The 144,179-nt window shown below is 43.6% G+C and overlaps 3 protein-coding genes across 6 annotated transcripts; 2 read left to right on the top strand and 1 right to left on the bottom strand.

The window, feature by feature from the left end:
- The first annotated feature begins 16,296 nt into the window (after positions 1-16,296).
- LOC147637469 (oxygen-evolving enhancer protein 3-2, chloroplastic-like) lies at positions 16,297-17,400 on the top strand. The gene is made up of 3 exons (XM_086799263.1): positions 16,297-16,691; positions 16,802-17,097; positions 17,223-17,400. The coding sequence occupies exons 1-3, from the start codon at positions 16,406-16,408 to the stop codon at positions 17,319-17,321; spliced, it is 681 nt and encodes a 226-aa protein (XP_086655389.1). The 5' UTR covers positions 16,297-16,405; the 3' UTR covers positions 17,322-17,400.
- A 2,332-nt stretch (positions 17,401-19,732) lies between these two features.
- LOC147637468 (uncharacterized) lies at positions 19,733-45,107 on the bottom strand. 2 transcript variants are annotated; one of them, XM_086799261.1, is made up of 8 exons: positions 44,986-45,107; positions 44,750-44,878; positions 44,617-44,673; positions 20,959-21,084; positions 20,776-20,854; positions 20,468-20,560; positions 20,261-20,374; positions 19,733-20,147 (listed from the first exon to the last, which is right to left on the bottom strand). In XM_086799261.1, exons 1-8 carry the CDS (start codon positions 45,060-45,062, stop codon positions 20,097-20,099), a joined length of 726 nt encoding a protein of 241 aa, XP_086655387.1. In that variant the 5' UTR covers positions 45,063-45,107; the 3' UTR covers positions 19,733-20,096. The 2 variants fall into 2 exon arrangements, with proteins under 2 accessions (XP_086655387.1, XP_086655388.1); XM_086799262.1 differs by having other exon boundaries at positions 44,750-44,833; positions 44,986-45,043.
- Positions 45,108-87,266: 42,159 nt separating this feature from the next.
- On the top strand, positions 87,267-142,050 carry LOC147637467 (hydroxyproline-rich glycoprotein family protein). 3 transcript variants are annotated; one of them, XR_015266041.1, is made up of 12 exons: positions 87,267-88,151; positions 88,781-88,864; positions 89,098-89,169; positions 89,265-90,797; positions 121,486-122,033; positions 122,248-122,394; positions 139,565-139,750; positions 139,839-139,927; positions 140,282-140,423; positions 141,108-141,142; positions 141,374-141,482; positions 141,571-142,050. XR_015266041.1 is itself a non-coding variant. In XM_086799259.1 (9 exons), exons 1-8 carry the CDS (start codon positions 87,491-87,493, stop codon positions 139,923-139,925), a joined length of 3,318 nt encoding a protein of 1,105 aa, XP_086655385.1. In that variant the 5' UTR covers positions 87,267-87,490; the 3' UTR covers positions 139,926-139,927; positions 140,230-140,475. The 3 variants fall into 3 exon arrangements, 2 of the variants coding, with proteins under 2 accessions (XP_086655385.1, XP_086655384.1); XM_086799259.1 differs by lacking the exons at positions 141,108-141,142; positions 141,374-141,482; positions 141,571-142,050 and having other exon boundaries at positions 140,230-140,475; XM_086799258.1 differs by lacking the exons at positions 140,282-140,423; positions 141,108-141,142; positions 141,374-141,482; positions 141,571-142,050 and having other exon boundaries at positions 139,839-140,230.
- Positions 142,051-144,179: the final 2,129 nt, after the last annotated feature.

Below are 144,179 nucleotides of genomic sequence, written 5' to 3'. Positions count from 1 at the left end.
GATAACATCATAGAAAAAATAGAAAAAAGAAAAGCAAAGAAAAAGAAAAAAGGGTAAGCTCCCACCTCGAAGGGCTTGGGTATGCAGTTGGAAGCGGTTGAATGTGGGCTTGGGTATGCAGTTGGAAGCGGTTGAATGTGGGCGGCGCGAAGATGCTTGATGATCAGAATTGGCTCACGAACACACCTCTCACATGATGCAAAGTGACGAAAAAAAGAAGAAAATTCAATTTTATAACGCAGTCGTTGGGCGGCTACGTTATAAACATTACTTACCTTTTCCCTTTGATATCACCATGAAAACTAAGGGTTCACCTGGGTACTTTTGGGCATTTGTTGATGCAGTCTTTTTAGCTCTATGTGTGAGCTCCTTATTGTTCCTTCCACCCAACTAAACAATTTGTTGATGTGTCTGGTTGTGGATGGTTTCCATTTGGAATCTCTTTGCCTCTATCTTCACATTTCTTGTTCAATTCTGTTGTCAAAGTATTTATTGTTGTTGCCATGGTCATTCTTAATTCAGTTGGCTGAATTTTCTTTCTCCTCCACACAAAAGCAGGTGTGGTGTTGGTTCGATTAGGGAGTTGATGCTGTAAGCCATCACATATCTTTGTATATTGATTCAAACCTTTTGTGGTTTTGGCCATGGACTTGGGTTTGGGTACCCATACTATTGTATTGCCATGGATAGTAGCCTTGTGCTCGCAACAGTAGGTCCTTTCGGACCCATTGCTGGGATGACAGTCATGAGGCCTCTGCAAAGTGCTTGGAGTTCTGCCACTTGGTAGGTGTTGGCAATGGCCGACTTTTGAGTTGTGTTTTCCCCTTATTCTTTTCATTACTCATTGTGTCCTTCCTCTCTGGTTGATCCTTAAGTTGATTCTTGAGCAGCCATTTTTGTGTACCCTTGTATGTTGGGTATTGTGTAGGCAAATTCAGCATAATGGGTGCAGATTTTGTTTTCCGAGGTGTTGCCTTTACAGTGATTTGTTTCCCTTGATTTGTCGAGTTCCATAATGGTATGGACATGACCTTCCCATCGATGCTCAACGATGTTGTTCTTTCTTCCCACTGGATATTGCACTTGCTGGTACAGATCCAAGATCGTCCTAAGATCATCTCTTCCTCCATTGTACCTGCAAGCATCACAAACACCTTCTCGACCAAGGAATTATTACTTATGAAAATATTAACATTTAAATGCCCCTCGGCCTTTGTGGTTGTTAGGTGCACACTACGAACTTGAGCATCCGCCGTGGGTTCAAGGTGTGGGTTTCCTAAGGCTACCCAAGTATCGTATGAGATCAGGACCCTGTATCTACTATTAATGCAATACTTGTTGCAATGCCTTAACCTATTGTGAGTCCCAACTTGAGTCGTGCTGGCTCAATGTTTAGATCCCCTTTGTCCACAAGGGATACGGACGCCATGTTGACATGTATCAGGCCTTTATGCATTTTAGCTTTAACTTGCCTAGCCCTAGCTTCCTCTTGCGCTTTTGCTAGATTTTTCCTTTTACAAGGTGTTTCTGTTGTTTTAAGAGGTGTTCCTATAAGAGCATCTCTTGGGTCAATGGTCCAAAAAAAAATTTTACTTTACTCCCATTGACATAGCCTTCCATTTGGATGCTGTCAATTGTTTCTATTCGGACAGATCCCTGTGGTGTGATTTTCGATACTCAGAATGGTCCCAAGCCTTGGTATTTAAGTTTCTTTTTCCTGGCGTTTCCCACACCATACATGAGGACAAGGTCCCCCGTTTTTATTTCTTTTTGCTTAAGGTTTTTATCAAACTAGTGTTTCCTACGTAACTTTTTGACCATGAGCCCAAGTGATGCTATCAACTGTGTCTCATCCAGTTCTTCCAAGTCAATTAGCCTTTCAACTAATGCATTCTCATTTAGACGATCCTGTACAGCAATCCTTAAGCTTGGGAGACTAGGTATTCCATGGGCATAATCGCTTCAACACCATAAGCTACACGAAAAGGAGTATATCCCATCGCTACCTTATATGATGTGCGGTAGGCCCAAAGAGCTGTTGTCAGCTTATGCTCCCAATCTGTTCAATTTGGTTCCAATGTTTTTGTCAAGATGGTACACAAAATCTTGTTGGTACTTTCTGCTTGACCATTGGCTTGTGGATAGTAAGGTGATGATTTTCGATGGATCACTAAGAATCCTGCAAGTAAATGATTAATCACCTCATTGATAAAATGTGAGCCGCGATCACTCACTAATTCTAATGGGCAGCCAAACCTTGATATGATTTGCTCATATATAAATTTTGCAGTTGTTTGTGCATCATATTTTTTTGAAGCTCTAGCTTCCGCCCACTTCGTGAAATAGTCCCTGGTGGCCATGATTATGTACCGAGCTTGGGATGGATGTGCCGCTAGACTAATCGGCCCCACAAAATATATCCCCCATTTCTCAAATGGTTTCCTTACGAGGCGTTAGCGGCATCTTGTCCTTCTATTGTGGGATAGAGAATCGTTGACATTCCTCGCATCTTTTGACGAACTCTATGGCATCCCCGAATAACGTAGGCCACCAGAGTCCACCTTGAAGCACTTTTCAAGCTGTAATTTCTCCAGCACAAAATGCCCGCTTGCTATCCCTAAATGACACTCTTCCAATATGGTTATAAATTCATCCTCTCTTATGCACCGTCTGAGCACATCATCCTTGCCCAGCCTATATAATTCTCCTAAAATCAATTGATATGGTACGGCAAGCCTTATAAGTCATCACATCTTATCTTTGTTCAAGGGTATGTCCTGCAGAAAACCATAAGCTAGATACTCTGAGTTTGCTCCACTCAGGTACCATGTCCAACTTGAATAAACAAGCATCAGGAAGGTCATCATCAACACCAGTTGTTGTTGGTTTCCCATTTGGAATTCTAGACAAGTGGTTGGCCAACACATGTTGTGTTCCCTTCCTTACTATGAACAATGAAGTCGAATTCCAACAACAATAGTAGCCACCGGGTGATTCTTCTCATGGTGCAAGGTTTATTCACTAGATATAGTAAAGCTTGATGGTCTACAAAAAATATAAATTTGTTGGCCAAGAGATAATGTCGATATTTCTTGACGGCATAGACCATGGACAATCCTTCTCTCTCTGTAGTGGTGTAGTTCACCTCTGCATCATTCAACTGACGACTAGTGAAGCAAACTGGATAGTCCAATTTGAATTCACCAGGTTGGGCTAGCACGCAACCAATAGCAAAATTTGATGCATCGATGTGTACGTGAAATATGAGATCCCAATTGGGGGGTCACAAAATAGGGGCGCTTGCCAAGGCTTGCTTTCAGACGATCATAAGCTTCTTGACACTCCTCAGTCCACTCAAAGGCAATGAGAAGTTTGTACAAAGGTCTGGCTATCTCAGCATAAAAAATGATGAAGTGTCGAATAATACCCCACATGACCCATAAACCTTTGCACTCCTTTAGTTGGTATAGGCGGTGGTAGCTCCAAGATCAGTTTGACCTTGCTATCATCAATGGATATACTATTCTTGGAGACTATGTGTCCCAATATCACACCATGCTTGACCCAGAACTGGCACTTCAAAGGGTTTAGTGATATAGGATATAATCGGCAATGTTCAAACACTTTCCTCAAGTAGGCCAGATGATCTTCCCATCGAGAATGTGCACATAGATCATCAATGAATACCTCCAATCACTTTTGCAAGTAGTCCTTAAAAGCTATGCACATCAACCGTTGAAAGGTTGCACGGGCATTTGTGAGACCGAACGGCATAACCTTGTAAGTGAATGTCCCCCACATTGTGTTGAAGGCTGTCTTATATTGGTCTTCTGGTGCTATGGATACCTGATTGTACCCGAAAAACCCATCCAAGAAGCTATACGCAACAGCAGCCACCCTTTCAAAAACATGTTCAGTATAGGGTAATGGGGTAATGGTCCTTCCAAGTGGCTGCATTTACTTTTTTAAGATCGACACATACTCTCAGTTTCCCATTCTTTTTAGGCACTATCACAATTGGTGATAAAGTCCGCAGTAGTGAGCTTATCAATTTCCTCCTTTACAATTGCTGCATACTTAGGATTGATCTGATATGGTTTCTTTCTGGCTGGTCTCAAACCTTCCATGATTAGAATCGTATGTTGTACCGCCTCCGATGGTGGTACCCCTTTCATTTCCTTGTAATTCTAGGCGAAACAATCCTTATATTCCTTGAGGAGAACAATGAGCTCTTCTTCCTCTGCAGGAGTCAAATCTTTAGCAATGTATATGGGCCGTGCTTCTTCCCCTGGTCCTGTAATATCAACCTCCTTGACTTTTGCTAGGCCATCGTATGATGCCGATAGCCCCTCTTCTTTTACCCTAGCAGTTGTCAACCAGACCACTCTCCAATCATCCACTGTATACTTCTTGAAATGGTCGGGTACTAAAAGCAAGTCTGGTTTGTCCTCATTGTCACTTTTGTCTTTTGCCATGATCTTCTTGGCCTCATGCTTTGCCTTTACTAAGGCCTTGTTATGTTTTCGGCGCCTTGCTTTTGTAAGCTTGGGTGCATCGGTTTCTTGAAGGGCAATTTTCTCTTTGTGCCTCCCTTCCAATGATATTTTACTCAACTCCTCGCCCCAATCCTTTGATAATTCATCATGTACTTTCTTAGCCTCAAGTTATCTCAACCATTGGGCATCCATAGGTCTACTTCGTATCATGGCGTTTCGTCGAGCTAGATACTGCTTCTGTCTCCACCATCGTCTGAGGCATTGAGCACTGGTACGGCTTCGTGCCACAGTACCTTCTGATGTCTCCCTTCTTGATTCCTCATCCAGTGTCTGCCAACAATTAACCATGTAGATAGAAGTCATGGGGATGGTTCCAGATTCTAAATATTGGGCTCCCCTGGGCTATATTACATCAATGGTAGCCAACACATGCATCCAATTCTCACTGAAGTCTGGAGGAGGTAGTGACGCATACATTCTCGTTTCCTCCTCATCCTTGGTTTCCCCCTCAGTCGGTTGGCATATTTGTATGGATGTGGTTCGCTCCATTGTGACTGAACCATTACCAAACAAACAATTGCCCTTCCATGGGGTGTGCTTTCTATGCTCTTAGATCAATCTTCAAGATTTGTGAATCCTTGCGTACATACACATGATCCAAGGCCCAATCATGCACCAATTTGGATTCCCTCATGAAAGGTCATCCCAATATTATGTCATATGTATCAGGTTGGCGTAGAAAGTCCATGACCACAAATGTATGACGATAGCGAAACGTAAAAGGTCTGAATTTAACATCCTCCAAGAGCCCAATGGGTCTCGAAGATGTTCCATCAGCCATTTTAATGATTAATTATGCTTTTTTTAGATCAGGTTTCCCCTAGTTTTCCCAACAACGTTTGGTAATGATGCTAACCCCTACCCCACCATCCAAGATAGCCAATGCCTCGTATCCATTATGATGAATCGGGATGGTAGCATTCGTGTCGTCACTTTCATAGTAGCGTCCCAGTTGGTTAACTGGTATCTTAACAACTCGAGTTTCCTTTGTATGCTTCAAGGTCCTTTCTGCTCTAGGGGTGGTAGAGTCTCCTCCATATTATCGGCCCGCCCTTGACCCATTCTTTTACATCTGTCCATAAGGTTGGTGAATTGCATAACAATTGTCCCAACGGCATCTGGACACGCGTGGATAGTACAACCGGCGAGGCTTCCTATATCCCTGGGTTCTTTGGATATAGAGGGTTCTTCCCATGTAGGTGTTTCATATTCTTCCACGGGGAAGGAATGGATAGACCCCCATAACTCATTTTCATCAAACATTCTAGACATTATGTTGGTATGGGAGTCCTCCTCTGTTCCTTCCAGAATCAAGGTGGTTAGCAGGTCCAATACCCTATTCCAGGTTGGTTCATCTCATGGATAGATGGTATCCCTTACTCGGCTGGTCCTTAGCTTAGCATCATGAAGTCGTTGTTGGTACTCTTCAACTAAGGCATTAGCATCTTCGAGCTTTTTTTATTTCTTCATCGGCATTGGGATATTCACCAACCCCCTTAGGAGTTGCTAGTTTTTCTCCTTGTCTTCCCTGGTCTAGTCGTTGTTGGTACTCTTCAACTAAGGCATTGGCATCTTCGAGCTTTTTTTATTTCTTCGTCGGCATTGGGATATTCACCAACCCCCTTAGGAGTTGCTAGTTTTTCTCCTTGTCTTCCCTGGTCTAATCCTCCAAGATTGATCCCTTGACCCCCCTTATCCTTTGATTGGGTGGATCCGATATCAATTGTATCTTCTTCAGATCCATCTTGGATTGTAACCCGTGTGTCCCCCTTTCCTACTTTCTTCACTCTTCTCCTCTGCGGCCAGATTTGGAAATAGTCGCATCCGCCCGGTTTCTTCCCTTTTCTCCTAATTGAGCGTGAGCTCATGTTAGGACATTGAGCGGTGTGATCTTCCAAGATTGTACACTAATGGTCCAAACGGTGGCCTGATTAACAATAGAAGCAAAGCCACTTGCTCGGTAGGGACAATCCTTGATCAAGTGATCAATTCCACATTTAGTGCAAGTGGCATGTCATTGTGGCCACTTGTTGTGGTTGGTGTGTATGATTCATATTCTTGTTTGGGCATTCGTCTACTCGATGTGGCCCACCGCAGCCATAGCATTGTAAAGGTCCTCTTCTCATATTTGAGTTTATTTCCTTGCCCTTCAATTGTACCATGGTTTGAAACATAGGTACTGGCGTGTTATTCTGTAGGACATAGTATTATGGCGTAACCACAGTCATGTCCGCGTAGTATTCCCCGCTAAGTTCTATTTCTCACACCATGTCAACATCTTCTGATGGCTCTTCAATCATTACTTGATTGATCTTCGTCTGTGTGGTGATTGTGGCGGTAGAACTGGTGGTGGCAAGGGTGAAGCATCTTGTACCCGAAACATCCCCCTAGGTAAGTAGGAAGAGTTGGATTGTCCAACAGGACAGTGGTCTGCATAGGTGGTGCGCGGCAAAGCCAATGGGATTCTATTTGCTGGTAGAAGTGTCATGATTTTCCAATTTTACATAGTGAGCACAATAAAGTAATGACCTTGCCCTTAACTATGGACATTCAGTGGTGGTATGATTTAATCTGCACACATAGAGAACCACATCAATTCCCTGCAGGGGTAAAGGTGGCTATGCCCATGCATAGATGTCTCTCTTCCCTCCTTGACCTTTAATTTTTCTAATATGGCATTGCTGAGCTCATCCACATTCATGTTTTCCGACTTGCTTACTTTGAGCTCCAATTTCTTGGTGACTCGAGACACGCAAAGTTGTGGTTGCTGCAGATGTTTTAACATCTTCTGGTTATCGCAATCTTAACATATTATCTTCATATTCGATTTCCAATTTGCAACATGCATCAAGAGTAACTGGCCAGGCTAGTACCAGGTAATCATGCATTTTATGGTCTCTAACCCCCCTCTCCGAAAACAAGGCAACAATTGATCATCTGTCAACCTTTCCCAAAGTTTGCACCTTGAATTTAAGTGCTTTAGAAGACGAGAGATAGTCTCTCACATCGACTCATCTTCCTTTTGTTTGATGTTATGTAATTGTGCCACAAGGCTCCATCTGTCACCACTACAGGCAATACGGGGCACAAAAATATTATTTAACCTTATGAAGTTAACCTTATCCTCAGGATTAAGGGTTCGAAACCACTAATGAGCTTTTCCCTCCAAGGTCAGCGCGAGAACGCATGTATTATGGTCACATCACTGACCGGTTCTCATGTTTCACATGTGGATTCAAAAATCTCTACATGTTGGATAGGATCCCCATCCCCAGAGAAATTTTGAACAAGTTTTGAAATGATATGGGGTTTCATCTGGGAAGGTCAGGGTTCTAGAGTAGAGCCTAGTTCCCTTACCATCCCCCGGCCCATCTTTTGTTGCCATATTTAATAGGTCTGCCCTTGTGTTGCCATATTAAGGTCCATGGCTGGATCGTTTCTAGGCCTCAGAATTGCTCCCCCCCTTCCTGGACCTCGTCCCCTACCTGTATTGGCTCTTCTAGGTATCTCGGGTTCATGGGCTGGTGTCCAGTTGTGGTACCCTGGTGGGATTTCCCATTAGTCACTTATGCCCATCTTTGTGTAATTAAGAGCTCCATATCTTGTAAGAATGTAGGGTTATTGATCATTATCTCAATATCCTTTTTGGTATAGAGTCGGTCTTCTACTTCTATAGCCATGTTAGCCACATTACCCTCTTCTTCTCTAGTTGTAAACCCTTCCTCCATTCTGGATTCCTCGTTGATGGGTTCCAAGTTTGGAATTTCTCCCACTTCTACCTGTAGCAATTTCAGGTTCTTTTCCTCGTGATTGGAGTGGGTTAACACTTCCTGTCTCCTTTCTCTCAACTCTTTCCCTACAAGTATCAAGCTCTTGTTTCCTTAAGCTCAATTCTCGGAGTTGTCGTTCTTCCTCACTTCGTTGGAGGTCCAATTCCACTTCCTCGGTGATGGGAAAGAATATTTGACCCGTCCTAGCTGCACTTTCCACATCTTGTCTAATTCGAGGGGTGTCAGTATTTGACAGCCTAGAATTCAACGTTTGGAATGGCACTTCTTGTCATGGACCGAGTCTAGTGCTAGTTGACGGACCCATGCCCACAGATTGCGCTTCTTCATCATGACTGGTTTGGAGACCAAAAAATCCCTGTGCGATATCAATGATCCCACTGGACTTGGTTGGGGAGTGTGGTTTATCTTCTTTCCCAAACCCAGCGTATCTCAGCCCTTCTTCCATGGATTCTTCACTACTAGTTTCAGTGATGGTCAGGTTTCTCAAAACATTCAAGTGTGTGCTTGCAGAATGTCCTGATCCCACACTTCTTTGGTAGGAAGTTCCTGGGTGATTTGATGCACTATTGTCAACGTAAGATCGTCTCCGATGAGTTTTCCAGATCTTAAGTGCATGTATGTATGATCTCATAAGCTATTAATCAACCCAAATTGATTTAATTCTTGATTTTATCCCTTTGTTCAGGAGGCGTGAAATAGTAGAGAATGTTTCACGTCGTGAAACTGCAAGAAATGGTTCACGTCATGAATGGTTTTCCTGCACTTTCACATGCTCAAAAAATTTTCCTCCATAGGGCTAAATTCCTTCCTTTAGTCAAATTCCCTTTCCTTAGCCGACCTCTGTAGTCTTAGTATTGTCGATCCGTTGGTTTGGCCTACACATGAATGTGCAAGATTTATTTCACGTCATGAAACAGTAAATGGTTCACACCATGAACTGCTTCACAAATGGTTCACGTCGTGAGTTCACGTGCTCAAAATTTTGGTGTATTGCACCGTGTCAGAGGTGTCAGGAGGATAAGGGTTTCTATTTTTGGAAGGTAATCTCGTGATTTCTGTCGATAATCCCAGCACTGATTACGTGAGCGTTTCGCGACATGAAACTACAGAGAAATGGTTCACAGCATGAACAACTTTCCTGCACTTTCACGTGGAATTTCTCGCGTGTCGTCGACAGTCTGTGGTTTTGGGTGCATAATACTTATCCAACATATGAAAATTAGATTGTGCCACAACTGAGGAATGAAATACAAGTTCCTCGTTCAATCAATGGTCCTTTATATTTTTGATTTTTATGAATTTTTTGAAAATAAAGAAAACAACACCCAACCTGCTCCTTCATGTTGGTGTTTTTAGTGATGCTAACTTTAAAATTATCAAAAGTAACTAATGAATCCTTTCCTAAACTACTCCACCACAACATTCACAACATCAAAACCATATCTTTTTTTTATCCCTTCATTTTCCACACAATGCACTACCATAATACAACGGCAATAATGAATACTATGCAATGGGAGCTTAAACTCAAAGAGGATGGAAGAAACAAAGGTGTTTCCCCCCAACAGCGGTGCCAAAAATGTTATGAGCTACCACACCTCCAAGAGGGAACTCTACACATTCACCTAATGGATGAGCAATAGATCACAACCGTCGTGGGGTACTTACTAATGCTTCGATCTTGAGTCCCTTGAGGCCTCCAAGCTCGCTTGTCAAGCTCCAAACTCCAAGCTCCACCCTCCACACTGTCATTGTGGAGTTGCTCACACCATCACATAGACCAATCACACTCTCTCTCACTCTCTCATACAAGCATAAGTACACAAGCATGAAAAGAGGCACAATGCTAGAATGCTCTCACTCCTCACTCTCTCTCAAATCACAAGGGGAGAGCTCTCAATAGCATAAAGGGGATTCACATGTCCTTTTCATTTACGAGAAAATGCCTTATATACAATTGGCCCTTATTCATACTTCGGCGCCCAAAACTTACTTACTAGGCCTTGGGTGGCCAATATCTCATAATTTACAACCTTTACACAGTGCCTTTGCATGACACTTATTAATGTCCTCAATTTAGGATCATGTTGTTAATCTAAATGGGATTAACAGTGGTTCAAGCATAACTCACATGGATCAAGAGCTATAAGGCATAATTGGTTGCCAAGACCTATGGCATTGAATATAAGGAGATATTCAGCCCGATTGTGAGAATGGAAACCGTGAGATCTATCATTGCTATGGTTGAGCTTTTGACCTTTAACCATGCATCGAACCATCTCCATGAGATTCATGTTTTATCTCTCGCAACACCATTTTGCTATGGTGTATAAGGTGTTGTACAATGATGCTTAATGCCTTTTGTGCTAAAAAAATCTTTGAATGCATTAGACATGTATTCCCCCTTGTTTCAAAAACAAAGAGTTTGAATTTTTAAGCCAATTTCATTTTCAGCCATAGCAACAAAATGTTGAAAATGAGAAAATACCTAATTTCCTCCCAAAGAAGTAGTCTGCATTGGACCACACACATCATTGTGTATGAGCTGCAATTTGTGATCAGCTCTATCTGCTATATTCTTTGGGAAAGGTTGGTGAGTAAGTTTACCAAGGATGGATCCTTCATAAATATATCTTGGTCGTGCATATATGATCTGCAATTTGTGATCAGTTCTATCTGCTACATTCTTTGGGAAATTTTGGCAAGCAAGTTGCATCCTTCATAAATATATGTTGGTGGTGAATCAAGGTTAGGAAGATATTCTAGCATCCCATGTTGCTCTGCAAAAGCATCAAACCACCAATAGAAGTGTAGACAAACGTAGCATGCCACAACTGGGCATCTTTCATTTCATTAGAAGTGTCTGCTCTAGCAAGCATCATCACACTTGTCTATATGTCTAATTTGTACAAATTGTTCTCTATCAAGGACAATGCATTTATCTTATACAAATTCAATATTAAGATCCCCCTTGCTACTAGAATGGGTACGGGAAGCATATTTTTGTGAAGTCCTGGTACAAACAATACTCAAGACAAAGATCATTACCACTAATAGTAGTGAGAACAATCGCACCAATACCCAATACCTTTGATAGGGTAAGAGGAATTATTGGCACACATAACAATGTGACCACTTTGTGCATTCTCCATATGTTTGACCAAACTTTTTTGAGAAGTTATGTGCCTAGAGAAGCACCACTATCAAGAAATCAATTATCAATGATAGTTGCACTGAGACATGCATCCTATTTAGGATTATAACTCAAAATAGCCATAAGTGAAAAGTCTTAATTGATAATGAAAAAACTGCTCCTTTTCTTTGTTTTGAAGTTTAAAGCAATTTTCGATTGCATGGCCAAGCTTTTTGTAATACCAACAAGTAACCTTATTTAGCTATTCGGAATCACCCTTAGCCTTTGAAGTTTTATTAAAATTGCTCTTTCGTAGAAATTTCATGCCCTCGTCCTTAGTTACTAAAGCTTGATCCACTACTAGAACTCTCAAAAACATTCTTTATGAATTCCTGCAATAATAAGCTTACACACTCCTGATAGGTAAGAGGGGTTGCATTAATCTCAAATGAAAGATGAAGGGAAGTATTGAAACTTCAGGCAAAAAATTAAGGGGGTGATGTTAATCGTATTCTTTTCAAGAATAACTTCATCAATATTGAGAAGTTATTTTCTCAATTCTTGTAGTTTTGTTAAATGTTCATTCATGGACCCCTTTTCTTGCATATTTTCATTGTCAAGTTTCCTTGTAAGATAAGCAATCCTTGCATTAATTTTAGCATGATGCATAACTTCTGGAGCAAGCATGGATGTTCTACAAGAGCGAATGTATGGAACAACAAACCTTTTAATTGACAAGGCAATCAATGTCAAAGCTTAAGCATCTTGAGAATCCCATCTTCTTTGTTCCAGCAGTAATTTGAGGAACCTATCATTGGATCTATAGTTGACCCTTATCCCTTTGAGGAGTAACAAAAGCAATCGTAACATTGGCATGCCCCTATAAGCCCTTTTTTGTAACATTTATGACTATAACTCCATAGGGAGTAATTCGACCCATCTAATTTATCCTCTTTAGAAAGAATAACAAATAAATTATTTAGAGAGTGTTGGTCCCATACCTAACTCTGCTGGAGAATCTAAGAAGGAAAGATGTTGAAATAAAACTTGAATTGAAGTTAGTAGTAACTGGATGTGATGAACTATCTAGAAAGTTGATAAAAATCCTTAGTCAGATCGTTGTGATTGGAGTCTCTGGTCGATGATTGGATATGGAGAATTGTCGATTGGGAGAGAATGTGAAATCAACCAATTGCATCAGTCAGATGATAAGAGAAATCGTCTCACCGATTGAACTGTAAGATCGGATGATTGGAGATCTGGACGATCAAAGGTGTGCACTAATCAAATGATCAAGGAAAATTATCAATTAAACTATAAGATTAGGGGCAATTGGACCAGCCACGATTGGAAAATCAAAGTGACTGCTCTATGCAATGATTAGCGAAGCTAGCGATTGATGAACCAGTGCAATTAAACAAACCTACATAACGATTGGACTGTAAGAACAATCGATTAATGCGAATGATTGAAGAAATCGCCAATTTTTCAGGTCAGTGATTGTAAAAGCTAAATCATTGAACTGTTTGTAATTGCTTAGGCTGATGATTGCTCAATCAAGTGATTGGAAAGACCTGTGATTATACAGTCGAGCGATTGGACTATTGAGAAATTAAAAAATCATAAACAATTATAGATTTTATTTGCCACGTGTCACACTATAATAAAGTGACCAAAAACGACAGAATCCTTTCACAAATCTCTCTGATCGTCAATGAAAATGGCAACCAATTAATTATTGAAAATAGATGCTACAATCAATGAAACTGCAATCGGTTAGTTGCACGATTACAGTAGCTTGAAAATCATAGAAACAAGCAATGGAGAACTTGGCTCTAATACCACTGTTAGCTTTGATAGAAGTAAAGATGTAAACACTCACTCACTCAATGTTCATAGATTAAAGAGAACACAAGGGAGAGAGTGTGTGTAGAAGGCTAGTTCACAAAGAGTAATAGCTCAAGGTATAATGAAGTACAAAAATGAACAACAACCCTAAACTGAGGATGAGGTTGCTTATGTACTAGCTAACCCTATAAGGTGCACATTCACAAGGGACAGAGAGTGTGTGTAAAAGGCTAGTTCACTTCGAGTAATAGCTCAAGGTATAATGAAGTACAAAAATGAAAAGCAAAACTGAGGATGAGTTTGCTTATATACTAGCTAACCCTATAAGGTGTCCGTTCACACCTAGATGGCCATGGGGAGAAACTGAGTGGGATAAAATTTCCCATGGCATAAGTGCATGTTCTCATAGTGTAGTACTACCAAATATCTAACAACTCCGTGCGCATCACTCCTAAGAAAAGAAGCGATGTTGATCCAAGAGCTATGGCCATCTTCCACAAGAGCTCTGAAACCCTTTGATGCCAAATCTTCGCCTTAAGATTCTAAAGACTTCTTTTCAGGTGGATTGAAAGAAGGTATGAGAAGCTCTTCGGATATGCTCATCAAATGACATCGCTCGATTTTCCTTAACTCTCTTTTTGGTTCTTAAGATTGGGCTATTATATCTACAAATATAGAACATTAAAAAATAAGTCAAATGTATGAAGAAAAAAAACTAATATTTTGTTATAAATTTCAAAGCAAGTGATAAAACATAAGCCATATGCTTTTTTATTAATATAAAATAACATCAATCTCATCTAAGATGTGTCCATACATACTGAAATACATAATAAGTGAGTTGAGGGTGGCTTTAGCAAACAAAGCACTCAGAAAGTAAATGATCTGAATTTATAAATTGTTTTTTATGAGAAACATTAGCTATATGCATACTTAATATATGCACTTTCGATCATGGCTTCAAGCATACATGATGCTGACTTTGTCAAACAAAGCACTCAGGATTGTCCTGATCCAAATGTATATATTGTTTCTAGTGAGAAATAATTATTATATATGTAGTCAAAATGTGTTTTGGATGATGGCATCAAGCATACAAGGTAAGAGTAGAGTGTTCACAATTAGCCCACATACATGACTAGTGTGCACAACCACCCGTAATAGCAAACGGGATAATGTTTCAGATGATCCGAATGTATATATTATTTCTAGTGAGAAACAATTATGATATACATAGTCAAAATATGTTTCGGATGTGATGGCATCAAGCATGCAAGATAAGAGTTAGAGTATTCACAATTAGCCCACATACATGACATTGAGGGATAACACTAGAGTGTTCACAACCAGCTCTCATACGTAACTAGTGTGCTCACAACTTGTCTTAATAAAACAAATAGAAAAGACTAAAGTGAGACCCACATGTCTGATCAGAGTGTGCACATCTAGTCAAATTAAAACAAATTGATAGAATTAGAGTGTTCACAAATGGTCCATATATGAGGCCAGTGCACACAACTAGTCAAAGTAAAAGAAATTGATAGAATTAGAGTGTTCACAAATGGTGCATATACGAGACTAGAATACACACAACTAATTCAAAGAAAACATATTAAATGTAGCTAGAGTAATCACAACTGATCCACATATGTGACTAGTGTGCACACAACTAGCTTAAACACAAAATATATAACAATCAAACAAGTTAGTGCATTCACAACCACCCCATAAGGGTGCCAGTGTGCGCACAACTAACTTATTTGCATGTACATTTAAAAGTTAGCCTAGTGTGCAAACTAGTCCCTTGTCTATAAGTCATTTTCAAAAATAAGCAATATACAATCATTCCCTTAGAATAGTTTACTTGTAAGCTCCCCTTCTTCCCTCTTCTTGCTTGGTTGTATGATTTTGAATCTTGCTTGCTTGATGGATGCATGCTAGATACGTTTAATTGTAGGTTTTTTTCCTTGCATTCGCTTCCTCTTCTTTCCCCACCTTTTGTGAGAGAGAATCATCTTATCATAAATACGGATCTATTCTTGCCTCCATCTAGGCATTACTTCACCCCTTTGGCAAGGAGCATTCCAATGTGACAACAGAGTGAGGACACGATGGATGAGCTAGTGCATCCATATGGGAAGTTGAAGGCAAGACCCAACAACACATGCTTCAACAAGGCTAAGGCAAGCTCCTGACTTGAATAGTACAATATATCAAAGACGTATGCATTTTACCGAAAAGTACACATGCATCTCCAATTGGTACGTATGCACACATTTGAACGATTCGTTCATATGCATCAACAACAATGGTATATTATCATATTCAAAGGAATGATATTCTTTCATGGCCCGATTGTTCTAAGGTCAGAACGTCCTCAGATGGAATGTTGCTAAAATGATTGGTCAGTACATCCCAATAATCAATAGGGACGTATCGACAATTGATGTGGCATTGTAACTGAACGTTAATTTGTAGAAAGAGAGGGGATGGTCCTTTGGACCCAGTCCTAAACTACGAGATGGCAAAACAAGTGATGGTGGTAATGGAAATTTGGGTTTAAAGGCAACTATGCTAAATTTTAAAAATAAAGCTCAGTGTGTAAGCCTTTGCTAGTAATATTGACAAGCTATTGTTGCTCCGTGTGTAAGCCTTTGCTAGTAACATTGACAAGCTATTGTTGCTCCCACTCATTATCCCTCCTTGTTAAACTAACACTAACCCTCCTTGTTAACTAACATAAGATCGGTCCTCAATTGATGGACCCATGATGGGAGCCCAAGGAGTGGATCAAAACACACACGAAGATACCTTTGCCTATCAATTTTGGGGGGGGGGGGGAGAGAGAGAGAGAGAGAGAGAGAGAGAGAGAATTGGAAAGGTGTAAAGGGTATGCTAGAAGGTGGTTGGATGGGTGATCCTATCCCTTATCCATTGAGTATCCATTCAAATTTCTCTCCACATACAAAGTTGTTCACTATCCCTATCGTCTCGCATCGAGCGTGCCTTGTTTCCTTCAACGTGAATTACAAAGAGACTGCCTAGACTGTGTGCATCTGATCCCAAAATCAGCGACGATGGCAACTACAGTGGCCTTGGCAGGCATTGTGTCTTCTACTGCCCCTGCTCTGAATACCACCTCCGCTCCTACTTCTTCTTCTAAAGTCTCCTCTCCATTCAAGCCGGCGGTGCTACCTATCCGCGCCAACCTGCAGCAGGCGGAGCAATCTGGCGCCACCTCCCGACGCGCCTTGCTTAGCCTTCTGGCTGCCACTGCTCCGGCAGCTCTCCTGGCCAAGGAGGCTCTGGCGGCCGCCAGCATCATCAAGGTGGAAGGCCCTCCACCGCCATTCGGTGGCCTGCGTAAGCTTTACTAGTCTCGTCTGTTTCGCATTTGTAAGGTGAATGGTGTTAGGTAACAGGGATGGGGAGGAGGTACTGTACTGAGGTGGGTGGTGATGTGTGGTGTGTAGCCGGGACTGAGAACGCGGATCAGGCTCGAGACACGGATCTGCCATTGAAGGAGCGCTTCTACATACAGCCTCTCCCCCCCTCGGAGGCTGTGGCCAGAGCCAAGGATTCCGCCAAGGACATTGTAGGAGTGAAAGCTCTCATTGACAAGAAGGCATGGCCCTACGTCCAGAATGACCTGCGTCTCAAGGCCTCCTACCTGCGCTTCGACCTCAATACGATCGTAGCATCCAAGAGCAAGGAAGAGAAGAACGTTCTCAAGCCCCTCATTTCCAAGCTCTTTGATGAAATCAACAACGTAAGACCCTCCCTCTCATCTCTCCTTTTCTGCTCTCGTAATTTGAGCGTTTCCTTTCCTATGCATCTCTCTAGCATATCCTGTTTTATGCACCTGATTGCGTCTTCTTCTTGTGTTGTCTGCAGCTCGATTATGCTGCAAGGAGCAAGAGTGTGCCGAATGCACAGAAGTTTTATTCATCCACTGTATCTTCCCTGAACAGCGTGCTGGCCAAACTTGGCTAATCGGGTGGAGAAACCAATTGTTACAGCCTCCCTCTGTACTATTTCTTTCTACCTTCAATATGAGATAACTTCGACCAAACGAGTTTATTGGTTGTACATTTCAGATTATATAGACTTACACGGTGTGATTAATTAGCTAGACAACCCTTTATAGTCTGTGGGGAGTCAAAAGCTTGTCAATAGGTACTGTGTGTTGTTCCATGTTAGTTTAAAAGAAAATATCAAGTTCTCCCCGGTGTCAGTAAAAAGCTATCTTCAAGCACAGCAGGGAAATGTTTGAAGGTTCAAATGCTGTTTGATTATTGGCCTATAGGCAACAGATACAGCTAATTTCATACGTTGTTTCACCATATGTTAGCAAACATCTGCTTCACCAATCATACGAGTATGATATGAACTATGCTGCCAGGTACCTTCACAAACACATAGTCACATGCCATGGTGATTACTGTCAACTACATGAGGCATAGAGATCGTCACACTGAGGGCATCCCATGAGACGCTTGGATATGCGACCCAACTGACAAGACACAGTGTTGAGAAGCTTACATGCCCAATATATTACCTGTAACTCGCTTTCAAACAGTCACCACCATGCAAAGCTATATCTTCCATACAGTACAACCATTTTGCTGTTTGCCATTGTATGCGACTTCAATAAGAGCAATTCATTAGGCCTTCCTGCTTTTGCCTTCTTTCTCACACTGTTTTGCTTTTGCCTGCAATTACTTAATGGCTTTTTCTTAATTAATCATTACAACAAAGGGGAATGCTTTTGCTTTCTTACTCAACAGCTTTTGCTTTCTTTCCACACAATATGCTCACCCCACTTATATAGCCTTAGTCAACCTATAAATAGTTGATGGTTAATAAGTAGCTATAGTTTATCAGATAACTCATATTAATCTTAACCCAAACAAACACAACGTGTTTCACTAATCCTCAGCTTAGGCCCCACTTTCCATGTGGTTAGTGTCAAATATGTAACACTTCTACATAGAATACTTCTTACTGGTCACAGCGGATGGCTTTGTTGAGAATGCCAAGCATAATTCACATCATATGTTTCATGCTGGCATACGTCTCGGAGAATGAAAGGTATGATAAAGTGTGATTCAGCTCCAGGTGAAATTTCATACATGGACTTCAATTTGGGGCTACATTTGCATGTGGAAGTTGGAAGTTATAAATACTGATGATTTGACACTTAAATTTGGAACTTGAAGGTTGAAAACTTGAATGTACATAGAATATACTATGTACTATTGAATATGTGCCTACATTGGCACAGTGTAGGGCTTTTTCATAGTATAATGCCCATCGACCAACATGAGGCCCAAGTTCTTTATGACCCAAGCCTAGCACCTATAGCTGCAGACCAGCCATGGGCACTTGAACAAAACAGTCTTTTTTTTTTAAGAGCAAAAATGATAGGCTAGTTTCATACACTGTTTCACCATATGTTAGCAAATATTTGCTTCACCAATCATACGAGTATAATATGAACTATGATGCCACTCGTATGATATGAACTATGATGCCAAGTGCCTTCACAAACACATAGTCACATGCCATGATGATTACTGTCAACTAGATGAGGATATATTCACAACTCCTCAGCATAGAGATCACGCTGAGGGCATCCCACGAGAGGCTTGGATATGTGGCCAATGCCTGAGGAGCTTACATGCCCAAATATATTACCTATAACTCGCTTTCAAACAGTCACCACCATGTAAAGCTATATCTTCCGTACAGTACAACCATTTTGCTGTTTGCCATTGAATGTGACTTCGATAAGAGCAGCTCATTAGGCCTTCCTGCTTTTGCTTTCTTTCTCACACTGCTTTGCTTTTGCCTGCAATTACTTAATGGCTTTTTCTTGATTAATCATTACAACAAAGGGGAATGCTTTTGCTTTCTTACTCAACACCTTTGCTTTTACGTGCAATTACTTGTTGGTTTTTTCTTGATTAATCATTACAACAAAGGGGAATGCTCTGCTTTTTAAACCGATACCAAATTTTTCTTTTGAGTTATGTTTTTCCTTAAGCTACCATGCCAAGGTTTGAGCCTTGGACCTGCCTTTCAGTGGGCATAGTCACAGCCACTCGAGCCAGAGCACTCGAGTACCCACATCAACTTTAAGGGTTAGCTTTAATATGATCATGGAGATACCTGCAGCTATTCTTACATCCTTGGCATAGATGGGATTTGGAGTACGAATAGCATCTTAGATCCAGCTACAAGTAATATGGGTTAGCAGTTGGGCATTGATCACTAAATACCTTTCTAGAAGCAGGGCTTCTTCTGCATTCAATATTTTGTGAAAAATGCATGGCAAGAGGCACTCCATCTTCTCCCTCTAGATAGAGAGGCATATTCCTTGTTACAAAGGAGGAGACAACTCGTTTTCCACAAGTGTATGGCCACGCATCTTTTCATTACAACACACATTCCCTTTTACAAGGCAGGAGACAACTGCTTTGCCACAAGTGCATGAAACTGCACCTTTTCATTACAACTACCTTACACATACATGACAATAACAGACATTAAATAAAACCATGCACTAGCCAGCTGCTACTAGGCATGATCCATCCAGCTTTAAATAACAGACATTAAATAAAACCATGCACTAGCCAGCTGCTACTAGTCATGATCCATCCAGCTTTATCAACAGCAAAACTTCCATGCATTTAACTGTTCATAAAGTTGGACACGGACGATCCCCATCAATGGATTCCAAGCACAAAGTGAAATTGCTTTTGCGTCTTAGTACCCAACTGACTGCCAGCCTTTCTTCTCTAAAGCCAGCCGGAGCGCCTGTGGCAAATAGCACAATTACATGTCACCCTAGAGGAGTCAAATCACAACCATGTGAATGAAATACCAAGGACTCGAACACGACTCTTTGATAATGAGAAGGGAAGGGGTACCCTTATTCGCTTGCGATTAATATCAAAGTCTGTCTTGCCAATCCGAGATGCAGACCGATACTCTACTAATGAGCGGTTCCCAGGAGGAAACCAGAACTCCACATCATCCACAAACTAATCAGATTCACAAAATCAGTTCAGAAAGCAAAATTCTAGATAGAGAGTAGGTAAATGCTGAGAAAGAACACATGCGAGACAGCAGATTACCCCAAGGATCGGGCTCTCGTATTCTACATAGACATAATCATCCCTTTGTTCCACTATCTTGGGTTTGAAATTATCTGGCTTGGTGGATCTGATCTGCCATTAAAAAATCATCTGTTGGCTCAGCAAGCTTTTTTACAGTTCCAAACTACCCCACTGTTAAGGACTGGGCTGGGGTGGGAGAGACCCCCCACCCACGAGGAATGGGTGGGAAAGATCTCTGCTTTTAAGCAGCGGGTTTAGGTCTGTAAAATCCGTAAGGGGTATCTCTGGCTAGTTCCAATCAATTATGTAAGCATTTGTACACGTACCACATCCAGAAGCTCCTTCATTGCTTGTTCCCTTGACACAGGATTTTTCTTTCCCCGACCATCCTCTGGGTTGTACGTCCTGCTCTGATAATCAAGGCAAAGTACAAATAAGGAAATTTCATCATACAATCACAGCTTAAACAATGCAGAAAAAGGGTATGCGTTTCATCATTGAGCACACACCAAGGTGGGACAAAATGGCTTGGGTCATTGAGTTCTTCAGATGTTGAGATACAGTTCGGAGTGGGTGGGCAAAGGGCCAGAGAAGGAGGGTTTTTTTGCACCCCAAGATAGTCAGGCTTTGTTCCACTGCATGAAAAGACGTGATTAAATTTGAACTTAATCACCATTGAGGAATTAGAAAGCAATTTTAGCAAGTTGGTGGGCCATTGCTCATTTGGCTATTGCACCACATCATGAATTCAAACCCCTACACCTAATATATAAAATAATATACTCCTCAAGAAAAGAAAAAAAGGTTCTCCCTCTCTCTCTCTCTCTCTCTCTAAATTGGCGCACTTTTAAAGAGGAGGTAAAAGAAGGCAATTTTCACCACCATAACCGGTCCATACACAGTTTTTGGCATGGTTTCTTTCTTCTCCTACCCTTGGTTTGCCGAAAAATGAGTACTTCACTACTGTCCAGCCCCTAGATGTCATTTCCAGCTGCTATCTCTTGGATATGTATGTACGTGCTGAAAATTCTTTTGAGCATTTCTGTCACTGACAATTTGACCGAAAGCTGATATCTACTTACAAATTGCAACAAATTTCTTGGTATGAGATTCTCCCAGTTCTTTTAACCTACTCTACATCTACGTGCTGGACCATTAAGGTCTCTTATGTCTTGATTGACACACACATGTATGTGTATGGATGCCAATGGAGCATAGCTATTGTGGCAAGTCACTAGGGATTGGGGAGTGAGGTTCTTCACAATAAAAGCTGAGGAATCAACTCTGACTTCGACAATTCATGTTTGCAATATTTTCATTGCATGAATGTCAATGGAAATCTGGTGTGCTTCTATCCATTGGCCAGCGCAGAGATCGAGAATGTGGCCGGATTCATGTAAGGGCTATTGTGCCAATTCTTTGTAATATTGTCTAGGCATCCAATGAGCAGCCAAGTGTGGACAGAGTTATTGGGTTATTGTGTGAACACACTTAGTTGGACATTATTATTAGGGTTGGTAGTCCACTCACCAACATTAGATTCTATAAATAAGAGTCTAGACCTTAGTCATATTCATTCATTGGTCGGTCAGTCATCATTGAGTCATTGAGAACTCAGGAGTAGTGCAACCATTAAGTATCTCTATTTAGCATTGTATATACTTCCTATTAGTAACACATGGTAGATTAGGTCATCTCTCTCTACTATGTATTGTGCATGAGGAGAAGCAATTGTTTGTTGTTTACGGGATTTAAGTCTCTGATTAGGCGCTAATCAATTCATAAACAGCTTACACCAGCACCCATGTTACATTCACAATGGGAAATGGACCAAAGCTTCAAAAAGAAAGCTTGGGACAACACTTGCCCACTTGCTTCAATCGTTGCTTCATGATGGGAAGAATCACCTAATCTCCCTCCTTGTAGCCGACATCTCTTTAGACTTGTTGGCTTGCCCGGTGTAGGCTTCTTGTGCTTTGGAGAGGCGCCCCTTCATGGACTCAATAATCTCTAAAAATGTTTCTGTAGTTTTGTTGGCCTCCAATGATGGAGAAACCATCCTCATAAGAAGAGACGAGAAACGACAACCAAATGTCGCCTCATATGAAGTCCAGCCAATACTGGATGAATGAGTGTCATTCAAGATAGCATGCACCAATGGAAGATATTCAAATGCTGGTCATGGCAATATGATTTGCGAACAACAAAGGCCAACTAATTATAAATCTATGCTGGTCATGGCAACATGATTTGAGAACATCAAAGGCCAACTGATTCTATATCTGTGTAAAACACTTGTGCCAAACTACCAATTGATAGAAAAGTACACATGAGAGTGCGGCAGAATCACACATGAGAGTCCCAAACCACCAATTAAAATTCAACTACACAATGTAGCTGAGAATGAAAACATCAAATCATAGCACTGTGACCTACTGTACACTCTTGGTGTACAAGGCAGTGCTTTGTGAAGTCCAACACTGAGAAAAGACAATTTGGCTACCCACGTATACATATGCACCAATGCTTTCAAAACCTTCATTGCTAGATGTGAGTTCATTTTTCTTGACGAAATTTTAGTTTCTCAAGAGTTAAATTTGCAGCAATGTGATGAGCTATGGTGGATCAAATGCAAGGATCAACATGATTAGCAAGTAATTAGAAGGTGATTAAGATGAGATTAGCATATAATTAATCTAATAGCTTAATGTAGGTATGGATACTCAAAAACCAACAATTTCTCATTAGACCAATGCCTCAATTTATAGATTTTACATCCACAAGATGCCAAGCATCTAATCCCATTGATTTCTCCTTGATTTGTGTCACCTCCCCTACATCTGGGGGCACCTTTTCCTAGAATCTTTCCACACCCCTATATTCACTCATGCTACCCTTGATTCTCTCATTCAGTAGATTCTTCTCACCTTTTCACTGCTACCCACTCAATTATAAACTCCCTTTTACAGTCTCTAGCTAAGGGCTTGTTCCCGCACACACCCATTCACTTGCATATTTCAACACCTTCCCTCAAATGAATAATTCTAGCACACCTGGACCCTATACCAAGTTTCTCTCTTACTTAGTAGCCCGCGACCAATGCCTCAAGTCCCTAACTCATAGTCCTTGACACCCTCTCTCTATGTGTCCAAGGCTACAAGTGTCCGTGACCTTGACTAAAGTGCTCACACATACATCTACCACATGGCCTACATCATCAGTGGCTCAGAGGTGGTTTTACTCTATTGGGGCAGGTTACGTTGGGTTGTGGGGTTTCTCTCTCTCTCTCTTTCAGAAAAGATGTCGTGACTTCTCTACCTTAGGAGTCTCCATAAAGTTTGCTGATGTCAATCCTTCTTCATTTGGTTTGCTGTAGCAGTCTCTAGCCATGTGTCCTGGCTTCCCGCAGTTGTGGTTAGTGAAGATCCTTCCTCCTCCCCTACCTCTTCCTTGTCCTTGTCCTCGTGCGAGGCCTCCTCGGGTGTAGAATGCTTTCTCCTCTCAAGTTGTTGGTTCCAATCCTTTCTTCTCTTTGACCTTGTTCTCTTGCTCTAGTAGAGCTCCTCCTATCTCATGCAGCTTCAAATCTGGTACATTCTTTAAGGTTGCCACAATATTCTCATACTCTCTCTTATCCACACTTTTTAGAAGCGCTGCTAGTGCCTCATCATCTTCTACTTTCTTCCCAATGGATGTAAGTTGTTGCTTGATGCTTTTGTATTTATTCAAGTGTGTGGTTAGAGATTCACTTTCCTTCATGTAAAGTTTGTAGAATTGCATTAGCAGATTTATCTTTGAATTCTTTGCTTGAGTGCCAAATAATTTGTTAAGTTCATCCCATGCATCTTTAGCTTATTGTATTCCTGCACTATGGTGAATGATTTCATCATTTAAGCTAAGTGCAATGAGCCCTAATGCTTCCTCATTTCTGTTCTTCCACTCATTCTCCCCATTCTCCACTAGACATTCATCTCTTCCCTCACCTAGTCCCCATAGATTCTTCCTCATGAACAAATACATGGTTTTTGGTTGCCATGTATAGAATTGCTCCCCGTTAAACCTAGCTATTTCTTGTGCACTGCTCATGATGATGTGAAGGGGACCTTACCTCTTGATCCAATTCAAGATTCAAGGACATTGTCTACCCTTTTACAAATCCATTTGGTGTTAAATGATGATTACAATAGATTTATCAGCATGAATACACCAAAAAATTACATAAAGCCAAGAATAGTTGGTTTGTAGTGGATGGTTGGGACATCAAACCAACTTCAAATTGCAATCTAAAGTAATAGAGATCTGTATCAAATACCCAATGGTAAGTTTGAACCATCAATTGCACCAAAATGCAATGATTAGTGCTAATTAATCATTGATTAGTGAAATTAATCACTTGTTTTGTGTACAAAAAATAGAGTGTACGAGGAGGCCAAATCTGATGCCTTAGTTCAAATGAGCTCAAATCCTTTCAAGGACATCAATAGCAGTTAACCTATAGAGGATCAAGCCCAAAAACAAAAGATTTGACCAAACATTGAATGCGTAATCTCTGTTTTACCAAAGTCACTTGCAGATTTGATGCAGAGTTTGATACCACTTCTCCCTGATGAATTTCTGAAATCTGAGATCATAGGCTTGTAGAGCACTCTTGAAAACCCCTAGGACTCAGAGGAATTAGATTAATTCACCTTATGGGAGTGTAGATCTAGGATTTTCTTCTAGAAAAAGGCGCCTGCAAATTGACAAAAATCTGCAACATCCAACGGTGATTTGACGACTTGAAGCGACAAGCTAATTCGTGGGGGTTATCGCTAGCTATGGCTAAGAGATCTTTGGCTAATGTTGAGGCTGGAGGGATATCAAGCCCCTCCACCAACTAGGGGTGCAAAGGATCAGTTGAAAGAGACTAAAAAGAGGTTTAATTCCTAATCATGATTAGCAGGGTGATTAGCAAGATAATTAGACTCAAAATTTAGATGAATCCTAAGCTTGGCTCTGATACCAAGTTAAATTTGCAACAATGTGATGAGCTATGGTGAATCAAATGCAAGGATCAACATGATTAGCAAGTAATTAGAAGGTAATTATGACGATATTAGTGCACTATTAATCTAATAGCTTAATGTAAGCATGGATACTCAAAAACCAGCAATTTCTCATTAGGCCAATGCCTCAATTTATAGATTTTACATCCACAAGATGCCAAGCATCTAATCCCACTGATTTCTCCTTGATTTGTGCCACCTTTCCTACATCTAGGGACACTTTTTCCTAGAATCTTTCCACACCCCTATATTCACTCATGCTACCTTGATTCTCTTATTCAGTAGATTCTTCTCACCTTTTCATTGCTACCCACTCAATTACAGACTCCCTTTTACAGTCTCTAGCTAAGGGCTTGTTCCCGCACACACCCATTCACTTGCATATTTCAACACTCGGCTACCAAGGCAAGCAAGAGAAGGATGTCGCGAAGGTTCTCAAACTATTGGAGATAAATGAGCTATTTATTAATGCCAAGAAGTCCAATTTTTTTCAAACTAAGATTCACTACCTTGGTTATGTCATTAGTCATGAAGGCATTAGTTTGGACCCAACCAAAGTCCAGAAAGTGTTCAATTGGGACATCCCAATCACAGCATGTAATGTCCGTTCCTTCATTGAGATGTGCCAATGTCATGTGCGTAAGTTAATCCGTAAATGTGAGAGAACCTGTGAAAAGATGAGAAGAATCTACTGGGAGAGAATAAAGGGTAGCATGAGGAGATTTAGGAGGTGTGGAGATATTCTGGGAGAGGTGGAGAGAATCAAGCAAAAGAGGTGGAGTGAATCAAGGAGAAATCAATGGGATTAGATGCTTGGATGTAAACTTTATAAATTGAGGCATTGGCCTAATGAGAACTTGCTGGTTTTTAATTATCCATGCCTACATTAAGCTATCAGTTAATTGCTCACTAATCACGTCTCTTTATTAATGATGTTGATTCTAGCATTTGATCCACCATAGCTCATCACATTGCTGTAATTTTAACATGGTATCAGAGCCTAGCCTAGAATCCATCAATTTGTGAGCCCATTATCTTGCTAATCACCCCCAGCCAGTGCAGGAGCTCCCTCTCCTTGTAGGCTCAACATTAGCTCAAATGCTTCTAGCCCAACATAGCTAACTCAGTGGTGCTCCAACCAAGTGAATCAGCACAGCAAACCGCCAACCATAGCTCCCGATTTTCAGATTTGCAGGCGCCGTTTTTTCTGAGGAAAAATGAGATCTTGTCTTCATCAAATGTGCAGGTGACTTTGGTAAAACAGAGATTAAGCATTCAATGTTTGGTCAAATCTTATGTTTCTTGGCTTAATCCTCTACTAGACTAATTGCTATTGATGGCCTTGAAAGCATTTGAGCTCATTTGAACTCTAAGGCCTCGGATCTGGGCTCCCCGCATACTCTGTTTTCTGCACACAAAAGAGGATTAATTTGCTAATCAATAATTAATCAATATTAATCACTGTATTTTGGTACAATTGAGGGTTTAAAATAACCATTAGGTATCTAATACAGATCCCTATAACTTCATATTGCAATTCGGAGATGGTTTGATACTCCAACCATTCCGTACAAATTAGTTGCCCTTGATTTAATGTAATTTCTGGTGATTTTATGCTGATAAATCTGTTGTAATCATCTCCTAAACACCAGATTGAGTTGTAAAAGGGTAGACACTGCCCTTGAATCTTGAAATTGGATCAAGAGGTAAGACCCCCTTCACATCACCATGAGTACAGCACAAGAAATAGCCAAATTTAATGGGGAGCAGTTTTACACATGGCAGACAAAAACTATGTATCTGCTTATGAGGAAAAATCTGTGGGGGCTAGTTGAGGGAAGAGATGAATGCCCAGAGGTGAGAGGGAAAAATGAGTGAAAGAGCAGGAATGAAAAAGCATTGGGACTTACTGCACTCAGTTTAAATGATGAAATCATTCATCACATCACAGGGATACAATGGGCAAAAGATGCATAGGATGAACTCAATAAATTATTTGGCACACAAGCTAAAAATTCAAAGATAAATCTGTTAATGTAATTCTACAAATTGGATATGAAGGAAAGTGAACCTTTAATCACACATTGAACAGATATAAAAGCATTAAGCAACAACTGGCAGCTATTGGCAAAAAGGTAGAAGATGATGAGGCACTAGCAGTGCTTCTGAAGAGTGTGTACAAAGATGAATATGAAAACATTGTAGCAATACTAAAGAATGTACCTGAATTGAAGCTACACGAGATAGAAGGAGCTCTACTAAATGTGGTAGATGTATGAGTCAAGGTCACGGGCACTTGTAGTAGCCTTTGCAACAGGGCTGCCATGCACCATGCTCCATAGTAAGAGTGAACTGCAGTGCCAATGGGAAAAGCAAGCACTATATGACGAGGAAAAGGAGAATCCCCAATGTCATAGTGCTAATGCTAGAGCAAAGTAGTACATAACCGCATCACCTGAAATCCATGGCAAAGATCATGTGGACATCAACCGCATCAAATCAAGAGACATCGCATAATACCCCCCTGAAGGCAAGCATCCAAATGCCAAGCTGAACTGCATGTAATCCACATCAATGCTTTGTAACTGCACCAGTGATAAGCATAAGAAGAGGTAGCAGATATACGCATGTGTAAATGCAACAGGATCCAGAAGTCATGCCTGTGAGACATGCCATGTAAGCTGCAAGAGTGAAACTCATCAATGGAGGATCTAATGAGGAAAAATCAGCAATGGTAGGGCTGATAAAAGTAAAAATTCAGCAATGGGAAAAGCTGAAAATGGGGAGAAAAAGTGGGGGCTCGAGGTGGGCATCAGCCAATGCTATGAGAGGATAGGTAAATTCTCAGTGATGCCATGATCAGTGGCATGTATGGCAAGTGAAAAGATGCATAATCCCATAATGAATAATATACATGTGACATGTCAAAACCATGAGAGCAAGCCAACATTGGCCAAGTGTGTAAAAGGCACTCCCAGTAAACATCACATGTGAGAAAGTGACAATGTCAACACTGTAGAAACAATCCCACTGCAAGGGAAAATAGCATAAAAGGCATCTCCAGTAGACATCACATAAGAGAAAGCATCTAGCATAGACCAACATAAGGGTCAACAAGCATAAGTGACCATGAGGCATCACCAACTGCATGTGGGCAAGTAAAATCCCCCCCTGAAATGCATTTCCCAGACAATGCACATTGCATACCATGGAGTACAAACTATAGAGCATAGTCATCAAAAGCAACGGCATCAGAAGACATCTCTGCAGGTGATGAAGAGTAAAGGTCAAGGCTGATACATGTGTAGCCAAATTGGCCTGATCTACACCTGTGGAAGAAGATGCCAGCTGCCTTTTTTTTTCACTCTCACTATGCTTCCTGCATTCCTCTATGGTGTGCCCTGTTTTCCTGTAATAATTATAGCGCTTTTTCTTTTCAAGCCTCTGTCTTGGGAGAATCCGATGAGCTAGGTTTAGGCCCAGATCTATTCCCACGAAAGGGAGCAGCCATTGTTGACTCAGCAGACATCGTGTTGTTCCTGTTGGAACGAGATTGCTCTTCACTGAGCAAGAGAGTCACAAGGTTGTCAAAAGTGACCGCATTAGATGCATTGCCACCCAAAAACCGCAGAGTGGTGCCAAATGTCTGATAAGAGTCAGGCAAATTATGCAAAACTGTCTGAACAAGATAGCCATCTGTCAAGACCTCATCAATGTTAATGAGCTGCTCTCGTAGGTCTTTCACATGCGTAAGGTACTGATCGATAGAGTCACCTTCAAGCATGCGGTCAATCTCAAGCTTGCCCCGAAGGTAAGCTACACGAGCCTCATTGCGATCTGAATACAACACCACCAAGGTATCCCAAGCACCCTTTGCAGAGGTGCAGGAACGAATGTGCGGATTGATATGCCTGCGGCACGAGAGAGCAATCAACGTATGGGCCTGAGCATCCCTAGCATCCCAAGTACGCTACTGTTGAGGAGGAGGAAGACGAGGAGGTGGACCTGCAGAAGGGTGAGCGGGAATCACTTCACCTTCCACTAGAGTAGGTGCAAGATGACGCTCCTCAGTGCCATCCACATATAGCCATACATTCTTGGCAACCAAAACATGACACATCATATAAGCCCACATAGGGTAGTTATCCCCATTGAGCTTGTCCTCTTGAGATAGCATTCCAAAGAGGTCATTATTACTGTTGGCCATGATAACACAGCAAATCTGTCACAAGTCACCACGAGTAGGCAATGCCCAGCAAAACCGTAAGAATGCGGGAGATAAATAGCAGGATAATCAATGGACTGAAAGGAAACTCCTTCACCACGAGAAATACATATGCATGTCCCAAATCTGTAAGTGTACCGCACTATGATGCAAATCTGTAAAAGTGTCCACAATGGCATACATATACTCCAAGCTACAACAAACCACAAATGTACACATGGGTCGTGAAAAACACAATCAGCTGACACCTGTAAAAGCTGCAAGTGCGCAAATCCTGGCAAAATCAAAGGTAAGTTGGTCAAATGCTCCAAAAATGGGCTCAATGTAGAAAAGCCCTAATTCTTAGGCAGCCAATTAGACCAAATGTGAACCGGATCAGCACCTGTAAAGCTACTAAAGCAATTGTCAACTGTACCAAATGCTGTAATGCCCCAAAAAATTGGAGGAAATGCCCCAATGCCAAGTAAATGTGCCTATAACACCCAGAATTGCCTGCAAATAGTGCCAATTTCTGCAAAATCCCCAAATCTCTAGTGCAATTATGCACCAAACCTGCTGAAATCAATGCCAATGTTGCAATTGCAAGCTCAATGGTGAAAAGCCCCAAATTTCAACAGGCAGATAGAGATTTCAACAAGTCAAAAATTTGCAAATCCCACAAACTTAAAATCTTGGAGCTGCAGTTGGGCAGCAGGTACAATAGGCAGGTAGATCTGAGGCAAGGGCGTGCAGATCTGAGGTGGCGGTACAAGGCACAGGTACAGGGCGACGCACAGCATAGGAAGTACAGGGCGCAGTACAGGGTGGCGCCAGATCTGAAGTGGATCAGCACCGTACAGGCAATGGCGAGCAGGCGATGGCGGCGATGCAGGAGCAACATGCGGCGTACGATGCACGCGGCGCTATTGCAAGCGGCGACAGCTACGAACGCAGATCTATTGGGCGACGCAGATTTGAGCGACGACGGCGGCGGTACAAGCGGCGTCGTACAGCAGTAGTACTTAGCAGAGAGAGTACAGGCAGATCCAACTAGAGAGAGAGTGTGGCGTGTCTAAAGTATGCAATAGGCTAAAGCTCAAGGCTGAAGGACAGCAGCAGGCAAACCCTAACCCTAATGTTGGGGGCAGCAGGGTGTAACCCTAACCCTAACCCTAACCCTAACCAGGCTTTGATACCAATGTTGGGTAGGAGGGCAACTAGCCTGCACACACACGCACGCAACCTCAAGCATAGAGAAACAAAAAGCCTAGGGCTAAGTGCCCAACACACATAAGTGTGTTCACACGGGGAAAAAACCTGTGTCCAATCACAGGAAAAAAGTGCCCGTGAGTAAAACTTGAACTAGCCGGGAGTACATGACCAACACCCTCCATCTATCTTGGATCACCTCCAAGCCAGGTAGCGTTTTCTCCTTGGGCTCATTCTCCAAAATCTTCTCCTTACTTGGAAACTCTGTCCCCAATACCACTTCCTCTCTTGAAAACTTTCTAGCATCCTCAGACACTCCCTCCTGTTGAGCTTCATATATGGATGGGCTTACCACTGTATGTGCTGCATTTCTTGCTTGGATCTCTCGACGACAAGCTGCCAAGTCGCTCTCCAGCTGCTAGATAATCTCCTCACCCGTCTCCATCCTATATGGTTCCACTATGCTCTTGTAGAGATTGATGTTGGTGGACCATGTTTTCTCCCAAGAAACGAAAGAGCTCTCTGACACCTACATCTACCGAAACTCCATGTACCTACCGCAAATATACGTAAAGAAAAACAAACACACCTTTGTGGTCAAGGACTAGGAGAAGGTTTCATACTTGCGTGATGGAGGTAGGGTGGGTGTAGCCAATTGGTGCGTTTGGCCCTCTTTCTTGCCCTCTAGTTGAGCGCCCCTTGCACACACAAGAGCTATCTGGTACAGAATTTGTAAAACGCAACCTTGATGAAAAAAATGCAAACTTGAGTGAAAACACTAACGACCATGGGGTTCTTCACGATGGATCTCCACGCCCTTATGAGAGAAAAAAATGTAGTCTTTCAACCCGACACTCTGATACCCAATGTAACATGGGTGCTTACGGAAGCGTGTTTATGAATTGATTGCGATAAGTGCCTAATCAGAGATTTAAACCCATGCACAACAAACTGCTTCTTCTTCATGCACAATACATAGTAGAAAGAGATGACCTAATCTACCATGTATTACTAACATGAAGTATATACAATGTTGAATAGAGATACTCAATGGTAGCATTGATCCTAAGTTCTCACAATGACTTAATGATGACTGACTGATCAATATGAATACGACTAAGGTCTAGACTCCTATTTATAGTGTCTAATGTTGGTGAGTTGGCTACCAAACCCATTAATAATGTCCAACTAAGTGTGTTCACACAATAACCCAATAACTATGTCCACACTTGGTTACTCATTGGATGCTTGGACGATATTACAATGAACTAGCACAATAGCCCTTACAAAAACATGAATCCCGCCACGTACTCGACCTCTGCACTAGCCAATAGGTAGAAGCATGTCCACGTCACACTCCAGAGAGTGTGAACGTGACAGTGAAGAAGCTCAGTGATGCCTCCATGAAGTTGAAGTTTCCAAATAGTTTGACAATGCATGATGTCTTCCACATCTCATGGTTGAAGCCCTATATTGGACCATTGTTGCAGGAGGTTCAGGATGAGCAACATCTAGAAGTTGACGAGGCAAAAGTAATTGAGCCCAAGCAGATTCTCCTCCACAAGTGGAAGCATGGTTCTGATCAAAGACTCGGACAGTTCTACACCAAGTTCAAGGACTGAGGCACTCACAAAGCCATTTGACTTGACAAAGAATTTTTCTAGGAGTACCCCCGGATTTTAGCACCCTACTTGGAAGCCATGTAGTTGTCGCCAAGCTAAGCAAGCGGGAATGTCATGCACCCATGCACTGAGATGCTATGTGATACACTAGCTCATCATCAATGCTACATTTGTACATCAGTAGAACCTTTTTATGTAACACGCGGAAGCTCTGAGAGTCTTCTTTCAGCCCTAAACACCACTTAGAACACGCTGATGCAAAAACGCACACAGAAGGGAGAGTAGAGAGAGAGAGAGATAGCTGGAAATTCAGTATATTCATATGGTACAAAAAGGTACCCCTAAATCTACAACCATGGGCTGCCTTCATGAAAAGGTGTAAACACCCAAAACAGTCCTACATAAAGGACCCATTCCATAAGGGAGTGAATGAATCAATCAATGAGCACATATGCCTATTTATAGGCCTCTTGGACACTTGGAGTGCTGGCCGACTGTTGGTCGGCCAGCTGACTGGACCATAAATCATATATGTTGATGCGCCTGCAGCCGACACACCTCTAGTACAGCCGACAACATCCTTCATGCAGCTGACAGCCCCTTCATGCAGCCGACAGCATCCATCTTGCTCTTCTCACATGTCTGGTCCCTTGGTCCTTCTCCTAGTCCAACGCTTGCCACTTCTACACTTTATGCTCCAAGTCCTGGTTCTAATGATCTTTTTCTGGCTCCCCCTTCTGGACTAGCTCCAGAGAATGTCCATGGCAATTCTTGCACATGACATCCCCCTCTGCTAAACTTGATGACGGGATTCCAACCTGTTCTTGGATGACTGTCATCATCCCATTCTGTTCCCTAAGTCCCTCTATCATCCATCCATCTCTGGCAACCCTTTTCACTGGAAACCCGGCCCGGTCTCCAAAACCACTCTGACTCTAAATAAGATCTATGCATCTATTCCATCCAGTCCCCAATCCGTTCCTGCCCTGACTCTGAACACCGTCTTGGTCTTCATTCCTGAAAAATGAGTCTGGCACTCTCACTCCACCCATTGGAGGATAATCCTTCCTTGGGACCATTGCCCGAAACCTATCTGGCTCACAGGATTGCCATCCCCTCTGGCTTTGTGCAACACCACCAACAAACCTCCTAGGAGTTCTTCCCGATCTTGTGTTCCTTGCCTTGGGCTTCGTACCCGTGCACTTTCCTGTACCTTGGACCTGTACACCATCATATGGGACTGAAACAGTGTTTAGCCTTGCTGAGCCTGATGCTCTGATACCAATGTAACACGTGGAAGCTCTGAGAGTCTTCTTTCAGCCCTAAACACCACTTAGAACATGTTGATGCAAAAACACAGACAGAAGGGAGAGAGAGAGAGAGAGAGAGAGAGAGAGAGAGCTGGAAATTCAGTATATTCATATGGTACAAAAAGGTACCCCTAAATCTACAGCCATGGGCTGCCTTCATGAAAAGGTGTAAACACCCAAAACAGTCCTACATAAAGGACCCACTCCATAAGGGAGTGAATGAATCAATCAATGAGCACATATGCCTATTCATAGGCCTCTTGGACACTTGGAGTGCTGGCCGACTGCTAGTCGGCCAGCTGACTGGACTATAAATCATATATGTTGATGCGCCTGCAGCCGACACACCTCTCGTACAGCCAACAGCATCCTTCATCGAGCCGACAGCATCCATCTTGCTCTTCTACGCATGTCTGGTCCCCTTGGTCCTTCTCCTAGTGCAACGCTTGCCACTTCTACACTTTATGCTCCAAGTCTAGTTCTAATGATCTTTTTCTGGCTGCCCCTTCTGGACTAGCTCCAGAGAATGTCCATGGTAATTCTTGCATATGACATTTTTAAGGGATCTATATGTCGTATGCCGCGACCCCATTGTGAGCCCTAGTCCAAGGACATGTCAAGCACGAGCTATGTAGGTCACATCTGAAGCGTTAGGTCTCAGTATGTGTCACTCAACCCACTTGGAGAACAGAGCATTTAGGTCATCTTAGGATAGAAGCATGCAACAAGGATGTAGGAGCAAAGGACTTTAGGCTTGGTCTTAAGGCCAGCCTTAGGTGGGCTCCCACAAGAGCCACCAAGGGCCACCAAGAGCCACAAAGGGGCTCGCATGGCCAAGCATGGCAGAGCATCTAGTCGGCCACAAACCAGTCCAAGAACCATGTGCTACAACATTAGCTATCTCACTGGACACTGCTTCAATGGCAACAAAACAGCTCTATTTATGCAACATGACTAGATTCTTCCTTGGTCTTTAGAGTGCCATTCTTGGCATCTGCCTCCCTCTCTCTCTCTCTCTCTCTCTCAGCCCTCTTCAACAGGATGTCCCATTGGCCTTCTTCCGGAGCTCTCACATGCTTCCCACATGGCAAAGGCTCGAGTATAGTGGATTACGTGATGGGATCTCCGGCTTTAGCCACATCCATACATGGCTTCACCACTCCCACCTGCCCCCTTGGACCTCTATCTCCTTCGGCCTCAACTTTTCCTGACCATCCTCACCACCACCCCCCATCTCCCACTACACCCGGATTCACTTCCAACTCGACTTACTCTGACCATCTCTACCGACATTTAGCATATGTGACCCCAATCTCCCACTAGCCGACCTCAGCTCTCAATTCACCACAATCTTACACACCTCTACCATAGCCGCATTTCCATCCACCGCTAGACCCCCTACTGGCACCATGCCCCAGAACGATTGGTATGACGAGGAATGCCGCACAACACGTGAGTATCTCCTACGCGAGGTTGCAACAACTAGCCAAATCTGAGAATGAGTCGCTCAAAGGATTAACCAATACACAACCAAACATAAGAAACGAGCACATGTTAAGGACCAATACAAGGACTTATACCAATCTCTCAAAGGTGTGAACTGTAACGAGAGCTCAAAGAAAATCCGAGAGAAACACCAACCCACACCCATCACATCGCCATCCATATGGCACACATGCGCACGATCCCTGTACAAAGTACCAGATCAGCCCCCCGTCCCACCACCTTCACATCCACCTTCTTCACACGTGGCATGGTAGCCCGAGCCATCCGAAGACTCGAAAACAAGAGCACGAGTCCCATGCGGGGTAGACTCTAGCACCCCTCCTGGGCCATATGTTCAACCGGGCTCTTTCCGAAGGCTTCCCACCCACCTGGACAGCCCCTGTCATCACACCCATCCATAAAGCCGGAGATCCCATAGACCCCAACAATAACATGTTGGCCACACACGGGCCAAACTTTATGGGTCAGTACTTGAGATGGAGCTCAACACACCAGAAGAGAGACATGGGCACAGAGCATCAGGGCAGGCAGGCTTCCACAGGTCATTCTCCACTTTGGATCGCATCTTCACCCTCCGAGCCATCATAGAAGAGGCCAAGGCACGACACCGACGGGTTTACTGTTTTGTGTTACAATACCTCAAGCCAAACTATTGCAGAGACTCAAGGATTTGGGGGTACCATCAGACATGATCTGGGGGATTGTGGCATTATATGAGTCGGTCATAGGGCGGGTGAGATGCCCAAAAGGATTATCAGAGGAGATGTCTAGTACCATCAAAATGAAGCAAGGATGCCCACTATCTCCCACTCTCTTTGGCCTCTACATCGACGAGATTTCGACCAGATCTGAGGAGGGGGAGAAGTCATATCACTATAACAGGCATCCTTGTTTCCATCCTACTTTATGCTGATGACATTGTGATTATTGCTGATTCTCAAGAGACTCTCCAGAGGCATCTTGACACATTACTCGACTGTTGTGCACAGCAGGATCTCACAGTAAACCTTGGGAAAACCAAGGTTATGGTCTTCAACTCTTCAACACATCGCCTCTTTTCACATCTCTACTAAGTTTCACCTCCATGGGCAGCCCAATGGAGATTGGACACTCATATGTGTACTTGGTAGTCACTTTTACTGGACCGTTCTCAATCAGCCATGCTGCAAAGGCTAGACTAATGCAAGGGTATGCTTCTCTCGCTCTCATGGAGAGACAGTGCACTGTGCTTCCAGGCCCATTTCCACAAGCCAAGCACCAAGATGTGGCTATTTGACACCTTGATCACTCCTGCATTGATGTATGGAGAACCCTTTTGGACACCTGATCTTCCCGCGGCCAAATGGCTAAAGAGAGAGAGGCCTCAGGCCAAAATCTCCACCTGTGCACCAAAAATCAGCCTAGGGAAGAGCCTATCTCACCTCAGTCTGCCCCACCACCCTATATGGGGCATAAATGATGAGGAAACTCACCCCCCGGTCCTCTCAAATGCATACCCCTCCCTGATTCCCTGAGGAAAACCAGGGGGGGCAAGGAGGGGAGGGGAAGAAGGGGGGGGGGCACCACATGCACCGAATCTCAAAGGACAAGCCAAGATCTGCGGGAACCTCTTGGGTGGCATGGGGGAACGCCACGTCACGTCCATCTCCTTGTCACGAACTAAATGCTCATAATGATTGCCAGCAAGCACCATTACCTCAGGGGGACCACCTGCATGGTGGTCAGCCGGCGCTCCTAGGGAGGCAGGCGCCGCCGCCGTCTACGGCAACGGACTGCCTGCCAATGGCTACCGCCCTCTCCTCTTGCTAAGCCTGGGAGGGAGACTGGAGACTGGGCCGCAGGGATCGGCTGGATAGGAGCCTCCGACTTTGCCTTTGATTCTGGAACCCCTGCTCTCACCTATAGCACCTGCTAAGGCCTCGGATGGGAGGAGGGGGGGGGGAGGGGTTGTCCTCTGTGGGCCTGCCTCGCCAAGGGCAGGACAAAGCAAGGTGGCCCATCTGCCTGCAGATGAAACACTGACATGGGAGACTGACTTACTCTACTCGCTAAGAATCATGTCACCAATTGGCCGACCATTTGGTCCATCTCCAGTTTTGCGTCTCGTTCACTTGAGGCCAGTATTTTTGCTTAACATGGACGGGAGCCAGACTGGTGCCACCCGTGTGTTAGCAGGATGGTGTCGTATGGACGGGAGCCAGACTGGTGCCACCCGTGTATGACCTGGACTGTGTTCTATCCATGGGATTGTCACGCCATGGAAGGGCGAGTATTTGTGCCGTGTCTTACCTACGGGACTGTCACTCCATAGGGAGGCTCGTGCCTGGAACTGTGTTTTCCCTATGGGACTGTCACTCCATAGGAAGACCAGGATTTATGTTTTATGTCGTGCCATTTTTTGTGCCCGACAGATATTTTGTACTTGTTCCATGAACGGGAGATATGTCCATGATACTATTTGCACATGCACTCATGTTTTGCATGTTTGAAACTGTTTTCGCATGACTTGTATTTTTGTGTTTGCTTGCTTGACGTGTCACTGAGCGGGGATGCCTGCCAGTGAGTCGTGAAGTTTGCTCTGTCTTCTGACGAGTTTTGTTGCATGTGAACAAGTGGTAAGTGTATTGCACTTGTTGGTTTAATAGTTTTATTTCTAACCTTTCATTTTATAAGGTTGTAAGTTCACATTTCATTTAAAAGTGGGCACCCATTAGGGGCACCCACATATGGGCCAAGGTGGGGAGCCACACTTAGCCCCTTAAGTGTGTGTGTGGGGTGGGTGCATGGCCACCTACCCACACCACACTTTGAAGCTGGCCGCCCCCATGCAACTTTGGGAGCCGGCCAGCTGTGGTCGTGGAACTCCTCTCCAATTTCTACAAAAGAGAGCCACCACCTCTCTCGTAAAAGGACAGAACCAGCAAGACGACTGCGTATCCTCTCCAGCAGGTTGCTTCTTCTATTCTGCAGGCGGCTGAGCGACCCCATAGGCGGCTGTGCTCTGCATACAGGCGGCGGCTGTGCTCTGCATACAAGCGGCGGCTGTGCTCTGCATACAGGCGGTGGTTGTCCTTCTCAGGCCGCGCTGCCTCCCCTTTGCAGGCGGCTGTGCGTCGGTTCTCCAGCAAGCTGCCCTCCCTTCTCCACTGCAGCCAGGCAACCAAACAGGCTGTGCTCCACCTCCATACAGGCCTGCGCTGCCTCCTCCTGCAAGCGGCTGTGTGTCCATCTCCAGCGGGCTGCTCCTCTTCTCCTGCAGGCGGCGGCTCCTCCTCCCATACAGGCAATCCCTTCTCCATACAGGCGGCTGTGCCTTCTACAAGGTGGCTGCACTTGCTCAGCAGCCAGGCGGCTCCACCTCCAGTTGGCGGGTGCGCCTACTCCACCTCCTCCCTTGCAGACGGCTGCCCCTTCTCCACTGCAGCTAGGTTTCCACTCCACTTTTCCAGTGGCTACACCTTCTACATTGGCAGCTCCTCCTCCCTCTCTTCGACAGGCTGCTGCACCCTGGTGTCTACTTCTAGTAGCTTCACACAAACACCTCGGGTATTTGTCTTCCATCTACGAGCTACAAGTAAGTGAATTCAGATTTAAGTAAAGAACTTTGTTGTAAATCTGATAAGGGATTCTCTCTACGGCTACCACCCGTTCGGTGCCGGGTAGTCCAAGCTTTTGGAGAACCATGGTCCAAAGGTGTCGAGATCGGGAGAGCCAGGCATTAGTACGGGAGCGCCTGTTTGTGCGTAGTCCTGGAACACCAGTGGGGCGCTCTCCGCGGAGTCCAGTGAAGGCACAGGACCGTAGAGACTGGACCACTCAAGTAGTCGCTCTCCTTCGAACATCTACTTCGAGCCTCTTGTTTGGTACTGTATTCATTTGTACATGGACATCATCTGGTTCACTGAACCCATGGAGCATTGTATTTGTTAAATACTCCCAATAATATATCATATATTGAGGGGGGGGTCGGCCCGTTCCGGCCCCAGTGCTGGTGTCCATCTATCTCCATTTATTTCATTTCAATTTGCAGTTGTTTTTAAGTTCTCCATTTCAAATTGTGATATTAAGTTGTGCTATTACGCGTGTGGGTGTCCAACGGAGTCTATTCCCACTTGACGGGATCGGTTTCAATCAAGTCACCTTGGAGGCTCGGGAGCGCAATAACTTACAGGAGATCCTCCGGGGAAGCAATGCAAACTCTGATGGATGGTATGCCCGCTGTCCTGGCCACCACTCATGCGGCTGTCTGCAGGGACTCTAGAACCTAACCTGAGAGTGCTGAAAGCTTGTAAACTCCGTTCTCCACTCCGCCTTCCCACACTACCTGGCTTGTTGCCTTGTTCCGGAGAGCAACAAAATGCTCATCAAACTCCACCCGTACGCCACTCTTGCAAACCTGATGCACTGACAAGTGACGGAACATACAACACCTGGGAGGACTGCTTCCCCCCTCTGCCATCAGGAACTATCTCCAACCTACCCTCACTGTGAACTAGGATAGTGGATGTATCCCCAGTAAGAATGTGACCAGAATACCTGCAGAGATCCTGTAAATCTGAACGAGAAGGAGTCATGTGCCTAGAAGCACCAGTATCTAGAATCCACTCTCGAGTATCCGTTGTGGAGAATCCTCCAACCTCCTCCCTGCCTGAAGAAAATGAAACATAGGTGTCCATCACCTCCAAATGCACAAAAGCCGGAGTCTTCATGATTGCTGCTGAGAAATCTTCACCCTTCTGGGTCTTCTGCTTGGGGCACTCCATCATCCAATAGTGGCCTTTCTCGCCACAATCATTACAGGTCCTCTTCTCTGCCTTTAGTTTCGCGCGGTTAGCGTCGGACTTCTTCTCAGAAGACTTCTCCGATGAAGCCTTCCCTTTGCCAGAGTTACGGCCTTTCGACCGTTGGCCAATTAAGGCCTCTAAACCTCCACCCTGGGGAGGGTTCGTGAATCGTTCCTCCTGGTCCAAGACCATGGGCACAAGCTCCTCTCACGTGATGGTGCTGAGCCTGCCAACCACTGGTAATCAAAGACGAGTAAAATGCTGAGTACTGAGAGGGCAAATGCAACAGCAACGTTATGGCCATGTCCTCTGACGATATCTCCTTCCCAGGCTTGAGAACTTCCTGCTGAAGAGCCTGCAGCTTGTTAATATGCTCCCGCATCGTCGACGACTTTGCAGGGCTCATAACCCGCAACTGTACTTCCAAGGAAATCCTCTTCATGGGTGATACCCTGTTGTAAAGAGAAGCTAAATGCTGCCATATACCTCTGGCCAGCGTCATATGCTTTACATGATTGATTACCTGCAGTGTGCAGTTAAGGAAGATAAATGAACGGACCCTGGCGTTGACACGATCCCACAACTGTGCCTGTGTCTCCCAGTCCTTTCGGGTTGACGGTAACTCCCCTTCCTCTACTTCCGCTCGTGGAATCCCAACAACGATGAAATCAGCAAGGTCGTAAGACTCCATAAAAGATTCCATCATAACCTTCCATATGCCATAGTTGTTCCCGTCCAACTAACGGTCCACCGGGAACGTGGGGAGTGTTGGGATCTTCACATGCCTCTCAGCCATCTCTAACAAATCTGCCATTGCGGGGATGTAATCTGAAAAAAGGTGGGTGGGTGGGAACAAAGAAGAACTTACACCTGCAAGTGGCTGTCCAGCAAATCAGCCCGCGGTCCTCTTGCTTCTCCTCTTCCCGAACAATCCCTAACAGTCCACCAATCAGCAACACAACAGTCCCCCTCTTGATCACACAAATCCCAAGAACTATCGAGAGCCTAGGGCTCTGATACCATGTCAGAATACGCAACGGAGATGATGACCAAATCTGGGAACACGAGCAAACGCAATGCAAAAAAACAGCACGAGAGAGAGAGAGAGAGAGAGAGAGAGAGAGAGAGGTGTAACTCTGCTCTATATACACAAAGAAGATCCCGAATACAAGATACAATGGTGTGGGGACTATGGGTCCACCAGTCGGCCAGCATACATAAGAGGTCGGGGACGAGAAGGAGCAGTCGGCCAGCATCCAAGACACCCTGACCAGCAATCGACAAGTGTGTGGCTCAGCCACGAGCCACAGAACTGCCTCCCGCACCTGGTAAAAATAGGAAAAAAATGGAAAAAAATATGAAGAGTGGGGAAAAATGAGAAAACACCAAATACGGGCGGGCACAACCACAACAGAGAGCCTGGTGTATATGTATAGACAGGAGATGACTTCTAACACCCCCTCTTAGCTCCTGGCTGTGAAACCAACCACAGGGAGCTGGGGTGCTGCCTGAGCAAATCCTGAGATAGCGACTTCGTGAAGAGGTCCACCGTATTGTCCTCCGTCGAATAGAACTCTAGCAATATGTCATTAGCAACGATCTGTTCACGAAAAAAGTGCTTCTGGATAACCATGGGTTGCTCCAATGGAAGCCCAATCCTTCCATGCAACCTCCGCAACCTCACCACCTCACAAGCAGCCTAGTACTCTGCCTCTGGATGACAAGGCAAAAGATGACTGCCTCTTACTGCTCCATAAAACTGCTCCTAGGTGGCCTGAAGTAGAACTTCTCATGTCTGAATCTCCTCCCCGAATTGAGTAACTCCATCCGAGGAGTCGGACTCCATCCATCAATCCCCCTCCTGTGTAAAAGAGACCAAGATTCTTCGCATGCTGCAGAAACCATAAGATACGAAATCCTGCCTCCCAAAGAGTCATCTGCAACCATGAACTCAACAGCCTCATCAGGAAGCTCCCATCCAATCTGGTATCCATCAACCAAATCATTGAACCATTCTGCTTCCGAGTCAAAGAGACATCACACTGCTCACAAGAATCAACACCTATTACAATGGAAAGCCAAATCCTGGAAACCTGTTGAAGACCACGCAAGGCCTTCTGAAACCTGTCAACCACCCCCTCTGAAATCCGGAACCACAAAGCCTGGAGAATCCACCTCCTTCTGCAAGTAATCAACTGCCACCTGCCTGGCTTTCCGAGAGGTCCCCGTGGAAAGAACATCCTTATCTACATGAGTTTCTTTGTCCCGAATACTACGAGATATCAGAGCATAAGTTACCTGTTTAGTTTCCTCTGTCTCTGACCAACACAAGAACCACCAACATCAGTACTGGAAAGTTCCTGCCAACTGCTGCCATCAACTGGCAAGCTATTCACCATCTGGTCCCGGAAAGCCTGCACCTACAGCGTATCCATACTTGAGTGGCCATTACCAGACTGCCACTCATCACAAACCTGAGGACCTAGGAGAGAGAGTGCTGAAAGCTTGTAAACTCCATTCTCCACTCCGCCTTCCCACACTACCTGGCCTGTTGCCTTGTCCCGGAGAGCAACAAAATGCTCATCAAACTCCACCCGTACGCCACTCTTGCAAACCTGATGCACTGACAACAGATGAAAACCAAGTAACAGAACATACAACACCTGGGAGGACTGCTTCCTCCCTCTGCCCATCGGGAACTATCTCCAACCTACCCTCACTGTGAACTAGGATAGTGGATGTATCCCCAGTAAGAATGTGACCAGAATACCTGCAGAGATCCTGTAAATCTGAACGGGAAGGAGTCATGTGTCTAGAAGCACCACTATCTAGAATCCACTCCCGAGTATCCGTTGCAGAGAATCCTCCAACCTCCTCTCTGCCTAAAGAAAATGAAACATCGGTGTCCATCATCTCCAAGTGCACAAAAGCCGGAGTCTTCATGATTGCTGCTGAGAAATCTTCACCCTTCTCGGTCTTCCGCTTGGTGCACTGCCTCCAATAGTGGCCTTTCTCGCCACAATCATTTCAGGTCCTCTTTGCCTTTAGTTTCTCGCTGTCAGCATCAGACTTCTCCTCAGAAGACTTCTCTGATGAAGCCTTCCCTTTGCCCGAGTTACGGCCTTTCGACCGTTGGCCAATTAAGGCCTCCAAACCTCCACCCTGAGGAGGGTTCGTGAATCGTTCCTCCAAATGCTGAGTACTAAGAGGGCAAATGCAACAGCAACGTTATGGCCATGTCCTCTGACGATATCTCCTTTCCAGGCTTGAGAACTTCCTGCTGAAGAGCCTGCAGCTTGTTAATATGCTCCCGCATCGTCGACGACTTTGCAGGGCTCATAACCCGCAGCTGTACTTCCAAGGAAATCCTCTTCATGGGTGATACCCTATTGTAAAGAGAAGCTAAATGCTGCCATATACCTCTGGCCAGCGTCATATGCTTTACATGACTGCGGTGTGCAATTGAGGAAGATAAATGAACGGACCCTAGCGTTGACACGATCCCACAATTGTGTCTGTGTCTCCCAGTCCTTTCGGATTGACGGTAACTCTCCTTCCTCTACTTCCGCCCGTGAAATCCCAACAACGATGAAATCAGCAGTCGTAAGACTCCATAACAGATTCCATCATAACCTTCCATATGCCGTAGTTGTTCCCGTCCAACTAACGGTCCACCGGGAACGTGGGGAGTGTTGGGATCTTCACATGCCTCTCAGCCATCTCTAACAAATCTGCCATTGCGGGGATGTAATCTGAAAAAGGGTGGGTGGGTGGGAACAAAGAAGAACTTACACTTGCAAGTGGCTGTCCAGCAAATCAGCCCGCCATCCTCTTGCTTCTCCTCTTCCCGACGATAAGTCCCTAACAGTCCACCAATCAGCAACACAACAGTCCCCCTCTTGCTCACACAAATCCCAAGAACTATCGAGAGCCTAGGGCTCTGATACCATGTCAAAATAGGTAGCCGACTGGACCTAAATGTCCACGACCAGCTATATCCACCAATCGGCCAGCATACATGAGAGGTCAGGGACCAGAAGGAGTAGTCGGCCAGCATCCAAGACACCCTGACCTGCAGTCGGCGAGTGTCTAGGATCAGCCAGGAGCCACAGAACTGCCTCCCACACCTGGTAAAAATAGGGAAAAAATGGGGAAAAATGAGAAAACACCTGATACAGGCGGGCACAGCCACAACAGAGGCCCTGGTGTATATGTGAGATGACTTCTAACAACATTAAGATGGCAAAGTCAATAGACAAACCTTATACAAAATGCACTAAGGAGAGCCATTACATAATATAAGCACATCTTGTCGTTGTATGCATAGAATTGAATACAATTGCATATCTACATTACACACTGTAACCATAGAAAGGTCAAGAAAGACCTAAGGCAATGAGCTTTCCATATGGATTGATAGCAAATCATACCTTTGTATTGCATTCCTGATCATGTACCCTTTTGGACAATAACATGAGATTGCATACCTGAATCGGAAGAGAGCCAGCAGAAGAGCAGCGCTGCTACTTCGGAGAATGGTTTCTCTGCATTTGAAAGAGAGTTATTGTGCTCATGGCCGTTCACATAAGAAAAAAACACTCACAACAGATTTTATCATACCGGCGGGTTGATTTAAGGTTGCTGTCGTTGTGTTGTTGGTGCTGGCAAACAATCAGGAAAGGCCTTGCTTGCCCATTGCTTTTCCTGGGAAACTCCAGCAATTTGGAAGGTACATGAGCTACGAAGAATCTGTTACGCATGAGAATCCAAACGTGCGCATGATTATGCAAATGCTCGCGTAAACACCATCACCAACACTAGCCATACATGAGCACATCACTTGATGGGAACTCTACCGTGACGACGACGAGACAAGAGAGGCCATGGTTGTGTTGATTGCAAATGTGTCCACACATCCCACCATCACTGGCATTTCATATTTGGAACCGATGTCCCAACTGTCCACCCGGACACAACCAAAAGCATCTAAACCTAGTCCACTTGCATATTGAGGTCCCTTGTAATTTAGGGGTCTTGTAACAGCTCTACCCAACAATAGAGCTAGAGCTCTACCCACCGAGATGCGAGTTTGCATCGAGCTCTAGCTCTACCCAACAATAGAGCTAGAGCTCTACCCACCGAGATGCGAGTTTGCATCGAGCTCCCTCCTCTCCCCCACACTCCATCAAGGGGGGGTTGAAAAGGGTGTGTGAGTAAAAATCATTGCTTTTTTTAAAAGAAACTTTACGCACATGCATTAAATGGGCAGCATAGCTCTCTACTAGTAGACGAGCAATGTTGCCCATCCAAGCCAACCTATCATTGCATTACGATAGGGTAGGTCTATGTATAAATCGTTAACACCACATGAAAGATTTTCAATCGACACCCATCCAAGTCAGCCTATCATTGCATTACTATAGGATAGGTCTATGTATAAATCGTTAACACCACACGAAAGATTTTCAATCGATACTTACACCATGCTGAAGGTATTTTATAAACTTGGTAAAACAAACATTGCTCATTCTTGTAAGTTGCAGCACATCTTGAGGCCTACAACACTTCTCTCATGGTTAATGGTGGTTGGGTGAAGACAACATACACCAAGTCCAAACTCCATTTGTTTATTCCCTTCTAGATTCCTCCAATTGATTTGGCCATAGCTTTAAAGATTTGTCAAGAACATATCTCTTAGCAAGCCTTGAGCGATTGATTAGCCCATCCATTCTTGACAAGATGATGTAAACCATTTGGGCCCTAGTGAAGGCCATGTCTCACTTAACAATTAAAATTTATATCCTCAAATATTTAGAAACTTCAAGATAATGCATTACCATTAATTGATTAGCCTTTCCATTCTTGACAAGATAATGTAAGCATTTCGTGCTCTAGTGAAGGCCATGTCTCATCATTAAAATCTATCCTCAAATGTTAAGAACTTCAAGATAACGCACTACCATCACAACCATTTTTGTAACTATGCACACTCATAATAAGCCAAGATAACGCACTCCCATCACAACCATTTTTGTAACTATGCACACTCATAATAAGGCCATGTTAAGAACTTCAAGATAGCGCACTACCATCACAACCATTTTTGTAATTTGCACACTCATAATAAGCCAAGAACAAAAAAAAGTGTGAGATAACATTATCAATATTTGCAATATGTTTAAGCATATCCACTCTCACTCTACCTCCTCATGGCTTGCCCTTATTTGGAGAACATGCCACATTAGGAGCATTTTTATGAAAAATAAAATGTACATGCTTTAGAGCACTAATACAATCTTTAGTAAATGCTATGGATTGAGAATTCATTGTGCTCCTTTGAGCTTTAATTTGGCATTCCTAAAACAACATTCATAAAATATTAAGAGCAGGCTATCAAATCTCCAAATTCTCGATCATTTGATGAAAATTAGGTTTTCCATCTTCAAATAAAAATGAACTATGAATAGTCATGGATATCACCTTCTTTTGGAAATAATTTGGTTTGGAAATTTTATTTAAAACTAAAATTGCCAAATTGCAATATTATAGAAGTGGTCAGCAATAGTAACCTTAGAGTTAAAGATAAATAATCAAATTTTGTGAGGCTCTAACCACTCTAGGATAAATATAAATAACAATTCAAAATTCTGTTCAAAATACTCTAGCATGAATTTGTACTCTCACTCTAGAACCTCAATTCTCGTTCACAACATAATTATAACATCCACACTTATACACAAGAGATATTCTTCATTAGATGGTATAAAGGATTAAGTCTCATCATACAAAATGGTGGGCAAAGATCCCAATGGCTTTGGGTGATTGTACTCTCAAAGGAGCGCAATCCTATGTGTGTGTGTGTGTGTGTGTGTGTGTGTGTGTGTGTGCGCGCGCATACATATATACACATGCACACACACACGTGTGTGTGTGTGTGTGTGTGTGTACATATATATACATGCATACATACATACATACATATATTTGTGTGTGTGTGTGTGTGTGTGGGTGTGTGTGTGTGACACAGTTAAAAGGTCTCATGTCATTTTTGGGCCCAAGGCCAAGGGGTTAAGTGCATGTGAAAGGGACCAAAGTAGGTTGGCCATGCCCATGGACACTTTTAAGTGTAGTGTGAAAGGATAATCATGTATATAAGTGAAAAAAAAGGATAATGAGGAGACTAATCAATAATATTAATCACAATTATAGCTTTCTCTCTAATCTTGGTTATGGTGGCTTCTCCCACTTGAGAAGAAGAATGTGCCCTCCTCCGTTGAGTGAAACCATGAAAACTCCGGTCATGAGTGTTCTAGTTTGTTTCAGTGGTATCAAAGCTTTGCATTGACTCTATTTTCCTCAAAACTTTCTAAATTTTTTGCTAAAATTTTACCTTTTCTTGAATTTTCCCAAACCCCAAGCTTCTTCTTGCTCACCAAGCTTCTACAGCTTGAGATCTTGCCATTAGGGAGCCATCACGGATAGTTTGGAGTAGATCTATACCTTCTTTTTTAGCAAACCCTAGGCAGCCATGTTTTAGTCTCTTGATCTTAGCTAGGGTTAGGATTAGCTATAATTTCTCTTAATCACAATTACAACTTTCTCTATAATCTGGCTATGGCAGCTTCTCCCACCTGAGAAGAAGAATGTGCAACTACACAAACTCTAGTTCATGAGTGTTCTAGTTTATTTTGTATGTATGTATGTGTATGTGTGTGTGTGCGTGTGTGTGTGTGTGTGTGTGTGTGCACATATGTATGTATATGTGTATGCGTATGTATATATATATCTATACATACATACATATGTGTGTGCGTGTACACACACACACACACACACACACACACACATATACATACATAATATGTGTGTGATGCACATGGAGGAGGATGGGCCTAGGCACATGGGGTTTAGGTACATTTAGATATGTGAATTAGAACATATGAGACCTTGGGACTATAAAAGGCACATGCCCTATGTACTTGGGACCTTCTGACATATTATACACATTTATTTTTTTTGGAGCTTATGCAAACTTTCATGGCTGTGTCATGGCAAACTTCCTAAATCTAGGTGCTACTCCCTATGATGAGTGGATCTATGGTGGTACTCCCTTCATGAGTGCAATCTCCATCTCTTTTGCATTGGTATCAGAGCTTTGTTTAGATCCCTGCACAAGGAGTGATTAGAATTTAATCATTTTTAGATAAAGTTTTACATAGTTTTTTAGATTTGTTTTAATCTTTGTTAATTGTGGATTAGCAATGGGATTAATGTTAGTCATTTTCAGATACATGCTAATCAAATGGGATTAATGTCAGTCATTGTGGATTAGCAATGGGATTAATGTCAATCATTGTGGATTAACAATGGGATTAATGTCAATCATTTTCAGATACATGCTAATCATGGTTATTCAAAAACCCTAATTTACATTATTTCTTTATTATCTTATTAATTAGATTTTCTTTTACCATAATCTTTTATAAATCCTAAATTCCATCACTTTTTAAATCCTAATTTCTACACAATATTATAGCAAATTTAAGAATCATTTTCTTACAAATTTTAGGGGATTTTCTGTTTTAATGGGAGATCTATTAGCATTTCCTATTATACTTTACATCTTGGCAAAGAAAGATTAAGAAAATGGTTGATGTGTAAATCTTTAGAAGATTTTGGAGTGTTGATTGTAAAAATTTTGCTGAAGGAAGGATCAGAGTGAAGTTCTTGTACAAAATCAGCCTACAAGGAGTGTAAGAATTAAAATGTGTTCAATCTTTCATTCTTTTTTGTAGTTCTTACTGATTTTCTTGCAAAGAAGCATGGAAAGATTGCACCAAGGGGAAAATAGTTTGACAAGTAGATTATGCAAATATTAAGTAAGCTTGAGGCTTAATCAAGATGATTAATGTGACAAATATGTAGTTTGATGTCATCTACACAGTTCTTGATCAAGAAAGTGATTAACTACAATTGTTATTGCTAATCAATGTGATTAGTGCTAACCTTGTTGACATCTTGACTTATGATCTTCCTTGTAAAGACTAAATAATGGATTAACACTAATCAATAGTGCTAACCTTGTTGACATCTTGACTTATGAACTTCATTGTAAAGACTACATAATGGATTAACATAGTTTAATAGAGGATTGAGGCTTAACAACATCCTAACAATAGTACTTGCGATTGTAAAACCCCATTGGGTGGTATTAAACCCAACCCTTCTAGCACAAGCACTAGTGCACAACCGGTGCTTGGGGATTTATACCTACATACAAGTGTTAGTAATAGTTTGGGAAAGAAAATCAAAGCATGGATAGCAAACCTATTTACACATTGATCTAGTTACCTTCTTATAGCACATACTTCCACTTAAACATGGTATTAATAGTGTGAAAACAAAAGTGCAAGGACACATGCATGTCAAATTGCAAAGGCATATGCATGCATTACAGCTGACTCTAAGAGAAAATTTGGGTTCAGCCTCCATAATATAAGCCCCTTCATTGTAGAAAAGGAGAAGCCATAACAAGAGACACAAGTGCTTGTACTTTTGATAAGAGAGAAAGGAGGCAAGAGAGAGAGCATGAAAACCTCCCCCAAGAAGAGAACCTCCCCATGAGAAGAGAAGTAGGAAGAGAACCTAATCAAGGAGAAGAGCCAACAACACAACCAAAGTCGACAAAAACCCATGAAGCAACTGGGCTCCACATCTCTTTCCAAGGAGCCAAACATTCCTCCAACCATGTTAAAATCAAGCGAAGTAGAGAGCCCCAGAGGTCAAGGCAAAGCTGCATGCCAGAGTTGACATTGTCCAGCAATCATAAATTTCACCATGCAAGCTCTGTAATTCTTCACTTCTTTCCATTGCCATCGTCATGCTTCAAGAAGTAAACGAGTTGAGTAGCTAGTAACTTTTCAAAAAGAGGCTCAAGCAATGCCCAGCTCCATTTTGCTATGTCTAGCAAGCCACCTAGAGCTTGCAGCTTACCAATGTACATGCCATATTGGGTGTCCTAAGTTTTTCCATTCTCGTGGATAACCAAATCATTCACACCTACCTTGTTATCCAGCCTCATTACACATCAACACTTAATTCACACCTACCTTATTAACCAGCCTCATTACACATCAACACTCAATTCCCTATCTCAAACCATGTGTATGAGTCAAAGAAAACATACAAATAAGTGTTTTTATGGAAAGGAGCTTCGACATGGGCATACCTTTTGCCTAATGTGTATATAAAAAAGTGCAAGAAAGCAAACGACCCACTCAAGACATGGAGTAGATAACATGGGTGTAGTCACCAACTTCATCTCCAACCAAGGGGGAAGAACACCATAGAAACTTGGGCGCATAAGAGCTCCAAGAAAGGTAATAGTCAAAATAATCAAAAGGTGAAGGTTTCAAAGCCCATGAGCCCTATGTCTCATATAGCACTCAAGGCCCTCAAAATACACATGTACATGTCCTAATCTACTTCATTACAAACCATCCCCACTCAAATATGTTTCGCCCTCGAAACATGCACAAAGTAAAACCATAGTATGGATGGTTTGCATAAGCATCAACATGAACCACTTCACAAAGTTGTCCAAAAGAGCATGATTTAAGCTTTTGAGAACTCCAAAACTACATATAATTCTCCTTAACTCATTGTCAATCATGGCTAAGAAGGGTATATGTCAATTGCATCCATTTGAACCTCTTTTATTCCTCATAACAGTAAATTACAGCAAGCTATTTTCTTACTGTTTTGACTCAAGAATGCACCTCAGATGCATCAAAAAGGTGTTCCATCCCCTCCAACATAGAGGCGGGCTGCCATGTTGCTTCATCTTGAGGTAAACCTTTCCACTTGACACGGTATTCACGGCAAAGTGCGGTTGCGCAACACCTTCTCTCTTTCTCCCAACACCTTCTCGGGAATATACTCCACCATGCCATCTTCACTTATGGGTGGAAGTTCATCCAATACTTGTACCTTCGTACCAACATATGCCTTCAAATAGGATACATGAAAGGCATCATGTATTCTTGTAGTAGATGGAAGTAGCAATCGATAAGCCACTTCACCAACCCTTCTCAATATTTTGTATAGCCCATAATAACGGTGTGCAAGCTTTGTGTTGGTACTACCTTTGAGAGAAATATATCGAGTCTTAGGTATTCTCAAGAACACAAAGTCCCCTTCTTTGAATTCCAATGGCCTTAGATGTGCATCTTCATAATGCTTCATCTTCTCTTGAGACTTCTTGATGTTCTCTTTGCATGTTTTTAAGAGAGTTTGCATTCTTTCCACTTCATCCCTTGCATGTGGATTTGCATTCTCTTGCTTGAATGCTACAACCAGTACATGCACCTTGTAGCCATACATAGCCTCAAAAGGCCACATTTCAATAGTACTACGATAGGTGCTATTGTAGTACGCGAACTCCGCCAAATGCAACCAATCGTTCCATGCATGTTACGTTTCATAACAATAATGCCTCAAGTAACTCTCAAGCCACTTATTGACCTTTTCATTTTCTGACCATCGGTTTCCGGATGATGTCATACTATAGGAGTCAACTTGGTGCCCATGCTATCAAAAAATGTATGCCAAAATGTGCCCATAAACTTCACATCTAGATCACTAACTATTTGTTGTCGCATACCATACAACTTGAACACATTTTCCATGAATTGGTGTACCACCATAGATGTCGAGTGTCTCACTTTTGTTGGTACAAAATGGGTAGCTTCTTTTGTCAATCGGTCAACTACCAAATAGATGCTATCCCATCCCCTCTTAGTATAAGGCAAGCCGCTAATGAAATCCATAGCAATATGCCTCCATTTACCTTTCAGAATAGGTAAAGGCTACAACAAACCACCGAGCTTGTGTGTGGGATCCTTGTTGAGTTGACAAGGCATACACTTAGTAACATACTCTTTGACTTCCCTCCATTGGCCTTTCCAATGAAAGCTCTTCCTTATGGCTTGTCGGGTAGAGTCACTACACAGAGTGTCTGGTGTACGTGTAAAATAGGGTGTTGGGTGTATTGACCACGGGGGTGCTAATAAGGGGGGGGGTTATATAGATACGGGTATGGGTGTAGGGAAAGAAAGAGCAAAGCGTGGGTGCAAAGGACGGTGTATGGTGAAAGTACACCAACATGTGGCTTGCATTAACCTGGGGAAAGGGATGGTATCTGTACGCGGGTAAAAGTTGTGGTACGCATGTACCTTCCAAGTCAATGGCAACATGGGCATCCACGTAGCGGCCATTGGGGGCTGTATGCTAGGGTGGTCGGCCTCTGGTCCTTCCGTGACCATTGTACAGGCGCTCGGGTATATGAACAACATCTTTTTGGGGTGGAGAATCCTTTTTTGGGGCGTCAGCCTTGACATGTATGCCGGAGCACCCAACGGGTGCAAAAAAGAAATTTGGCAAAAATGTCTGAGGTGTTCCCTAATCGTAGGGGTGTAGTTTGTTCGTCAATCGGACACCCAAATGTGCATTTATTAAGGTTTAAAGTTTATCGTATTTAAAGTGAAAATAACTAAAAATTTACATATAGGCTTGATCTGGTGTCCGTTTTTTGGATGCTGTAAAATCATATATTATGGTAAAATTGCACGTAGATTCTAATTTTGGAGTCAAAATTTTAAGATTCTAAGTGGAAATAGCTCGTTTATTAAAATTGTTAGATTTTTTTACCATAAAAGACCTTAAATTCATTTATTAAATAGACATATATTATTGAAGATGGGCATGTTACATCCTTCCTCCCTTAAAGAAATCGATATGTCCTCATCTCATCATGAATTCAGGGTAATCTTTTAAGAGTATAACTTCATCTTCCCAAGTTGCATCCTCTTCAGGGTAATCTTTCCATTGTACTAGATGTTCTACAAGAGTTCTATTTCAGAGTTGCCTTTCTCTAGAGTCTATGATCCTACTAGGCTACAATTCAAGGACTCCTTGAGTTGGAATTACAACTTGCTTGTCATCAAGAATATGATCGAGACTGGGTACATAAGGCTTTAACAAACTTACATGAAACACATTGTGGACTTTGATATGGGCTGGGAGTTGCACTTTATAGGCACTTTTGCCCAGACACTTGATAACTGTGTAGGGTCCACAATATCTTGGGCTAAGTTTCTTATATTTCCCAAGTGACAGAGAGCTACGCTTGGGTCGCACTCGAAAAAGAACTTTGTCTCCTTCCTTGAAGATCCTTTCAGACCTCCTTGTGTCAGCATAATGCTTTTGCCGATCTTGAGTAGCTTTAATATCCATTTGGATTGCATTGGTATGTTCCTCCATATCTTCGAGCATTTTTCTAGATGCCTTAACTCTTATGGTTGGATCATAGAAATTTAGAGGAGATAAGCATTCTTGCCCATAGAGTGCTTTGAATGGTGACATTCCTATGCTATTATAATAAGATGTATTATAAGCGAATTCTACCAGAGAAAGGTATTGAATCCATCTTCTTGGATCCCGTCCACAATATGCTATAAGAATGTCTTCAATTACTTGGTTAACTCTCTCAGTCTGGCCACATCGGTCTCTGGATGATAAGCTGTACTAAAGCAAAGTTGAGTATCCAAGGCATGAAATAAGGACTGCCAGAACTTTGAAGTGAAGTAAGAATCCTGGCACTGATTATCCTCTTCTGTAGACCATGAAGCTTGAAGACCTCCTTGATGAATAATCGGGCAACATCTAAAGCTTTGAAGGTTTTCTTTGCTAATATAAGATGAGCTACTTTGGTAAGCAAGTCCACCACCACTAAAATGGTATCATATCCTCCTGGTACAATGGGGAGACTTGTGACAAAATCCATACTAATGCATTCCCACTTCATTTGGGGGATATCCAAGGGTGGGTTGAATCTTCCCAGACATCTTAACTCTTTCAGCTTTGATCCTTTGACATGAGAGACATTGCTTCAAGTACCGAAGGACATCATTTTTCAAGCGTGCCCAATGATAGCTCCTCCTTATGGCATTCAAGGTATTTGCATAGCTTAGATGCCCTACGACACGGCTATCATGAGCTTTGTGGAGGATTAGCTTCTTTAGAGCAAGATCCTTAGGAATACATAGTCTATGATTGAAGTAGAGGCTCCCATTATGGGTGAAGTACCCCTTGATTAGATTTTTCTCTTTCTCTAAAGTTCCCCCTTCTTCTATTAACTTCACCATCCTCTAGTAGTCAGGATTATGAGATGAGACTTCTTTGACCTTGTCCAGTATGGGATCATTTGGCATTGAAATTGCACTCAAGAAAGATTTGTGGGTGGCTGAGTGCATCCACTACCACATTATCCTTCCCAAAGGCGGAATTTGATGTCGAAGTCATATTCTTGTAGGATTTCAATCCATCTTCTCTACCTCATGTTGAGGTTAGGCTAGGCAAAGATCCACTTCAGACTCTTCTAGTCAGTTACAAGCTGGAGTTTGCCCCCCAAGAGATAATGTCTCCATAATTTGAGGCAATGAACAACCGCTAAGAGTTCCAAATCATGGGTGGCATAATTTGCTTCATATTGCTTTAGCTTGCGAGAAGTATAAGACACTCTTGTTACTTCCTGGCCTAAGACACCACAAAGTGCTAGACTACTGGCATCAGTAACCACCTTAAATTTCCTGTTGAAATCACGAAGTTTCAAGACTGGTGCAGAGGAAATCATGGCTTTGAGCTGATCAAAACTGACTTGGTGTGTAAGATTCCTCCCTCCGGCTTTTGAGGTGTGTAAGATTCCTCCCTCCGGCTTTTGAGGTGTGCAGGTGTAAAAACTTCCCTTCTAATCTTATAATTATTCCCCTCTCTGAAAAAAAAAGAAAGATCCTGTTTTGGCCTAGAGAGAGAAAATGTCTAGAGGGAGGTAATTCAAAATTGAGATATTTTTGGATATAAAAATCCTCCTAGCATCTAAAATGGTTTCCCCTGAAACAGATATTCAAAAAGAAATTTCCAATGTGCAATTGGAATAAATTGAAATCAAGTAAAAAGGACCTTAGCCTAAGGGTCCAGATTTTCTGAAATTTTTGAATTAAGATTCCTATGGACCAATTAGATTAATCCAAATTTAGGGAGGAAATAAATTGAAGAATAAAAGAAAATCCCTCCAAAAATGAGTAAATACTCACATAAGATGAAGAGTTGACTAAGGACAAGGTTATTAGTTAAAAAAGAAGAGATATTTAGAAGAAATGATGCATTTTTGACACCTCGGTGTGGGGGAATTCCCCTCATGAAGGAGGCGCCTATTTCACATGTGTGGTTGAGTTTTAAACTCACATATAATGAGATATTTTTATCTCTCCTCTCTCCTACTTCAACTAGATCCAAAAAGTAAGCTAAACTGACCAAAAAATAGTCAAAAATTGACCAAATTGATCTAGAAAATTCTAGAATCAATTTGCTTGGTTAGAGGCTCACTTTTTCCTATAAATGAAGCCTCCCCCTTTGTAAATGGTTAATAGTGTTTTATGCACTGTTACTCTACTTCTCCCCAGAGCCAAAAACAGTGAATTTATTAATAATTCATTAGTTTTTAACCATTGCCTCTTCAAAAGAATTGGTGGCCACTCTTGTTGCAAACAAGAGTAGATCCCTCAAACCATTAAGCCAAAGGAAAGCTTACAAAAATTCATGTAAGCTAGAAATCCTACTTTTTCTTTATTCCATTTAATGGTTTTCTAATTTTTATTTTCTTTAAAATGAAAAATGATGCTATGCCTTGTTGGAAAGGCTTTTCCCCTCTCTTCATTCTTGAATTTAGCCTTTCTTTATCCTAGATGTGTAATCAAATTGTTAGAATTAAACTTTTCATATATTTTCTCTTTAAAAAGTGGAATTTGATTAGTTTAGAATGCTTTAAACCATTTGGGATAATCTCTAAGTAACTTGAGAATGAAAAAATTTGAAAAATGGTCAGCCATTCAAAGGAGGTTATGACAAAAAAAAATTTAATTTTGTGAAATAAGTTTTATCTTTTATTATTCAAAAAAAGTAATCCCCACCGCTTGTGTATTCTAAAAGTGTTATTTTTACTCTATGCATAGAAAAATGCATATTCAAAATATTTTTATAATAAAAGTGTTATTTTCTTTAGAATTAATTTCTATGCATAGAAAGATGCATAAAGAAATTGATTTTTATTTCAAAAGAGTTGTTCTCATCAATTTTGATTTTATGCATAGAAAGATGCATAAAGAAATTTATTTTTATTTCAAAAGAGTTGTTCTCATCAATTTTGGTTTTATGCATAGAAAGATGCATAAAGAAATTTATTTTTATTTCAAAAGAGTTGTTCTCATCAATTTTGGTTTTATGCATAGAAAGATGCATAAAGAAATTTATTTTTATTTCAAAAGAGTTATTCTCATCAATTTTGATTTTATGCATAGAAAGACGCATAAGAAAATTTATTTTTATGTCAAAATTTTGATTTTATGCATAGAAAGATGCATAAAGAAATTTATTTTTATTTCAAAAGAGTTGTTCTCATCAATTTTAATTTTATGCATAGAAAGATGCATAAAGAAATTTATTTTTATTTCAAAAGAGTTATTCTCATCAATTTTGATTTTATGCATAGAAAGATGCATAAAGAAATTTATTTTTATTTCAAAAGAGCTGCTTGTCAATTTTGATTTTATGCATAGAAAGTGCATAAAGAAATTTATTTTTATTTCAAAAGAGTTATTCTTATCAATTTTGATTTTATGTTTAGAAAGATGCATAAAAGAATTATTTTTATTTCGAAAGTGTTATTCTCCTTAAAATTGAATTTATGCATAAATAGATGCATAAATGGATTTTTATAAAAGTGTTATTTCCCACTGAAGTTGTTCTTATGCATAAATAGATGCGTAAAGAATCTTTATATCAAAAATAAGAATTCTCTTATATTTTATAATTAGATGTGATAAGATGTGATATGAATCAGATAGATGAGAATGAATAGAGGATGGATGTGATGAGAATAGATGTGATGAGAATAGAAGTGATGAGAATGAGAGGTAAATAGATGTGATGAGATGAGATGCGAATCAGATATGTGGGAATGAATGGATGGATGGATGTGGTGAGAATAGAAGTGATGAGAATGAGAGGTAAATAGATGTGATGAGATGGGATGTGAATCAGATAGATGGGAATGAATGGAAGAATGTGATGAGAATAGAAGTGATGAGAATGAGAATAGAAGTGATGAGAATGGAATGTGATGAGAATAGAAGTGATGAGAATGAGAGGTAAATAGATGTGAATGGAAGGATGTGATGAGAATGAGAGGTAAATAGATGTGAATGGAAGGATGTGATGAGAATGAGAGGTAAATAGATGGATGAGATGGGATGCGAATCAGATAGATGGGAATGGATGGATGGATGGATGTGATGAGAATAGAAGTGACCCACACGTACGTCGAGGAAGATATTGGAACAAGGAGTAAGATTTGTTTTCTGAATTCGGGCATGGATCTGGTTGGTTGACCTTGCTGGTCCTCAACGGATGAGTCCATGGCTCTTTTATATGGATCCGTTGGTTGATCTTGCTGATCTTCAACAGAGCTTCCATTTTGATATGTGAATATATAGCCAGTTACTATGAGCTAGGAACTATCGAAAAGGTCCCTGAGTGAACAGGTGGTGAGCGTTCTGGTTGCCAACGATGCCATAGATACACTGATGAAGGAATGATTGGAAATAAGGATTCAATCGGAGATTTTGAGGATTGTGATCAGTGACACAATGGTTTCATTAAATGATTGTTTTAAAGATAGTTGATGCTGAGAAGAAGCCAATTTCATATTGGGTGTGTAAGTGGTGTGACTAGTTTTAAGTTTGCATGAATATCCGGCTAGGGGACATGGGAACTCTTTTCCTTGGTACCCGGGACAAAACCTAACCAAATTCTTAATTGGATCCCATCACTACAGTGGTTGGGCAGTTGGCTAACTCACGGGGCTGGACGGGGCTGGACTAATGGATCCTTAAATTGAGACTCAATTCTGTTATGGTACGATAGATGAAGTAAATCCTGGACAAAAATTGCTCTATGGAAAAGAATCAACGGTTGTGCCTCTCAATGAGGAAAAAAGCATTGGTCTCTCTGATCCAAGTGAAATCTTTTCCCTGATCTGACTTGGGACTTACGGGTTCGGTCAGATCAGTTCAATTAGTTAAGGCTTTTGACTACGTTAGAGAAAAGTTATCCTGGAGGAATCGCCCGTGCTTTCTGTGCAAGGGAAGTGTTTCCGGGATCGGTTTTGTAAGAACCGATGGATTAGTCTTTTGTCCAGATATCCGTGTGGGCGAGGCCCCGAGTGTGAGACCCTGCCCCGCGCAAGAAGTGCTACTTTCGCTGCTAGAACCCCTGAATTCGTTACGCATGTGCAATTAATAGCCACTTTGTACACAGTACGATAGGCCCATAAAGCTGACGTAAGCTTTAGATCTCAATCCGTGCGATGAGTCTCAACTGTCTTTGTGAGAATAGAGATTAAGGTCTTGTTTGGTACTCTCGGCTTGGCCATTCGCTTGCAGATTTATAATAAGGAGTAGATTTATAATGGGATATCATGAAATTTGTTGTGAGCTCCTTAATCACTTCATTTATAAAATGCGTACCATTGTCGCTCACAAGTTCAAAAGGACAACCGAAGCGTGTGATTATATTTTCAAAGAGGAACTTGGTTGTTGTCCTTGCATCTGCCTTACGTGTCGCTTTCGCTTCAGTCCATTTGGTCACATAGTTAGTGGCCACAATAATATATAGCGAGATTGTGTGTTACGGGCCACTGGGCTAATTGGACCTACAAAGTCTAAACCCTACTTTTCAAACGGTTGGTTTACTTTAATTGGATGTAGGGGCATCTGATCTTTCCACTGGGGTTTCTTGTAGCGTTGGCATTCATCATCACAACCCTTCGCAAAAAGTGATGCATCTTGGAACATAGTGGGCCACCAATACCCTAATTGCAATATCTTTCGCGCAGTTAAGTCTCCTGAAAAGTGACCACCGGCAGCTACACCCATATGTGCCTCTTGCAAAATATATAAATACTCGTCCTCTCGGGCACAACGCCTAAGAACGTCATCTTTTCCTCTTTTATAAAGAGTCCCGGCTATTAGGCAATAGGGTTCGCATTCCTTGATCAGCCTTCGAGCTAGATCTTTACGGAGCTCTTTGGGTGGAAAACCATTAACCAAGAAGTTAACAATCTTCTCACTCCATTTAGGCATTGTCTCCACCATAAATAAGGAAGTGTCAGGTAAGTCATCATCAACTCCCATAGGAGCTTCACCATTAGGTATGCGAGACAAATGATCAGCCATGACATGTTTTTTGCCAGGTCTCACAACAACAGTGAAATCAAACTCAAGAAGAATCAACAACCATCGTGTGATTCTTCCTGTGGAGCATGGTTTGTTTACCAGATACAACAATGCTTGATGATCCACATAGAAAACAAACTTGGTGGCAAGAAGGTAATAACAAAATTTCTTTACTGCATATATCATTGCCAACCCTTCTCGCTCCGTAGTGGTGTAGTTCATTTCAGCATCGTTCGATTGGCGCGACTGGCAAAGCTAATGGGGTAGTCTAGTTTATGTTCTCCAGGTTAAGTTAGTACCTACCCAATAGCTAAGTTTGATGCATCAATATGCACATGGAAGATTAAATCCCAGTTAGGCATTCGCAAGATTGGAGCACTCGCCAGGGCCTTCTTTAATAACTCATATACACGATCACAATCTTTGGTCCAAATAAACTCGATGAGAAGCTTGTACAATGGTCGACGAGCTATCTCAGCGAAGAATAAAACAAACCTTCGATAATAACCAACATGGCCCATAAAGCGTTGGACTCCCTTATAGTTGATGGGTGGGGGCAATTCCAGAATGACCTTGATTTTACTTTCGTCAGTGGAAATCCCATTTTTGGACACTATATCTAGAATAACTCCGTGTTTAACCCAGAATTGGCATTTGAAAGGATTCAATGAGATGCGATATAATCTACACCTTTCAAATACTTTTCGTAAACACATCAAGTGCTTGTCCCAAGAGGAATGAACACAAAGATCATCTAAGAAGGCTTCACAAAAGTCCCTTAGATATTTCTTAAAGGCTGTGTTTATCAATCGTTGGAATGTTGCAGGTGCATTGGTTAAGCCAAAGGCCATGACGCGAAAGGCAAACACTCCAAACTCCGTTATAAAAGCTGTTTTAGCTTGGTTCTCTACTACTGCAATTGTGATTTGATTATAACCAGAGTACCCGTCTAAAAAGCTATAAGCCTCCTTGCCTACAACTCTTTCAAGCACATGTTCCGAATACGGCAAGGGGTAATGATCTCTTCTGGTGGCTGCATTAATCTTTTTGGGATCAACGCACACTCTGAGTTTCCCATTCTTCTTTGGTATAATGACTATCGGAGAAACCCATTCTGAGTGCTCAATAGGGTATATGAATCCACATTTTATAAGCTTTTGAATTTCCTCTTGTACAATCGTTGCATACTTAGGATTCATTGGGTAGGGAAGTTGTTGGACTGGTTTAGCAGTGCTAATCATTGGAATTGTGTGTTGCACCACATTGGGTGAAACACCCTTCATATCATGGTATGTCCAAGCAAATATGTCCTTGAATTCTTTAAGAAGCATCTTAAGTGTAGCTTCTTCCGTCTTGGTGAGGTCTTGATGAGCAATGAAAACTAGTTTAGACTCCTCACCTGGATCTGCTAGTTCTTTCTCCTTAACTACCGTCGGGCCATCGTAGACACCACTACTCCCATTGGTAGGCGTTCGTTGGGATTTTGTGTAGAGGACTTTACGTTCCCCCGTGGTAAAAGATTTGAAATGCTCGGATGCGGGGTGTAAGTCTACCGGTTCTTGTTGTGCCATGCTTTTTTCTTTAAATTCCGCTTCCTTTTGTTGTTGCTGAGCTAACTCTCAGTTTTGATGCCTTCTCGCAATACGACTTAGTTTCGGCTCCTCTTCGATTTCTAATTGGGCGATGTCATGAGGTTGCGGACTACACCACATGACACTTTGGAGGTATTCTAACTTCCAATGAGCCATTCTGCAGTGGATCTCTCTTTGTTTATTCTAGCTCGTACATTAGCTCGATAGCGTTGTCGCTTATGACTCGTCTTCTTCTTACCTAGTTTCTGATTTTTGTTTATATCAGATTCAGACTCACTTGATTGATCTTCACTTGTGTCCCCTCACTCTCGAATGAACTGCAAGGGGTTACTGTCCTAGGCCTTGAGCACGTGGCTTCCACACTTGGGTGAATATTCAATTCATACCCCCTATCAGGCTCAGAGTCAGTTTCTTCTTGAGATTCAAACTCGGAGTCTTATTGGTCAGAGTCTTCGCTACTTTCAGTGTCAAGGGAGTTTGCCACTTTCTTGCCACCTATCATGTTTACTGGCACTAATGGTGGCATATCTTGCCCCCCTCAGGTGTTACCCCCAACTTGTGCCTCTATTTTCCCATGTGTCTATGGTTGCCGCTTGGTGTACCCAATCTACGTTATCTGACTCAGTCATGCCCGGTAGGATATCTATATAAGGAGAATCTTCCCCATCATCAGTCTCTTTTTTGCATGTATAGCAATACTTTAATGGGGCTGAGTGAATAGTGGTATCTGATCGATTATCAATGATAACCTTGCTTCCTAAAGGGTGCGCGCGACCATTCTCAAGATCAACTCGAATGACAAAGTCCTGGAATTGTAAGTAGACATGGTTTTTCGACCAGTCATGCAACCATTTGTGCTTCCCTCTCATGAAAGGACGTCCTAAGATCATTTGATATGACATAGGATGCTTATAGAAATCCATTATATGAAGGTATGCCTTACCTTGTATCCCAGAACCTTGATCTTAAGGTCCCTTAGCATTCCAATAGGTGTAGCTATAGTTTCGTTTGCCATCTTAACCACTATGTTTGTGACTTCTAGGTGAGGTCTTCCCATAGATTCCCAGCAGTTTTTAGTCACCATGCTCACTCCAGCACCACCATCAAGGATCCCCTTTAGAGTTAATCCCTTTTGGTAGTAATGGTGGGGAGGGTTGCATTAGATTCGTCACCTTCAAAGTACTGTCCCAACTTGTTAACATGTATTTCAACGACCGAGTCTTCATCTAGGTGGCTGTAGATCCAAAAATGTTCCTCCACATCTTGAAGCGTGTTGGGTCTATCCATATTTGCAAATTGTGGTAACCCCGCCTTCAGTTCTCCATTGAGAAATGCCCGAAGAGCTAAGAATAGCTCAGGGTCTCCATATAACTTGGATATAATCATGGTTCTGATTTCAGAGGACATGAAATCCATTAGTTTGGACACATTCAACGGTACTTTTTGAGATATCGGCCCTTGACTAGGGATTGGTGAAGATGGAATCACTTCCTCTTCGATGAGGTCAGGCATTCCCTCCACTAAACATTCTTTCAAGCAAGAAGGGTGTGCCCACTTCCTGATGTCCTATCCTCACTTTCTTCCTGAATGATACTAGATATAGCTAACAATTTATGGCTCCTGTGAGGCTAAACTTGTGTAGGAAACACTGTGTCTGGGATCTTGATTTTTCTAGGTTATGGCTCCAGTTCTCTTTGTGTTTCTTCCACCAAACCCCTTACGTGTTGCACTCGTTCAATCTCCTCTACTAGGTTTGGGTAAGTCCCAATCTTTTTCTTGAGGGTTTTTGACCCACGTGGCTTGTCTTTGAGAGTCTCAGTCAGTCTGGGTAGCCGAGAGGGCATTAGCTAACTTGGTTGTGGGGCAGGAGGAGTTTCCTTGTGTTTCCCCCGATTTGTCTTTGATTTGTCTTTGCTTGATTCTCCTTCGTTGCGCTCCCAAGTGGGTTCCTCCCTTAAAGTAGTGGCTTTGGTCCCCATGGTTTCTATTGAATCAGAATCATCTTCAGGATCATTCATATACACAAGATCGTCTCTTGTCCCTATATTAGTCTTTGAACTAGGTTTGGAGCTTGTGGCATTAAGCAATCTCTTCCGTCGCGTTTTCTTTTTCTTTGCTCGAGCAATTGATGCAGTATCCCTCTCTTCAAGAATGTAGTTTTAATTTTGAAGCATTGACCGTGTGACTACATTTGTGGGTACAACAGGTGTGGTTCCTAGTGCCTCATTAGCGACCTCAACCAAATTCAATGGCGTAATCTTGGGTGCACTTGGATTATGTGGACATTGAGCAATCAAATGATCTATGCCACAACGATTACATGTAAGTACCGGCATTCCCGACGTGCTCACTTGATTTGGTTGCATTTGAGTAGCGATCTTCTGTAGCCTATTAGGGCACTCCGCTACACGATGCGGTCCACCACAATCGTAGCATTGAAGAGGCGGTCTCCTGGCAAAGGTATTAAGGTTTTGCCCTTTTGTGGCAAGAGCAACCGCTTGATATACAGGCTTGACTTGCCCGAAATGATCCTCCATGTAATACCGGGGAGTCATTTCAAACGTATTAATCCCATATGGAACAGTGGGGTCTATATCCTCTTCATAATCCCCACATGCACTATGTGACTCACAACCCATCTGGTTTATAGGGGTAACCCTCGGATGCGGAGGGTGTGGTCCTAGCATTAGCGGTGGTAACGGCACAAACTAGACTAAATTTGGGTTCCTTGGAACTATGTGTTGTGAATGCTCGACAGGTGGTGTAGGCATTCGTGCGGGTACTTGAGGTGTGTTTGACCAGGCTAGTGGTGCGTGATTTGCTAACATACGCTTAAGTACTAAGCAATCCTTAGATTGATGGCCATACTTACCACATGTATTGCAAGTCCCATTGAATTTAACTCTGAATGTGGAACATTCACTCGTGCTATGTGGTCCTAAGCAAACCGAACACCATTGTTGCTCTCTTCTTGGGTACATATGGCTATTTTGAGGAGCTTACCCCTAAAGTATTCTTGGAGAGCCTTAGTAAGGTCAGCTATAGACATTTCGGATATCTTACGCTCCTTGGGCAATAGGTTTTACAGTCATTGGCTCGTGCCGAGATACTTGCGAACTAACAGACTTTGTCTCCGAAGACACCTTTTTACCTGCAATCAACAAGTTGTCTTCTAACTGGATTGCATTGGCAGTGACTGCTTCCCACGTCGTAAGACCTCTAATGACTAGGCCATTGTATATGTCCTCGTGGCGCAATCCTCAGATGAATCTATCAAGAAGTTTGTTGTTATTGAAGTGCTCATCGGCGGGAGTACAACGAGAATTTAGATGCTTTAGTCGACTAATAGAGTCTCTCACTGACTCTCCTTCCTCGCGCTCAGCTTTTTGGAGTTGAGATGCTACACCCCAAAGCACATCCTCACGTATGTATTCTTTCAAGAACAATCTCTTGAGAGTGGGAGAGTGAGTACGCTCTTCAACCCTTAAAGTTCGATACCAATCTCCGGCTTTTCCACTCAAGGTTAAGCCTAAGGCTTTACACTTATGTAGCTCATTGTGCTCTTCCAAGGAATCACACACGTGTTCAAAAACTTCAATGTGCTTCCTAACACCTTTGTTTACCACCATTGAAGTTCTGAGTGAGATTGGCAACTTATACCGCCTTGCTTCTAGGCTCTCTCTTAGGTATGCCATGCATGTTTTCCGTAAATAGATCGTCCGATCGTTTGAGCAAAAACTGCTAGATTACCTAAGTGAGCAGGCATAGCTGGTGGAGGCACTTCTGGGATGGCCTGGTTGACAGGAGTTGGCATAAACTGAAACGCTTTCTAGTTGCTCAGACTCTAGCACCTGACCAGAGCGTAGATGCATGTGACATGGGTATCCTAGGAGCGTTGGTAACTACCCTTGAAGCCCACACAAGTGGTTTCTCAGGTGTTTCGCACCTCGTTTTTATCTTGTTTTCAAACCGTTTTTACTCCCTTATGGTCAAAACTAGATTAAGGCATGTGATAGCTCAAGACAAGCGTATCATTCAAGGGGTCCTAGCGTGCTTTACAGCACAGTGTTCGCCTATCCGGAGCTCCCGTGGACCTCAGAACACTCTATTTGTGCCTAGGTGTGAGGCTTAAATTAGAAAGTCCAAGGGTGCCTGTGGGCAGAAAGGTAAAGGCTTTGTCCCACATGCCCACTCCACTCCTTGGGGGGGTAGACTATATATAGAGCTTCACTTCCCTTAAGCTTTCACTTGAGAGAAACCCGCGTGGAAAGAAATTTTTTTGTTTTTTTTTAAATTTTTTTAACTAAAAAAACTTAAAAAATGTTTTTAGAGAAAAATAGCACTAACTAACTTACTAACTTACTGCTCTAACAGAGCTAACACACAGAACTGAAATATGCAAAAAAATAAAGAAAATAGAATAGAAAAATGAAGAAAACAGAACTGAAATGTGCAGAAAATGAAGAAAACAGAACAGAAAAATGTGCAAAAAATGAAGAAAACAGAACAGAAAAATGACTGAAGAACAGCAACAAACACACAAACACGCCTCTCTTTGTCTTTCCTGCAGGATAAAATAGACTTCAAACATCAGTCGAGTTGCATCTTGAGCTTGGTACAGGGCAATTCCCTGGCAGCAATGTGCACTTTTGTCGCACGTGTCGAAGCTGGGGACTTGCCATTGCCAAGCACCGTGTGCGAGCCACGAATGGCTGCAAGCACACAACCAGGAAACCAGCAAGCTCAAAACAGGGAGCAATGGTGTGTCACTCACTGCTCAGATCGCCGTCGTGAAGGATTCTCGCGTCGCGCGACCGATGAAGAAGGAGCCGTCGTCCCCGCTCTACCGCCACCGTGCCGCCACGCAATGCTTGATCGCTACACTCTCTCTCTCTCTCTCTCTCTCTCTCTCTCTCTCTCTCTCTCTCTCTCTCACACACACACACACACACACACGCTGGAGAAGGAGATGGAGAAGATGAAGCAAGAGCACTCCTTGTATTCAACACTTAGAGAATGAGAGGTTTTAGGTTACATTTGACTTTTATATGTGACCAGGCCATTCACACATGGGTGCCCACACATGGCCGGCCGATCCTAACCCTTATCCTGATGAAATTCAAGGTGCGCCTCTCATCGGCGATCACCCAATCCCCTTACCCTTTACATGTGGTGCTGACAAGCCCGGCCCATGACTCAGAATACGTAAAATAATTATATGACGTAAAAAGCAATACGTCTCAATGTCTGCCATAGGTTAACAATATACTAGGGTGAAGGATATGATGCAACATCGTATGGGATTAAGTAGACATATGGCATAGCTACTAGAGGAGAAATACTCGCCAACAGTGGATGAGGCCACTAAAGAGGATAATACAAAAGACCCTCTAGGCCAACCAAAGGAAGATTATGCCATGTGGCATGATTGAAAGAGAGAAGACGAGGTTGGGAGCCCACCAATTGCAAAAAAAGTGATCTCCATGGAGTTCATTGGACATTTTTGGTGTTTAAGAAATTTGACACAAAGCTGAGTATGAGCTCATTTGATCATCCTAGGTATGATAGACATTACATAGAGTTCATTTGATCATCTTGAGTCTAATGGACATACATAGAGCATGTCAATGGAGCAGATTGATAGTGAGTAGACCACACTTGAAGGGCCACCTAGCACCAACAAGAAGAGCACATAGAAAGTGAAAAGTTAGTGTAGCTATTGTATACATGGGTCCAAGAGCTCGAGGAGGAGTATTGAGATATCAACCAAGCTCGACTAGTGTGGATATGGAAGCTTAGTTAGAGAAGTGTAGGGTATGGAGTTGAGCTTGAGGCGGAGTGTTGAGATATTGAGCTCGACTAGTGTGGATATGGATGACATGCTAGGTTGACACCTCTAGATGTATGCCACTAGCATGGTTAGTGAGATTATGGTTGATATGCCACCAGTGATTCATAGGCTCTATGACAATCACTTTGGTTAGTATAGTTATTGCATAGTTTGTCTATGACAACCACTTTGGTTACTAGAGTGATTTATAGGCTCTATGACAACTACTTTGGTTACTAGAGTTAATGCATAGTTTGTCTAATGTGATGTTTATAGAGAAGTAAGAAGAAGGAAGAAAGTTCAGCCATCCCTGTCTCTCTGTGTGCTTTTCTACTCTTATGTATGCTTGAAGAAGTTTGCTTGCAAGGAGCTTAATCTCACCCTCTCCCTCTTGCATTCTTCTAAAAAAGGAATGTAAGGAGAGGGGATTACCATATATGACTTCCACCAGTTGAACCAAAAGAATAGCGCTTCTTGGAACATGAAGAGGCCAATAACATTTATGAGGTGTAGAGGCATCCTTGCCCATAGAGATGACAGATGAGATCTAAGGTGATACACAATGCATGGAGTAAATGGCAAACCAAAGCAGTTGGGTTAGAACATCTTAAAAAATGTGCCTAGAGCAAGGTAAGATATCTTTACCATTTTGCCTCCTCCACGAGGGCTCTTTAAAAGGGGCTTCTTAAACCCTCTCATATTTATATGTTTACAAATACTTAATGTACTTGTTTAAACTAAGGAGCCCATTAATATTTATGCTTGGAGGTCTTTGAATTTTAAAACAATTTACTTCTACTAAAGAAAAAAGTGTTACGTTTTACTAGAAGAATGTTTTTATTTTGTGCACTAAAAATATTGATCTTAATTCAAGAAAGTTTTTTTTTTAACTTGCCTGTACAAATACTTGTTGTATTTGTACAGGTAAGCAAATACTTGTTGCTTATCTGTACAATACTTGTTATATTTGTAAAGGTAAGAAAATACTTAATTTAAGAAAATACTTGTTACATTTGCTTAAATTACGAGGCACATTAATCATATTATTTTGGCAAAGGAGGAACACACACACACACACACACTTTCACCCCTTTTAGAGTGGGGGGGTGGTGACAGAATTGAACTTACATCTGGGAGGAACACCGCCTTAACCACCCGGCTATTGTTCCCATCTTGAGGCACATTAATATGTTTTCCTAAAACATTAAAACTTTGCCTTTGGACTATAAAATGTATTTTCACCATACTATACTCGGTATGGTATGCCCAAAACATTAAAACTTTGCCTTTTGGATTACTATTGTATGTATTTCCCCACACCATACTCAATATTGTCTACTACCAAAAGATTTGGCAATACCATACTCGATATTATCTACTACCAAAAGAATTGACAATGCATAGTTTTCCCAAACTCTAGATTAGACCTACAAATCACATGCTCATGGTGTTGGTAAAAAAAGGTGGAGTGGAAAAGAAGATAACACTATGCATAGTCCATGACTAACCACCCAAGAATTGATCTCTCACCAACAAGATGTTCACTTTCGAGTATCATTCTCTCTTTGCGTTGCACTTCCCCTACTTCTAGGTGTTAGAGCGTGGCATCAAGTCCCAAGGACATGGTTGTCACCTTGTATCAACCACCCAAGATGCATGACTTTGGTCTCACAAGTCACTTTGTCAATTTCCACACTATGTTCAAAGTGCTCCATCTGCTTTAAGAAAGATGTCTATTGTAGGCGACCATAGGAAATGCCTCGATTCAAGGTTCTATCATGCGATGCCTAAGAGGTCTTGACCATTAGCACATGTGAAGATGCTATGTGTATGTGTGCTAGCACATACACACAGAAACCATGTGTATGTGCGCTAGCACTCCCTTCAACCATGCGGACAATAGAAATTAAGACCACCCAAGGATTGACCTCTCACCACAGCGAGCTGTTTGCTTTCGAGTATCATTCTCTCTTTGAGTTACACTTCACCTACCTTTAGGTGTTAGAGGGTGGCATCAAGTCCCAAGGACATTGTTGTCACCTTGTATTACCATCCAAGATGCATGACTTTGGTCTCACAAGTCACTTAGTCATTTTCCACACTATGTTCAAAGTGCTCCATCTCCTTTAAGAAAGATGTCTATTGTAGGAAACCATAGGAAATGCCTTGATTCAGGGTTCTATCGTGTGATGCCTAAGAGGACTTGACCATTAGCACATGTGAAGATGCTATGTGTATGTGTGTTGGCACATACACACATAAACCATGTGTATGTGCGCTAGCATACCTTTCAATCATGTGGACAATAGCAACTAAGACCACACCTAATGATTGACCTCTCACAACAAGATGTTCACTTTTGAGTATCATTCTTTCTTTGCATTGCACTTCACCTACTTCTAGGTGTTAGAGGGTGGCATCAAGTCCCAAGGACATGGTTGTCACCTTGTATTAGCCATCCAAGATGCATGACTTTGGTCTGACAAGTCAGTTTGTCATTTTCCACACTATGTTCAAAGTGCTCCATCTCCTTTAAGAAAGATGTCTATTGTAGGCGACCAACAGGAAATGTCTTGATTCAAGGTTCTATCGTGCGATGCCTAGGAGGACTTGACCAAGTGTGGTTCATAGCTAATACTTGCAGAGATTTAGGGACAAAGTTGGAGTCACTTCAACTTTGTGTTCGAGCAGCGCAGGTAGTCTACCTTATTCTGCTCTATAAATGGTTAGATGGAGCCAAGAGTCCTCCTTAGGGGCTTGTATTGGTTCTTGATATTTGATATAGTCTTTATTAGACAAGGGTCTATTGTCCTATACTAGAGTGTTGGGCAAACATAGATCTTTGATTTGCTTTGTCAATGTTAGAGTCTTAGAGAAGGTCTTTTATCCTATACTAGAGTATTGGGCAATCATAGATCTTTGATTTGTTTAAAGTATCCTTAATTGGATACGAAAGACATCCTTCATCGGGGGTGCAATGTGCATTGTATGCATGCTATCAGTTACATGTATCTTAATCTTAGAATACACATTTATGCATTCGTCTTGTCTTGTCATGACGCTAAAAGTCTAGCAAAAATTAATATCTACGATTCTGTAAGTTGAAAATAAAATTCCTATAGGCAAAAAACTTTCAGTCATCCTTTGCAGTTAGCATGAATCATCATGGATGTCTTTCTCTTTTAAAATAAAAACAATAAACAACATATATGACGATCAACATATATGACGATCTTTTATTTTTGTCAAAATAGATTCAAACTAGTTTCATATTTTTGCTTGGCTACATTTTAGCTTTTCAGTAATCACTTGGTTTTTTAAGGCTTCTATGTTTCTGTGGTGATATATGTATTGTAATATGTGAGTGGCTTTGTTGTTACTTCGTTTGTGTATTCATTATTGTATGCTTGCTTGAATAGGTTATTTGAGATGGAAGAAAACGTTGGACCTAGCGATACTTCTAATAGAGCCCAAATTCAAAAGAGCAGAAAAAAAAGGCACCTGGGATAGAGTGGCAATATGCAATTAACATCGGTGACCGATTCATAGATTGGGAGTGTAAGCTATGCCACGCAGTAAAATCAGGTGGGGCGCCTTGATTAAGAGAACACTTTTTAGGTGGAGTGAAGAGAAAAGGCCGAGGATGTACCCACCCCTCTGCACCTGCAGTGGCCAAACGTTTAAGAGACGAAATGCAGAAGAAAGACGCAAGGAAACTGTTCTCATCTACTGCCAATGTATCGAGGCAGGAAGAACATTGTTGTTCTAATCATCAAACTCCGGAAGTATCGCCGGCTTGTACTCCGAACTTTAATGTGCAACGAGAAAGTAATCTACCCAGTGCATCTTCTTGCAAGCGTCACTTTAACATACCCATGCGTAAAACTTCATTGCAGGAAAGCTTACGTAACGGTCTGCTCGATGATGCACAGCTTGCCCTTGCTGAAGCGATCTACTTTTTAGGGAGTGCTATGGTGATGGTGGAGAGTGAGCATTGGAAGAGAGCATGGAAGAAAATCGGTGAATTTGGATCAGGGTTTTCACCGCCTTCGTATCATGCTATGCGAAATGATCTATTGGAGAAATGCTATGCTCAAGTGAAAGAACGTGTACATAGAATAATTCTTAGCAACATAGAGCTTTCTGGATGTAGTATAGTCAACGATGGATGGTCCAATGTACAAAGAAAACCATTAATTAATATAATGGTTGTTTCACCTAGAGGTGAGACTTTTATGCGTGCCGTGGATTCTGCTGGTGCAATAGAATCTGGGGCGTATATTGCTGGTATCATTACCTCTGTGATAGAAGAAGTGGGTGCCAAAAATGTAGCCCAAATTGTTATGGACAATGCAAAAAATTGCAAGAATGCATCCAAAATCTTAAAGCGGCAGTATCCACATGTTTTCTCGTCTGGCTGCAATACTCATAGTTTGAATCTTGTATTGAAAGATTGGTATAAAAGTGATGATACCAAATGGTTTGCCTCAATCGTCGATGCTGTTTGCAAGCTTGTGAGATTTATGCTCAAGAGACAGAGAGTGTTAGATATTTTTCAGCCTCGCATGTCAGTTATGTTAAAGCATCCTGCGGAGACCAGGTTTTGCACTCACTTCTATACTTTCGAGTCTCTTCTTCGAAACAAAGATGCAGTTTGTGAAACATTTACATGTATGGCATTTCATGATTGGGAGAGCACTGAGACTGAAAGAGTGAAAGAGAAAATCAAAGTCTTAAAGACGGTGCTCACACGAAGAAAAATTGGTGGAACAATGTAATGGATGCGTACCACTTAATGATGCCTATTATGTATGCGATACGAAATCTTGATCAAAGAGCGCCTAATCTTGGAAAAGTATGGATACAATGATGGACTATCCAGCGGAGTTTAGAGTGTCCTGAGAAATTAGAGCATTCGGTGGTTGAAAAGCATTGGCGTGTAACATTCTCCAGTCGACAAAGAAAAGTCCTATTGAAGTACTTCCATGCCAGATGGATTGCAGCGCATACACCATTACACAGTGCTGCTTATATGCTAGATCCTGAATACTCGAATATGGATTGGAGCGCATACACCATTACACAGTGCTGCTTATATGCTAGATCCTGAATACTCGAATATGGATTTGATGTCTAACGTTGAGGTGGTTCAGGATTTCTACACAGTGGTTAACACTTTTTATGACAATGTTGATGATCGTGTAAAATGTATAAAAGAGATGTCCTGTTTTCGATTGAAAGAAGGTCTATTTTCCAACTCCCTTGTTCAACAAATGGCTAAAGAGCAACCTGCATGGAAGTGGTGGATGATGAATGGTGGTGAGCACTATGCTTTGTTGCGCAACCTTGCGAGCGATGAAGGTTCTAGGCCAGTGTTCTTCGAACTTAGGCTCAGAAAGAAACTGGAGCATGTACAAATATATTCACAGCACTATTCACAATCGACTTCTTATAGACCGAGCTGATAAACTTGTTTACATGTATTGCAATGAAAAAATCCTGCGACACATTGAAAGCGAAGAATATGAAGAAGATATGCCCAGATGGATGTACGATTGTGATGATGTAGAAGACAAGCACTTTAACGTTGGAGCTACGTTGTGCACTAGCCTTGAGATAGAAGATAATTTGAGCATTGACTCGGATGAGCTCAATCAAGCAGATGGGAGAGTAGACAGTGAACGGATTTTAGAGCACGATGTTGACATAGGGGAAGAAGGAACTTGAAGTTACTTAAAATTAACTTCCTTATATGAATTATCAACTCAAATGAAAGATTTCAATTTGTCATTACAAGTTGTCATTACAAGTTGTCAGTACAATTTGTCATTACAAAAAGATTGCCATTATGCAAGAAGTGTTTGTACATTTAGCTTTCGTCTTGAAAGAGATTGCGAAGTACACTAGGAGTAGCAGAGGGTGACCCCGGTGGTTTGTATTCATTAGCCATATCGAACATAGCATAAATACCACGGTTAATTGCTATGCCGCACAATGCACATGTGGACACATTCTGCATCTGTCTCACCAAGCATATCAAGTGATAGTAGTGGCCACATGGTAGAACATAGTGGCCACTCCAACCGTCGAATGGTTTGTAGCACACGGGACATTGCGAGGTGGAGGAACTAGCCGCTAGCAGCCCCCACAAGCTGAGGATGCATCAAAAAATGTGAAATATGATTCCCTTGACACATAGGATTTAATCGTGCAGATAGTCCTTGCACATCTTGGCTAAGCCGGGTGAGCTGCTCTTGAACCTCTCTGTTGGCTGGGCCTGTGACAATCTCACTGCTTCTTGCTCCTTCTCTGCGAGCTTTGCCCCTAGGTTGTCTCTGACCGCATTCAGCTCTAGCCCAGCCCCTTCCACCATGAGAGCAAGCTCCTCTCTTGTGAAGGTCACTGTCTCTTCATGCAAATCATGGGTGTTGACAGTGACCTCTCTAGAAGCGAAGTCCACAGGCGTTGCATGACAAACTGGGCATACAGCATCTTGGCAAAATACAGTGGAGCGTCTGCATTGTGGAGAGGACGATCGTACACTTCTAAGAATATTTGTTCGGCATTATTTTTGATGTCGTCTTGATTGCACCGCGACACCTTCCACCTTCCCTTCTTGATCTTGCCATCTGGGCATGGCTATATCTGTTTAATCATATCTATGGTTATTTGTTTGTTGATGTCTTTCCATTGGGCAGCATAAGAAGGGTTTGCCCATTTTGACAATCGGCACGCTGTTCTAGTCGCTTCACGAGCAGTCAATCCGTGTGCAAGGGATTTCATGCGCTCGTACGACTTCTTAGCCAGCTCATGGCGCTCGTTCGCTTGTGTGTCTCCCATATCTGCACGAATAGAGGACAAATAAAGATAACTTTAGGCTTTTAATGAACTATAAAATAAAACGTACGACAAATTCATCATTATCCTCAAAAACTTAATTTTAAACATCACAGGATGAAAGATGAAATGCAAAGACTCGGAAAGTATGCACTTAACATAAAAATACTTCAAAACATTGCACACACTAGAAAACATTGGTCATTCTTCAAAGTAAGGTGGACACCATGTTCAATTACATAATAGGATTAAAATATACAGAAAGCTCCACCAACGGACGTTGCGCCCTTACTGGTTCAGTCTTAAGTGATCTAAAAAATTCTGCTACTTGCAAGAGAGATTTTCTCTCATCACGATTAGGCAAGCACATCCAATTTCTGACTTTACATATAATTGCATCCATGGTGGCTTTGTCGTGAGTACCGCCGCCCATCCACAACTCCTGCACTTTCCTCCATAACACCTCTAATAAATATCCCAAGGCGAAAACATTGCTCGCAGGAGTGTATGCATCTTCCAAGAGAGGATCAAAAATCTCTGGAGCTATCCATGGTCGCTTGTTCCACTCCCTGTCGGCATAAGCTTGAGCCTCTGCCACCTTTTCTGGATTTTTACTCGCTTCGAATACAAAATTGAGCGATACTCACTTTTTGGGCGCTCTCAGTAGAAGGCCCCAATCAATGATACCAATGCGTGCTTTTAAATCCTTTGTAAAATCTAGCACAACATTGAAGGGATGTAGGTCAGTGTGGATGATGCTAGCCATGTGTGCGGCTGCTAGGCCATCCACCACCAGGGCATGCATAATGTGAGGCATATTCTGAGCGAGCTGCACCTGGCTTAATTGTATGTCAGCAGGCGAGGGCTTTTTCCATCCCTGATCCAAGCGATACATCATTCTAGTAAACTCACTGTGTCTGAAAGACACCTTCAAAGAGCGTGTCACCTAGCGAGCCGCCGTTATATAACGGAAAAATAGTGATCCACGGTGATTCCTTTGTGAAGGCTATGCATCGCACGATGGACGAGTGTAGAACCTGCATGCCCTGCTCAGTCTGAAAGCTCTCAAATCTTGAGCTGCCTTCTCCCTTGTAAAGCTTTCCGCAAAAAGTAACGTGCTCTGGAAGAAATGAGATGCCCTGGACCTTATACTCCTTCACTGTGCCAAAAGCTCCTGACCCTATTGTTTGCCCCTCGATCAAGGCCTCGTGCGGAACGCCGATAAGGTGTGTACATCGCTCGTTGAAAATGGTACGCATGATTGCGCCTGCCCCTGTCACATCCGGTTGTCTGGACGGTGCAGCGGCTATATCTTGGGCGATGCGCACTCTTTTGGGAAGTGTGTCTGCAGAAAGAACTTTCATACGTTTGCTCTTCACCTTTTGCTCGTTCCATGTTGTGTCCCACAGTTGTGTAGACGACGTAAGTCGACAGAAGGTGGTGCGGCATCTCTGAGATCCTCGTATGCCAAATGCATACTCCCCAAGATAGTGCGTATCCTGTGCTGGTAGTCAAAGTCGACTAACTTCCGTCTTTCACACAATTCAGCGTTGCCTTCGCATCTGAGACGACGCTGTGCATTTTCCCAGATCTGCACGACGAGGTCTCTCATGAGGATATCTGACTGACTCATTAGTCTTTCTGACAGCTTCTTCTGAACATTGTGACACTATGATAACTGCCTCTGTGCGAATGGCTCGCAAGATGATCTTTCGCTCTTCAGTGGAGAGCATGGTGGCCATCGTCGCAAATCTAGCAAATATCTTTAGATACAAAACAAAAACAGAATATCAAACAATAGTATTGAAAACAACATCAAGCAATACATCAACATGTTATCCATTTACGCTTTACACTAAAACATGTAAAACAACCGTAACAAGTGTGTCGCATTAATTATCATTGATCAAACAAAAGAAACATCCATTGTTGCACATTCATTGAACTGCTACCACCAATTAAGTAGATCAAGAGAAATATACGAGAGAGAGAGAGAGAGAGAGAGAGAGAGAGAGAGTATCAAGACACAGATAAAGAGGAAAGGCACTGAACACCATGAGATAAATCACTCACTCTACCACCAGGCTGTGCTAACCTAGAGAGACTTGCTGGAAAGGTTTGATTGGACACTCTCCCTAAGGGCTTTGAAGAGCCTATCAAGAGAGCCTGGAACGAGGACGAGTCCTCAAGGAGAGCAAGCATACAACCTATGTGAGTAGGTCGGGGGTGTTGGGTCCCCAGTGGTATTGCAGAGCCTAGTGGTGAAGGGTCCATTTTGGTGGACCAAATAATTACTCTGGAGCAACAGACATGAGAGAAATTGTAGGCATGGGTCCTGGTAGAGTTTGCTTTACAGAGATAGTGCTTTCGGAGGCTAAACCCCACCACCAATGATGTAGAGTTTAGGGCAACACATGTGGATGCTATAGTAGAGATTTAGTTTGCCTTAGGCTCTAACCCAAGACCATGGACATAATGTGGCTCACGAGGCTGCTGCCCATATCCACGGCACATTTTTTGACGTGGATTCAGATAGTGACTCAAAGTAGCTAGGTTGCTCTTTATTTTATGATTTTTAATGTACTTTTGTGCTAAACCCAGAGTTGTTGGGTTAGTAGAGAACAAGTTGTACTCTTGTCATATAATACATATCGAGATTCTCTATGTTCATCTAATCTTTTTTCAAATTTTTATGTGTGGATAAATCACTATGATGATATATCAAGATTCTCTACGTTCATCTAATCTTGTTTAAATTTTTATATATGTGAATAACTCACTATGATGATATATTAAGATTCTACGTGTTTGAGTTTCTACGTGTTCATCTAATCTTGTTTCAATTTTTTTGTATGTGGGTGAATCACTCCATCACAATTAAATTGGTTTATATTCACTGTCTAGCCAAAATCACCTAAGTCAAGACAGTGGAAGGAGGAGAGAAATAGATGGAAAGAGAGATTATATTAGATGGCATTTTGAATAATTTCAGCAATGTTTAAAGATAGTTTCCTAAATGGTTTCATAAATTCTTAAAGACAGTGCAAAACAATGTTTATAATCTCTTTATGGCATTTTAAATAAGTTCAAAAATTTTTAAAGATGACATTTTAAATGGTTTTATAAATTCTTAAAGATAATGCAAAACAATGTATATGATTGTTTTATATTCATTGTGATCTATACATGGAAATCTAACCATAATCACCTAGTCAAGACAGAGATAAGAGAAGGAAAATAGAGAGAGAGATATATATAGAGAGAGAGAGAGTGAATAGTAGAAGACATTTTGAATGATTTCGTAAATTCTCCAAGATAGACTAAAAAAGTGTGTAGAATTGTTTTGTTTACATTGTCATCTTTGCATGGACGTTTAGCCATAATCACCCAAGTAAAGATAGAGGTAGGAGAGAGAGAGAGAGAGAGAGAGAGAGAGAGAGAGAGAGAGAGAGAGAGAGAGAGAATATCATCTATTTTTTAGTGTTATTTCGGTTATTACTTTGTTACTTTGATTTTACTATTTCATGAAATGAGACTTGTAGACAATATGATTTAAACTAGGACCCATGTGATACTCAGGCCACGTTACCGACCAAGTATCGCATGTATCACACGCAATAAAAACAACACAGGCCGCGTTACCGGCAAACCAAACAAATTTATGACATTTTTTGACCGCGTTACCGATCAAATGCCGCAATATGCGATCAAAGCATATGCACTAGCGAACGACACCATTTTGCTGCGTTATCAACAAGGTGCCGCCCGAATCTATGGGAATAGGAATTGGATACGGACATAAATTCGCCGCGTTACCGACCATATGCCCACGACATTTGATAAAGGGAAGGGAAGGTGACATCGTCATAATGATACTATGCTTGCCGCGTTACCGACTAGTACCATTACAACGTGCCATACTTACCATAGGACACAACTCGGCCACGTTACCGACCATGTGTCCCATGATAAGCACCATTCCAAAGAATGGCCTTACACACACGCATCTCTCGTGTGGCGGACCACCCACATCTAGCCGCGCACTGCGACTATGGGCGGCTGCTCGCACGAGTACTCACACACCCACACTACCCACATGCAAATAAGACAGTACCTGTCTGTAAACAGCTATCAAGTAATACTGTCAAGTAATAAATCCTCAAAGGGCCCCACGGGCTTCATATATATAGAAATATGTTGCCCGACGGGAATTTTGACGGGCCCGGCAGTTCCCGCCGGGTTTTAATTATACCCGACAGGCCCGTCGGGTTTTTTCGAATCCCGACGGGATTTTGGCCGGTTACCAGGTAACTAGCAACCTGCTATTTTGTGAACGTGTAATCATGTAAACATGTTATTAACATGTTCACATGTGTTATTAACAAGAAAAAACTTGTGATCACGTGAATATTAAATCCCTGATTACATGCAATCTATCAGAAGAAGGCAGCTAAAGAACAGGCCGAGCTTAAGAAGATACAAGCGAGAGTTGAAGCTAAAGAATGTCAATAGCGTGTTAGGCGCCAATGAGAGGCCAACTTGGGGATTACGCAAGCATTTTTCGAGGAGGCAGAGGAGGATTCACTAGAATCTGACCCGCCTCTACGATACCCAATTGAACTACAGAGTCCTTACAGAGGAAGGTGCTATATAATGCATTATTGGATACGGGAGCCCAACACAATTTGCTGTCATATAGAGTGTGGTGTCAACTTGGAAAACCACCCTTATCCAAGAGTACCATCCAAGTTAAGGGTATCAATAAGAAGAAAACCACTGTCTCGGGAATTCTGCACACTCCTGTTGCTTATGACAAGGGGACTGTGGTTCAAAGCTTTTTGGTTATATACCTGCTAGTACCATGGAGGGAACTGTAAACTTAGGGCGCAAATGGATGTTAGCCACCAAATGCAATATTAATTGGGCAACCATGCAAGTTACAACGCAAGAACCAGCTCTCCGCCTGACCACTCAGGGTCCTGCACCTAAGCCATCAACTCTGGACAAAACGCTAGATAAGGAAAAATCACAAGGTCAAGTGGCTACACCATCTTTGATTGTTTGCCACCTCTCTCTAACGCTTCAACGCCAAGAGTGGAGACAAGTAGTAAGGTCCCCAAGGCTCTGCTTACTTTACTAAAGGTACATACAAATGGGTCCCAAAAGCTTCGTTAACGGCTACCTCTACTGCTCAATCTCATTCAGACAAGAAGCCTCATAGTAGGAAAGCAGCTACCTGCCTTAGAAAAATCAAGGTAACATCACGTTGGATTTCTAAAATATGATTAGCAGCCCAAGGGTACTACGAAGGGAATGACCAGATTTGGGTCCCTAAACATAAGCTGAATTCCTCTGCATCACCTGCAAAATCTTGTAAGCCAAATGTTGCTACCCCAACGACAATTCAAGACCGTGGTAAGGGAAAGGTAACAGAGTACTCCACACCACTTCTTCCAGAGCTAGTTTGGATTCCCAAATGATATCGATCGATACCACCTACTAGCTCAGGAAGGGGGGGAGTCACAGGAAGCTTCTAGCTCCTCATGCCATTCACACGTTGATATAGAAGTTTCTACACGCTCTACACCTACCCTTGTCAATACCCACCAAGAAACCAATGAGTCTACGTCTCCCCTTGTAAATGTATCGTCGGAAGCCATATCCTCCGTTCGTTCATGGGAGTGTACATTACCATCTCTGCAACTTGATGTGGCCCCATAAGGGTCATAAAAAGCTATCTGCTCACATCACCACCTATAACCTGCTGGACGAATTGGTTCCAAGGGGCTACAACATCATTGCAAAAAAAAATGATCTACCCAAGGAAGGGGGGAGCATGTACTCACGTTCGACATTCTATTGCTTCCTTCCTAACCTTCTCCCTTGACCATGTAACTTCCAAATTCGAGGGAATGTATATATATAGCTTCATACACAAAAAATAAAAGAAAAAAATAGTAAAAAGAGCAAGAGCACATTAAAAGGAGAGTTATCCGCACACAATTAGAAACAAGATTGACCTGTCTTCATGAACCTACTAATGCTATATCTGTGTTTGCAGATATGGCAGATGCACGAGCATCACACACTTCATGCACTCCCACCTTTGGTGAGAGGTATCATCTGTACCTTTCTTAGATATTTCACATGTGCTATCCTCTGTAATAATTAAAACCAAATTGGGTCATATAGATGTAGGGAAATGTTGAGGAATTAGAATGGCTAATTCGTCTATTGACCCCTACTCCGTAGAGGACGTATCCCCGATAACCCAAGTCTTTACTTTTCCACAGGATGACTATCCTCGCATAGTTACATTCTTGACGAGTCTATGTGGATGGGAGGACGAAGAAGATATATCTGATGAGCGATGAATGGACGGATGAGACTCATGGCACTATCGAGGCTGATTTTATTTATTTGAATGATGCGGATAGAGGCCTTAGCCTTAGGGCTACAGCCAGAACTCTACAACATCCTCTTACCTTGATCCTCAGTATTAGTGTGCTGATTGGTAGGTAGGTTAGTGTTTTCAAGTTGTTTCTAGTTTTGTGTCATTAAACGAGTCCTTATTTTTTCCCACTGATGTGCCTCTCGAGGTATAGTGCTTGTTAGTTAATTGTACATGTTGAAAAGTTTGAGGTGGGTTTGCTTTCATAGGCCTGGGACTGTCGCAATGTTCATACATGGATATCTACATCAACTTGCGGGCATTTCTCATCGAATCAAGGAGATCTCCAAAATACAGGTGTAATTCTTTCATGCCCACTCTCTTTCATTTTTACTGTTCAATTAATTTCATGAACTATAATGCATGACCACATGGAATTTGTCAAGCACTACTTAGTTTTTGAAGTTGCCTAAGGTGTTAGTGTAAATCATTAATTGAGTTTAACCTTATTTTAGAAATTCTTGGGAATGCATGATGTCTTTAGTTAACCCTGGAATATGGTTGTCTTAGGTCTAGGGTTAAAACCATCTTAATGCTTGAACAACCTGGCCGTGTGTGTTGACCTCTAAGACATAGCTTCTACCCCTTTGTCGAAAGGATGTAAGAACACATGATAATTTGGGAGCAAAAATCCAAAGAGATAATAAAAAATAAAAAGAAAAGGCCTACAAAAAATTGGTAATGTCTGTCTGTTATGTGCTTTCATGTCAGCCTATCGTCCTATTGACACTTGGTAGGAGAGGAGTATTCCACTCCAGACCGATGCCCTGGGTTGGTAGGGGGTAGCCTTGCCTAAAGTGAGCTAGTAGATTCCTGGAGAAGGCCTTTTGGTAAACATGGCACCAGGGTCGATGCTAGCTTTGCTTTAGGAATGGTCTGTAAAAATTATCACAGCATAAAAGAAATAAAGGCAAAAGACTCCTATGACTCTGATATTTCTTGTGTCCTTAGGCTCTTGGGATTAGCTTGTTCTTAGAATAGACATATTATGGTCATCTGTTTATTTATTAAGCTTGGTAATTTTCCTTGACTTAGGCCAGTTTTGTAGACTTTGATAAACCTTCGACACCTTGCTAACTCTTGAATTACTTTCAATAGTTTTAAACTCCTGTTAATTTGCTACGCTAGCTCCTTAATGTGACCTCTTAAACTAGGTTCTCATGGCATACTTCCATTGTGGTCTAACATGCTTGATTTTATTTTTGATACACTCTATATCTTTTGAAGACCAAGCATGCTTTCACTCTACTTCCCTGTTTTGCAGATACAATCTACCACAACAAACCCTGTCGAGCTTACCATACCATAGCTTTCGAGGACGGAAGCTACATCAGGAAGGGGGGCATGTTAAACTATGGCGGACATTGAGACGTATTACTTTTTACGTCATATAATTTATTTTACGTATTCTGAGTCATGGGCCGAGCTTAGAGAGAGAGAGTGTAGCGATCGAGCATTGCGTGGCGGCACAGCGACGGCGAGGCGGTAGAGCGGCGGCGGCGGCTCCTTCATCGCGGCATGAGAATCCTTACGATGGCGGTCTGAGCGGTGAGTGACACACCATTGCTCCCTGATTTGAGCTTGCTGGTTTCCTAGTTGTGTGCTTGGAGCCATTTGGTGCTTGGCAAGTCCCTAGCTCCGACACATGCGGCAAAAGCGCACATGTATATGGTAAAAACACTCTAAGGCCTCCCCTATCCCCCAGCCTTATGGGTAGAAACAAGGGGGGGTTCCAATCGGCAGTGGTGGCCGCATTCCTGATTGTGTGTGCCTAGCATCCATATTCTATGCTTCTGACATGATATTAGAGCTTGGCTCTAGTTTTGGTTATGCTTGTCTCGTAGCATCATCTTCGTGTGCAACTGCACCTACCTTGGTGGACAAGCCATAACCACCATGATTCTCCTTGGGTTGTTGCTATCTATTGGGTTGAGGCCATCATGCTGTTGGGTCTAGACCGCCCAGGTGAGCCTACCATGTGGTTGAACACCGATTGGAGATTAGTGTGTGCTGGCCTCTATCATGGCTTGATCTGCAGGAGCTAGTATCAAATGAAGGGGGGTGTTGGTGGTGAGTCTTTCTCCTCCAGCTACCACGTGGCTACTTAATCCCATAAGATGTTGCATCATATCCTTCACCCTAGTATATAGGGTAAAAACACTCAAAGGCCTCCCGTATTCCCCAACCTTATGGTTAGAAACACATGATATAGAGGAGGGAGGGGGGGACTCTCGGATGGGCAATGGCTGCTGTGACCCTACTCACATGGGCCTAGCATCCACACCCTATGCTTTTGACATACACATACACTAGGTTGGTGAACAATACTAAGTTATCACCATGACTACTTTCCCATAAAGGATTTTCATTGATAGTGGAATTATTTAGTTGTATATGACCCAAGTGAGCACATGTGTGCTCATCTTTCTCCACCCCTTCTTGCATTATTATGAGCTCATCTTTCTCCACCTGTTCTTGCATTATTACAGCCAGTCCTAACTAGTTCTCCCCTACATTTTTTTGTCTCACGACATTTTGTTACAATATTCCCATAATGAGTTGTAAAAAAAAACCTTTGCATTAGCTCATCTACAAAGATCTCCTTCACACAAAGGGTTATTTTTAGAAGCCCACACATCAAAAATCTATGAAAGAAACAGAGAAAGAAAAAATCCCAAGTTTTGGATCCCAAATATCAATAGGCCTTGAGACATTGGAGGATACTAACTTTTAAACATTCTCTTGTAAATTATTTTCTTTTGATTTGACATTAGCATTGGTTGATTTAATAAGTTTTTATAAACTTGGATGCTATTAGGATGGATATTATTAAGTGTCTATTACCTCAAAAGATTAGCACAAAACCATATTTACCAGAATGGGTTGAACATTTGCCTATTGTTGGAGTAGAGACGACATAGGTAGCAACACACACACATAGATGTAGCAAGTAAGAAGAGATAGAGAGAAGCACAACACTCAAAAGTAGAATGATGAAAATGAATGAAGTATAAGTGAAGTAACGACATGATAAGGTCACTTACATACTCTCACATAAGAGTGTACACAACCTCGGGGGGAACAACCCCCCAGCAAGGAAAAAGTGCCCCAGCCCATTACTAGCCTACATCCACACACATTACTTGTGGGAAAGTTATGTTTACTTGCATAGAACCAAGCTAAGTGGGATGAAACACCAAGACTTAAAAATTTATCATTTAAATTCTTTTCTTTTGATTTGACTTTAGCAATAACTTGGATGCCATTCGGATGCTCACACCAAGACTTAAAAAAGTGGAAGTGCTAAGCATAAAATGAACGGTGTTGCCTATCAAAAAGCAAATTGAAAAAAAGTTATTGAATTTGAGAGGATTATGCCCTAATATAATGAAGCCCTTGTAAACAGGCTTAAGGAAAAAGATAAAGAAATTCACAAACTACCTAAGCATTCAAATGAGTTAAAGAGAATTTTGGCATCTTCAAAGGTACTTTCTTTACTATATTTTGTTTATTTTCATGGAATCAAACTTATTCACCTAAGTTGTCATTTTTATATATGTATAGGTTGTAGAGGCACCAAAGGGCCATCGTAAGGTCCTAAAAGATGTATAGGTTGTAGAAGCACTAAAGGCCCATCAGAAGGTCTTAAGAGATGTCAATGAGGTAATTATCTACCTTGTGTCTATTTCATTGGTAAATTGAAGGTATCAAAGTTAATTTTAATGACAAAATAAATGGCAAGTTTTTATGTCTCTAGAAGAAGGGCAAAATTAATGTCACAAATGATGGCAACTTTAATGTCACAAATGATGGCAACTTTAATGTCAATAAAAATGGCAAAAATAACATCACATTAAATGACAAAATGTACTCCACATTAAATGCCAAAATTAATGTCACAAATAAAGGCAAAACAATGGCAACTTTAATGTCAATAAAAATGGCAAAAATACCATCACATTAAATGGAAAAATGTGTTTCATAAATGGCAACTTGAAAAAATGGTGGAAGTAGAAATGACAGCTCAAAAGTGCCATTTATAACATAAGAAATGAACATTTTTGGCTACCATTTTTGCCAAATTTTGTAGAATAACACTATAATTATCACGAGCATTGATGCGTGCATGATGACGATTGCTATCGACATCAATGTTATGAGTCATGGCATAGATAGTGTACATGCTATCGACAATTCCATGGGCCATGTCATAGATACCGTTGATCTCCTTCTTTGGATCCTTCATCCTTTATCCTCTAGTTCTAATTCTAATTCTTCTTCATGTTTGCGTTCTCCATCATCATGTCAACATTCTTGTGGTGCATTATTGTATGTCGATCCCAAAGCTAAGTAGACCCAAATGATGATCCCAAATGGTAACATTCTCATAGTGGGTTATTATTATGTGTCGCTCCCAAAGCTAAGTAAACCTAAATGATGAAGTTGTTAAAGCCTCCCAAGTTCAATGGAGTAAGAGGTGGATGGTCAACAAGCCACCTTGAGAGAGAGGCAAAATTACCAAAATAGAGAGAACGGATGGTTTGGTTTAGTTCTAGTTTTACTTGTTTAGAAAACTTTCCGCCTTGTGGTGGTGACGGCTATTTAAAGCATCATGGAGTTCAAAGTTGTGATAATTACCATCATTCGATCTTAAAGGATCAAAGATATAATTTCTTTCACAAGTATGCGAAGGTAATTCTTCTTAGAAAGCTATTGTTCTTGCTCCAAAAGTCCATAAAGCCAAGAAGTACATGGATAGAGTTATAAATGGTTGAAGCCATCCTTACATGCATTTGTTTATGTGTAGAACCTTCAAGTTTTTTTTCAAAGGACATTCATGTGGCAATAATTGTCATAGTTCCTCAAAGGAGATGCTTGTCGAAATAACCCTTGAGAAGGTCTCAAGCCAAGGATACAAACATCAAAAAGAGCAAGAATGTTTATATGGAAAGAACTGTTAAGGCCACATAAGATAAGCTTAGTTTTAGTGGGGGGTGTCAAAATAGTTTCTCTCTTAATAAGAATTCCAACTATCTAGTATGACAATGTTCCAAATGTTACTCCACCAAGCACATTGCAAATGATTATGTTAAACACAAAGGAACAATGTCCCATGAGGAAGCTACTCGTTCATTAGAAATAGAGGGTGATCATGGAGGAGATACTCATGCAAGTGTCTCTACTTTCTTTATTTCTAGAATTAGTTGGGCACATCAAGGGAGGTTACAAGATTATGTTAGGGTGAAGTGTGCTTCACACAATATACTTTTTTGTGTGATCCCAAGAGCCACACAAAATAATCCAAAGAACCATGCATCTGGTTAAGTTAAGTTTATATAGAAGTTAGCAGAGTAGTGGGAGTTTCTGGTAAGAGGTACCCCTATACCACATTTGTAGAAGGACAAAGTTTCTTGCCATGGATGTACATGAGAATGTGCAAAGCCCCATGAGAGGGGCTCGGTGGACAATCTTTTGATGGTTTCTTTAGTAGTTGTGGCACCATAGAATGACACAACAGTTAATGTGTCTTCATTAAAGGCTAAAGCATGTTTCTTGGAAGTTGATAAGGTAGTTCCAAAGTTTTTGTTACAAAGTTTATTTCTTTGAATATGCTCAATAGATTAGTGTCCATAGGGTGGGAACGAGCAGCATCAAAGCCCAGACATGGATGGTGGTCTAAATATAAATGGTTAGGAGGTACATACATGGTCAAGGAAGTACAGATACATGGTCAAGGAAGTACATATGTGTATACCTTTGAGTCAACAATTTGAGGAGCTCTATCTACCCTATTGACTCTTTCATTTGTAGGAGTGCTTTGGATTTGAAAAAGTGGGGTTTGTTGATTGATTTGAGTAGTTACACTAGTGGATGGAGATGTTTTCGTGGCTTCCAGAAAGGAGTTCATCAAGGGCATTCTCAACAGAAGAATCTCATTAAGGGGGCTAATACTTCATAAGGATACTTTATAAGGAGATGCTATACTAGTGGTAGTTCACGAGGTTTAGCGATTAACGATTTCATCATGAGATACATTTGCATGTTTTTGTGTTGACAAGACGTGGGCATAATGTTAGTTTCAAAACATGACACAAAGTGGTCTCACAATTTTGCGGACATTAAGTACTCTTGGTGAGGCAGTTTGATTGGCATTCCTACAGTGACACCTATATGGACAATGTATAGTTGAGGGTAGATATAGACTTAGTAGGGGAGAACATGGCACACATGCAGATTAACATACCTCAACCCGAGTAGCCTTTGTCTGGAAGTGGCATCAAATAGAGTAGCCAAACACCTGATAACACCATGTGGACGTCGACCAATTGTAATGGGGCACTTGACAATAGAATATCGGCACTGAATAGATTGGACAGGTCTCGACACGCTGGATATATTGGGTTGGCAAGTTGGTAGTAGGTTAGGCGTGTTTTCAATAAAGTAGCTAGTTATAAGACCAATTTTGATGTGTGGATTTTTGAATGAAAAACGAGCCAAAGTGTAGATTTTTGAAAGAAAAACTAGCCAAAAGTCAAGACTTTGATTGGTTGAGAAAGATGTTTTTTCATAACCTCGGTGAGACTTAGGGAGTTTACACACGGCGAGACTCTTCGTCCACAAGCATGGCAGGGAGATCTCCCTAAGAATTGCGTCTCGCAGCGGTGACTCGAGGGACTAAAAGAAATGTTACTACTAAATGCATGCAGTCAGACCTGATGGGTTAGTCATGTAAGTGAACCCCTAGTCATCCCTATTTTGGGCGTCACTTAGCATGAACTTTCAGTGTAAACATTTAAATATTAGGAGTATTAAAAGCAAGAAGGGAAATCTCTTAAGTCTCTAAGAGCCCTTTCCCACGTCCATGTATATTGGGAAATGGAACCAATAGTTGCATTAAGTATTGGTCTTTCTGTGTTGTTGATGGAAAGGGGTAAGTTTTCCATAAGAAGAAGAAAAAAACTCATGGCTAGGTTGAGCCCGTTACACATACCCTACCGCCCATGTATGGGCGGGGGAGATTGCCTACCCATGAATTATGGGCAGTGGATACACCCACCAGATCTGCTTGGGCAGGCAAGGGTATGGCGATGTGTAATGGGCGTTAGAAGGAATATAGCTGCCCCGATCTCAACACTTGGATTTAGGGGTTCTAACACAGGGCAAGGATTTGTGCAGGAGAAGGGGTGGGTCACCGTTCGATTTCAAATTATGCTGAAGAATTATAGGCGAGTCTGTATTCTCACATTCTTCACAACAAAAAGAGCACATCGTGTGCATGCGTGCGTGTGCGCGCGTGTGTAGATGAGGGGATTTGTTGAACCAAGGTCCCTTGCTGTTGCAATCACGCGAGGAAGGGCTCCTTCGGGCATTCGCAGTTACAGTGCTGGAACTGGGCGAGGCCGGGGCGATGGGTTTGGAAGCTACGGGGATACAGAAGAATCCCTCTTCAGTGGAAGCTATGGTCATGGAGCCCCCTTAAACTCTAGTTCTGCAGGCAGAGGAGGCCCCTTAAACCCTAATTTTGCAGGTGGAAGAGGCCCCTTGAATCCTACATCGGGGCCCCAACTGGGTGGGACCAATCCCACGAGCAATGGCTTGGGTTCTGGTCCTCTCCTCCCTAACATCTTCCTTGGAAGAGGCTCCCCTTTGCAAAGGCCTACTGAAGATCCAGAGAGGAAACCACCGACCACCATGCCCTCATTAGGTTTAGGTGTGGGCGGCTTTGGTAGAGGCAAGCCTGCCCAAAATGCTTCCCCTTCAGAAGATCTCCTTTCTTCTGAGCGCAGAGGAGTTCTCCCCAAATGGTCCAAATGGGATGAGAAGTTGAAGAAACTTGACCCAAGAGAGGGTGCTTCACCTGCCGAACTGAGGCTGTTGGGAGAGGAAGAACCGACCAGTGTCTTACGGTTTCCTGCAGTTGCTCGAGAATCCAGACAATTAGATCAGGGGCCGCAGGCCAAAGGTAATATTTTCAACATGAAGCATTTATTGTTCTTTGCACACGTGCTTTTGTGTCGGTCACATTGTCTTGTCTATTGCTCATTTATTGTCACATTGGCTTATCAATGGGCATGGGCACAGTCGTGGATAGGCATCGACCACCGCTGCCATGATGGGCCCATCAACATGGGCTTGGGTAGGCATGTTGGCTGTCCATCACCCAAGATGGGCCCCTCAACAGGTGTGGGCTTGGGTAGGCAACACTGGCTTTCCATGTCTTGCCCACTGCCATGAAAAGCCCAACTACTGGTGTGGGCTAGAAAAGGCAACTTGCCAGTCTATCGCTCACCCTCAGCCACAATGGGACCATCAACTCGTACAAGCTTGGATATGCAACATTGCCTCCCCAATGTATTAGTAGGCGTGGGCAATATTGCCCATCATTGCTTGGTCTTTACCATGAAGGGCCCTTCTATTGATTGGGGTGGTTTTAGATAAGCAACATCATGGGTCTGTTATTTACTCTTGCCATGATTGACCCATCAATCAGCGTGGGTTTGGATAGGCAACAATGCAGGTCTATGCTCACCAGTGGAGTGGCAAGGGGCAAGCCCTCTTAATTCGTTCTAATTAAACTTGTCTTACATGCAGGCTCTCCTCCTGCAACTGGTCCACCTCGCACCTCTGCCGTTTTTCAGCAGCCGCCTCCTTCGAGATCATCTGGTTTTGAAAAAGGTGTCGACATCTCTAGCGTGTTTATGAGGTTGTGTTTTTTAATCCTGTTTTGACTTGCACTGATTTTACACAGGTTGGTGGTCTGCTCCTCTCCCTGACACAATGGGAGAACTTCTTATTACTTTCACATCTCAGAAGATTATTTGTTTTATAATCAAATGTGGTGCCCATATTAGAGTTGTATCGTGGGCACTTTTTTATTGTCACTTGATTTGCACTAGTTCTGTATGCAGGTTGGCAGCAACCTCTTTATGATGCTAGGGTACAACCGCAGCCTCCACTAGGATATCCTGCTCCTCAAACAGGTCAAAGGTTTTGAGTATTTACTGTATTGTGGGTCCTTTTTGTGTGGATTAAGGCTTTTGTTCTCCATTCTGATTTGCATTCAGCTTGTATGCAGGTTGGCAGCAGCCATCTCCCATGCAGTCTCATTACGATACATCGGGACAACCTCCTCCCACTTTCTCAACTCAGCAGCCTTCTCCTCCAAGGCTACCTGTTTCACAACAAATGGACTGGGGCCATGCTGCAAGCAGGCAACCTACTGCTCCTGTATATCCTACATCTGAGCATGCTTTCTCAAGAACCCCTGAATCAGTGACAAATATCAAGGGTGATACTTACTATGACGCAGGATTGCACACACCCCCAGCACCTGCAACAGGAGACTCTTATTATGATGGTAGTAGGAAGGCTTTTACAAATCCCTCTGAATCAGGTATGGATGAATTATATGAATATGCAGATAGGCAGGGTGTGCCCTCAGGCTATGCAATGCAGGACTCATACTACAGTACAGCTTATGGTACAAGTGAACAAATACAACCTGACTTTACTGCCTCTGCGACTCAAGCTGGTTCTGCGATGCCGTATCATGAAGAACCGCATTTGTATAACCAGGAAATGGGGCAGCCAGCTTGGACGACATCTGCTCATGAAACAAGTCAACAAGCTCATGCAGAATATCAAATGGGTGATTGGGGTTACAATTCAAGCAGCGGTACAACTCAAGAAATGTTACCACCTTATGATCCATCTCAATACTTCTCTGAATCGAGCCAGGGACAGTATCTGTATGACAGTGGAAGCATGGAGCCCCCTCCACCAGTGTCACACATTGCTTCTGAAGCGAGCAATTATAATTATGATTGGGGTCAGGTGACACCTGAACCTTCCCATGATCCAAACGAACGATTAGATCTAGAAGCATCCTTACATGCTAAAGCAGGATCTGTGGACTACGAGGGGAGGATTGTAGAGTGCTTCGAACAAGGTAAGTTAGAGGATATCGATAGAATTTACAATGAGATGAAAGCTGCACAGGTTCGAGCCAGTGCCAAGACATATGACATGTTAATACAGACGTATATACAACTGAAGAAGATAGACAAAGTGCCTCAAGTTTACAAAGAGATGAGTGGCGTACTTTTCTCTGATGACAAAACTCAGAATGTTAGACCCAAAGAGACTTCAAGTGCAATGGGTGGGGAAAATTCAACAATGCGTCAAGCTGGACATGCTGCATCTGAAGCGTTGTCTAGATCTAGTCATGATACCCAGGGTTGGGACAATAAAGGGCAGCCAGGAATAGGGTATGAAGAAGAAGGTGGATTCGGAAAATTGAGAGATCCTGCTGAAAACTACACTCCATCGGTGCATCCTGATACCATGGCACAGGGTTTCTCCTCGTTCGGGAGGCCGGAATCAAGTGCAGGGGCAGGCATGGGCAGGGGGAAGAAGGTGGACAGTTTTTTCAGTTTTGATTTTTCCCAGGGCTCGGAATTGAAAGGAGGTGCAGGATATGGAAGGGGAAATTTACAAGCTGATCAGGAAACCAAACCAGAGATGCATGACGATTACAGTCAGACTTTCACACCTGTCATAAAACCAGGATGGTATTCTTTTGCGCCAGAAGGGATTACTGTAGGACCAGGTTTGTTTCCTTTCTTTTTGATCTCCATTTTATTTTTAAATTATTTAGTCTTCACACCCCCAAGAAATTCCATACGTTGGATACCATATGGCACCCTAAATTTAAGAAAAAACATGCTACATATGACACAAAAAACCAAAGAAACTTGAGGGCCCCGATTACATACAATTCATTGTCATGAACAAATGAGAGCCTATGAGATTGATAATACAACATCATTATCTCGCTTTTATAAAAAAAACAAGACATTCCCAAGATCAAGATTCATGATGTGGAAGTCCAAAGTCCCCTAGTAGTCTTGAATCTAGACTCCTAGCCTAGGCACCGTTTGATTCCACACTTCCATGTCTGTATTCCGTGGCAAGATTGCCCACAGAATTCTTGGATATGGTGAAGCTTGAGCTGTAGGCTATGGAGGTTGATAAACAAACATGGCTGAAGCTAAAGCATAGATAGTGAAAGCTTAAAGAGAGAGTGTTAGAATACACTCTAGAGAGAGAGAGAGAGAGAGAGAGAGAGAGAGAGAGAGAGAGAGACTTGCACGAGTCAATGACGGGATAGTATTATGTTTATTTCAATGAAAATACAAGACATTCATAGGCCCAAAGGTTTTTCTCCTAACAACATTGCTTATGTCACATAACACACATATCTAGATATTATTGTGACCCCTCTAAGAGGTGTTTCACGCACACGTACGCGCACATAAGTGACCCTTGTAAGAGATGGTTCACATGCACAGGTAAGACCTTGATTCCTAACAATCTCCTCCTCAAAGGAATTATCTCATTTTGTGTCCATGATAAATCTAGGCTCATGGTTTCTCATGCTAGTTTCTGGTCAAGGATAAATCACATGGCTGTAGTTTCATAGGCCAGTTATGGGATCCAAAGGGTAGAGTATACACAGGATTAGGTCATAGACACAACACACAACAATACACAACACAACCGAAATTAACACAAACTTGTACTTTTAAAAAGCCCATTCATCAAGACAATAGTTTGCTTCCTCTGTGGAAAGCTCTATCTCTTCAATGATGTTGGCATCTTTCTTTTTGTGCAAGCAGTACTTTTCATTGTGGTTGTTTTTCCCACAATGTTTGCACGGCTTGTTTGAGTAACAGTCCTTTGCATGGTTGTTTCTACCACAAAGGAAACACTTGTTACTTTTGTAGTTCTTCTTGGCGAAGGAGGAGCTGTTCCCCTTGCTTCATTGTTCTTCATCTTCTTCTCCTCTTCCTTCAAGGAGGTTGTGACCCCTTCTAAGGTAAGATTGTGTTGGGTTTTATGCTATGTATGCACCCAGAGGAGTGCTAGTGATCATCAGTAGATTACTGGGGCACTTTTTACTTCAGTTAGTGGAGGTTTTTTCCCCCAGATTAGCTTAGTTACACTTATAAACAGTTTATAAGTGTTTTGGTCCACCCGGCACATTTTATGGCCGGACATGTGAACACACATCTTTTTAGGTCACTTTATTATGTGGCTATTGTACTTCACATTTTATCATCTGAATACATACAAGAGTCGTGTTCTCTCTCTCTGCTCTCCACGCCTGTGTTTGCAGCATCTCCAAACCCTAACCCTAACAGTCCATAGGCCTTCATTTGGTATCAGAGCCAAGTTGGCCTGCCCTTGCCCTGCCCGTACACTGCCGCCTTCAGGTTCTGTCCAGCCCGTACAACAGTACATGCCCGTACACAGTCTGCGCCGCCTTCAGCAGGTACACTACAGCTTCCGTACCAGTTCGCCGATTGCGCCATCAGTACCGTACTGCACCTGCGCCGTCTACAGTACTGTACTGCACCTGTCACAGCGCCTGTACCAACTGTACCTGGTTGCCCTGCTCCGTACTGTGCTCAGTACAGTCAACGTACTTGCACAGTACCTGCTACGCATATCTGTATCACAGTCGCCTCAGTACCCGTACTGTACCTGATTGCTTACAGTCGACTATTTCCGTACTGTACCTGCATATAGTCGATTGTACTTGCAACGAGTACCTGCAGTATACCTGTTCGCACTGTTCAGTACAGTGCTCCGTCTGAGTACATCCGCCGTACTTTCACTATACCTGCAGTCTGCTCCGTACAATAATCTGTACCTGCACAGTACAACAGTCAAGTCATCCGTACCTGCACACTGCAGTCAACTTGTACCTGTTGAAATCTCAACTGTGGTAAGCATTACAAATTTTGATTTTTGGGCATTTCTATTTTCTCTGTGAAAATCTACAGGTAGATACAGGCGAACTTTCTTGCAAAGAAGTCTACAGGCTTTTTGCAAGGTTTTGGGTGCAATAATTTTGGGCATTTTTGGGGCATTTTGGCATTGTGTAAGCCATTTTTGCTGCTCTACTCAGTCATTGGTGCATTGAGCTGCACATTCAGAGGATTGAGAGTGCAAGCATATTTGGGTGAACTGTATTCAGTGGAGTACAATTGCTTTTAGGGTTCTTGCTATTGGGTTTTTTGATACACAGGTACAACATTGTGCATAGGCATAATGGCAAATCAACAGCAGAGTTATGTATTCACGTATTTGTCTAAGGAAGACAAATTGGACGGCACGAACTACTCCTTGTGGAGTTTTATGCTGAAAAATGTGCTTGTGGCAAAAGGTCTTTGGGATTTTGTTAGTGGTGATGAACCACGTCCAGGTCCATTGGCTCCAGAGACTCCTCCCCAAGGGGGGTGCTCGTGGACGAGGACAACACGTACAGGCTCCAGGGCAGCCATTGCCTGTTCAAAGAACAATTGCTCAGAAGACATGGGATGCCAGGGATGCACAAGCTTTGTCACTCATTGCATTGTCAGTACAGAGGTCTATTATACCTCATATTCGTTCAGCTGGCTCTTCACAGAATGCATGGGTGACTTTGGAGCAGATGTATGCTGCTCGTAATGAGGCTTGAATCTCGTTTTTGAAGAGAGAGCTTGAAAATCAGAAAATGCATGAAGGAGATGATATGTCTAGCCACTTAAACAAGCTGCTGGATTTGAGAGAGCAACTCATCAATGTGGATGAGATTATTCCTGAGACACAGCTTATGTCCACCATCTTGCACTCTTTGCCAAGATCTTACTTGGCTTTTCATACCTCTTTGAACCTCAGCATGAGGAATGCTGCTGAATCCCTTAAGTATCAGGAACTTGTTGCTCTCTTGCTACAAGAAGAGCAAATGAGGAAGAATATGAATATGAACACAAGTGCTGAACAAGCATTTACTACAGGTCAAAAGGGGAAAGGAAAAAATCAGCCAAAGAGTTCAAATCAGAATTCAGGTGATGGTGGTTCATCTCAGGATACCAAGAAAGGTGATGGACAGCCCAAGAAGAAGGGCAAATGTCATTATTGTAAGAAGCCAGGTCACCACATCACAGAATGTAGAAAGAGGATTGCCAAAGAGAAGGCAAAGGAAGCTGGGATGTCTGTAAATGATGCCTCTAAAGCTCCTCCAGAGACTGCTTCTTTTGTTGATGTAATAGGCGGAAGCTTCGGAGAAGGATCGGTACTTCAAAACTCAGAAATCAGCACTCTTTTCGCAACGGAATTAACGCACAAACTGAAAGGAGATGTGCAGAAAATAGAGAGAGAAGGGGGAGATGGAGAGGACACAGTATTGGGTCCCAATTACCCTCTGTAGGGCCCCCACCACGGATGGTGTATTTGCTTTATTAGAATGATGTAAATTTGAAAACAAATACAGAAACTTGACCTTTTCTTGGCTGGAAAATCCTGCCCTTGACCTTCAGTCTTTCACCCCTTTGCGTTAGCAACTTCTTGGCTGTCCTGGCCCTTGTTTGCTTGAGCACTTGGTGAATTATGAGATGCCTTCATTGTTTCTTGGCTGGAGTATTTATACTCCCCTTATCATCCAGTCGGCCAGCTTTATAAAGCCTCACGACTAGGTCTTTATCAATAAAATGCTTTCACACTATGGCCACTCTGCGCATGCCTGCTGGGACAGTGCCAGGCTGCTGGGCACTCTGCGCATGGGTGTGGGACTGCCCCCTACACCTGGCCGACCTGCTGGGTATGGTTTAAGAGTGCAAATCTTCGCACTGGGGTAGCCCTATGGGCTGGCCCCATCTCTACATGCAAACCTACATGCCCACAGAGGTCTGGCATCCGGTTGCAAACTAGATACACAGAACATCTGACATCATTCCAGAGGGAGACTCATAGCGCGGACGGGCACTGTTTCATGTGTAGGACAGTGCACACCTGACCTTGGACTCATGTGCAGGACAATGCACACCTGACCTCGGACGACTGAGATGGATCCCTGGCTGACTCGTCCCGGACTGGGCTCACATGGGACCAGTTCACCATCCCAGGTCCTGCACCTTCTGTACAGAAATGTCTACGTGGCATCCAAGTGCGGGATGCACGTGACATCCCCTTCTGCTTAACTTGACGGAAGCTGCATAGCCTCCAAATAATCCGTCAATAATGCCGGATAGTCTTCGAAAAATTCTTTGTCGAGCCATACCGCTTCATGAGTTCCTCGGTCCTGAAACTTCGTGAGGAACTGTCATAGTCTTCGGCCTGAGCCATGCTTGAAACGGTGCAGAAGGATCTGTTCTGGAACCATTACTTCTGCTTCATCAATAATGTCTGGTTCCGCTTTGTCTTTGACCTCTGAAGGGGGTGGACCTGCATATGGCTTTAACCAACTGACATGAAATACATCGTGCATAGTCCAACTCGGAGGTAGCTTTAACTGCATAGACACCTCATTAATCTTTTTCCGGATGGGAAATGGTCCGAAGCTCCTGAAAGACAACTTTGGGCATCGCTTGCCCACCTGCTTCAATCTTTGCTTCATAATCTGAAGATACACCCAATCCCCTTCCGAAAACTTCATGTCCCTTCGGTCTTTATTGGCCTGTCGAGTGTAGGCGTCTTGCGCTTTAGCCAACCTGTCCTTAACGGACTCTAGGATCTCCTGGTAAGACTCCGTCACTCTGTTCGCCTCCGGTACTGAAGACGAAGTCCTGGTTAACAACGACTGGAAAGGCCTTCCAAATGTTGCCTCATATGGAGTCCTGCCAATAGTTGAAGAAAAAGAGTCATTCAAAACAGCTTGAACTAAAGGCAAAAACGATTCCCACTTACCTTGCTGATCGTGGATATAACACTTCAGCACATCAAAGGCCAACTGGTTGTATATCTCTGTCTGGCCATCTGTCTATGGGTGGAATGCACTGGAAAAATTCAACTTAGTACCAAAATTATCAAACAATGCCCTCCAAAAATGACTGGTAAACTTGGCATCTCGGTCTGACACTATGGTCCTAGGAATCCCGCCAATCGGGTACCAATGCCGAATGAATAGCTGGGCAACATCCTCGGCGGTCACATTGGCCTTGCAAGGAATAAGCATAACAAATTTGCTGAACCTATCAACAATAGTTAAACACTGCGTATTACGCTTACTCGGACTGGGAGGCAGATTTGTGACAAAGTCCATCGAAATGTCCTGGAAAGGACCCTCAGGAATTGGCAAAGGCTGTAACAACCCTATCTTCTTTCCACGAGGAGCTTTCACCTTTTGACAAATGTCACAGCGTTGTACATATGTAAACACATCACGCCTCATCTTTGGCCAATAGTATTGCCGTTCTAATTTCTCCAGAGTCGAATTCATGCCCCTATGACCACCTGTAATGGCGTCATGGGCATCATGGAGAAGAGCTGCCCGGAATGATTTCATGACACATAGTCGGCCTTTGTAGAAAAGCCAACCATCGTGTATCAGAAAATGGCATGGTCCTGTGGCATCCGATGCCTGTTCCCACTGTGTACCGAATTCCTCGGAATCCGCGTACGTGTGCTTCATGTCTTCTAGTCCTGTACCAACAAGGTCAAGTCTAGTGGTCTGAATCGCAGATACTTGTCCCTTCCTACTCAAAGCATCGGCCACTGGATTGGCCTTTCCTGGAAGGTACTCAATCATGCCACCGAACTGCTGGAATATCTGACTCCAGCGGTGTTGTCGATCACTCCACTGTGCACTTGGCATCGTTTGAATCCAGCGCAATGCCTGATGGTCAGTGCGAACCTCGAAGTCACGGCCATACAGGAAATGTTTCCAATGTTTCAAGGCCTGTATAACTGCTAGGAGTTCACGATCATAGACTGAGTAGTTCTTTTCGGCGAGCAGTAACTTACGAGACATGTAAGCTACCGGATGACCATTCTGTTGCAATACACCTCCAATTGCGATGTTACTCGCATCGGTGATCACTTGAAATGGTTCGTCCCACGAGGCAAGGGCTAAACAAGGCGCTTCTGACAAAGCCACCTTGAGGTTCTGGAATGCCTCCAACGCTCGTGGAGTCATTCGAATCTTTTGCCTTCTTGTTTTCACTCCCTTTAGCAGATCGGTGAGGTCTGCCGAGAGATCAGAAAACTTGTCAATTTGGGTGGAATATGCCTGGCATATACCCACAAATGATCTAATGTCATAAGCGGTCTGAGGTACTTCCCAGTTAACAATCTCGGCAGCCGGATCAAGTCGAATGTCTTCAGCACTAATTATATATCCCAAGTAATCAGTTGAGCAGCATGACATTGATGTGGAGAAAGTCCTTAAGTTGCTGGAAAGCAACGAGCTCTATGTCAATGAAAAGAAGTCAGAATTTTATCTGTTCGAGGTACATAGCTGAAAATATGAGTATGTCGTCCAGAAATATGAACACACACTCTCCAATCAACTCCCGGAAAATATGCATCATCATGCGGTTAAATGTAGCTGGAGCGTTCGTCAATCCAAATGGCATAACCACAAATTCGTAGTGGGCCCGTTCTGTACGGAAGGCTGTCTGGGGGATGTCCCCCTCTACAATCCGTACCTGGTGGTACTCACTCTTTAATCTTCTGGAACTTTTCATGGAGAACCGAGTACTTCTCGGAAGCACTGGCCACTGTCTGGGCTGTCTGGATGTAAATCATCGCACACTGTGCGCCTTTCCTGATTGCTCGCTTAGCCTGCAAGTGGCTTATGAGCGGAAAGTTTGGAATACCTGGCTCACACTTAATGGTCATCAGGGTGTTTGACACATTCCGATCAATCTGGAACGTGTGCTTGTCCCACTTGACATCAGGAAGAAACTTGTGAAACCACTGGATACCCAAAATTATGTCTGCTCCTACAAGAGGGGCAACCATAAAGTCACGCACAAACTCTATGCCCTGAATCACTAACTTAGCACCTAGAGCTTCATACTTGACGCTCGTTGCCATACCTGTGCTAAAACCCTCAACCTGTTTGTCCACCGGAGTCAGCTCGAAACGGGCACGCCGAGCTGCGTGTTCCGTGATCACATCCTCCGTGCTGCCGCTGTCAAACAAGACAACTCCTCTCTGGCCACCTATGTAGCCAAAGGACTTGAGCAATTCGTTGCGCTCATACTCCTGGTCATGGGCGCCCTTCTGCTTATCTTCGAGCTCCCGGCTAATAATTGCTCCAACTGAAGCACCGGGGGTTGAAGAACTAGGGGTAGCCGCTGGGGTCTGTGTGGGAGCTGTGCTCACCATGGAAGCTGTGGAGGCGGCGGCGGCCTTTGGAGGCTTCTTCGGACAATCCCGAGAAGTATGTCCTTTTGTGTGACAAAAGAAACATCTACCCTCCTTCTTGTACTGAGAAAGCTCCTCAGCACTCAACTTGCCACCTGTCTTGCCTGCCCCCGCTTTTTGGTCTGGAGTAAGCTTAGACGCATTGTTCGAGTTCTTGGAGCCAGAGGCTCCCGGGCTCTGTCCTGGGGAAGACCCCGTCTGGTTCTGGCTTTTGCCCCCCGAGGCGTTAGCCTTGGGAGAAGCCGGTTGGGAAGTCTTGGGCTTGCCACCATTGTGTTTCATTTCTGCACTCTGCGCAAGCGAGAGTGCGTCCTCAAAGGTGGCTGGCCTAAACATACGCACCTCCCATTGGATTTGCGTGTCCAGGCCATACAAAAACTGCCCTTTCTTGTCCGTATCAGATAAGCCTAATTGCAGACACAAGGTCGAAATTTTATTGGCAAACTGAAGGACTGGTTGCGCGTTCTGACGCGCTCCCCTGAACTCGTCTTCGAGTCGCTCAAGGTAGTGGGACGGTAGAAACCGCTGCTTAAGGTCGCGGACGAACTCGTCCCACACATAAGCTGCCATACTTGCTCTGGTGTGGGCATGAGCCCACTGAGTCCACCAAGGAATGGCCTCACCTTCCAAGTACCAACTAGCTAAGATCACTTTGTCAGTATCTGTTTTCCTAACTGCGGCAAAGTAAGCTTCAAATTGATGTAACCATGAATAAAGAGTAGTGGGATCGAGTTTACCATTATACTTACTGAAATTCATTTTCTCGGGAAAATGATTCGAGGGCGCCGCCGGTGTCAATCTGGCGTCCAAAGCTCTGAGGTAACGCTCGTGTTCCACTCGTCGCATGGCGTCGTCTTCTCGTTGTCGAATCTCCAATGCACGCATCTGCATCTCAAGCAAGGAGCTTGGCTGCGGCTGTGACCCCGCGAGAGGGTCCCTGTGACGAGGATCTGGTATCTGGGATACGGAAGGAGAGGGAGGAGGAGATGGAAAACGCGACGCTGGAGAGCGAGAACGCTCCTCGAGAGCCAAAATCCGTGCCTTCTGCTCATCCAACTTGGTTGTCTGGTCTGCGATTGCTCGCATCATCTGCTGGAACATGTTTGTGACACTCAAGCCGGGTGCCCTAGCTGGGCTGCCTGGTGCACTCTGGTCCCATGGTTCTGGTTCTCTCTCGTCGCCGAAACTCGCCATAGCGGGAAAATGCAATTCCTTTCCGGAACGCAATCTGACCATCCACTATCTCTGTGGGAGACTTCCGGAGGCTTCCGGAGGCTAAAAACCAACCGTCCTTCGAGGGACAGGAGTCACTCCGAAAGGGGTAGTCCACCAGCGTCTAAAAACCAACCACACGAGCGAAAAAATTTTCTGGTTTTCTTTGCTGAATCTTTGTCCTTGAAGTAGGCTTTGATACCATTGTAATAGGCGGAAGCTTCGGAGAAGGATCAGTACTTCAAAACTCAGAAATCAGCACTCTTTTCGCGACGGAATTAATGCACAAACTGAAAGGAGATGTGCAGAAAATAGAGAGAGAAGGGGGAGATGGAGAGGACACAGTATTGGGTCCCAATTACCCTGTGTAGGGCCCCACCACGGATGGTGTATTTGCTTTATTAGAATGATGTAAATCTGAAAACAAATACAGAAACTTGACCTTTTCTTGGCTGGAAAATCCTGCCCTTGACCTTCAGTCTTTCACCCCTTTGCGTTAGCAACTTCTTGGCTGTCCTGGCCCTTGTTTGCTTGAGCACTTGGTGAATTATGAGATGCCTTCATTGTTTCTTGGCTGGAGTATTTATACTTCCCTTATCATCCAGTCGGCCAGCTTTATAAAGCCTCACGACTAGGTCTTTATCAATAAAATGCTTTCACACTATGGCCACTCTGCGCATGCCTGCTGGGACAGTGCCAAGCTGCTGGGCACTCTGCGCATGGGTGTGGGACTGCCCCCTACACCTGGCCGACCTGCTGGGTAGGGTTTTTAGCCCTGTCGGCTGCCTGTCGAGAAGCACTAGGGCTGGCCGACAGCCCTTCCAGCCCATGCCATGGCTGGTGGGCACAGCCGGGGCCCTCTTGGCCCCTTGGGGGTGGTTCTACATCTTCCCCCATGCCCACACTAAGAGTGCAAATCTTCGCACTGGGGTAGCCCTATGGGCTGGCCCCATCTCTACATGCAAACCTACATGCCCACAGAGGTCTGGCATCCGGTTGCAAACTAGATACACAGAACATCTGACATCATTCCAGAGGGAGACTCACAGCGCGGACGGGCACTGTTTCATGTGCAGGACAGTGCACACCTGACCTTGGACTCATGTGCAGGACAATGCACACCTGACCTCGGACGACTGAGATGGATCCTTGGCTGACTCGTCCCGGACTGGGCTCACATGGGACCAGTTCACCATCCCAGGTCCTGCACCTTCTGTACAGAAATGTCTACGTGGCATCCAAGTGCGGGATGCACGTGACAGTTGAGGACAGGGATTACTGTTTCTATACATGCAGCTATGATGCCTCTTGGTCTTCACAGGCACTCAATATGACAGAGCATGCATGTACTTGGTATTTTGATAGTGGTGTCTCAAAGCATATCACATCTCGCAGGGATTTGTTTTGTCATGTTGGCCCTGCCCCTGTTGGCAAAACTGTTCAGTGTGCCAACAATGCTTCATATCCAGTTCATGGCATTGGAGAGATTTAGCTCACAGCCATTGATGGCTCCATTCTCTGCCTTACAGATGCCTTATATGTACGAGGGATAAAGAAGAATTTGTTGTCCATTTCTTCTTTAGCACATTGTGGTATGCAAGTCCACTTTGATGATGATAAATGCATGGTCAGAGACAAAGCTAATGCTTTGACCTTGATGCTTACTGGTACATTATGTCATGGACTTTATCAGTTGGATGCATTTCAGCCAGTGGATCAGTCTGCTTATAATGCATTCACTCTTACTCCAGCTATGGTTGATGCGGAGTTATGGCATGCTCGCATGGGGCATGTAAATTTTGGTAGTCTTATGCTTATGCAGCGACATAACATGTTTACAGATCTACCTCTCATGGAGAAGCCTCCAGATCACATTTGTAAAGGATGTATTTTGGGAAAAATGCATAGGTTTTCCTTCCCACGTGATCAGGCTCTACGAGCAACTGCAAAGATGCAGCTTATACACAGTGATCTTTGTGGTCCAAAGTCATTAGGTGGTTGCTTCTATTTTGCAACATTTATTGATGACTTCTCTCGTATATGCTGGGTCTATCCTTTGACACAGAAATCACAGGTATATGATGCATTTTTGGCCTTTGTAGCACTTGCTGAGACAGAGTGAGGATCCAAGGTTAAGACTCTCCGTTCTGACCGAGGGGGGGAATATATGTCACACATGTTGAATTCCTTTCTTGAGAGTAGAGGTATAAAACATCAATATACTACTCCTTATACTCCACAACAGAATGGGGTTGTAGAAAGGAAGAATCGGTCACTCATGGAGATGGCCAGATGTATGCTAAAGGCAAAGAGGCTACCACATATCTTTTGGGTGGAAGCTGTCATGTGTGCTTGTCATATTTTGAATCGATGTCCCACAAAGGCATTGGTTTCCATTACTCCTTTTGAGGCTTGGCATGGCCGCAAGCCTTCAGTATCACATTTTCGTATCTTTGGGTGTCTTGCATATGCACACATACCCAAAGAGTTGAGGAGGAAGTTGGATGCCTGATTCTTTTGTGGATGCACGAGACAATGTGCATTGGAATAAAGCCATGCAGGATGAGCTTGATTCTATTAAAAGGAAACAAACATGGGATTTGGTTGATCTGCCCAAAGGCAAGAAAGCAATGGTACTAAGTGGGTCTATAAGTTGAAAAGACATGCAGATGGTATGAGGAGACATTTGCTCCTACATCCCGTATGTCGACACTTAGGTGTGTCATTGCATTGGCTGCACATCGTGGTTGGGTTGTTCACCAGTTGGACATTAAGACTGCATTCCTACATGGGGACCTCGAGGAGGAAGTTTATGTATATCAGCCCATGGGTTTTGCAGAACATGGTCATGAAGGGAAAGTATGTAGGCTGAAAAAGGCCTTGTATGGTTTGAAACAAGCTCCACGAGCTTGGTATGCAAAGATAGATGCTTTCCTACTCACTCAAGGATTTGTGAACAGTCCATCAGAAGCCACCTTGTATGTAAAAAAAGAAGAGACAGATCTGCTGGTCATCAGTCTTTATGTAGATGATCTCTTGCTCATGGGATCAAATGATGACAAAATTGCAACTTTTAAAGAGATACTGCAACAGACATTTGACATGTCTGATTTGGGGCTTGTACACTACTATTTGGGCATACAGTTTGTGCAGTATAACAGAGGCATTGGGTTGTTGCAATCTCGGTATGTTGCTAAACTTCTGGAGAAGTTTAAATTTCAGGATTGCAAGCCTATTAGTACTCCTATGGAGCCTGGGATGAAACTATCACTACAAGATGACAGTATTTCCTTTGATGCCACTACTTATGCTCAGGCTGTTGGGTGCCTTATTTACTTGTGTACTACACGGCCAGATATTCAGTATGCCGTATCTCAGTTGAGCAGATTCATGCACAGCCCACGGTTGTCACATTGGCAAGCTGTGAAGCGTGTATTCCGATATTTGCAGGGTACCTTGTCTCTTGGATTGCTTTATCCTGAGGGGGGTGACATGCAGTTATACGCTTACAGTGATTCAGATTGGGCTGGTGATTTTGATACCAGACATTCCACTAGTGGAAATTGTTTCTTTCTTGGCTCTTCATGCATTTCTTGGCTAAGCAAGAAACAGACCACAGTGGCCACTTCGTCTTGTGAGGCAGAGTACAGAGCAGCCTACACTACTACTGTTGAGTGTGTTTGACTGCGTCGTCTCATGACTGATATGGATATTTCAGTGGAGGAGCCTACACCTATCTATACTGATAGTCAGAGTGCCATTGCTGTGGCCAGGAATCTTGTGTTTCATGCTCGCACGAAACACATTGAGATTCACTATCATTTTGTTCGGGAGAGACTCCAGGCAGGAGATATCAGTCTGATCTACTGTCCTACAGATCAGAATGTGGCAGACATCTTCACCAAGGCATTACCACGTCCGAAATTCGAAGCATTCCGCACTGCTTTGAATTTGTTTCCTTTTGGTGGATGATGTACAGTGATCACATATCACTCCAGGGGGGTTTGTTGGGTTTTATGCTGTGTATGCACCCAGAGGAGTGCTAGTGATCATCAGTAGATTACTGGGGCACTTTTTACTTCAGTTAGTGGAGGTTTTTTCCCCAGATTAGCTTAGTTACACTTATAAACAGTTTATAAGTGTTTTGGTCCACCCGGCACATTTTATGGCCGGACATGTGAACACACATCTTTTTAGGTCACTTTATTATGTGGCTATTGTACTTCACATTTTATCATGTGAATACATACAAGAGTCGCGTTCTCTCTCTCTGCTCTCCACGCCTGTGTTTGCAGCATCTCCAAACCCTAACCCTAACAGTCCATAGGCCTTCAAACTGGGCAGGTTCTTCAAGGTGGTGATGAGGTTCCCGTAAGGCTCATTTGGCAACGACTTTATTAGCATAACTATGGCCACATCTTCCTCCACTTTTGCTTTGAGTGTAGCAAGCTGGTTCATGAGGGACTTCATTTTGTTTGAAACAGTGCACAGAGCGGAAGCAAATAAGCACTAGAGTGCTGAGTAGAGAGTGCAAGAGAGAGAGATATGGAGCAGAGCAACTATGCTGAATATACTGAAGTGATACAGTCCCAAGCAAGAGACACAAGTAGTCTCATAAGTGAGGGAGCAAAAGATATACAAGACAAGATGAAAAAGTGAGAGGCCAGCCCATATATTTATAGGTGGGGAGAGCTGGCCGACTGGAGCTACATATGTTGGCCGAGTGGAGATCAGTAGCTGGCCGACTGGGAAAAAACCAGAGGCTAGGAAAAATCCTGGAAAAATATGTAAAATAGGGGTGGCCAGCTCACAATCAAGGGCCATGCAAAAGGGACCAAAAGGACACCAGACATGGGCAGAAACTGGGGATGAGTGTACTAACACCCCCTCTCAGCACCAGATGCTGAACATGCCCCGAGAAGCCGAAGAAGTCGTCCTCTGTCAAAGACAAAAGAATGCAGCAATAACAGGTACCAGGAAAGCTCCACAAGCAATCTCCACAGCAACTCAGCTACAAAAGCAACAGAACAAGCTGCCAGGTATACTACTCCTCTAGAAGAAAACAACCATGTAGGCTGCGTCGTGTTGCTCCAAATATCAGTGCCAAACCCAAATGTAAACACAGTGCCACAGAAATCCCTAGAAGCTTGTAGCTCCAAGAAGATAATACCCTCAAAAGAAATAGAGTCCATTTGCTCCAACTCTATACCAAGAGTAGCCCAATGTTGTACAATAGCACCCTCCTTGAAGGTCAGTGTTACGACCCTATGTTTTTCTCTGGACAACAAGCAGGTGGGCACGGCACGGGATGGACAGTGTGAACGGCATCAGCTTGGATATGAAAAGGAAACCCATATGTGGCCAACCCAAGTGTGAAAAGGACAAAAAGGGATTTTGAGTTTATAAGGTTTTATAACCTTTGAAGGCTTAAAATAATATTATTTTTGAAGGCATGCGTTTTTGCTATCTGCTTTTGGCTTTTTGGAGAAAGTGAATTGCATCTTGATTATTAAAGCGAAGGGTGGCAGATTCTAAGGGGCAGAGTCGTGTGGTGTATGCGGGCGCATGGTTGGTCGTTAGAAAGCACAAACGACTCGTAGAACTTCATCGCAGGCAGCACTGGATAGAGAGAGTAGGGGTCGTTGTTTTCTTTCGACTATGGCTAGCATTGTTGCAGGTGGCAGGCGGGGCAATGACCTCAGATGGTGGCGTTGATGCAAGGGGGGCGATGCCCACAGGTTTGGTGTAGGCGGTGCAGGGGATGCGCACAGTTGTGAACCAGCCGCGTGCTGGCGGACATGGAGCAGGCGACGTGTTGGTGGCGACTGCATGTGGAAGCAGCCAGACGGGCGTTTTTTTTTGGGTGCAGTGTGGAACACGCCATCATCATCATCATCATCATCACCTTCGTTTCCCTTTTCGCATGTGCGTGGGCTATTGGAGGAGGCACTGCTACTCTCGATTGTTGCTGTGGAGGCTCTGTGTGGACTATTGATGCTCCTGCTGCTGTTCGACAGTGCTACTGTTTCAAACCATGGGGGTACAGGTGGCGGTGGCCTTATTCCCCAAATCTACTTGATGAAGGAGACTAGAGGTAGGCACTTCTCTTTCTCTCTCATCGTGAATTGCAGGCTCTGTTGAAGAGATTGGGATACAGAGGATCAAGCTAAGATGCACGGGATGATGTTCTTGGAAGAGATGTACTGTTCCTCTTCGTCTTGGACTTATGTGTATTCAGGGATTGCTTAACACGTCCTCTATCTTTCTCTCTCTGGGTTTTGGCAACCGTGCTTGGATGGTATATCTGTCATGGAAACTGTCATGGAAACAGGACATTGGTTTTCGAGAAGAAACAGGACTTTAGTATCGAGGAAACAGGCCTATGGTTTATGGGATACAGGTCTTTGGTTTATCGGATAAAGGTCTTTGGTTTCATGTGGAAAACATGTCTTTGGATTCATGTGAACATGTTGTAGTCTTCTCGAGGTTACATACAAGCTGTGACTATAGGAAAGGACATATGGTTTGGTACAGTCCTATTGCTGTTTGGGAAAAAGGTTTGAGAGATCCATGGTAGAGATGGAGAAGACCTTTTCAAGCAGGGAGGTGTTGTACAGGTGAGCCCTCTCTATGGTATGATATGCTGTGATAATGAGAGTTCTCATTTGGAAGTCCTGGGTGAAACTATAAGGGATCCTATTGGTGGAGGATTCTACAAGTGGTACTTTGTACTCAAATTTAATCAAGTAAAGAAATACTGCAAAGGGGCGCCACTGCGTTTTGGGGCCAATCGGTGTCCGTGTACTATTTGCAGGAGCACTCTAGCTCCCCTTGTTTATTTTCCTTTTCTAGGTCCCCATGGGTGATGAAGTGTTTGTGTGTGCGAGTGTTCGTTTCACCGCCCGCCAAATTTCTGAAGGCCGGTTTCAGTCAGCATCGCCAGATGTAAGAACTCAACTGCCCCCTCTGAAAATTGATGTGGGGACTCCACAAGCCCAACCAGATCCAAATCCCAATCCTTCAAGCCCTGGAAGTACCACTGTGCCCCAGGCATGGTCACGGACACACCTGACCACAATCCAGAATCCTCACACAGAGTAAGGGAAATAGGAACATTCATAGTAGTGGTAATTGAAGTAGTAGTAGCCTCCTCAATAGCATCACAGCGTAGAAGCAGGCTCCTCCATAGAAGGCGAAGGGACCAGCAACACATCGTGGTCACTGGTTGTCGAAGAAAGAGTCGGAGGCGAAGCAGTAGGAGACAAATCCCCCTCAGAAGTTGTGAGCAAAGATAGCCCATTGTCTTCCTCAAAAACATTACCATAGATATCATCCTGGCAAGGAGAAGTATGCACATAAATTGAAGGCAAGACAATAGGAGAAACAAACTCCTCAGATGTAGTGAGCAAAACTAGCCCACTATCCTTTGCTGCAAGAACATCTCCAAAAGAAGTATCCACAAGATCATCGGCTGCATAGCACCCAGAAGTAGAAACCATCTGCCGATCATCACTGGCGTCACCATACAGGTCACAAAGCAATTGCCACATAGAGAAAGTAGAAGCATCATGAGGAGCATAGATGAAGTGTCGAAGAACCGAATCCTTACAATTTAGGAGGAGAAAGCCATAGATCTGACCGTCGGTCTTCCTCCACTGACACACATCCTCCGCAGAGGCAAGGTCCGGCAAGCACCGATGCTTGTACGAGAGAAACTCCATCAAACCATACTCCTCGAGAATAGAAGTAACCTGTAACTTCCATAACTAAAAGTTACCACCATCCAACTTGTCTGCCTCATCTAGGAAATAACAAGCAAGTGGTACGGGAGCCAAATCTGAAGCTGTCATCATTGATCCAACCAATAGGACCAAACCTCATAAGATAAAAACCTGTCCACATCAGAAAACGCTGATGTAGGTCCCTTCCTCCCACCAAAACGCAGCCCTAAGAGGCTGGACAGCACCTGAAAATCCTCTTGTAGCAAAAAAAGCAAAAGCTTCTGGCGATTGCACCTCCAACCATGAGGCCACCAGCAGAGGGAAGCAAAAAATGCAGATTTGATATAGAGAGAAAAGGCAGCCACACAGGTCCTGGGAATATGCTGTAAGAGGGTGCAAAATGGAAAGGCATCAACTAGGACTATAGCTTGGGCTCTCCTCAAGAAAAAAAACGCACAATCTCAGAAGAAGTGTCCATCACAGGTACCAAGGTTGCCACCAAAGCCCGAACCACCACAATACCCCCTTTGCAAAAGGGAATGTCCACCAGAGAGGAAAACGCCCCCAAAGAGGGGCTGCTGTCCTGAAAAAACAGGCCGCCTAGATCCAAACTCCAAGAAGTAAAACGCTGATGAGAAATTACCTTCTGGCTGAAAGCGATGAAGCCAAACTGAAGGGAAAGCAATCAGCATAAGCTGTCCAGAAAACGCAGCAACCAGAGGGCTGCAAATCTGAGAAAAACACAGAGGTGAAGGGGCTGTAGATAGGGCTCAATCTGGGGCAGCAGAGGGAATCGCTGAACCGGGAGCGATGATACCATGAAAGAGTGCACAGAGCGGAAGCAAATAAGCACTAGAGTGTGCTGAGTAGAGAGTGCTAGAGAGAGAGAGAGATATGGAGCAACTATGCTGAATATACTGAAGTGATACAGTCCCAAGCAAGAGACACAAGTAGTCTCATAAGTGAGGGAGCAAAAGATATACAAGACAAGATGAAAAAGTGAGAGGCCAGCCCACCTATTTATAGGTGAGGAGAGCTGGCCGACTAGAGCTACATATGCTGGCCGATTGGGAAAAAACTAGAGGCTAGGAAAAATCCTGGAAAAATATGTAAAATAGGGGTGGCCAGCTCACAATCAAGGGCCATGCAAAAGGGACCAAAAGGACACCAGACATGGGCAGAAACTAGGGATGAGTGTGCTAACATTGTTCACATGAGCGTCAAAGCTCTCATGTGGTTGCAGGATGAGTCCATAAATTTTTATTTGCAATGAAAATTTAGAGTTCTTACCCTGAGCTCTGAAGAGTTTATCCAGCGCTTCATAGGCCTCTTTGGATGCTGGGAGATTTGCCACATGCCAAATAGAGCAACCTTCATTCGGTGAGGTTATGGATAAAATTATTAGAGAGGCCAAGGGCTATGAGACCAAAGGTCTCTTGGTTTTTGAGCCTTCTTAGCTACATCATCATCTTCAGGCATCTTACCTTCACCCTCGATAAAAGGCCTAAGTCCTCATGAGGTTGAATTTCAGTTTTGTCCGTCATACAAGGTGGTTCCAAACGTAGTGAACGATACGTTTAGTATGTTTGGAAAACGTGCTGAAAAGGTTCCAAACGTAGTGAACGCTGCTCCCGATGTATATATGTATATATATATACATATATATACATATATGTACATATGTACACATATGTACATATGTACATATATACATATATATACATATATGTACATATATACATATATGTACATATATATACAGTTGCCCCCTCTCCTGCCCTCTGCCTGCGCGTTGCCCTTTCCGCTTGCAGCCTGCCCTCTTCTCTCTTGCTTGCGTGCTGCCCCTCTCCTTTTCCTCTCGCCAACGGCCCCTGTCTCCCGCCCTTGGTCCTCCTCGTCTCCCTTTTTTTCTACTGCCTCTTGTTCGCCTCTCCCTAGTTTTATTTGGTTCTTTTTTGTTTTTCCTCTTTCGGCTCCTCGTTGCCCCTTCTCGCCTCTCCTCTTTCGTGCTTCTAAAGGCAGCTATTTAGTTCTTGGGCAACGTTTCCTTCCGGCAAGTTTTGACCTCTTCTGGTCTTCAACCCCCAAAGGTCTCCATGGCAGCCGTTCTATCATTCCCTATTGAGGTCGCCATCCCTCGCCTCTCCTTTTCAAAAGTGGGCCTCTAGCTCCTCACTTCGACAGTTGCATTCTTGGGGGCCTCCACTTTGGCATGCAAGATTGTTGCTAGCCGCCCAACGCACAGATAGCTCAGGGATCTTTTACAGGTTAGCCTCCTTGGTGCGCTTGGAAAGATTACTGTTATTCATCCTTTGGTTTTACCAGGTTGAGTTTGACTCGCCTGCGGTGTCAGACAGAGTCATGCAGCCGAGCCCCGTCGCACTGAGTGTAAACCGGCCTTCAGAAAGCAAAGGGCGGTGGAACAAACATTTGCACATAAAACACTTCAACACCATTGAGGAACTAGAAAAGGAAAACAAACAGGGGGAGCTAGAGTGCTCCTGCAAAAAAAGTACACGGACACCGATAGGCCCCAAATCGCAGTGGCGCCCCTTGCGGTATTTCTTTAATTGATTTTAAGAGCTTTGATTACAATATAAGGCTGGGAACTCAGCCGTCCCAATAGAACTCCTGAAGCCTGCAAAGAACCTGCATCTGGCTTCTTGTCCACACGGCATCCACAAACAAGTCTAGCCATTGTTCATATCGAAAGACTCTTCTCACATTGAGTCTGCATACAGAAGCTTTCTCCCATGATCAAGGCTGCCACAACCATCCATAGCCTCTCACACTATGAACAACATCACACCCTGACACATCCAGTGCTCCTGCATCACAACACAGACTCCCAAACTGTCTCTCAAAAGAGAACTCGCATCACAACACAGCATACCATACAGTTGACACACCTGTACAAACCCTCTCTACCATCCAAGGGTACTATCCATCTCTGTCATGGATTTCCTGTCCCCTGTCCTATCAGTAGCAAGGCTGTACCAAACATGTGTCCACTCCTGTACCTTCTGCCTGCATGTGACCTATCTCCTGGAGAACCCAAAAACATGTCTCTTCGAGAAAACCTACGACCTGTTTCCACATGAAACCCTTAGGCCTGTTTCCCTTTAAAACTCCTGTCCTGTTTTCATACATCTAGTTACCTGTTCCCTCATGAAACATCTGGCAACATAGAGATGCCCATAACTGTAGGTCCCACTGTTCCTTTCTAGCAAGAGAAAACAATCTGATAATGAGCACGCAGCCATGCGAGCTTGCTTCACTCCCATGCCAAGAAACATAGCTGAATTTGCAACCAAACAAAAAAAACAGCCCATAAACTGTCCCAAAACAGTCCCGAATCAAAGCATAGAAAGGCTGAAAGTTCCATCAGATGAACGCCATCGACATGACGTCTATGTTCATGGAAAACCAACCTCTGTCCACCTTTGTATCAAGAGAAACCAACCCTTGTCAACTCTTCAGCAGAGGGAGAAAGAGAGAGAGAGAGAAAGGAGGCCTGTGTCTCTGTTCTGTAGCACAGCACAGCAGCCAGCCCTTTAATCTCCAAAAAGCAAAGGGGAAGGAGGGATTCAATAGGCGCCTGGTTCTGTCTTGCCCGTACAGCTGCCCGTACAGTTGCCACGTGGATTGTACCTGCAGGTGTACCTGACTGCACCGTCTGTACTTGCAGCAGCCTGCCCTGCACCGCCAGTACCTGCACCGCCTGAATCTGCACCTGCAGCAGCCTGTCCTGCCACGTGGGCTGTACCTGCAGACAGCAGCCGTACACTACCTGCACAGGCCCATCCATGCGCAGCCAGCATGCAGTCCACCTCTCCCCAGAAAAGCACACGTTTTCTCCTCAGATAGGCGCCTGAATATCCAGATGAGCAGCCCTCCTGACTGAAAAAGCACACCCACCACAAAAGATAGGCGCCTCCCTGCTTTTTCTGCTCAACAGCCCCTCTTTTACCAAAAAGCTCACACGTGGCCCCAAAAATAGCATAAGGGCCACGTTTTCTTCATAAATGGCATTAAAATTTACTTTAAAGGTTTTTAAACCTTCAAAGCTAAAATCTCTTTGCCCCCTTTCACACATGGGGTTGTCCACACATGGGCTTCCATCTTCACTCTCACCTGATGCCATTCACACTGTCCACCATGTCCCCGTACACATCTGCATCTTGTCCAGAGAAAAACACAGGGTCGTGACATACCCCCCTCTTGAAAAATGGCAAGCGTCCTCGATTGCACTCAATGGCACAGTAAAGCATCTTATGAGCAAAGACTCCCCATATGACAAAAGCAATGGCCTTCCAATGCATCTGGATGATAAAACAATCATCCTGCACAATAAGCCACACTGTCCTCTTGCTTGTTCCTTCAGAACCTACAGCAAAAGTCTAAAACCAAATGGAAACACGTTACCTGTGTTAGCCAAAAACAAAACCATGTATCATTCTACATATGGCACACATATGCATGACACACATATGCAATATGCTCCTCAAAATGCTCTACCTACTCCAAAATAACAGTCTAAGGGCTGCTCGCAAGCCTTACGCCCATGGGCATCCCGCAGGACCCACGACTGAAGGTACAACATGAGCATATGCAAGCACTCGATGCATCCAAACACTACATCCACTAAGTACTTTCCCACATATGTTTCATGGCCATCCCGCAGGAGTTACACCCATGAACATAATAAAGCACTTGATGTATCATACCAACATACATGCAGCACATGACACAATGCAGAGTATTTCCCAATGTATTCTCAATGGTACCAGGATCCAATGGCACTAGAATACAAAAATACCTCTATCTCAAAAAGTGTATGCATACATGCACAAACAGAGTTCGATCCATATTTCCATGAACCAAACCAACTCTAGGACTGCTCGCAAGACTTATGCCCTCCATAGAGTTATCCAAAGTTGCAGTTATAGTTCAAGGTGCGCGCGACTGTGAACCATACTCAACCATCATCTCATGTGTCTAGAACACAAGATCATAGAAGTCCCATAAGTAGATGTACTGTCAGCCTCAGTACCTTCGGGTGAATACAAAGATGTCACCAAGCGACTCCTAGATAACAAATGAGCCTGTCTGTAACAACAAGGGAGCGGAGGTGCTACCCCCCTCTTGAGCATCAGGCAATGCTCCAGACCTATGCTCTGCTGAACCTGAATGAGCCGTAACAAGAGTCGACTCCAACTCATAGGCATCAAGATAAAGCTGCAACTCCTGAGGTGAATCTGCTAAGTCACCCTCCTCCATCCACTTCGCATCCATCAGTGAACCTCCTCCATCCACTTCGTATCCATCAGTGAACAGCTCTTGAACTTCACAGGATAGCGACGGAAACTTTACCCTGTACCTTTCTTTCCTTATGTGCCAGTATATGCTCAGGAATAAGAACCTCGTCAAGTTCCTCAACTTCCATCTGAGCCTCATCTGATACATCCTCAGGCACCCAAAACCTGCTTGCACTCCACCCAAGTGATAAGCACAAGTCCTCGATGAAGCATAGTAGATCACCACAAACTGTCTTCCGAACCCATGAAGCCTCTATGAAGATACCACTGGTGACAAACTGTCGAAAGCCATAGCCTTCAACGCATCTCCTACACCATAACACTTCAACTGCTTCTTGTTCCTGGCCGACTACTTCTTGTCCTTGGTGTCTTTTCTCCTGAGCTTCATCTTCAGCTCTTGCTCTTCACCTCTTATAGTACCCTTGGATGGTAGAGAGGGTTTGTACAGGTGTGTCAACTGTATGGTATGCTGGCTGTGATGCGAGTTCTCTTTTGAGAGACAGTTTGGGAGTTTGTGTTGTGATGCAGAAGCACTGGATGTGTCAGGGTGTGATGCTGTTCATAGTGTGAGAGGCTATGGATGGTTGTGGCAGCCTTGATCATGGGAGAAAGCTTCTGTATGCAGACTCAATGTGAGAAGAGTCTTTCGATATGAACAATGGCTGGACTTGTTTGTGGATGCCGTGTGGACAAGAAGCCAGATGCAGGTTCTTTGCAGGCTTCAGGGGTTCCATTTTGACAGCTGAGTTACCAGCCTTATATTGTAATCAAAGCTCTTTTAATCAATTAAAGAAATACCGCAAGGGGCGCCACTGCGATTTGGGGCCTATCGGTGTCCGTGTACTTTTTTTTCACTTTCCTCATGTTGAAGCTTTTGATGTGACTCTCATGAGACAACCACGAGCTCGCCCCCTTAGGAAAGTTGGCGATTGTCCCAACCAAAGCAACCACGGACTCGCCTCCTTGAGAAAGTCGACGATGTGTCCCGGCAAACGGAACCTTGAAAACCGGCCTTCAGAAAGCAAAGGGCGGTGGAACAAACATTTGCACATAAAACACTTCAACACCATTGAGGAACTAGAAAAGGAAAACAAACAGGGGGAGCTAGAGTGCTCCTGCAAAAAAGTACACGGACACCGATTGGCCCCAAATCGCAGTGGCGCCCCTTGCAGTATTTCTTTAATTGATTTTAAGAGCTAAGGCTGGGAACTCAGCCGTCCCAATAGAACTCCTGAAGCCTGCAAAGAACCTGCATCTGGCTTCTTGTCCACACGGCATCCACAAACAAGTCTAGCCATTGTTCATATCGAAAGACTCTTCTCACATTGAGTCTGCATACAGAAGCTTTCTCCCATGATCAAGGCTGCCACAACCATCCATAGCCTCTCACACTATGAACAGCATCACACCCTGACACATCCAGTGCTCCTGCATCACAACACAGACTCCCAAACTGTCTCTCAAAAGAGAACTCGCATCACAACACAGCATACCATACAGTTGACACACCTGTACAAACCCTCTCTACCATCCAAGGGTACTATCCATCTCTGTCATGGATTTCCTGTCCCCTGTCCTATCAGTAGCAAGGCTGTACCAAACATGTGTCCACTCCTGTACCTTCTGCCTGCATGTGACCTATCTCCTGGAGAAACCCAAAAACATGTCTCTTCGAGAAAACCTACGACCTGTTTCCACATGAAACCCTTAGGCCTGTTTCCCTTTGAAACTCCTGTCCTGTTTTCATACATCTAGTTACCTGTTCCCTCATGAAACATCTGGCAACATAGAGATGCCCATAACTGTAGGTCCCACTGTTCCTTTCTAGCAAGAGAAAACAATCTGCTCCATGAGCACGCAGCCATGCGAGCTTGCTTCACTCCCATGCCAAGAAACATAACCACATGACCTGTGCTTGTAGCCAAAAACCCAAGCACACATAGCTGAATTTGCAACCAAACAAAAAAAAACAGCCCATAAACTGTCCCAAAACAGTCCCGAATCAAAGCATAGAAAGGCTGAAAGTTCCATCAGATGAACGCCATCGACATGATGTCTATGTTCATGGAAAACCAACCTCTGTCCACCTTTGTATCAAGAGAAACCAACCCTTGTCAACTCTTCAGCAGAGGGAGAAAGAGAGAGAGAGAGAGAGAAAGGAGGCCTGTGTCTCTGTTCTGTAGCACAGCACAGCAGCCAGCCCTTTAATCTCCAAAAAGCAAAGGGGAAGGAGGGATTCAATAGGCGCCTGGTTCTGTCCTGCCCGTACAGCTGCCCGTACAGCTGCCACGTGGACTGTACCTGCAGGTGTACCTGACTGCGCCGTCTGTACTTGCAGCAGCCTGCCCTGCACCGCCAGTACCTGCACCGCCTGAATCTGCACCTGCACCTGCAGCAGCCTGTCCTGCCACGTGGGCTGTACCTGCAGACAGCAGCCGTACACTACCTGCACAGGCCCATCCATGCGCAGCCAGCATGCAGTCCACCTCTCCCCAGAAAAGCACACGTTTTCTCCTCAGATAGGTGCCTGAATATCCAGATGAGCAGCCCTCCTGACTGAAAAAGCACACCCACCACAAAAGATAGGTGCCTCCCTGCTTTTTCTACCCAACAGCCCCTCTTTTACCAAAAAGCTCACACGTGGCCCCAAAAATAGCATAAGGGCCACGTTTTCTTCATAAATGGCATTAAAATTTACTTTAAAGGTTTTTAAACCTTCAAAGCTAAAATCTCTTTGCCCCCTTTCACACATGGGGTTGTCCACACATGGGCTTCCATCTTCACTCTCACCTGATGCCATTCACACTGTCCACCATGTCCCCGTACACATCTGCATCTTGTCCAGAGAAAAACACAGGGTCGTGACACTGAGTACGGCCTTGGCCTTCTTTGTGAGTTGGCAACACGGCTTCAACCCAACATTCAACCCTCTTGCTGGCGTTTCATATAGTCTGCTTCCTAGGCCTTAGGAAGGAATACCTTCCTCCTCTTGGTGATATCGGGGGAGAGATGGAATCCCCCTCCATTGCTATTCGGTCCTTGCTCGGGCGGCTGGGATTCCACCCCTTCGTATTTGCATAGCCTCTTCGGTGATAGTGCCGCACGCCATATCTCTTCCTTGCCTCCGGGGAACCCCTATTCTGCAGAGAGTAGAGTACTCTAGCCTCCCAGGCCAATGCTTCATATGCAAGCAGACGGGGCATCTCGCTAGAGCTTGTCCTCGTCGTCAGTCGAGGAGACCGCCCCTTTTAGTGGGGTCCCCTCCTGCGTTGGTCCGAGCTCAGTCCTCTTCAGAGGGGTGGGAGGGAAGCTGGCCATTAGGCAGCAGAGCATCACGATCTGGCCACGACCGACACTGATGCCGGAGAGTGGTAGACCATTGGCCCGAGATGGAGCCGCTAGTCGACCTCCAGAGTTGAGTGGCACCGTTGAGCACGCCAGGCTGGCAGAGCACAAGAGGTTACAGTTTCGTCAAAGAATTGTTTTGAGCATTTATTTCAACAACCACTTGACGGCGATGCCCCTTTCCCTCCCTAGTTGCCTTGAGGAACCCATCTTCGGTCCCTTCAGGATGGAAGCCATTGCCTTGCTGAGATTCCTTTCCAAGTTCCTAGATTTCAGTGAGGCCCTCTGGTCCTACCGAGCCTTCCCTCACACCTTTTCTCTTAGGAGGATTCCTCCCTTCCGCTTCCTTCTGCCTTCACACAGCTTTCTCGTCCCTCCCCCCCTCACTTCGTCTCTGGCTCTCCCCACTGTAGCTCCCCCTCATCTTTCTTCTTCGGAGCCCGCTCTCCCCCCTCCCTCCCCCTCTCTTGAGAATTCCTGCCGCGCGTTGGCCGTGCCAGACCCAAAGCGGAGATAGGCGACGGGTTCAGTTCCCCGCTTGATTCATCGCTTCTCGGAGTCGGTTGAGATGACCATCACCGCCTCCTCGGTGAGGGTTCTCTTGCCAGAGTCACTAGGTGGCCCCTCCAAGGTTTTGGGTCAGCTAGTGGATTACAGTTTCTTCCGATGTCTCCTTGTCGAAGGAACTGGTATTTTCGAGGAGACGGTGGCTCCCATTCGGATTTGTTTGTTGTTTCATCACTCCAGGCCCTCCACGTTAGAGAGTGGCATGATGATCTTCTCCTTCCTCTTGAGTGCAATCCTGGGGATGGAGTGGGACACGGAGTCAGTGTCTGTTGCCAACTAGGGGTAGGCAATCGAGCTTTCTCACCATTACAAATACCTACATTGCGACAAGTGGAACCCAAATTATACTTATTCCCGAGCTTGGACAGAGTGTGGTTGGCGCCCACCTGGCGCGTCTTCGTCCTAGGACCGATTGTGATTACTCCCCACGCCCAAGACTCTTTGAGTGGAGGGCAAATCTGATAGTTCCACTTTCCACAGAGAATAAATATGAGGATTACCTTAGGGAACATCCAAGGTTTGGGGGGCCTCAGTGCTTTTAGAGGCATGGCGTCCTTAGAGGAGAGTTTCATAGAGTAGTAGTTGGGGGACCCATTGAAATTCTCTTTCTCCAGGAGCACCATCTTTCAAAGGCATCCATTTCCATGGCCTTTTCTTGTTTCCCAAGTGATATTGTCACAGGAAACGGCCGTTTCCACCCCTTATTAAAACTTGTTTCCTCGTTTCCATTCCTCAAACGTTCATGTTCCCGTTTCTCGTTTCTCGTTTCTGGTGACTATGATTGGGGGTCATTTGGGTGCCGCAGGTACAAAGCTCAGATTCATAGAGGAGCGGAGGGTGGAGTATAGATACCATGCCAGAGCTTCATTCAGGACCTAGGCCGGAGATAGTGTCACTGGGGATTTCTTTGAGATTATAGGCCTCCATAGGCAGAGAGATGGTATTCGTAGATTGCGAGGCCATGATTGATCTAACGTTTTTGAAAAGCCGTGCCCCCCCCATGTGAGAGCCATAGCCACTGATTTTTTCAAATCTCTTCTCACGGGTGCCCTCTTATCCTCACAGGTGGTGGATGCGTGAGAGTGGGTTTGGCGGCACACGAGAGGTGGTTTCCTTCGCTCTCTAGACTTTCCTATTGACTCCCTTCACAACTGAGGAGCTAGCAGAGGCCTTGTTGGCTCTTCCTAGGGGCAAATGCCCGAGAGCGGACAGGCTTCCAGTCTCCTCCTTTCTTCGTCACTGGGATCTCATGGAAGGCGGCCTTATAGCAGTCTTCAACGAGATTATGACGACGGGTTCCATGCAAGAGAGGTTTTCAGAGGGTCTGATACACTTGATTCCAAAGGAGGGTGGTGATAGATTGGAGATTCGCAGTGGAGATCCATCACCCTTCTCGAGACCGCCTACAAGATTTTGGCGGAGGCCATTAGCCCTTCCTTCCTGACTTGATTCATGATGCTCAGACAGGTTTTGTTTAGGATCAAAGCACTGTGCTGTGGACAACATCTTCACTTTCAGCGTGGATGCGACAGCATGATCTCATTGTGCTCCTTTTGGATTTCGAGAAAGCCTATGGTAGAGTTGATTGGGGCTTTTTGGAGGGCACGATGTGTCGGATAGGTTTTTCGAAGGAGTCTTGTTCCAAGCAGTGAACCATGGAAGTACTTCCTCTTGGCTAGGAAATCCGTCGCCCATACCGTGCACTAGATGGATCTAATCATGAGCAAGGGTGCCCTTTATAGGACTAGAAAAACCCTCATGGACTGGCTGACGTACTGTCAGCCAGGTCCAGGACCAATAAATCATTATCATAATGCAGCCGACAGAGAAGTACTCCATCCAAATCTGGCCGACAGCCTCATGTCCTTTTCCACAAGGTTATCTTGCCCCAAACCTAGCAGCACAAGCTCCAATTTGTCTTTTAATCTGGTTCTTTATCTGTTGCAACTTGCCCTTTAGGGAAATAGCTCTAGAATAGCCTGCACATGTCTTGCACATGACATCGACTCTGCCATTCCTCCGGAGTGGCTAACCCCGATCCTTGACCCTATTCCCCCCAGAGTGGCTTGGAGTGTTTACCAGGCATGATATTCTCATGGCAGTTCATGGCGCAGGTGAGACCTCCGCATTGCCCACTTTTTCGATGGGACCTAATGGCAGATTAGTGAGATTAGAGCCCCCCTTGGAGGAATTTAGGAGTTGCACGTTACCGAGGGTGAGGGTGTTCGGATTCCATGCACATGAGTGGCACATAGACCCACCTCCGGCCCATCACACGCCTCGAGTGGGGCTAGGGGGAGTGGACTTGGTGTGAGCGTGCAGACAGGGAGGAGACTTTGGTACCCCGTTCTTTGCATACACTGCACGGCTAGGCTGTAGGATCCGGATGCCCGAGGTCGAGGGCACTCCGGTAGCAGCAGGACAGTGGCAATCTCACGGCCTCTCACCGTGCTTTCTCTCAAATTTTTGGAAGAGGTTTTGAGAGATGTTTGGATTCATGGTAGGAAGGTGAGCAAGGTCTATATTGATAGGGGAGCTCAAGTTTGCATCATAACTGAAGAGGCGATCACCCTCTTTTTGTGGTTGGTGGCACATAGGAGTTTGGTAGTTGGCACGTGGTTGGCCATTGGCGGTGGACCAGCCAAATGCCCGAGATGTGGCCATCCCGAGGAGTCTAAGCGACATTGTCTTTGGGATTGCCTGAAGACTTAGCTGGTTTGGCTACATCTTCACTATGGACAGGGCCTCTTCGCGTACTTCTACATGGGGCATTGTTGCTTGGGCCACTGAGGCCGAGGTTGGCATGGCTTATGAGGAGGAAGCTGGGGGGCTAGCCCTTCAGGTCTCTCACCTTCGCATCTCGAGAGTGCCAATCCCAACCCCATCTACTAGTCACTAGACTCGTGGTTTGAGCCAGAGATGGGAGATTTGTAGCGTCATTGCTACATGGCTCATTTGGAGAGCTCTATGCAGTGAAGCCTGTCATTATTCGGCCACCCAATAGGTCCATCCGTGCTTTCTCATTATGTATGTAAATTGGAGTGGCATCCATGGCAGTTGCATATGCCGGGGATTGATGCCACTCATGTGATACTGGGGACTTGGCTTTCAGCTGCGGACTTGTGCCTGTGTGTACATGTCCGGAAATGCATGGAGGATTGGTGTTCCATTGGGTTTGGTACCTCGTGTACTTTCCTCGAGCACGTCTATTTTTTTGGTATAGTTTCATGTACAGGGATTGCCATACCAATGTTGCATTGCATAGCATCTTTATGTGCTTGCTTGCAATTGAAATTGCATGCTATTTTCATGCTTGCTTGACCAATGTGTAGTTCCGGGTAAGGGGACGTCTGCCCATGAACCGTACATGTAACTGTCTGCTGACATGGTTATGTGGCATGTGACAGGTGGTAAGTATTGGTCATAAACCTAGCTTTAGGAATTAGCACTAATTTATAAGTGAGTGTGTACACACTTCATTAAGTTTTAGGCGACTAAAACTCACTTATAAGTTATGACCAGCCTTGTGTTCGCACACACTGATGTCTTGAGGTGGACAAAACCCAATGCCCACCGCCCAGACCTTATCCCTTTTGTACAAAGGGAGCAACCAGCCATGTGTCCGCTCTAGTTTGCACCACAAGCCTTTTGTCCTCTCTACCTGACACCTAGAGTGGACAACTCACTCTCTTCCCTCTCTCTAGAAGTAGACGCCCCCTTCATGAGGCCTCTTTGGCTGTATTTTTTGCACTCTCTCCTTCTGTTACGACCCTGTGCTTTTCTCTGGACAGAAAGCAGGGGGGCATGGGATGGACAAGTGTGAGTGGCATCCGTTTGGATTTGAAAAGGAAACCCATATGTGGCCAGCCCAAGTGTGAAAGGGACAAAAAGGGGATTTTAATTTAAAGGTTTTAAAACCGTAGATGATTTAAAAATATTATATTTGGAACCATGCGTTTTGCTATTTGCTTTTAGTTTTTTTTTTTGGAGAAAAGTGAATCGCATCCTTGTTATAAGGCGAAGGGTGGCAGAATTCGTGGGTGTGGTGTCGAGTGGTGTGGCGCATCACCTTGGCGATCACTGTTGCAGATACATGTGCTCAGGGAAGGCGGTACAGGAGATGGGTATACAGCAGCAGCCAGTCACCAAAAAGCAGCTCGACACAGGCAAACCAGGTTTGGCTGGTCGCCAGAGAGCACAGGCGACACCAGATCAGCAGCCCAGGGTATTGAAATCGGCGGGATGGGCTGTTGCAGGGAGCATCGGGCTGGACCGCAGGGTGGCGCAATGCTGTGGATGTTTGGACTGCTCCTCCCTCCCCTTACTCGTGCTGTCGCTTGTGTGTGGGCATTCGCGCTGTTGTGTGGCTCTTCTGGTGGGCTACTGTTGTGAGTGCCTCCGTGCTGTTTTTGGCTGCAAGTTCTCTCTCCCATGTGTGTGGGCATTTGCTGTGATCATGCTTAGTATTGAGGGAGGGATTATAAGGTTGAATCCTTAATCATGACCTTAGATTTGTAATTCTTATGCTTGGGAGTGTGAAGAGCCTTACCGTTACACACGGCACACTTGGTGGAAGGCACGCTCGAGAATTCAAAAGAAAGATGGATAATTTATGGGGCTTGGATTTAGGAGAAAAGATGCCTTTCTTCAAGGCTGATAAAAGGGAATTCTATCTTGTACTTTCTATAGGGTCAAGCAATTAGAGGCTGTTCCAATTTTTTAACAGGGAGGTGGACGAGCTGCAGCAGCTCCATGTGCAGGGGTTCTTTCCTAATGGTTACTCATGTTAAATTCTTTTTTTAAAACTTCATGATGGATTTCAATGTGCTGCCATTTCTTTGTACACGGATTTGTGTTTATGATATGAATATGTGTCTGTCAAGGTTCCTACTGCCTGGCTATACTGCTCGTATTAATTCTTGTTTGTTGTTCACTGCAGGAGCGGGACGAGGTCGACCTCTCTCCCCCCAAGTGCTTGACTTGGGAATTGGTAGCAGCATGCCTTTTCCCTCTCAGCAGTTTGATTCTGTGGCTGGCCGAGGTAGGAGCTCATATGCTCAGCATATGGAGGCTGCCCTTCGGCAAGCACCACCACTTTATTCAAGGGATGTGTCTGCTAAACCTCAATATGATTACCCTCAAGAGGCATCTCAACCTTCGCTTTCCAAGGAGGAAGCAGCAGAGCGGGCAATGCAGATATTGAATGCGCGGCGGCTGTCAAGAAAATTTAGCAGGATGGAAGACTGGTCAAGGGAGGATGATGGTGATGATGCCACTGTCACAAGGAGGTCTCCTGCCCAGATGACACTTGCTAGATTCCCAAGGGAGAAGAGGCAGCCTAGAAAGCCTCTTGAGGAGGAAAAAACCGTTCAACTCACTGAGGAAGAGGCAAAGAAAGAAGCTGAGCGCTTGAAGGCAATGGAACAGAATGAAGCCATTGAAGAGCTCCAGGATACGCTGACACAATTCATGAAGTGTTATGGCGAGGTAAGCTTCTATCAGCATTGCTTCCATTGTGGGTTTTAGAACTTTCAAAAGGTGCTCATATTTGTGCTAAGGCACCTGTGTGTGCATTAACCACTTGGATTTAAGCTCGTCATGCTTGTCAGGCAAACAAATTTAGTGGCATGAGTGTGTATGGACACAATGAAGTTGATTTTGGTGTTATATTAACGTTGGTAAGACTGTTATTGGAATGCAGATGGCTCTAGAACCTGAACATGAATTGGGAGATTTTACAAACCCAGATATAGATGAGAAGCCTATCATGCCTTTGGAGGAGTTTTTGGAGAAAGCCAAGCCGAACATCATGAAAACAGGGCTCATACGCAGTGAAGAAGAGTGGCGAGTATGTGGATTCTTTCTCATCTACTTCCCAACAGTTGATAAATAATTGTATTTTAAACACATCAAGGTAGAAGGTGTGACGTGCATACTTTTTCTTAGACTAAAGACACTTCTTGACTCTTTTGCTAAGATGAGATTTGATACGGAAGCCACTGCTGATGAGATTGAACACTAGAGTGACTTGAAAGACATTGCACACCATGATGTTGCAACCAGGGGCCGCTGGCCTTTGCCAAGAGAAGACTTGGGATGAGAGCTATCAATGAGACTGAAGACCAGGGTGACTTGAAAGACCAAGTACACACCACAACGTGTGCAACCTTTGGGCCATGTGTCTTTACCATTACCTATGTTCCAAGGGGTTGCTTCCAAGATTCTTACGAAGTTCTTAAGGTACAACTCAAGAGATTGTGCTTCAACTCACATGAAGCACACGACAACAAGGGCAAAATAGATGCCTGACTACAGCAAGTTTGTCCTCTAAAAGTATTCAGCATCTATAAATAACCCATACCTCCTCTCATTTGAGAATTCAGTCCTCTCATTCCTCAAGCAGAAATTCAGGAGTGCAGAGTGCCTGTTGATTTTGAAGGAGAAGATCCATTGCTGTTCAGTTCCTGGTTTGGTTTGCATAGAGAGTTTAGTGAGGTTCTGCTATTTCAGATTTTATCCAATATTGTCTTCTTCATTCACTTACCAGTAAAGAAATTATTTTGCAAGGAAGGGGTCCATCCTGGCCATTGGGACCCAGTGCTGGTGTTTAAGTCTGGATGAATGTTTAATTTCATTCTGTTTAAATCGGCGTCGTGACACTCCTTAAGAATCTTGGACCTAATGTCCAGGATCTGTGGTACACAAATTTTGTCATTACGGAATAGTAACCCATTCCGAATCATCCACTGACCTCCTGCAGCCTGAATGGTAGGCTGCTCAGTCACTGAGTCTTGGTCAATCAATGAGCTCCCGTCCTGGATCTTTTGCCAATACGGTCCAAAATAACTATCAGTCTTGCAAAGCCCTCTCAATGACTGAAATAAGTCGGTAGAAATCTCGGTGAACGACAAAGAATTCACCTCTCTAATTCGACTAAGCGCATCTGCAGCATGATTCATGGACCCTTTCCGATAACGGATCTCAAAATCAAAATCTTGCATTAACTCCGTCCAACGAGCTTTCCTTTCTCTCAAATCATCTGCATCACACACATACTTGATTGACTGATGATCAGTCAATACCACAAACTTGGAGCCATATAAATAATGTCTCCAAACCTTGAGAGCATGAATCACAACATAAAGCTTCTTCTCAAGGGTTGGCCAACGAGATTGAGTGTCGTCTAGCTTTTTACTTTCAAAAGCAACCGGTCTACCATCTTGAAATAAAGCAGCCCCGATAGCATAGTCACTGGCATCAGTTTCAAGAACATAAGGCCGACTAGGGGGTAATGCTAAGATAGGTGATGAGAGAATTAGAATTAGGGTTAGGTTAAGAGTTCATGTGGGAGACATACACAGAGAAGCAAGGGAGAGAGAGAGAGAGAGAGTTGTGGGGATGAGTGTGTGACTCCCCTATCACACATGTATATTGCACTAGTACACATAGTGCACTTAGTACATTAAAAGTACTAAGTGTACTATGTACTATAACTTATGGGCTTGTACACACTATAAGGGTGGGCATTATGCCTTTACCCCAACAACCTCCCACTTAAAGGCAAAGTGCCCTTAAGTAAAGGAAAAGAAAAAATCAGCATGTACATGATAATATACAAGGCCATATCAAGGCTGAAACTGGCCTCATCCAATGCCCATCAAGTGTCTGCAATGAGCAAACTGCTCCGGAGGCAAACTCTTCGTCAACAGATCAGCCGGGTTGTCATCCGTGTGAATCTTAACAAGCTGAATTTGCTTGTTCTCTATCACCTCTCTGATGAAGTGATACTTCACATCCACATGCTTCGTCTTTGCATGAAAAACAGGGTTCTTTGCCAACTGAATGGCACTCTGACTGTCACAATGCAACAATGGAATATCCCCTGTATAGCCCAAATCAACCACTAACCGAGATAGCCATAATGCCTCCTTGCAAGCCTCTGTGGCTGCAATATACTCGGCCTCTGTAGTAGATAAGGCAGTGCACTTCTGCATCCTGGATATCCATGACACAGCACCTCCTGTGAATGTAAACACATAACCGGTAGTAGACTTCCGGTTATCTGGATGACCGGCATAATCTGAATCCGTGTAACCATGCACTAATGCATCCTGTTTGCCAAAGCAAATGCACATATCTTGTGTGCCCTTCAGGTATCTCATGACACCTTTCACTGCTTCCCAATGCTTCTTGCTAGGGTTGGCCATGTATCTAGAAACCACTCCCATTGCAAATGCAATGTCTGGCCTAGTAGCAACCATGGCATACATGAGACTGCCACATGCTGAAGCATACGGAATCTTGGCCATATCAGCCCTGTCTCTATCTGACTGTGGGCTGTCCATAGCACTGAGTTTCACATATGGAGGCAAAGGAGTACTAGTCTTCTTCCCCCCGTCCATATTGAACCTCTGCAAAACTTTGCCAATGTATTCCTTCTGAGACAAATACAACACATGCTGATTTCTGTCCCGAAGTATCCGCATACCCAAGATGTGATTTGCATCACCCAAATCTTTCATATCAAAGGTTTCATGCAGCCTCTTTTTCAATGCATCCATCTCTTTACGAGATTTCCCGGCAATCAACATATCATCAACATACAAGATGAGGATCAATAGACTGCCATCCAAAGCTTTTTTGGTGTACAAGCAGTGATCTATGTCACTTCTCCTGAATTTCTGAGATTTCATGAATGTATCAAATTTATGATACCATTCCCTTGGTGCCTGTTTGAGCCCATAAAGACTCTTTTTCAGCTTGCATACAAGCTTCTCCTTTCCACTTACTGCATAACCCTCTGGCTGCTGCATATATATCTCCTCATGGAGATCACCGTGAAGAAAAGCAGTCTTCACATCCATCTGGATCAAGTCCAGATCATCATGCGCAACCAAAGCCAACACAGCTCTAAGTGTGGTCATTTTGACCACTGGAGAGAAGATCTCATCAAAGTCCACACCATATTCCTGCTTGAAGCCCTTAACCACTAACCTGGCTTTGTATCTTGGCTTTGCATCTTGGTGCAACTTTGAGCCTGTATACCCACTTGCATGGCAAAACCTTCTTGCCTGCAGGCAAATGCACCAACTTCCAAGTTCCATTTTTATGCAGAGAATCCATCTCTGACTTCATGGCACGCTCCCATAGAGCCTTGTCTGCCCTCTGTAAAGCCTCCTTATAACATGAGGGCTCCCCACAGTCAGTGAGCATCAAGTAGTCAACCCCTGGAACAAACCTGTCAGGGGCTCTGGAGGGTCTTGTGGACCTCCGTACCCAATGACCATCATTTGCAGGTTGCTGTCCAGCCTGCATATCACCCATTGGTGGCTCCTGTTCCATGCCATAAGGCTGAAAAATCATGCCCGGTATATCCTCTAACTGTGGTATATCCATAGGGATATCTTCTGCCATCTCTGGCTGTCCATTTGGACCATTTTCAGCACCATTTAAGGGCTGGTTTTCTTGCTGTAAATGGCTGATTTACAGCCCTTGGTTGTTGTCCATGATGTCCATCATCATCAAAGATGACTCTGCCAGGCTCCTGTTGCCTTGCAGGCTCCTTATACATGCATGTTTCATCAAAAATGACATCATTGCTGCGTATGATCTTTCTATTCATGGGATCCCAAAGTCTATACCCCATTTCACCTCTGTCACCATATCCTAGGAATATGCATTTATGAGACTTAGGATCAAGTTTGGTGCGCATTTCCCTGCGTATGTGCACGTACGCAACGCAACCAAACACTCTCAAGTGCTTGTATGACGGAGGCTTCCCTGTCCATACTTCTTCTGTATTTTTCCACCAAGCCTCGTGTTAGGTGACCTGTTTATAAGGTGAACGGCTGTCATAACAGCTTCAGCCCAAAAACCATGAGGTAATGCAGCATGTGACAACATAGAACGGACCTTCTCCTGAATGGTCCTGTTCATCCTCTCTGCTGTCCCGTTTTGTGGAGGATCATAAGGAGTAGAGAGCTCCCTCTTGATGCCTTTAGTATCACAAAAGTCCTGAAACTGTTTGGACGTATACTCTCCACCATTGTCGGAACGCAAAGCCTTCAATTGGGCATACAAGTCCTGCAATCTCTGCCACATTCCCCAAGCTGTCTTCTCTTCACGAATGCTGAACAGTAATGAGTCTGACACAGACAACATGATAGTAGATCTTGCCAGCTCATCCATATCTTCCCACTCTTCAGCAGTAAGAGAAGCGGGCATCACACCCCTTTCTTTGATAGGCTTGTGCTGCTTTTTCTGGAGCAACACATTGTAGCACTGGGTTTGCCAAATATCATAATTATGCGAGCCTTCAAGCTTCTTGATGTGAAGCAATGAAGAGCTCTCACCTGTGGTTGCCATAGCAAAATGCAACCTGTCAATGCCTGACTCCCTGCAAAAGTGTGCAAACACTGCACCAAAAGCACACAAAGTGCTCACAGTTTTGCTCCCAAGCTTTATCTCCCACTGCGGAAGCAAGAATGCAACTTTTCTCCCACTTTATGTGATGAAAACGCCAAAATCTGGTTGCTGCAGATTTTGGACAGCACCTTAAATGTGCTCTTTTGCCCTTCCAAAGTACTGCACAGCAGTACCAAGTGCTCACCAATGATGTACCAAACCTGTCCCGGCAAGTTCAGCAGCTGAAATTGAACCTTTTGGTCACTCAAAACAGTGTACAGCCATGCCAAAACATGCACAAAGCTGTGCCAAATCTGTACCAGCAGGTACAGTAGCAATAAATGCTCTCCTGGCTGTCCAAATGAGTGAAAATCAGACTTTTACAGTCCTGTACACTGCATACAACAGTCCCGAACAGAAATTGGGCAAAAGCCCCTTGACTGCAAGCTGATTTCTGAGGATTCAAGGCATAAATGTCTTGCCTGCTGCTTTGCCAAGCTGAACAAGCATACAAACTTGAAAAGCCCCTTGATTTGAGATCAATTTCTGATCATACATGGTACATTGACGCACATGAAGGCATCCAGAGTGTTCACGATGCTTCCCCTTGGCCACATATACATCCAATACATGAAAGCCCCTTGATTTACAGGCACATTGAGTGCTTGTAAGGCATCAACACATTATCCACAGCATCAAATGCGATTGCCTGCATGCAAATCAACCAAATCGGCACAAAAGCCCCTTGATTTGCACTGCAATTTTGCCCAAATGTGCGATTTATCACATCATACAGCATGTATGAGTGCTTAATTGCACAATTACATCAAAAGCCCCAAATTTCGACATCCAATTTCGTGCAAATTGATCCTGATTGTGACCAATTTCCTGCGAATTGATCCTGATTGTGACCAATGTCACCCAATTTTGCCAATTTTGCTCAAAAATTGAGCAATTGGGCACCTGTACCTGCTCAATTGATTTAATTGATAAGAAATTCGCAAAAATTAAAGGCAAGTACCTATGAAATTCTGAATTTCTCTGATTTGCAGGTTGATTTCTGTTGTAGGAGGGGGGGGCGTGATGAATATGCTGGTGCTGTATTGATGCAGGCAGGCCAGGGAGGCGCTCGACAGCTGTATTCGTGCAAGAGAAGAAATAGAAGGCAGCTCAACAGTGCTCAACTGATAGGCGACGGGCAAGCGAACTAGTTGTGGCGGATGTCGACTAGTTCGCAAGAAGCAAGGCAACCAGTCGTCAGGTGTACAGGGAGAGTCGGACGCGTAGCTCTCCTCGTGGGCGACAGGACCTCCTCTACGCCCAGCAGCCAGCCGTCTAACGCTGAAGGGCCAGCGCTGCCTGTGGCCTTCGCCGCCTAGCGCATCTACACGCTTGTAGTCGACCCCTGCTGCGAGCGCTGCTGAAGGCGCCTGGCAGCGCTGACACGCCTGTGTGTGTTCCAACGCCCGCCACTTCTGTTTCGGCTCACCTGCCTGCACTTCACGCCAGGTGCTATCGCCTGAGTATAGACAAAGGCCTACGACTACCTAGTCTACCGCTTCACCAGCTCCACGCCTGTTGTTGGTGCGCTGGCTGCTGCTGCGCTGACTGTCCTGCATTCGCCTTCTTCTCCACCTGCGCCTGGGAGAGCAGCACTGCTTAAGACAAGTGATAGGGTACGACCAGCAGAGAGATTCAAATGGGCACCAGCTCTGATACCAGTTGATGGGAGAATTAGAATTAGGGTTAGGTTAAGAGTTCATGTGGGAGACATACACAGAGAAGCAAGGGAGAGAGAGAGAGAGAGAGTTGTGGGGATAAGTCAACTCATGAGGCATGAGTGTGTGACTCCCCTATCACACATGTATATTGCACTAGTACACATAGTGCACTTAGTACATTAAAAGTACTAAGTGTACTATGTACTATAACTTATGGGCTTGTACACACTATAAGGGTGGGCATTATGCCTTTACCCCAACAATAGGTGCTTCCTTGACTTTATCTTTCAAAAGTCTGAAGGCCATATCCAAATTGTTATTCCAAGTGATAGGCTGATTTGACTTATGTCCACAAAGCCTGGACAATGTGCAACATCCACCTCCTTCTACAAGTAATCAACTGCCACCTGCCTGGCCTTCCAGTAGGTCCCTGTGGAAAGAGCTTCCTCAACTACAGGAATTTTTTTGTCCCGAATGCTACGAGACATCAGAGCATAGGTCACCTGTAATGTTTTCTCTGACTGACGAACACAAGAACTACCAACATCTGTACTGGAAAGTTCCTGCCAACTGCTGCCTTTATCTGGTAAGCCATCCACCATCTGGTCCGGGAAAGCCTGCACCTGTAGTGTATCCACAGTTAAGTGGCCATTACCACACTACCACTCATCACAAAACTGAGGACCTGGGAGAGAGAGTGCTGAAAGTTTGTAAACTCCATTCTCCACTCCGCCTTCCCAAACTACGTGGCCTGTTGCCTTGTCCCGGCGAGCAACAAAATGCTCATCAAACTCCACCCGTATGCTAGTCTTGCAAACCTGATGAACTGATAACATATGAAAACCAAGTGATGGAACATACAACACTTGGGAGGAATGCTTCCCCTCTCTGCCATCGGGAACTATCTCCAACCTGCCCTCACTGTGAACTGGGATAGTGGATGTATCCCAAGTAAGAATGTGACTAGAATACCTGCAGAGATCCTGTAAAGCCATGCGGGAAGGAGTCATGTGCCTGGAAGCACCACTGTCTAGAATCCACTTCTGAGTATCCGTAGCGGAGAGTCCTCCAACCTCCTCCCTGCACGAAGAAAATGAAACATCGGTGTCCATAACCTCCATGTGCACAAAAGCTGGAGTTTTCACGGTTGCTGCAGAGGATTCTGCACCCTTCTCGGTGCTCCGCTTGGGACACTGCCTCCAGTAGTGGCCTTTCTTGCCACAATCATTACAGGTCCTCTCTGCCTTTAGTTTCTCGCAGTTTGAGTCGGACATCTTCTCAGAAGACTTCTCCGATGAAGCCTTCCCTTTGCCCTTGTTGTTACGGCCTTTCGACCGTTGGCCAGTTAAGGCCTCCGAACCTCTGCCGTGTGGAGGGTTCGTGAATCTTTCCTCCTGGTCCAAGACCATGGGCACAAGCTCCTCCCATGTGATGGTGCTGAGCTTGCCATTGGTAAGCAAAGAAGAATAAAATGCTGAGTACTGAGAGGGCAAATGCGACAGCAACGTGATGGCCATATCCTCCGATGATATCTCTTTCCCAGCCTAGAGAACTTCCTGCTCAAGGACCTGCAGCTTGTTCATGTGCTCCCGCATCGTCGACGACTTTGCAGGATTCATCACCCGCATCTGTACTCCCAAGGAGATCCTCTTCATGGGCGATACCGTGTTGTAAAGAGAAGCCAAATGCTGCCATATACCTTTGGCCAGCATCATATGCTTGATATGATTGATTACCTGTGGTGTGCAGTTGAGGAAAATGAAAGAACGGACCCTGGCATTGACACGATCCCATAACCGTGCCTGTGCCTCACGTTCCTTCCGAATCGAGGGTAGCTCCCCTTCCTCTAACTCTGGCCGTGGAACCCAACAACAATGAAATCAGCAAGGTCATAAGACTCCAAATAAGATTCCATCATTACCTTCTGTATGCCGTAGTTGTTTCTGTCCAACTGACGGTCCATTGGGAACGTGGGGAGTGTCGGGATCTTCACATGCCTCGTAGCCATCTCAAGTAAATTTGCCATTGTGGGGGTGTAACTGAAAAGGGTGGGTGGGTGGGAAAAATGAACAACTTAAACCTGCAAGTGGCTGTCCAGCAAATCAGCCCGCCTTCCTCTTTCTTCTCCTCTTCCCGTACGGTCCAAAACAGTCCACCATTCAGCAACAAAACAGCCCCCCTCTTGCTCACACAGTTCCCAAGATCTTCCAAGACTCCACATGGTCCGTATGCATTTAAAAGATGCTGCCTTGAATTGGTGGCTAAAAGTGGTGCAAATGGGACCGAGCCCACATCATGGACCGATTTCAAAACCACGTTCAACAAGGAATTCCTTCCTACAAACTTCGAGGCAAATGTGTAGAAGGAATGGGATGAGGTAAAACAAAAAGTCGGTGAGAATGCGGCAACTTACCTAAATAATTTTTCAGCCGTCTCATTGAAATTTACTTCTTATACCCCTATTCCGTCACTAATGGAATGCGTACGTTTGTCAATGTATTGCAACCTAAGCTTATGCAAGCATTTTACATGGTGGGACCTAAAACTTTGGAAGAAGCACAAACAAAGCCTTGCAAGCTGATGCCCTACACATGCGTTGGATGGTGGGCAAATCAAAGAACGAGAATCGAGATTCGTCTCAAAGGAAGAGGTTGAAAGGAGGATCTCGATCAAGGAATGAGCCACAAGAAAAGAAGAATAAGAATGAGGATAACCCTTTACTTTACCAAAAGAAGCTATTCCGCAAGTAACTTGAAGATTATGTCAGAGGGTAAATGTTTCCAATGTTGGAAGAAGGGACATATGGCTGTAAAATGTCCTAAAAGACCAAATCAAGAAGCCAAACGGCCCCAAACTAATGCATTGCCAAAGGAACTTCAACATCAGGATGATACACCACTAGAGGGAAGGCAACTTTTCAAGGCTTGGGGCAAAGTGGCAAACCAACCTGTGCTTATCCATTTCGACAGTGGTGCTACCCACTACTATATCCATCCTCGAGTGGTTGAAGCCATGAACCTCCCTCCGGATAGGTTTGGAACTCCAGGTGCCGCCTTTGAGGGAGTGTCAGCCAAGGTTCTGGGAAAGCTTCGCTTACAGATTGGAGACTGTGGATCATGAGAACTTTGTTGTTGGCAAAGTTGGACATTGTGTTGTAGTTTTGGGTATGCCTTGGCATAAGAAGATAGACTCACCCATTGATTGGGCTAGAAACAAGATTAGGTTTTCTTTTAAGGGCAAGAATGTAACTTTTGATATAGGAGTTGAGGGGAATTCCATCCCACTTATTAGTCATTTACAAGTTCCTAAAGCAATAAAGCAATCTATTTCCTCATGCTTGATATATGTCAGAGATCTAAAGGAATCTGAGAGTGATAAATTGCTCCCAACTCTTGGTCATGAAAGGAAAGATTTCCTAAAGAAATATGAAGATTGTTTTGAAATTAGCAGTACTCTTCTAGGAGAGCTACCTCCAGAGAGAGTGGAAGATCATCAGATTGACATCATGCCAAGAACCTCATCTTTTTATTGTGTGAGTGAAGCACAACCAGAGGAGATTATGAAGTAAGTGAACGAGATATTGGAAAAGGGTTTGATTAGACCTAGCTCATCACCTTTTTTACTCCCCAATCTTATTGGTTCAGAAAAAGGATGATTTTTGATATATGTGTATTGATTACAAGGCTCTTAACAAGATCACTGTGAAGAACAGGTTTCCTATTCCTATGATTGATGACATCCTAGATAGATTGAATGGAGCCACTATCTTTAGTAGGATTGACTTGAAGAGTGGTTACCATTATGTGAGGATTGTTCCAGAGGACATTCACAAGACCACATTCAGGACTACCTTCGGACTCTATGCGTATTTGGTGATGCCTTTTGGTCTTACCAATGCCTCGGCTGCTTTCAAACGAATATGGAAAGAATGTTTCGAGCACATAGAAATTTTGCAGCTACTTTCTTTGATGACATTATTGTGCATTCAAAGAATGAAGATGAGCATCGAAAGCACTTGGATATGGTATTTCAGGAATTGCAGAAGCACAAGTTGTATGTGAATGGCAAGAAGAGTGAGTTTTTTTTGTCAGAGATTCACTACTTGGGTCATATAGTGTCCAAGGAAGGGGTCAGGATGGACCCAGAAAGGTCAAGGCTATCATGGAATGGCTAGAGTTGACTATTGTGCATGCAGTTCGAAGTTTCCTTGGCTTATGCTCTTGCTACAGGAAGTTCATCAAGTGGTTTGCCATGGTAGCTAGTCCACTGCATGATTTGACAAAGAAAGCCATGGGATTTCGGTGGGCCAAAGTTGGAAAAGAATCCTTTGAAGCATTAAAAATTTATGCTAACAAAGAACCAATGTTGATTATTCCAGACTTATCAAAGCCTTTTATGGTAGAATGTGATGCTTCAGGAGATTGCATTGGAGCAGTCTTAGACTTCAAGGAGCCGAAAAGACCACACCCACATATGAGAAAGAATTGATGGCTATAATTGATGCTGTAAAGATTTGGAAGCATTATCTTATGGGTGTTGAGTTTATTATCAAGACGCACCCACATATGAGAAAGAATTGATGGCTATAATTGATGCTGTAAAGATTTGGAAGCATTATCTTATGGGTGTTGAGTTTATTATCAAGACGGATCATCAAAGCCTCATGTATTTCATGTCTCAACCTAAGATATCCGAAAAGCATATAAGATGAGCTAGTTACTTGGCCCAATTTCATTTTCAGATTATGCACATCCATGGTAAAGACAACAAAGTAGCAGATGCTCTATCTTCATATGGATTTCACTACAATGAAAGATCTTTATGCGAGAGATGAGGATTTCAAAGATACTTGGAATAAATTACAAAATGGAGACTTGGTGACCTCTTACGTCATCAAGGAAGGGTTCCTTATGATGCAAACCCGTTTATATGTGACTAAGGACTTGAGGCTAAAAGTAATGGAGGAATGCCATGCCCCACCTTACATGGGACATAAAGGTATCTTGACAACAACTCAGGCTTTGGAGAGTTATTTCTATTGGCCTAGTGCTATTCCAATGTGGGAAATTCTTTGTTGTATCAAAATTCATCTCAACCACTTGCATTGCCCAAACTTACGTGAATTTTCACCACATTGGGTTTATCTCTAGCATATAGTTTGTAAATCACTTATAAAAGGGTTAGACACTGCATGAGCACTAAAATCAAGGCTCAAGGTAAGATTCCCTTCTCATCATGGAGCATGTAGAAGTCCTCTCAATATTTAATGGTGATGGTTTTTTCACATGGCAAAGCAAGACCATGTACTTGCTTATGCGTAAGGGGCTCTGGCACCTTATTGAGGATGAGCTCATGTGCAATATTACCCTGGGCATCGGGTATAACATTCACACGCGGTTTTGCATCCTGCACATTATGCTTTTTGGGATTGTGGCGGCATTGAGATTTCATGTGATCCTTGCTCCCACATAAGAAACACTTCCCCTCTCATGCAATAAAAATTGTGTTGTCTGGACAGCTTAGGATCATCCTTTTTACCCCCTGGCTTCTTTTCCAAGCCCCCTTTTGCATCCTTGGACTCATTGGGCATAAACTTAGGTGGCTGTCCACCCTTTTTCTGCTCATTTCTAGTTTTGAATTTTCCCTTATATGAGCTGAATTCTTGTCTTTTTGATGCTCCCTTGCCGTGTAGCTCCTTAGAAATAGTAGCTGAATATATGAGCTCCAATAAAGTGTTGTGGGGATATACATTGCAAGGCTCTTCTGAATGATTCTTTGCAGTCCTGACTCAAACTTTCTTTTCTTCTCGTTCTCACTAACCGTCATGAAAGGTGTGACCTTGAGAGACATAAGAGAAAACGGACTTGCCTTCATCGCGTGTTAGCCAATCCCATTCCTTTCGTACATCCTTTTCAAAGTGAGGAGGAAGGAACTGATCATAGAATTGCTCTTTGAAAGCACTCCATGTACGAGCAGTTGTCCTATCCAAGAGCTTTGCCATCCACCAATCACTTGCAATCTCTTAAAGATGCATACCCAAGTGCTTGAGCATAGATTTCTTAGTGAAGGCCTCAGTGCAAAAGGCTATTTCGAATTGCCTTACGAAAGCAAGTGACTTGGTGTTATCCAGCTTTCCATTATAGCTCTCGAATTTGATGTGCTGGTCCCTTGACTTGAACTCTTTGGCCTTCTTGCTGTGACGAAGAGAATCCCGATGCTCTAGAACATCATTTTCTTCGTCATGTCTACGATGGCAACGGTGCCCAGGTCTAGGGCTGATTTCCTGTGCAACACCCTCCACTCTGGATGGAACTCTGGGAGTAGGAATATACCTAGAAAGTGGAGATATCACCGACAGTGCATGAAGATCTTCTGCATCTCTCATATGGGCGGAAAACCCCTCATCATCTCCTCGAGCTGCATGCCCTCTCACCTCAGTTGCATGGGTTGCATGCCTCCTCATAACATCTGTGCGGGCTGCATGCCCACTTACATCACTTGCTTGGGTCGCATGCCCTCTCACATCACTAGTTCGGGGTGCATGCCCTCTCACATCACTGGTGCGTGCTGCATGCCCTCTCACAACATCATCAAAGTTCCCTTCACGGGATAACCTATGAGGTTGCCATGTGAAGACCCACTTGCCCTCATCATTGGAAACAACATCGCCATGGCTTTTCAAATAAGCAACAATCTACTCTCGAGGTTTGTCAATTCCCATCTGTTGGACAATTGCATCAAAAGTGACCACATCAGCCTTAATCTGAGACATTGATTCAATAATCCTTTGTACATCTGGGTCCCTTTGCATAGCACGGAGCTCTTCAAGCTCATTCATCAAAGCATCAAGATCGTGCTGATCCTCAACCCTAGCAGACAACAGTGGATTGTTATTTGCCAAAGCCCCCACATGGTCCCTTTCTCTATTCTCTTCCCGCATGCGGTGAATACAGGTGATAGAGTCCTCCACAAAATGATTTGACTGGCTGGCCTTAATGTATCTACCAAATTTTCAGAAAGAAAAGAATTTCCGTGCCTCGGAATCACTCTCTACCAACTTCCCAAGTATGATACTGAATAGACTCCAAGGGTGCAACAATTCCCCTACACAGATAGGAGGGCCACAAAGTCTTTCCACACGCTCACTGTAGCTTAAACCAAAAGTAACCTCTTTCAAGGCGCGATAGCAAGACGAGGGCTACCTCAGAATCCCAACCTTCTCTCACGGATAATGACTCCTTACAGTCATATCTAGCATCATATAAGGCACAAGCTTTGTAGAAAGCCAAGCTCTGATACCAATGTAACGGAAGGGCAACTGTAATACGGAAATCTTATCAATCATGAAAACTGAATAAACACATAAGCATGCCAGATAAAAGAAAGATGTCAGCTCTGCACAATACACCACACTAGGGGCCAGAAGATGGGCTGACCTCCCTTCCCCCCTCCCCCCCTCCCCCCTCCCTCCCTCATGGTTAGATTGCCAAAAAGGAGTCTGCTTCCGAATACAACTTTGCGGGTGCCTAGGGATTCTCCACTGGCTAGCGCCTATTTCTTCCAGTACTGTATGAAAACAAAACAAAACATATGCTGAATTTTGATGTCAATTTTCAGCACCAGAGAGCATTCCCGGCATTAAGCACATGTAGGACAACCATGGATAGCCCATAGCACTCCCACATCAGCCCAGGACAGCCTCAGCCTAGGACAGCCTTGCACCTTCGTCTTCCCCCTGTTTGGCTCACAGAGCAAGTCGACTAGCTCTCAGAAGCCACAAGGGAAATCGACCAGTAGCAATTCACAAGCCAGATGGTCTCCGATCAGTAGAGGATGTCTCTCCCACAAATCGGCCAGCACTTCCCTGCCTCCAGATGCCCTGATCAGCAGCTTCTTAGGGTTGTAAACAGTCAAAAACAGCCACCAGATGAAGTCGACCAGCCTTGGCCACACCCCTGGTTGAATTCCGTTCTGGTAGGTAGTGGTAGATGGCTGTAGGAAGCTGTAGAACCAGTCGACCAGCTCCTCCCATGCGCCAGGAAGCAGGCCCCTATCCAAAACTGGAGTGCCCCCCCCAACCCCCTAATAGAGTTCCACTGCTGAAAATAGCCCAAGCGTGTGCTTTTCTGGTCTAGAAGGGGGCCCCTACAAGAGATTGGTCCAAATCTTGTCCAGTGCTCATCTATTGGCTGCCAGGTGTATTAAATTGGTCTTGCCCAGTGTGAATAACTTATAATTTTTCCGGTCACTTATAAGTGAGTGTGGACCTGCACCCATAATTATTAGTATGTGAAATCATAAAGCTGTAAATTGGGTTTTTGGGGACAGTGGCCAAGGTCAGCAGATTCTTATCTTTCCTGGCAACATTGAACATGATTCTAATCTATAGAGGGTCTCCCCACCCCAGCAGAGGGCCACCCCACAAATCAGTCCCTGCTCTTATCAAGCCTCCTGGCCGCAGCAGGATCAAGCAAGTCTAAAATAAAGGACAACAGATGTGAAGACTCATCAATGAGTTACCAATGACCCTCTGGTCACCCTTCCATTCCACCAGATGATAGACCTCTTTCGAGGAGCTGATTAAGAACCTGCAGAAGGCAGTGTATTTGCTTGTTAAAGGAGCCAAAGAGAAGATCTTATCCATCCATGTGAGCCCATTCCAGGGCCCCTTAAGCTGTATCTGAAAGAAAACACTCATTTCCTTGGGCATTACAGTCCAAGGCTACTCTTGAGACACAAACTTTCTAGCTGGGAAGCCACCCTGGCTTTGGCATGAGTCTCCATAACAAGAATCCTCAGACCCATTAAAATCTTTAGGAGAGCACACTCTTCTCCATGCTATTGAGTGGGAGGGCCTCATAATATAATTATTTCTCCACAAAAATGTTTTGACAGGATAGATAAAACCGGTCTATGGACACATAAAGCGGTAATTCATTCACAAATAACCTGGACTTACTCAGACACACAATCACAGAATCCTCGCTCCCTCGCTCAACAACACATTGGCCCCGAAGTCCGGCGCCCCTTGCGGTATTTCTTTATTGTTAAAAAGTTGGAAAATACAAAGCACGAGTGCAACAAAGCACTCTACTTGCACCAGCTGAGTTTTACAAATTTTGGGAGAAATTTGCCAGCATAACTGCACTAAAACTGTTCCATAACATCTCAGAATGAGTCCCAACTGACAGGCTCACTTCCATAGGCATCAGACTACCCAATGGAGTCCAAAACATCACAATTCAGCTTGCTGTAATTTTCTGCACAGACCTGTTTTCAGCTCTGTTTTCAGCCCAAATTAACCCTTGTACTGTCCTGAAGACTTTAGCAAAGTCCTACTGCATTCTGGCATCAACCGGGCAACATAACAGCCCAAAAACAGCGCCTAAACAGTGCTGAAACAGCGTTGTATTGAAGAGGTTATTACCCTCTTCCGTCCCTGCTTTGGTGTAGGAACTAACTACACCGGTTCCTATTGAAGGAGGCAACTAGCCTTTGCATATAAGCATGAAATTCACACAACTGTACCTGATTTTATCTGATGAGAGCATTACCATAGTCTGCAAGAGAAAGAGAGAGAGGCTGTGGGGAGCAAGCTCAACCCTCAATACATGAGTTGCAGGGCAAGGGAGTGCACCTCAATAGCTCTTAACCTGCAACAATCCATCATAATGCTGCAAATGAGCCTCATTCAGCCCAAAATCCCACGCTTCCCTCTTCCCAGTGTGGAAAATGCACATAAATTTGACACTTGGACATTTTTAACCCTTTTCCACATGCAATCTTCCAAGCTAAAAATCTCCTGACTGGTTCACACTCTCACAATAGTCCTTTGCCAGCTTTTGGTCCCCTTGACATTCTGCACAAACTGACGCGAAGACTTTTCAATTCCGACACTGCCAAAAATAGCAATTCCCTAGATTTTAGGGATGATGTCATCTGCATTCCTTCTGGTCTCCTGACCATCTTTGACCACTATGGTCACTTCAGAATTTGCTTAGAATTCAAGATACATTCACATTTCGGTGGCGGCCACTTACTAGTGTAAACCGGCCTATGCCCTCATTCAGTGGCCATGTCCTGGACACTGTCATTCATCTTTCAGTGCAGTTCTCAGGCTTAGCCAACCAGTGGTCCAAAGTCCCACTGGCTGACCCATTCTGACATTGCAATGGCCCAAGCCCTTCCAAGAGATCCCGGGGGAAAACAACAGCAACCAAAGAGAAAGAAAAGAAAAATATATATTTATAAAGAAATGTAAATAAGGAAAACAACTGCAAAAAGTTTCACCTCCTGGTGACAATAGAGTAATTTAATCCGATGACACTTCTGAAGTCTATGAAGGGGGTGTAGATCTGCAAGTAAGCTTGCAGAATGGACTCGATCACTATCACTGTGGAATAGAAGGGGAGTAAGATGATGTTCCACTTTTTCATTTGAGTTTCCACTTTCTGGATGACCCGGTCAGCTAACTGCTTATTTGTGACCCCCACCCCTACCGGACAACCAATGTTAACCTTTCCTTGGTTTACAAATGTTGATCACTTTTCTGACAAAACAAAATGTTGTACTATTATTATTGGGTTGCATGACGAACATGCTTGGAAAAGATCTAATTAACATAGTTTCTCATGTTCTATGAGGGTTTTGTTTGTTTCCAGACACGATAGTCTTAATGGTCGATTTATGCATGTGCATATTGCATATATATCTAAATGTACATGTATGTGCGTTTGTGCATGCATGCAGGCATGCACACGCATGTGCGCGCACACATGCACACAGTAGCCACACCCATGTACTTAAACAGATAATAAGTACAAAATATATTTTTGGTGTGTTTTCACTCCATACAACACTGGAATTTCAAATGTCTTTTGAATGCATGTACAGAAAATGGTCAATGAAGCGCTGAGACATGCGCCATACTTTGAGGAATTTGCCGAACAGTATGGTGGCCCTGGAAGGTACACAGCAAAACAAGAGAACGAAGACTTGGAGGAAATTGCAAGTGTGCTTCCTTCAGATGTGGGTCCGGGTGCACGAGCTTTTGTTCAGAGAAGCTTAACCACATTGAAGGTCAGTGCCAAAATCTGAGAAATTGGTGCTTTCTTTATTTTTCACATTAAGCTTAGTTAATGAGGGTTATTTTTTTGTTTTTTTAAAGAGCAATCCGGGGTTCAACCTTGATGAGAAACAGTGGATGCTTGCAACCATGGTGGATGAACTCTCTCAATACCCAATGAAAGCTTAGTGGTAACCGTGTACCTTTAGTTCCAAGACGGCCCTTCTGCACTCATTGGGAACAATTAATCAATAATTTAGATTAATTTAATGAAGTTACTTTTGAGTTCAATTTCTCAACCGGCTCGTTACTTCCCTAGATTTTCATGGGATTCATTGAGTTGTCTTGTAGTGTATCTTCTAATAAACCTCGTTGAGGTGATCACGAAGTTCTTAGGATCTTTCAAATCTTTCAAGTACAGCTGGTTTTATTGTTGCTTGGACCTCATTAAGTCTCTGGTTACTTAACCGTAATGAGCATGATTATTCAACAGATATCCTCGCAAAGTTGATGTACGCTCTCATATAGACTTGGGCTGGATGCAGAATAGTCCCTGCCCAAGGGACAGGCGGGCAGTTGGATGGGCAATTTTCATCCATCCAAGATTGTGGGCAGCCAAGATGGGTCCCTGTTGATGGGCTTGGTTGGATTGTTGTGTACCCACCCTTTTGATCGGTTGTCATCTTGGTCAGTGTTTTCTCCTGGCATGCTGCATCTTTACATAAAATTGGTAGAATCACAGCTGTGTATGTCCACAATTTTTTTTCAAGTCTTACATTATATACTACTTTTTGCAGCGTTTTTCTTTCGTTTCCTTCTTTAGTTAATATCATGTGCGCAAGTACACAGTCAGCCATGGTCTGTACAATTCTTTAACTTGGTGGTTTGCACATCAGCGCAAATTTTTATTATGGTCTAGTTGTGGCCCTTCGCCTTTGTATGATGGATATAAGCTCAGTGTGGTGGGTTGTGTGAAGACAAAGAAGCTAGGTGAGATCATGAAACCTTACTATTCCACAACTACAACACAGGTTTGAGCTACTATATGATCTCAGTATGCCTACATGTAAAAACTTTTCATCAACAACAAACAAATGGTGGTAACACTTTTATTACTGCTATTCCACTATATTGGAGAGAAACTGTAGCCGCTACTAGATAACACACATTGCAGTGTTACATAAACTTTAAATATCAAATCATACATTAAGCACTTTTGGGTGCTTTTAAGAGTGGCCATTACAAACCTTTTTAAACACTCAGTTGCACTTGAAATAGATTTTAAAGATCTTGAACGCTTGATTTCGGTTTATTGTGGTCTTGCTTTTGCACTTAATTACTAAATGCATTTTTTGCACAATTTCTTGCTAGATGCAGAGAAGCGGCTGACATCCTTAATTCCTCCTGTAAGTATGTGAAAGAAACTTTTGCTAGGGCAAGTGCTGCCTTTGCATATGATTGCAAAAAGGGGGATGAATTAGTAACAAGCATGTGAGAATGGTTTTGGAATCATGTCAATAAATTTTTGCTAGGGCAAAATGGGGTTGAAAAAACAAGCATGTGAGAATGGTTTTGGACTCACGACAAGTTCAAGGTGTTGAGTGATATTGGGGCGCACTTGTATGCCTTCTTTCCAGGTTCTATAGCAACAGGGCCTCGTCCAGAGGAGCTTGACACGCTAGACACACGAGGGTCATCTTGACATGCTTGAAGGACCTTCTCAATTGTTTGCCTTAAGTGTCGTGGGTAAGTATAGACCCCCTAGATGACTTGATGATGCGTTGTTGGATGAGGTCTTGGATGATCTTGCCATGTTATGGTGTTTGTATCACAGGTTCTCGTGTTGATTTGGAGGGTCATGCAAATGTTTGTGCAATGAAGGCATGAGTAAAAAATTGCAAGTTGGTGATGGCTTAGAGCATGTTAATAATTTGAATAGGTTGCATGATGGTAAATCATACTATTGTTTATAGTAGTGATGATGATATACTTTAATATTTGAGCCTTGAAGGCCATAAGTAGGTTATGGGTCATGGTGTTACCCTTGAATCGTTTAATCTAGTTGAGGAGGATGGGGCTATACATTGTGCCTCAAGGAGATGGGCATGTGATGATTGCAAGGGAGAGTACACATGTGGAGGGAAAATAGATTTAAGGTAGGGGATAGTACTAATAAGCGTGGGTGATCTTTATGTCAATGGATGTGGGGATACCTTGGTCATAAGAGACCCTTGTATTGTTTAGTTGATGTGGTGAACAATGACATGGAGGTTGATTCATGGAATCTTAGCATTTACAAATTACTTGAAAGTGATATGGGTATCGAGAGTGTAGCAACTTATTTTTGCATGGTGGTTACTATAGTTAAAAGTGCTCAGAAGACAAGATTGGCATGTTTGATGTGATGTGAGAATAGTTAATCAAAGGGCTAATAGACATGACAAAATGTAGAGGGTTACATAAGCTAGTGATATATGGAAATGGGGAATTCAAATGATGTGCATTAAAAGGGAAAGTACGCAAGTTAACATTGAGTGCTCTAATGGGGTGCACCTTTGCTCCCTTTTTTTTTGGGGGGGGGGGGGGGACTTTTTTTTGCTGGGAGTAATAACTTTTACATATGATGGCAAAAAAGCATGTGAAAATGCGTTTGGACTGATGACAATGGTGGACTACATGGACTTTGTGTAGATAACTCCAATATACTAGATAGCTCAACAGTCAAGCAAGGGGGGAAAAAAAAGCATGTGAACATGGTTTGGATTCATGACAAGTGGACTAGGTGGACTTTGTGTAGATTACTCCAATAGACTAGATGGCTCATGAATCCAAGAGAGACCATGTGAAAGTTACGGCCCTTGAATGATTAGCCATTCGAACCACGCCCAAGAGCAAGGGGTTTTCAGGCATTTAAATTGATTAAGCTCAAGGAGAACAAGTCTCCTAAATGTGTTCATCTAAGTATCGTGTAAGCAAGCTCCACAACCACAAGCTGCGCATTCTAAATTAAAAAAATCGGATTCTCTCGCGCCACGAGCAAGTCCTATCTTTCTTTGCCAATCTGTTCTTTCCGCTTCCCTTCCCAGAACCTACAAAGAAAAGACTTGTTTCTTCTCCTTCCATCTCCCAGACCTCAAGCATGAAACTCATGCTCTCCTTCATTTATGTGCTTTCATCTCCAAAGCATTGAGAGGACTAATTGTGCAGATGGAGGCTTGGTTGACAAATGTATGATTAGGGAATTCTATGCATATAGGAACTCCGTTAGAAGGATCTTGTCCATTGTAAAAAAACTATATAAAGGGGTCTCCATCATTTATTTGAAGTTCTTTAGTTACATTCTTGGGAGGAAAGAAGACTTTAAGGAAAGAAATGATGGATATATCAAGTCCGACGAGAAAACGACAACTGCACTGAGCCCAATAACCAACCCACTAGCCCACTCCAGGCCACCCTAAATGGGAAGCAAGAAGAGCTCTCTCTCTCTCTCTCTCCACTTCTTTGGGCAAATGGTGTGCCTACTCTACCCCTTATAGGGGAGCCTTTGTGTATTTTAAGGCAGGTGGGATTTATTTCCTTGAATGAGAGTTACTTGTACATCCTCAAGCAAGGGAATCTCACAAGATCTTGCGTGGTTTTCTTTGTGTTGCAACTAGTGGTCCCTCCCACCCCGGATTAGCCTAGGCCCGGGATGCTCCCATAGTTGCCATTTTTTGCTTTCTATAGGGGCTTTTTATCCACCCGTAGGCGACTTCTTGGTCTTAGGCAAACACCTTCACCACTTTCGCTATCACCTCATTGCCTGCAACTAGTGTTGTATGCAGCTCGTGGTGGATTATATCAAAGAATTCCCTTGTGAGTTTGGGCATCTAGGGTTTTCCTATGGTCATCATATTGTGAAGGATAACTTGTCTTTTGTTTATTTTGTGAAAGTCAAGATTTGATAGTGTTTGTGTAAGCTTGAAAAAGGCATCATGTAGGAGGATTGGTAGGTGCAGAGTGGGAAGAGGTTGTGTGAATCAAATAGGGAAGAGATATAAGTAGGAGTTCACAAGTTTGTGTAAGGATATACATAGTAAAGTGTGTTATTGTGGGATGCTACTTGAGTTGATTCTATGTTAACAAAGCTTATGTAAGGATATACATAGTAAAGTGTTTTATTGCGGGATGCTAGTTGAGTAGAGAGTACTATTCTATGTTAACAAAGCTTATGTAAGGATAAACATAGTTAAGAGTGTCATTGCGGGACGCTAGTTGAGTAGAGCGTAGAGTGAACTATTATGTGTTTATCGTGCCTTAGGTTGTGAGCCAAGTTGGTGTGTACATTGAATTAGTGGATTAGCGTGGCTTAATGCAGCTGCTGCCTGGTGTGGGAGCAATACCAACTTGCAACTTTGGCTTTTACACCTCTGGCAGGGTAAACAACCCAAGAGAGAACCTGCC

The sequence above is a fragment of the Cibotium barometz genome, chromosome 6 (assembly GCF_041138505.1).
Source record: "Cibotium barometz isolate CiBa-2024 chromosome 6, ASM4113850v1, whole genome shotgun sequence".
Lineage (NCBI taxonomy): Eukaryota > Viridiplantae > Streptophyta > Polypodiopsida > Cyatheales > Cibotiaceae > Cibotium > Cibotium barometz.
This window is presented reverse-complemented; position numbering and strand designations above follow the sequence as displayed.

Bases quoted from the DNA above. Each gene is read 5' to 3' on its own strand.
- LOC147637467 (XM_086799259.1), top strand. From the start codon at position 87,491: ATGAGGGGATTTGTTGAACCAAGGTCCCTTGCTGTTGCAATCACGCGA. The intron at 88,865-89,097 runs GTGTCGACATCT...TTCTGTATGCAG, and splicing joins ATCATCTGGTTTTGAAAAAG to GTTGGCAGCAACCTCTTTAT. The intron at 89,170-89,264 runs GTCAAAGGTTTT...GCTTGTATGCAG, and splicing joins ATATCCTGCTCCTCAAACAG to GTTGGCAGCAGCCATCTCCC.
- LOC147637469 (XM_086799263.1), top strand. From the start codon at position 16,406: ATGGCAACTACAGTGGCCTTGGCAGGCATTGTGTCTTCTACTGCCCCT. The intron at 16,692-16,801 runs GTAAGCTTTACT...TGTGGTGTGTAG, and splicing joins ACCGCCATTCGGTGGCCTGC to CCGGGACTGAGAACGCGGAT. The intron at 17,098-17,222 runs GTAAGACCCTCC...TGTTGTCTGCAG, and splicing joins TCTTTGATGAAATCAACAAC to CTCGATTATGCTGCAAGGAG.
- LOC147637468 (XM_086799261.1), bottom strand. From the start codon at position 45,062: ATGCCAGTGATGGTGGGATGTGTGGACACATTTGCAATCAACACAACC. The intron at 21,085-44,616 runs GTATGCAATCTC...CTTTTCATGCAG, and splicing joins CTGGCTCTCTTCCGATTCAG to TGGAACAAAGCCTGACTATC. The intron at 20,855-20,958 runs GTGTGTGCTCAA...TTATCAGAGCAG, and splicing joins AGCCATTTTGTCCCACCTTG to GACGTACAACCCAGAGGATG.